Consider the following 122,315-nt stretch of genomic DNA (forward strand, 5'->3'; position numbering starts at 1 on the left):
CTAACACACATATCCAAACTAAACAAAAAAATCACTGTCCAAGGGAACGGACGTCAGCCATGTTGAATGACGGAACCGCCGGTCTGCGTGGGCTAGCCGTTAGCTTAGCCCGGCCCGCTTCCGCGTCCTGTCAGACCGCCCTCAGCGTTTCCTCCTCGGACGCAGCTCCACGCAGGGGCCGTGGTCCCCGGGCCCACCGGACGAAGCGGACCCATCTCTCCCAGCCGATCCAGCGCCAGCTCTCCCAGCCATCAAACGAAGACAAAACTTAGACGCAGACGTGGGCAAAGACACCGCATGGACGGTGCTGGGCGAGGCTGCCGCGGTTTCGCGAAGCCACCTTCCCACACCGGAAGTGGGGGTATGTGACGTATATGTGATAAAATCAGCCTGTTGTGTTGATCAATGAATGTGTCCATGGGCTCAGTATTGCTAAATGCCCTCTTGCACCCAAATATTGGTATTTTTTGTCTAATTCGAGGCCGGTTATAATCAGATAATTGAAACGTAAAGTCATCGATTAGAGATGATGTTGGTGGAGGCATTTTCTCAGGACACTTCACACCTACGCACGACAAGGTGGAAGTCCGATAGACTTGAATGGGCGTAGCCTCCAGGTTCTCTTATAATGGTGTAAGAAGGACCAACGAACACACTGTAGCAAATTCAGGGGGCAGTCCGGGACCGCCACAGCCGGGACGCGAACCCGTGTCTCCCACACCGCAAGCGACAACGTTAACCAGTCGACTAAAGCAGTGTTTCTCAACCGGGGGTCCGCGGACCCCTAGTGGTCCGTGGTGTAATTGCAAGGGGCCCGTGAAAATAAAATATCTTTTAAAAAAAAAAGATCCTATGACATTTATAGAAATAGGATTATTTTACTCAAATGTGACTGAGACCTTTATCTACCTAAACTATAAAGGCTAACAGGACTTTTTTCTCTAATTACATCTGTTTCACAAGTGTAATTTAATAAGAGATCTCGCTCCCATTTGCACTGTTAAAAGTTACTGCATAAAACGTCTGTTGTTACATATATCTGAAAGTTACTGAATACATATTCTGTTTTGTTACATATATCTGAAAGTTACTGAATACATATTCTGTTTTGTTACATATATCTGAAAGTTACTGAATACATATTCTGTGTTGTTACACATATCTGAAAGTTACTGCATAAGAATTCTGTTTTGTTACATATATCTGAAAGTTACTGCATAAGAATTCTGTTTTGTTACATATATCTGAAAGTTACTGAATACATATTCTGTTTTGTTACATATATCTGAAAGTTACTGAATACATATTCTGTTTTGTTACATATATCTGAAAGTTACTGCATAAGAATTCTGTTTTGTTACATATATCTGAAAGTTACTGCATAAGAACTCTGTTTTGTTAACTATATCTAAGTTACAACTGAAAGCTCTTATTTTTGCCCCAAAGAGTGAATAAATGCTATAATGCAATTTAAAATGCAGTTTCTACTGTTTCTATCAAATTGCAACCCCCCTCCCCCAAGATCAGGTGGAGGGGTCCTCAGGGTAGATCAAAAATACGCAGGGGGTCCAGGACCCCAAAAAGGTTGAGAACCTCTGGACTAAAGGGTCCCACCCGTTAGTCAAGGACCAACGTGTCTACTCAGCCATGCACGTTACAATACATCGTATATTCATGATGGGGAGAAATGTAGATACACTAACATCCTGTTTACACTGGGGTTTAAAATGCGTTTTGGGCGATCGGATCACAATTGGGCAGCGAGACACATCGCCGTTTGTACCTCACATGCGTCTTCACATGCCTCCTGCTGACCACTTGTCATCAGATTTCGTTACTCCGAAGAAGAAGAAGAAGATTTCGTTACTGGCTACGTCACTTCCGCTACGAGGTCAAAGGGCCTCAGTCAAGCGCCAGATTTGCCGACTAGCGGTGAAAACAGTAAAATTTGAAGATGTTTCAAGCACTAATATACATGTCCGGACTATTCCAGCTGTTGAGACCTGCAGGTCTGATTCTTCTGCCCAAATGGAGGTCAGGGGTCTCGTCCCACTTGCACTCCAACCACCTACACCTGTAGCATTCCAGCCGGACTTTATTCAGACGATGCACTCCAATAGCGACTGATGGGTCCATGGTGCGGTATCGGACCATGTATTGCAGCATTTTACTAGTCACACCATAGAACCACCGTAAGAGCTGTTCGCCTTCCAGCTAGGTGCTAAATAAATGATGATGATCAATGAACTATAAGTTGTGAACTCGTTCTGTGCACAGCGAACATGACCACCGTGTCCAACTTTCAGTTTAGTTCTGCCGTTTTCTCGCAGCGGCGCACAGCATCATGGGAGACCAGAGTTTTTCAAAATAAAGGTCCCATAACGAAAGGAAGCGTAATTCGCTGTTAATATATCAATCCGGACTGTACTTTAGGCACCAAATACAAATCAATAATGAGCACCATACAAATCAATAATAATAAAAAAAATATTATGACAAAATTATATGGTGTGGAGTTAGAAAACAACGAGACAGGAGGCGTGAGAGTAGACGTAGTCGAGGTAGTTTACTAGCTCCCAACTTTGCACGTCATACATTCGACAACGACACTGAATTGTGAACCGGAAGCGGAAGTGCATTATCTGACCCCTCGCCTCTTCCCTTAAAGGTACACCGTCCTCTTAGGTGAACGTCTCTCGTTTTATAGATGTGGGTCACCACAATGGGTCATTTTACAACACCCTCCCCCCGCTCTCCATTTTTTGGAAAGTTGGCGCGCTGTTACCAAAACAACCACCACATCCGGCGTTGATGACGTATCTTCCTGTTACATACTTGTGGGGACGCATCAGCGTTTAAGCTACAAGAGACACGCGGGTCAAACGCGCCCCAGACCACCTCGGGCAAGTGGTTTGAGTAACCGGCTCACAAAACGTTTTGATGGTCGTTTACACTTGTGTTTAGCGCATTCTAAAACCAAGTGCGGACGGGGCGTCAGACAGCCTCGACTCGGACTTCCTGTCGTTCCGCCGTCCTCTTCCGAGTCCTCCGAGTCCTTTAATGCAGCATGACTCATGAGCCCGTCGAGGCTTTCATTTCCATACAGGGGAGGCGGGAGCGCGCGCGCACACACACCCATACGTTGCCGCTATAGGATCGGCGGAGCGGGACTGCAGCTGTGGATAATCTGGGTCAGGAACATCTCCTTTCGTCTCCCTCACCGCTCGCGCACGCTCGCGCACGCGGGGGGGGGGCGATCGCAAGAACATTTGCACGGCGCCACAACAGGCGAGCGAGGCCTGCTTTTATGGGAAAACCACAACACAGGGAAGGGCACAAGTATGGCTTTAATAGGGGCCATCACTGAATGTATAGCACTGGTCAACACCGATGTTTCTTGCATGGGGGTTTTTCAACGGATTCTAGCCAACTTTTGGGTGCTGAATCCAAATCTGGCATTGGTTTTTGCCTATCACGTCAGGTTTTTGAACTATGAAAAAAAATCATTATTTTTGAGAAAGCAGCAATTTTACACTAGAAGATCGATAGATGCAAAAACTGATTACAGTGAATAAATAAACACTCAGCCCAGCGTGACATTACTTAGGGAACTAGAAGAGCCCCGCTACAATGTAGCGGTTTGGTTCTCCACCCGTCTAGATCTCCCTCCTCTTCATCCTACCAGCTAACCGCCTTCCCCCTGCCCCTAACCCCCCCTCACCCACTCCAACTCCCTCCCCCCCAAATGCTCAGAATCATCTGAAATGCCGAGAAAAGTGGTTTTTAGCCATTTTTAGTAAATGCATATATTTTGCATAATTATGCATAATTATGTTAATTTGCTGCTATTTTTCTGGTCCTCTCTGGAACAATACCTACCACCTCCAAAAAAAATTGAGGATCATAAGTGCATTTTTGCAAAAATGCATATATTTTGCATAATGCCAAAACATTTAAGTCCCAGAAATCTTTTTGTATATAGGTGAAAAAAATCAAAGATGCTCAGAATCACCTGAAATGCCGAGAAAGGTGGTTTTTAGCCATTTTTAGAAAAATGCATATTTTGCATAATTATGCATAATTATGCACAATTGTAATTTTCTGCTATTTTTTATAGGTGCCCCTGATCATCCCCAATAACCTCCAAAAAGAGTCAAGGCCCCAAGTGCTTTAGTTCGGCCGTTTATAGACTCTCACGCAGACACACACCACACATCACACACACATTGTGACAATACAGGAGTAGGTGAATAGGGGTCATTTTTATCCCCACCAAGATTGCCGGACTAGATGGTCAACTTTTGTAAATTCCTGAATAAGGAGCGTACAGATAGCACGAACACTTGATGCGATAGAGCAAATCTGAGCTCAGATTTGGATCCAGCGGCCCAAAATTAGCCAAAAGCAGTTTCCAAAGTCAATGCAAGAAAAAAAACCGATATTTTTGCAGACCAGTGTTATATAACAGGTCAGACGTTTTTTACACAGTAAGCTGCCGTGGTGATGACGAGTAAGTATTTCAGACCGTTATAATGTCGTCAGACCATGTTCCGTTTGTGGGATTTGTTGCTGGCGTCGTGCATTACTTTACAACAGTGTTTCTCAACCGGGGGTCCGCGGACCCCTAGTGGTCCGTGGTGTGATTGCAAGGGGTCCGTGAAAATAAAATATCTTTAAAAAAAAAGATCCTATGGCATTTATAGAAACAGGATTATTTTACTCAAATGTGACTGAGACCTTTATCTACATAAACTATAAAGGGTAACAGGACTTTTTTCTCTAATTACATCTGTTTCACAAGTGTAATTTATTGTATTTTAATAAGAGATCTCGCTCCCGTTTGCATTGTTAAAATTACTGCATAAAAATTCTGTTGTTACATATATCTGAAAGTTACTGAATACATATTCTGTTTTGTTACATGTATCTGAAAGTTACTGAATACATATTCTGTTTTGTTACATATATCTGAAAGTTACTGAATACATATTCTGTTTTGTTACATATATCTGAAAGTTACTGAATACATATTCTGTTTTGTTACATATATCTGAAAGTTACTGAATACATATTCTGTTTTGTTACATATATCTGAAAGTTACTGAATACATATTCTGTTTTGTTACATATATCTGAAAGTTACTGCATAAGAATTCTGTTTTGTTACATATATCTGAAAGTTACTGAATACATATTCTGTTTTGTTACATATATCTGAAAGTTACTGAATACATATTCTGTTTTGTTACATATATCTGAAAGTTACTGAATACATATTCTGTTTTGTTACATATATCTGAAAGTTACTGCATAAGAATTCTGTTTTGTTAACTATATCTAAGTTACAACTGAAAGCTCTTATTTTTGCCCCAAAGAGTGAATAAATGCTATAATGCAATTTAAAATGCAGTTTCTACTGTTTCTACCAAATTGCAACCCCCTCCCCCAAGATCAGGTGGAGGGGTCCTCAGGGTAGATCCAAAATACGCAGGGGGTCCAGGACCCCAAAAAGGTTGAGAACCACTGCTTTACAACGAGGATGAAGTAAAACGATAAACCAAAAGCCACGACTCTTAGCACAACTCAGAAACGATGCTGGAGTCTCAACAAACACATGAACAGTGTATATTCCTATGCCACTGCACTGTACATTTGCCGGTGAAGAGGAGCAACCACAAGATATCAGATAAATGCAAAGCCAGGAAAAAAATACAAAGGTTGTTTTCCTTGTTTTTCTGGCTTTGCACTTTTAGCAGGCAACTCGCTGCACAACAACAGTGTTGGAGGCTGAGTGTGGGAGCACGGGGGCTGACCACCCGCATGTTTTCTGGAAATGCACAAAGATAAGGTTATATTGGGAGAATGTAACACTATTTTGGGATCTGAAATCCCAAATGATGTATCTTGACAGCAATGACGATGTTGTGGGGAGAGAAGAGCTGTACTCGACCCAAGTTTCCCTTGCACAAATTGGCTTAACGTCAACCCTCCAAAACAGGAAAAGTGGATGGAAATTGCCCAAGACATTCTTGTAATGGCATCGTGGGCGAACATTTTGAGAGTCCAAGAGAATATGTTTAAAAGGAACTGGGGGAACATGGAACATTTGCATGGGAAATGACACTGACTAAATGAACGCCTACTTAAAATATTTGTGTGAATATTAAAATATTTCCAGATATTTATTGTTATTTTTTTTAATCCGTTTGTATATCTTGCTGTATTCTTTTTCTTGTGTCGATGTTGTTGTTCTGTCTATGTCTTTTCGAAAAGTTAATAAAAACGTAAATGAGGAACAACAAAGAGTCTACGGTAGCCGCCTGTTAACCAGCCAGCCAAGAAAGAATTTCTTCACGGGGGAAAGAAAACTCCTCCCTCTGTTTAAAGAAATTGTTCTGCTTCTACAAAAAAAAAGAAAGCTTCAGTAATCAGACTGAATATATTCTTCGCTAACCGCTCAACTAAAGGGTCAGACCCGCCAGCCAGCGTGTCTTCTTATCCATGCACGTGACACTACCCCCCCCCCTCCTTCAGGAAACGCGTCCCCGCGCTTAAGCATATCAGCTCCTTCACGCCTCAGGGCGCATGCGCTTCCGATGGCCTTATGGTCGCTCCATCCCACTTCTGACACCAATGTAGCGAATTCGGGGGGCAACGCAACCACAGGAACTGCCGCGGCCGGGAAGCGAACCCGTATCGCCTGCACCGCGGGAGACATCGCTAACCGCTCGACTAAAGGGTCAGACCCACGAGCCAGCGGCCAGGCACGTTACAATATAGTGGAAAGGGAGCGTTAGTCAACTGGTTACGTAGCCGCCCGTAGTGCGGGAGACCCCGGTTCGCGTCCCGGCTGCGGCGGTTACCGGTTGCCTCCTGAATTTGCTAGTTGGAACTTTTAACAGGTCACAAGACTTTGTTGAGCTAAATCGATATCTTGAGTATGGTTTTTGCGAAATCAGTTTTTTAGACTGTTTCAGAGTTTATAACGGGTGTGTATTGGGCGGACTGTTCAGCGCTGGAGTGTCACATGACCCACCCACTGCCATCCCTGAAACTTTCCTTGAATAAAGAAAAAAAAATCTTTTAGCCTCTTTTAATTCCAGCAGTTTCCAACCGTCAGGGACAATTTATACATCAAAACGTGGAGAAGTCGGTCCTCTCTCACCAAGGGTGACGCTCACTGTGACGTGACTTACGGTTTTTTAATAAATCGCCTCCAAGCACAGAGTGCTGACCAAAACTCCCACAGACTGCCATGTTAAACTGAGCTCTCAAGTTCTTGCCCAAAACAGATGGCAGTTTTGAAACTGCTACATCTCCTATACCGTAAACAGTAGGTACACAATGTACACAATGAATACATCAGCATCGTCACTGAAGCCTTGTGGTGTTCGTTATGAAAACCGAGCTATGAGGGCACCAAGCAGCAGCCACAGTCAACATTTCTCCAGAAATGTTCTAGTTTACAAATTGATATTCCATCCTATCATCTGAACGCTAGCACCAGAGTTCTGTGTATTTTTTGATAATTAGTGTCTTTTCTCTTTTCTCCTTGGTTGTCTTTACGAACAGCCATCTAAACATAGAAGTGCAAACCTCAGAATTTTGGCTGGTGAGCTAGTTATTCAGGCATCCATTTTGTTAATTTTTCATAAGAATAATAAAACCATAGGCGTAGATTTGGGTATGGACGGTAGGGGACTACTGAGTTGTCCCTATCAATATTTTTGGAGATCTCAAACGACTTTTGTCATGTGAACTCCACAACCGCTCCCATGTTAGGTGCATGAAGAGTTGCAGGTTTGCCATTGAATAGCTAGCCACTGCATTAGCTTCTGTACAGGCGGGAGAATTAGAAGACGTTGTTATTTGTAATGATTCAAAAGATTCACATTAAACAATTTTAACGTTAGTCAATTAATTTGACGTTCAGAGCTCAGCTCTAGATTATTTGCTAACTTGTATCGCTGCTCGAACACATTGGCGGACTTCGCTATATTTCACCTGTTTCAATTGAAATGGCCCACCCTCCCAAAGGGCCCCCAACTGACATTCAACACATTTTATAATAATTAGCCCACTTTTCTTTTATATATATTGTGGCGAGGCCACTGCCGGTGCGTCCATATAGGCGAACTAGGCAATTGCCTAGGGTGGCGCTTTGGCAAGGGTGGTGAAATGTGGGCAAACATTACATGAGCAGAATCACGGAGTAACCAATAGCATCAACTGCAGGCTCGCTAAGCTACTCGTTCTGTGAGGGCAGTTAATCGCTGAGGAATGTGTCAACCATGCTGCACCTGCAGCCTCCTCCCTTCCCCAGCTCTCATAAGCCAGTGGTAGCCTGGCCTACTGACACCACTTTTGATTGTTTTTGAGAAAAGAAAAAAAAGCCATTGGCCTGCCGTGTACACTTGTGAAGGTACGTTTTATTTGCTCTCTAGTGGTTGTTTAAATTGCCGATGATACGTGCTTGTGCACGTACATGAGACAGTGGTGTATAGAACATTTTCAAACCAAAACACAGGAAGCTTCGTCAGGCCAAAGAGAAGCCTACAAGAGTGGATATAGGTTCCAAGCCAGAAATACACTCACAAAGGAGACCAGAGTGGCAAAAAGGTGCTACTCTGAAAAGTTATAAACCAGGTTTTCTGCCAACGACCCAGCACCAGTCTGGAGAGGTTTGAAAGTCATTACCAACTACAGGAGATCATCCTCCCACACTGCAGGAGCCATCAACTGGCTGATGACCTAAATGGGTTTTACTGCAGGTTTGATAAGCGCACCTTCACACCCCTCACCCTCTCCAGCCACAACACACAACTAATTGCACTCCCTGCCAGACGCTCTCCCGCCCCACCCACCCCCTACCCGCACTCAGGATCTGTGTTGAGGATGTGCGCCAGCTCTTCTAGAGACAGAAGACCAGGAAGGCACCGAGCCTGGATGGTGTGTAACCCTCCTTTCTGAAAGTCTGTGCTGACCAGCTGGTCCCCATTTTCATACTGATCAACATATCACTGGAGCTGTGTGAAGTCCTCTCCTGCTATCATCCCAGTCCCCAAGACACCCCGTACCACAGGATTAATTTACTGCAGGCCCTAACATCTGTGGTCATGAAATCTTTCGAGAGACTGGTGTTGGTCCACCTGAAGGAAATCACAGGCCCCCTGCTCGACCCCCTGCCTACCGAGCAATTGGGTCAGTGGAGGATGCAATCAACATGGGAGTGCACTACATCTTCCAACACCTTGACTCCCCGAGGACACATGCAAGGGTGCTGTTTGTGGACTTCAGCTCAGCGTTCAACACCATCATCCCAGATATCCTCCACTCCAAACTCACTGAGCTCACTGTACCAGCCCCCATCTGCCAGTGGATTAAAAACTTCCTGACAGACAGGAGAAAGCAGGTGAGACTGGGGAAATTCAGATACAGCACCTGAACAATCAGCACTGGCGTCCCCCAGGGATGTGTGCGCTCCCCTCTACTCTTCTCCCTCTACACAAATGACTGCACCTCAGGAGACCCGTCTGTTAACTCCTGAAGTTTGCGGATGACACAACCATCACTGGCCTTATCCGGGATGGTGACGAGCCTGCATATAGACAGGAGGTTGAACAGCTGGCCCTCTGGTGCAGCAATAACAACCTGGAACTGGACATGCTCAAATCTGTGGAGATTGTGGAGACAGTGGACTTCAGGAGGAGCCCCCCCCTCCAACACTGCCCCCCCCATACTCAACAGCATGGCTTCTGCAGTGAAAACCTAGATTTCTGGGTTCCACTATCTCCCAGGACCTCAGGTGGGAATTCAGCATAGACACAATCATCAAAAAGGCCCAGTAGAAGATGTACTTTCTCCACCAGCTCAGGACGTTCAACCTGCCTCAGGAACTGCTGATTCCATTCTACACTGCAATAATCCAGTCTGGCCTCTGCACATCCATCACTGTCTGGTTTGGATCGGCCACCAAACAGGACACACAACGAAGACGTCAAGTCCAGAGTGACGAAGGTGGAGCCCGCCATTACTGCACCATGGACCATCGCAATGTATACCAGCCTCGCGTAGCTTGTCTGGAGTTCTGCACCGCGACTTGACAGCGCGATTTTTTGGAGGGCGAGATTGATGGATCCCCAATTCCCACGCTTCCGCGTTGGTAAACCGCATCACCAGCGTGTGTATTTACTCAAGCCTACGTTGTTACCACAGCAACCCACGCAGATAGGACGGTGATGTCTGGACACAAATCCGATTTGATCACTTGCAAATAACAGTGCAGATCTGATATGAGAAACAAATCCGACTTTCCTCCTGCAGTCTGAATTTAGCCAAAGTGACGCTGGATGCGGCCTGTATTGCACTGAAGGGATTTCATCTCCCGGCTGGCCTGGCTGGGCATTTCTCGGGGGCATTTCTGGGGGGAGCGGCTGGTAAATTGGGGAAAGTTGTAGTGGAAGGGGCCGTCTGGGTTGTCTATTTGCTCTGCCACTTACTTACCCATGGCTGGAAGAAGATGGATGGATGTAATCCCTAAGTTTACTGCATAGAGAGAGGCACAATGGAGTGAGAGCAAAATAGAAAAAGAAAAGTGTGTGTGTGTGTGTGTGTGTCTGAGCGAGAGAGAGACAGTGTGTGTGTGAGAGAGAGAGACAGTGTGTGTGAGAGAGAGAGACAGTGTGTGTGAGAGAGAGAGAGAGAGACAGAGAGACAGTCACCTGACACACACTGTTGCTGCCATATTCTATGACAGTATTTTATTTTGTCTTGTATTATGTTTCTTTGTTGTACTATGTTTACTATGTTTCTTTTTCTTTGTTGTACTATAGTACGATGTTTCTTTATTATGTTGTAGTACTATGTTTCTTTTTCTTTGTTGTACTATGGTACTATGTTTCTTTATTATGTTGCAGTACTGTTTCTTTTTCTTTGTTGTACTATGGTACTATGTTTCTTTATTATGTTTCTTTGTAGTACTTTACTATGTTTCTTTTTCTTTGTTGTACTATAGTACTGTTTCTTTATTATGTTTCTTTGTTGTACTATGTTTCGTTGTAGTACTATGTTTCTTTACTATGTTTCTATGTAGTACTATGTTTCTATGTAGTACTATGTTTTTATGTAGTACTATGTATCTTTGTTGTACTATGTTTCTTTGTTGTAGTATGTTTCTTTGTAGTACTATGTTTCTTTGTAGTACTATGTTTCTTTACTATGTTTTTATGTAGTACTATGTTTCTTTGTTGTACTATGTTTCTTTGTTGTACTATGTTTCTTTGTAGTACTATGTTTCTTTACTATGTTTCTTTGTTGTAGTATGTTTGTTTTCATGTTGTTTTCCAACTGATGTTTGGCTTTTTATTTTCTCTTTTTTCAAAATTTTCAACACTTGCTTTGGCAATATGTACATTGTTACGTCATGCCAATAAAGCCATTTGAACTGAACTGAATTGAATTGAGAGAGACAGAGAGACAGACAGTCACCTGACACACATTGTTGCTGCCATATTCTATGACAGTGTGTTATTTTGTCTTGTATTATGTTTCTTTGTTGTACTATGTTTACTATGTTTCTTTTTCTTTGTTGTACTATAGTACTATGTTTCTTTATTATGTTTCTTTGTAGTACTTTACTATGTTTCTTTTTCTTTGTTGTACTATAGTACTATAGTACTATGTTTCTTTATTATGTTTCTTTGTAGTACTATGTTTCTTTACTACGTTTCTTTGTTGTACTTTACTATGTTTCTTTTTCTTTGTTGTACTATAGTACTAGTTTCTTTATTATGTTTCTTTGTAGTACTATGTTTCTTTACTATGTTTCTTTGTTGTACTTTACTGTTTCTTTTTCTTTGTTGTACTATAGTACTATGTTTCTTTATTATGTTTCTTTGTAGTACTATGTTTCTTTACTATGTTTTTATGTAGTACTATGTTTCTTTGTTGTACTATGTTTCTTTACTATGTTTTTATGTAGTACTATGTTTCTTTACTATGTTTCTATGTAGTACTATGTTTCTTTGTTGTACTATGTTTCTTTGTAGTACTATGTTTCTTTGTTGTAGTATGTTTGTTTTCATGTTGTTTTCCAACTGATGTTTGGCTTTTTTTTCTCTTTTTTCAAAATTTTCTACACTTGCTTTGGCAATATGTACACTGTTACGTCATGCCAATAAAGCCATTTGAACTGAACTGAACTGAATTGAATTGAATTGAATTGAACTGAAATGAGAGAGAGAGAGAGAGAGAGAGAGAGAGAGAGAGAGAGAGAGAGAGAGAGAGAGAGAGAGAGAGAGAGAGAGAGCGAGAGCGAGCGAGCGAGAGCCGGGGAGCGCTATTGCGCAGGCGCATCTCGGCGGTTCCCAGTGCCATAGCAACCGAAGCGGACACCAACATGGTGAGTGTCCTTTCCTGGCAAATTCTCAGATTGAACGCAAGCAGATTCACTTCAGCCTCGCACATTGGCGATTTCTGCCGACACTTTAGCCGCTATCGCCGAACTGCTCCAAAGCTCACCGCTTTCTTTTTCGGGGGAAGCTCGTTGGTTGACACGGAAGTCGCAGGGTCTCCGCGAATCAGCAGCCAGGCGAGGTATCGTTAGCGAGCCTATCAGACGCTAGCTAACCAACGCTACACGCTAATTTAGCCGAGCGTCGTTGACGTGACACTTCCGGCCCGTCCAGAAAGCTTTGCGGACTCCGTCGCGGGGTCGGTGGGCATCGGTACCCGTCTGTCTTTTGTCGGTGGGTCATTCTGTCTGTGCTGCAGAGTGGCTCATAACAGTGGTTCTCAACCGGGGGTCCGCGGACCCCTAGTGGTCCGTGGTGTAATTGCAAGGGGTCCGTGAAAATAAAATATCTTTAAAAAAAAGATCCTATGACATTTATAGAAATAGGATTATTTTACTCAAATGTGACTGAGACCTTTATCTACCTAAACTGTAAAGGGTAACAGGACTTTTTTTCTCTTATTACATCTGTTTCACAAGTGTAATCTATTGTATTTTAATAAGAGATCTCGCTCCCGTTCGCATTGTTAAAAGTTACTGCATAAAAATTCTGTTGTTACATATATCTGAAAGTTACTGAATACATATTCTGTTTTGTTACATATATCTGAAAGTTACTGAATTCATATTCTGTTTTGTTACATATATCTGAAAGTTACTGAATACATATTCTGTTTTGTTACATATATCTGAAAGTTACTGAATACATATTCTGTTTTGTTACATATATCTGAAAGTTACTGAATACATATTCTGTTTTGTTACATATATCTGAAAGTTACTGCATAAGAATTCTGTTTTGTTAACTATATCTAAGTTACCACTGAAAGCTCTTATTTTTGCCCCAAAGAGTGAATAAATGCTATAATGTAATTTAAAATGCAGTTTCTTCTGTTTCTACCAAATTGCAACCCCCCTCCCCCAAGATCAGGTGGAGGGGTCCTCAGGGTAGATCCAAAATACGCAGGGGGTCCAGGACCCCAAAAAGGTTGAGAACCACTGGCTTATAACGTACACCGATGAGCCAAAACATTACGACCACCCGCCCAACCTTCTGTTGGGCCTCTGTGTGCCGCCAAAATAGTCCCGACCCGCCGAGGTGCAGACTACTACTTCAGCAACTTAGTTTTGTACAGTGCCTTTCAAGGAACCCAAGGACGCTTTCCACTAAGTAATAATGATAATAAAAAAAAAGACCCCTAAAGGTGTCCTTGGGTATCTGACACCAACACATTAGCAGCAGGTCCTTCAAGTCCTGTAAGTTGTGAGGCGGAGCTGGACCAGCACACCCCACAGATGCTCAATCCGATTGGGATCTGGAGAATTTGGAGGCCAGGTCAACACCTTGAACACTTCATCATGTTTCTCGAACCATTCCCCAACAACGTGTGCAGTGTGGCAGGGAGCGTTATCCTGCTGAAGGAGGCCTTCATGCTTCACGAAGGGGTGTAGCCTGTCTGCAGCGATGTTTAGGTAGGAGGTACGTGTCAAATTGACGTCCACATGAAAGACCAGACCCAGGGTTTCCCAGCAGAACATTGCCCAGACCACCACACTCCCTCCACTGGCTTGTCACCTTCCCACAGTGCAACCTGGTCCATCACTTAACCAGGTGAACACTGCACACGTACACGGCCATCCATCCACATGAGCTAAAAGAAAAGGGGACTCATCAGACCCGACCACCTTCTTCCACTGCTCCAAGGTCCCGTTCTGATGCTCGCAGGCACTTCGCAGGCACTTCTGAATGTGGACAGGGGTCATCATGGGCACCCTGACTGGGTGCGATGCACTGCGTTGTGACACATTCCTCCCATAACCATCACTAAAATGTTCTGGGACTTGCGCCACAGTGGACCTTCTGTCGGTTCAGACCAGACGGGATAGTCTTTGTCGCCCTCGCACATCGATGAGCCTTGGGTGCTCAACACCCTGTCACCAGTTTGTGGTTTGTCCCTCCTCGAACCGCTGTCGGTAGGTACTCACCACTGCTGACCAGGAGCAGCCCACGAGCCTTGCCGTGTCAGAGATGCTCTGACCCAGTCGTCTGGCCATAACAGCGTGGCCCTCGTCAGTGTCGCTCAGGTCTTCACTCCTGCCCGTTCTCTTGCATCCAACACTTTGACTACGAGATCTGATTGTTCGTTTACCACCTGATCTACCCAGACCTTGACATGTGCCCTGGTTTGGAGATGAACAGCGTTAAACCGGTTCACCTGTGAGTGGTCATAATGTTTTGGCTCATCAGTGTATGTCTGCTAGCCTGCCTGTATGTCTGCACATCTTTTTCCACCCTACGTGTTTCTGCACAGTTTGTCATCCGGCGTGTCTTTCGTTCATCAAGCTGGTCTTGCTTTCTGTTCTCCAACACCGCGAGTGTGTGTGTGACAGTGCACATGTGTGTACTGGACAGGCTAGACATGTGAAACAATTCATCTCGGAATAAACCAGCTTGTCATTTTAATATTTTTAGGCTAAAGCAACGACCATCAAAGAGGCACTGATCAAATGGGTGAGTTGCATGAAGTACAGCCAATATGCAGTAGTTTAGGTATTTGTGTCAGTTCAGAGCATAGAGATGTAATTGTTGTAACGGTCTTGGTAAATGGTGTTTTCTGTTTTGTCGTGACATGCTGTACATTGTGTATGTGTGTGAAGGAGGAGAAGGCAGGGGAGAAGGCCAGTGACGCCAAAGCAGTAAAGCTTTATGGCCAAATTCCTCCCATCGAGAAGATGGATGCCTCTCTCTCAACACTCATTAACTGCGAGTAAGTCCTTGATTACATTTTTTTGGACCCCCCCCCCCCTTTTTTTCCCCTCCCCAATTGTACTTGGCCAATTACCCCAATCTTCCGAGCCGTCCCGGTCTCTGCTCCACCCCCTCTGCCGATCCGGGGAGGGCTGCAGACTACCACCTGCCTCCTCCCATACATGTGGAGTCCCCAGCTGCTTCTTTTCACCTGACAGCGAGGAGTTTCACCAGGGGGACGTAGCGCGTGGGAGGGTCGCGCTATTCCCCCCTGAACAGGCGCCCCAACCAACCAGAGGAGGCGCTAGTGCAGCGACCAGGACACATACCCACATCCGGCTTCCCACCCACAGACACAGCCGGTTGTGCCTGTAGGGACATTTCATAAAACATAGTGACTTATGAATGGTGTTATTGTAACTGTAAACTGTATGATCCGGTAAAGGATTAAGAGACTGAGTAGGTTTGAACTTGGCACAATGCAGTTGGGTTCTTGTTCCTTGGCATATGACCCCAACGTTCAACCCGTAATCTTTCCTTTTTTCTCCAATCTTTATCGCCATGCGTAGCTTGAAAAATCTTTAAAACACGTACATTTTTTTATATGTGATGGGTAGACCGTTTTATCCTCAAGCTCATAAACGTCCATCACCGTTAGCCTCCTCAGGAATTAACCCCCTAAGCCTGGCGGTCCCAGCTCTATTGGTTTCCTGTTCACGAAGCCATCGACAGCAGCAGGCGATACGATGCTCTCTACGAGGATGTGGAGGTTAGGATGTGTGTGAAACACCAGAATGCTGAGGCACATCAGCTAAACCGTCTCGTACGGGGGGTACCTGCTCGAAAAATACACATGAGACACGCATGCTGTCCAACTGCAGCTTGCACTAACCACATGTGCTGTGGTGCATGATAAATAAGCCATATGACTGACAACAGCCAGCGTGGTGATGGCAAAGAGTTGGCCACGGACTCCGGATTAACAACGGAAGATTTAACCCCTCACGTTGCTCAACTTTACTTGCCTAATGTGGTCTCGACTGGTGAAAGCCAACGTTCAACGAGACGAGGCGATCTGCGAAGCGTGTCAAAACCAAAAAGTTACCGTTAAAGAGAGTTACCGCTCAACAACCCACGTGTCCCACCGTTTCCCTGTTCAGACTGCTCCGCCCCCTGGCTTTTGATATTTAATGTCAACGTTAATGTTATGCGCACGTAGGGAGTAAAAGTTAAGGGTTCAAACTGAGTTTTCTTCAGCTCGTCACAAGTGGACTGCCACCGGTTTTAATTGCGTGGCGTGCATAAAACACATCTACTGTGCCATTTTGTGCAAACCTCCAGACACACATGAACATTTAACTGTACTTTTCCCTTCTCGTCTTCTGGACATTTTTCAAAAGCATAAAGAATATTTTGCAGGTCATTCTGTTCTAATTTGTGACGATAAGGATGGAAATGGTGGATAATGCCACCTGTTATGAATACAATACAATAATCCATCCATCCATTATCCGAACCGCTTATCCTGCTCTCAGGGGTGCTGGAGCCTATCCCAGCAGTCACTGGGCGGCAGGAGGGGAGACACCCTGGACAGGCCGCCAGGCCATCACACAGGGCCGACACCCACATTCACACATAGGGGCAATGTAGTATGGCTGATTCACCTGAACTACACGTCTTTGGGCTGTGGTAAGAAACCGGAGCAAACCCACACAGACATGGGGAGAACACGCAAACTCCACACAGAGGACGACCCGGGGCGACTCCCTAAGGTTGGACCACCCCGGGGCTCGAACCCAGGACCTTCTTGCTGTGAGGCGACCGCGCTAACCACTGCGCCACTGTGTCGAATACAATAATGTATTCATGTAATACTAGTGGCAGCAACACCACAAAGAAAATAGGCAGCAGAGTCTGTTTCCTGTTGTGTCTTTCACAATATAGTGGCACAATCCAGTGGCTTCTTTAAAACGGTCCGACCATACCTCTGTTCCACAACATCCTCGTTGCTGAAAGAGGGATCATCACCGCAAATAGCATTCAGAGACAATGGGGCTTAGCGGGACATCGGTCCCACAAAAAACAATATTTACCATATAACCTGTTAGTAATGATAGGTCCCAAAGGACGCGAGTGCAATTGAAGTAGACCGCTTTTTATCAGTCTTCATATCTGTATTTATTTGATGTCACCCCCATTTTTCTTTTGCACACATGCAAATATGCACCGAGTTAGCAGCAGCCCAATGCAGAGAACAAGTCCATACACCCACTGAGGTAGGCAAAGGGAGCTGAGCTTCATCGTCAAATCAAACTGAAAGTGGTTGCACTTAATGTTATTTATACACTTGCCATCATCCAGTGATCTAGAATTACTAATCCATACCCTCATTTTTTTCACGCCCTTTCTACTCCACTGCTCTTTTCTCCTGTCTCAGACAAGCAGCCCTGCCCTGCCTGCAACTCCTGCAAAACCCTGCAGCCAGGCTGCTAACCAGCACCAATCTACCCCACATCACATCAACCCTCGCATCCCTTCCCTGGCTCCCCGTGAAGCGTGGAATAGACTTCCAGATAATACGTATCACATACAAGGCCCTACATAGTCTGGCCCTTTTATACATTTCTGAACTTTTGCATCCCTTCTCCACCTCTAGGCCACTTAGATCTTCTGACCAGGGTCTCTTATTTACATCCCGCTATCGCCGCAAAAGTACAGCCAAGGGCCCCGTCCCCCTGGATCAGCCCCCCCCCCCCCTCTGTTAGGTCAGCTGAGTCTGTGAACAGCTTTGAAAAACTTCTCAGAATCCATCTCTACCGACTTGCCTCCCCTGTAGAGGGGGGGGGGGGGTAATTTTTACTTTTCTGTTTATGACCGCGTGTGTATGTTGTTTATTTTTCTGTATCTGTAGCTTGTGCAGCACTTTGTATCTTTGTTTTAAAACGTGCTATATGGGCATCCGGGTGGCGTAGCGGTCTATTCTGTTGCCTACCAACACGGGGATCGCTGGTTCAAATCCCTGTGTTGCTTCTTGCTTAGTCGGGCGTCCCTACAGACACAATTGGCTGTGTCTGCGGGTGGGAAGCCGGATGTGGGTATGTATCCTGGTCGCTGCACTAGCGCCTCCTCTGGCCTGTTCCGGGGTGAAACTCCTCACTGTCAGGTGAAAAGAAGCGGCTGGCGACTCGGAGGAGGCATGTGGTAGTCTGCAGCCCTCCCCGGATCGGCAGAGGGGGTGGAGCAGCGACCGGGACGGCTCAGAAGAGTGGGGTGATTGGCCGGGGTACAATTGGGGAGAGAAAAGGGGGTTTGAAAAAGTGCTACATAAATAAACTCTTACTTACTCAATCGTAAATCCTGGTTACAGAGATAGATACAGACATTAGAAATGAGTCCTCGCTAATCCTGTCTGTAAGTTTTAGATCAGCTGGTCTGTGTTGCTTATTAGCAGAGTGTTCGTCCATTCCATCCATTATCCAAGCCGCTTATCCTGCTCTCAGGGTCGCGGGATGCCGGAGCCTATCCCAGCAGTCATTGGGCAGCAGGCGGGGAGACACCCCGGACAGGCCGCCAGGCCATCACAGGGCACATCACAGTGTTGGTGTGATTGAATATGTTAATGCTCCACACCTTAACAAAGATCGTTTAAAACTATAAATAGTTGGAGAGATAATTCTCAGCTACCAGCATGTCACAGGCCTCTCTAGCTACCAAGAACATGTGCTTTGTGTTCTGATCAACAGCATGCTGACTAAAGTCCCAGGCAATCAGACAAACCATAGTAGTCACATGGCCTTTAATTAGGGCTCTGAAATGCCCTGCAATGGCCTGGCGGCCTGTTCCAGGGGGTCTCCCCGCCTGCCGCCCAATGACTGCTGGGATAGGCTCCAGCATCCCCGCCACCCTGAGAGCAGGATGAGCGGTTTGGATGATGGATGGACAGAATCTTTTTCTTTTTAATCCCCGATGTCTGATTATTCTGTCCTCTGCACAGGAGGCTGTCTCTGTCCACAAACTGCATCGAGAAAATAGCCAACCTCAATGGCCTGAGTGAGTTCTCTGTCTTGATATTGTCACACAGATTCTCTCTCTCTCTTTCTTTCTCTCTCTCTCTCTCTCTCTCTCTCTCTCTCTCTCTCTCTCTCTCTCTCTCTCTCTCTCTCTCTCTCTCTCTCTCTCTCTCTCTCTCTCTCTCTCTCTCTCTCTCTCTGTATGTTTCTGTGACTTTCTGTGACTCTCGCCCTTCTGCCCATTTTTCACTTTTTCGTACACACACACACACACACACACACTCTAAAACATAGTTTTCCAGTCTTTCCCTCTCTTTCTGTTCTCGTCAAGGAAGTAATGGCAAAATAAATAAATAAAAGCATGGTGGGATGTAAAAAGGACCAAAGGAGCTATAAGCAATACACAGTTCATATAGCCTAAATGCATACTGATTTGCAGACATTGATTGATCGATTTATTTTTTTCTCCCCAATTGTACTTGGCCGGTTACCCCACTCTTCTGAGCCGTCCCGGTCTCTGCTCCACCCCCTCTGCTGATCCAGGGAGGGCTGCAGACTGCCACATGCCTCCTCCCATACATGTGGAGTCACCAGCTGCTTCTTTTCACCTGACGCTGAGGAGTTTCACCAGGGGGACGTAGCGCGTGGGAGGATCATGCTGTTCCTCCCAGTCCCCCCCCCCCCCCCGGAATAGGCGCCTCGACCGACCAGAGGAGGCGCTAGTGCAGCGACCAGCAGCACGAGCAGCACTACCCGCAGACACGACCAGTTGTGTCTGTGGGGACGGCCGACCAAGGATTTATTTATTTTTGAATGTTGCGTTGGTTGTATCCATGGCAACAAGTGAGGTCTGAAGTCTCATCTCAGCACAATTCAACCCAATTCTTGCAGCCCTTCAGACTCACAGACTTGACACGATGATGCGAAACAATTCAGTCAGCGTCAGAGCACGCAGGACTGAAATCTGCTCAGGCCGAGTCCGCTAAACATTTGGATTCAGCGCCTCCATCTCTTCCTTCCTGTCTCTCGCTGTCTCTCACTCACCCAAAATTACAAACACACACACACACACACACACACACACACACACACACACACACACACACACATTCAGTCGCTCATTTCCCACAGAAAGAAACACACACACACACTAACAAACAAAAACAGAGTCCCTCCAAGTTGATAATGTGGTGTTGTGGTCTGTCCCTTTAGAGAACTTGAGGATATTGTCTCTAGGAAGAAACAACATCAAGAACCTTAATGGACTGGTAAGTTGTATACTATTCAGTCACACTGCTGTTAATGTGCTTTATTTTTATTTCACTGATAATTTACACTTGATGCCCGACCCAGGTAGATTTAAAATACACATCTACTCATTATGCTGCATCGTATAGTTAACCCTTTTCCATGATGTATTTACATCCTGTATCACACATACAAGATTGCCCAGTTAGTATGAATAATGTTTGCCATTTAAAACCCGCCTTTTCGCCATTGTATTTAAAGTTTTTCATAGTGAACCCAAAGAAAATTAGTAAAAATAGAAGTTATTTTGCTAAATTTTTCAGCTCGTCAAATAAAGGTTGATGGAACATTTGGTGAATGACTTCTCCTGTTGCCATAGCAAAAACTAATTTTTTAATGTACTAGACATTACCTGTGCAAAATTCTCAGTGACTGAGCAAGTTTTTCATGCTTTACGGGCTGAATTAGAAGAGTTTCCTCATATCTGCCCTACCCCGAATATATATGTATGTATGTATGTATGTATGTATGTATGTATGTATGTATGTATGTATGTATGTATGTATGTATGTATATATATATATATGTGTGTGTGTGTGTGTGTGTGTATATATATATATATATATATATATATATATATATATATATATATATATATATATATATATATATATATATATATATATCGGTAAAGAGGAATTTTAACAACTGATTCTTCATTTCATCTTCCTTTGGAGGTCAGAATCAGAATCAGAATACTTTATTTATCCCCGAGGGGAACTTGAGTAGAGTCCATACAAAAGGAATTTGCCTTTGCGTCACAGAAAATAGCATCTTCTCGACATTGCAATACACGCTAACCAAACTCTTCCCGGCCTCTGCTCTACCTAACTTTAAGTCCTCCTGCCTGTTCTCTACCTAACTTTGAGTCCTCCTGCCTCTGCTCTACCTAACTTGGAGTCCACCTGCCTCTGCTCTACCTAACTTTGAGTCCTCCTGCCTGTTCTCTACCTAACTTTGAGTCCTCCTGCCTCTGCTCTACCTAACTTGGAGTCCACCTGCCTCTGCTCTACCTAACTTTAAGTCCTCCTGCCTGTTCTCTACCTAACTTTGAGTCCTCCTGCCTCTGCTCTACCTAACTTGGAGTCCACCTGCCTCTGCTCTACCTAACTTTGAGTCCTCTTGCCTCCGCTCTACCTAACTTTGAGCATCCTCTTGCCTCCGCTATACCTAACTTTGAGTCCCCCTGCCTCCGCTCTACCTAACTTTAAGTCCTCCTGCCTCCGCTCTACCTAACTTTGAGTCCACCTGCCTCTTCTCTACCTAACTTTGAGTCCCCCTGCCTCTGCTCAACCTAACTTGGAGTCCACCTGCTTCTTCTCTACCTAACTTTGAGTCCTCTTGCCTCCGCTATACCTAACTTTGAGTCCTCTTGCCTCCGCTATACCTAACTTTGAGTCCTTCTGCCTCCGCTATACCTAACTTTGAGTCCCCCTGCCTCTGCTCTACCTAACTTTAAGTCCTCCTGCCTCCGCTCTACCTAACTTTGAGTCCCCCTGCCTCTGCTCAACCTAACTTGGAGTCCACCTGCTTCTTCTCTACCTAACTTTGAGTCCTCTTGCCTCCGCTATACCTAACTTTGAGTCCTCTTGCCTCCGCTATACCTAACTTTGAGTCCTTCTGCCTCCGCTATACCTAACTTTGAGTCCCCCTGCCTCTGCTCTACTTAACTTTAAGTCTTCCTGCCTCTGCTCTACCAAACTTTGAGTCCTCCTGCCTCCGCTCTACCTAACTTTAAGTCCTCCTGCCTCCGCTCTACCTAACTTTGAGTCCCCCTGCCTCTGCTCTACCTAACTTTGAGTCCCCCTGCCTCTGCTCTACCAAACTTTGAGTCCTCCTGCCTCCGCTCTACCTAACTTTGAGTCCTCCTGCCTCCGCTCTACCTAACTTTGAGTCCCCCTGCCTCTGCTCTACCTAACTTTGAGTCCCCCTGCCTCTGCTCAACCTAACTTTGAGTCCTCCTGCCTTTGCTCTACCTAACTTTGAGACCTCCTGCCTCTGCTTTACCTAATTTTGAGTCCTCCTGCCTTTGCTGTACTTAACTTTGAGTCTTCCCGCCTCTGCTCAACCTATCTTTGAGGGCAGGCCAAACTAGCTGCTAGGTGGGCATCATGCAAATGTGTTACGTAGTGACGTAGATACATAACAGAAGAGAACGCTGGACTACAAACGAGGCGTTTCAGACAGTGTTTTCTGTCAGGGAGACTATCTCTTTTTGGCGTGGGCTTTGGGCTTTGGGCTTTTTATCTTTGCAGACGTTTTACATGCACCTCCCAGCTATATAACACGCTAAAGGGAAGGAAAATAGCCAAAACGCGGGATATAGAGACGCTTTCAGATTTTAACTGCATCTCTACCACATAACCATACTGCCATCTGGTGACCAAAGGTGGCTAGATCGCTCTCTTGAGTCAAAGGATGTGCTGTTAACCGTGTTTTATCATTTGATTTGATTTTCTTTCATTTTATTGATGTTGTTGATGTTATTATCATATGATGATCAATGAGTTGTTAATAACTTCTCTTCATCTACTGATAGTATAAAAACTCATCTTGCTATATAATTTAGTTAGGAATATAATTTAGTGTGAGTATTTACTGTGATAGAACATTTACTGTTTAATCATATGTTGTCTTGGTGTGTTAGGCAATACGCTACTTCCCAAGTTTGTAATCACTATTGATTGATCATGATGTTGGGTTGGATGTGTGATATTTGCGCATATAGTCTACATTAAATAATCCTCTCTCCTAAAATCCCGGAACCAGTATCAAAGAGGAGGTGGATGTTGACTCCGGCGCCAGTCAGTCATCCCTCCTGGGACACTCCCAGAAGAGAAGGACATAAAAAGCCAATCCAGCTTTTGTTCTAGCAGATTTTTAAAAAGTTTTCACTACTACTCTTTTTTTTAAACATATGTTCTTTCTTTCTGAAGAGTCTTCTTAAGTCATCTTTTATTTTCCAAGTGTTTTCTTCTGTTTATCTTATATGTAGTATTTTTGCATTTTTCCCCTCTCACCAAGTTGTGCGCATATCAACTATTATTATTTTCTCCTTTTTTTTTAAACAAGTCTCAGTTGCGTTGCTCCTTTCAACCGAGTAAGCCGAGTTTTGATCAGTTCAAAGAAAGTCTGCCGTATGATCATTTTTGGAAGTTTTGCTGTCCGGCCAACGAAATTACCTTCAGATTATTTTTACCCAGTCGGATCAGTTAAAGTCAGCGTAGCAGATATTCTATATTTTATATTATATTCTAAGCCTTGGAAAGACTTTAATCCTTTTATAGCATCCCGTCTGGTAGTTCTGAAAACCACAGCACCTCTGATACCATGGCCCAATGGAGTGACAAGCTCTGTTTGTTATTTGAAAGTGTTATTTCACACACTTCCTTGATTTTGATTTTCCATTATTCATTCTTTTATTCGTTTACTCATTTATTCTATTCTTAGTAGGCATTTAGCCATTAATAAATGTCTCTGCTACTGAAAGTCGTCGTATGTGTGTTTGTCTGAAGCAGAGACAGAAATCCCTGTATTGGAGAATTTACCACTTCAGTTCTGGAAGTGATTGATTTGGTTTCATCTTAATTTCCTACACCATGTAGGCGGTGCCCCAAAAATTCATATGGAGAGCATAAGCATATGGTGGCTATCCATCGCTACGCTGGTATGATCCTGTATGTATCCTTTTATGTTTTTAAAATTGCCCCCCCCCCCAAAAAAAGGCCTCGTATTTGGGCATGTCCAAAATATCGAAGTAAAGGTGGCTCAGGCCTGTTGACACGTGTCACAAGAAACGCCAGTGTTTTGTAAAATCTTATCTAGCTTAACTGTTGTCAGGTGGACACAATGAACCATTTTAAACTGTATGGGACTACGTGTAGTGGATATGAAGGAAGGAGCTCCCAGGAGTCCCTGTGGAGGGGACCGCTCAAACCTCTTCTAAAGGGTTCTGGGGCTGGCTACGGACTGGTTATTCGGCTATCCTGTTGTATAAGAGCTCCAACAGGTTGTGCCTTTAAGATCTGTGTTGTGTGATTACAAAGTGTCACTTAGTGTAGTAATGGGGATCCAAAGGTACGGTTTGTGGACAAACTCATGTTCAAGTCATAAAACAATTGATCTCGAGGTAATTACAGGTGGGTTTAGTCAGTAGCCAGACAGGTTTCTAAATTGTTTTAGTTCAGCCAGAGCACAGGATAAAAGAGCACAGGATTTGACATTTACAAGATGGTGGGGTAAATTCACGTTTGCAGCGGCCTCACCCACAACCGGTGTGGGAAGACGGCGGCGCGAACTCATGTTTGCGGCGGACTCACCTAATACCGTCCATGCAGTGTCTTTGTTCACGTCTGCGTCTGAGTTTGTTTTGTCTTCGTTTGATGGCTGGGAGAGCTGGCACTGGATCAACTGGGAGATCCTGGTCTGCTGCATCCTGTGGGCCCAGGGATCACGGCCCTGACTGGAGCTGCGCCCGAAGAGGAAACACCGAGGGCGGTCTGACAGGACGCGGAAGCGGGGCGGGCTAAGCTAACTGCTAGCCCACGCAGACCGGCAGTTCCGACAGTCATCCTGGCTGGCGTTCCTTCTCTGGACAGTGGAAATTTTGGACTGTGTTGCACTGAGTGGACTGTTTTGTTAACTGTTTGTGTTTTTTTTTGTGTTGCTTTGTTCTCTTTGTTTTTGTATGTTTTTGGTGGTGTCATTTTTGGGAAATTTGGGACGTGTATTTTTTTTATATATAAATTTATTTCTGATTTTTCCCTTTTTCCCCCCAATTTAGTGGCCGATCAATCCCTATTTTAGTTCAAACACCCACCCTCGTACTGCATGTGTTCATCAACTGCATCAGAGAGATGCAGGAACGAGTATATTAGAGGGACAGCTGGGGTTGGACGGTTTGGAGACAAACCAAGAGAGACAAGATTGAGATGCTTTGGACATGTGTGGAGGAGAGATATTGGGAGAAGGATGCTGAATCTGGAGCTGCCAGGGAAGAGGAGAAGAGGAAGGCCAAAGAGGAGGTTTATGGATGTGGTGAGGGAGGACATGCAGGTGGCTGGTGTGACAGAGGAGGATGCAGAGGACAGGAAGAGATGGAGACGGATGATTTGCTGTGGCGACCCCTAACGAGAGCAGCCGAAAGTAGTAGTCGTTGTAGTAGTAGTAGTAGTAGTCGTAGTAGTGTTGGTGCAAACAAAGGTCAAGGAGGCTTTGTGAAGTAGCTTTACCCAAGCGGTGAGGCTAAGACCAAAGCCAAACCTCTCCAGAGTGTCAAACCAACCCTCGTCCCCCTGGTGAAGTTTGTTATATTAAAAACAGACTGATAGCTTGGTTGGGCATGGCTTGGCTAAGACTCAGCTTTTACTGTTCTGCCTATGTACTTCCGAGGTGCAAGTGTGTAACTATTTAATTTAACTCATCTATGTGTGTGTCTGTGTGTGTGTCTGTGTGTCCGTGCAGGAGGCAGTAGGAGACACATTAGAGGAGTTATGGATCTCGTATAACCTGATAGAGAAACTGAGGGGAATCGGTGCCATGAAGAATCTTAAAGTCCTCTACATGTCCAATAACCTGGTCAAAGAATGGGGTGAACCTCTACTGTCTTATTATGCACTCTATTCTGTTCTGTTTATAGATAAGATTATTTTAATGCATATCAGATAACCTGCCGCAGCACCCGAGCAGACTAAGTACTATAGTCTCCGCTCCTGGGAACTGGGCTTATTGAAGCAATGCTTATCTTGGAGTTGGGGTGAGAACAAACAGAAGAACGTTGACGTTAAAACGGTGTATTTTATATTTTCCGTAGTGGAGTTTGCGAAGCTTGCTGACCTGCCCTGCCTCGTGGACTTGGTGTTTGTCGGAAACCCTTTGGAGGAGAAGCACACAGCTGAGGGAACCTGGATGGATGAAGCGTCTAAGAGGCTACCCAAGCTAAAAAAACTAGACGGTAACACACATACCCAGTGAGCTCTTTTCAGGGACCGAGACTTTGGAAATGATAGTTAGGGCGTGAGGACAGCTGACTCCAACAACTTTAGTTTCTTTAAAAAAAAAACCCACATCTTTGAGGTGAGATGAAGCTGTTGTGTGATTCTCAGTCATTCTAAACAGTACCTCTGTCCCTGTTACGGGTGGATTAAGTTTTTCTCTTAATATCACCATCCTACAAAGAACTACTGCACATTTGTGGTTTTGAAAGCTACGGCTATCTACTTTTGCTAGAAACTATTTCAAAACATGGCGTTTAAGTGGCCCTGTGATGGCCCGGCGGCCTGTCCAGGGTGTCTCCCCGCCCGCCGCCCGATGACTGCTGCGATAGGCTCCAGCATCCCCGCGACCCGATTCGGATAAGCGGCTTGGGACAATGGATGTGTGGATGGGTGTTTAAGTGTGCATTTGAACCATAAACCAGGCAAAACCGGTATTAATTACTGATAAATACTGATTTTGCGCAACAAACAACAGTCATGATTTGTAGCTTTTCTTGTCGTGTGAGCAGCAAGCAGTTTTAACAGCAAAGTACAGAGAGAAGCGTCCAATGTCTTACCAGTGGAAAAAGATTGAAAAAGTAGACTGTCTTTTGGATAATAATCTTCCTTCCTCCTTGACTTTGAATGTGACCGTCCTCCGTGTGTCTCTCTCAGCCAGTCGTACGCCATACACACACCTTAAGGCTTCTTACATGGATATGACTGGCAACGTGTGCTTCTTTGTCCGCAGGAACGCCAGTCATCAAGCAGGATGACGAGGAGGGAGAAGGAGACAGCTGAGAGACGTGTCCGTCTGAAGTCCACTCCCTTCCTCCACACTCCCCTTTTGCACTCTAGTCTTTCTTTCTCAGTATCTTCTTAAATGAAATGGGGGTTTTTCCATGCTATCTGTGGTTGACAAGCACAAATAATCAGTAAACGCAAGTAGAAATCCCACCCGAGCCGGTCCAGGGTGTAACTTCTGAACTGGCTAAATAAGTAGTCCAGCCGGGCGGGGCACACCGGGCTCGAGTCTGGTGAGAGTTTGAACCTGAAAAGAAAGCTAAATTACCAGTAAGGATGAGCGGTCCCTGGAAGATGAGGCGGGTTTCTGTTTGCAGGACATTCAGGGGATCAGCCGTTACACCTGTTCAGCTGACAGGGAAGATTAAGGGAAGAAAAACACTCGTTGCCAGTATGTGGTGGTTGGCTGAAGGTGGAATCTGCCTTGTTACAGGTTAGGAATCTGAATATCAGTCAGTTACGGGTTATTGTTGGTTTTTTGGTTGTTTTGTCTTTCCAAGGTAGTTCTTTTCCATGTGTAGGCCACTAAGGTGTATGATGCCCATGTTGTGTTAATGTTTTCATGTTAAGGCTTGTCAAGCCACAGCACATTACACACCGATCGAGCGACTGACAGGCAGAATCGATGGCAGTGGTGCCACACAATGCTCCTCTGACTTTAGCGTGTCTCACCAAAGAGGAAATGCACAATTGCTCATCTTACCACTTGTCATACTCCCATTTTAGTCTAACCACAACGACTTCAGTGTATTTGCAGTTTACTGGCAGCTATAACTAAAGTAAAGGGTACTATATGACTTGGAACGGATACACTGGTTTGGACCAGTCTGGTCATGCAGACGTCACCGCCTCGTCGCTACCGTTAGGAAGTGATGGTGAGCGATGTGTCACAGTGGCCGCTGGAATACAGTCAATATGCTGGTGTAGAGTGGCAACAGCCTGTGAGCGGGGCTGCAGAGCTCACATGGCTGCCACCACCTCTCAGTTCTGACCAAGACTAGAATATAAACGGCTCTGCTTGTAATTGTAGTGGTTGTTTTGACTACATTATATTGTGTAAATGAAGTATTGTTTTATGTGTTTGATTATTATTTAGCATCAGTTGGCTGTTGATAAAGGTCTTGTGATGTTTCAGATATTAATATATTGAATGGCAAGTGGCTTTTTGAACATGGATCAGTTCCAGGGTCATTTTTGAACAATGGAGTAAGAACTCCCTGCCCTCAATTTATCTCCCCCCCCCCCCGCTGTCTGTCTCTGAATATATTAACATGCATATAATTAAGATCTTATTATAACAGATAAGGTGTCATTCATCTTAAACAAGCAATACTTGTATAAGATAAATATCAGCTGAATATTAGTGAATACTAATATTCTATGTTGGTTCTATGTTAACATGCTCTGTTTGAACCCCCCCCCGCCCCCGCCTAGAGAACTGAAGGTACCATTATAGTTAGTTTATATGCCAAGATTATGAAGTATATCTTTTTCATTTTTATGATGTTGGTCTTAACTTAGATTACTAAGGCACAATTTTTATTTATGAATTTGAGATGTTCGTGGTTCCTCAGATTATATGATATTTTTAATAAATGGTGTTTAAGTAACAAATAGTGTCTCCCGTCACATGAATAATGAGCAATTGATGCATGAATCAAAAAATAGGTTTGTTCAGTGGAACCTTGGCTTTCTTTTATTTGACTACAGGCCATTCATATAATCAATCAATCAACCAATCAAGTTGCATTTCATATAGTGCTTGTAATAATACTTCTGTCACTAACAGGGCTTTTTAAATTTAGCACTACCAGTTATAAGTTATTTAAAGTGTACTATTAATAGTGCTGGCAGCATTTTAAGTCTCTCAGAAGTGAAAAGTCATTCAGTTGGCTAATTTTTTTTTTTACTTAAGTTTTCTTATTACTAACTGTCCAGTTTATTTAGTAGATACTCTGAGGGTGAAAGTTGAAATTGAGGCAAAACATGCTGTCATTGGTTGAGGTATCAGAATCTGACTTTTTGTTCAAGTATGCTTTTACACATACAAGGAACTTGTCTTCGGTCGTTACGTAAGTTCATACATACATACATAATTACACACCTTCATAAATGCATATGTGCCCTACAGCGCCAATCCAGGGGGAACTCACATACGCTACAGTAGTGTGAAGTGGTCCAGAACGATATCAACAATTATTGCACCATGTAAGCACATTCACGACAACCATGGCAAAATGTATGGAGCAGTGGAAGCTCACGTTTGTTTATTCCCATGCATATACATACAATATACAGTGGAATGAGGGGATGTTTCTCTTGGCCCTTGGTGCAAACAAGCAACACAACACTACACAGTGCAACTTGACATGGCATAAGTAATATATGTGTAGTGCAATAGACACAATAGGTGCAAAACGAACAAAAGCTGCATCTAGTGCAACGTCACAGCCTATACATACACACCCACCCAACCCCCAGGGACCCTGGCCTTGGTGTTGCCAGGGTCCCTGGTGTCCCTGGTGTTGCAGAGTTGGCTCATTAGGGACTCGGTACACATTTGCCTCATGGCGAGGGGGTTAAGCTGAATATAAACATGCATTTACTGCACATGTCTCTTAATCCAAAAGGGTTGTTTGTCCCTCCACAAAATAACCAACCTCACGAAACTCCCCAGCTAGGTTTCCCCCTTCTATCAAAGCCTCGCTTCCGCGATCGCAGCAGCGTCCGAGAATATATCCTGACGTCACTTCCTTGACAGCCGCGCTACAACCGGATGTTGTGGGTCCGTCCTTAAAATCAAACTCTACCGAAAGCGTTTTCCAAGCGTAATATATAATTTCTCCAAATTCGTCGCGTCACTTAAGACGTCTTACAGCAGCTATGGCGGTCAGCGGCAATCAGTGTACAATACGATGTAACTCGCGTTTAGAAGCCTGCTAATTAAAGAAGACGCAAGTTAGCGTGCTAAAGCTAACTTGGCTAACTGACCCCGGCGGCGCGGCGCGGCGCGGCGATGCAGCGGAGCAACGCGGCGGTCAGAGTGAAGGACGTGATCGGAGCTCTGTGCAGCCTGCTGACGGCCACCGGCCTGAGCTCCGTACCCACGCCGGAGGCGTTTAGACGGGCAAAATTCAACAGGGGACCCGACGTGGTACGTTCGTCGCCTCAAAGCTTCCTACACCTCTGTGACTGGCGAGGTTCAAGGGTGGCACCTGCACCACTCTCGCCTATGAGCCCGTATGAAATGCTGATAGGTATCAACTATATCCCCATAACTGCTGAAACGCAAAAAGTCCACGCTTGAAAAGTGGGCTCATTGAAAGACCCGTTATTGCACAAGTGGAACTCTTTCCAAATGGCCCCATGAAGCTGAATCGGTTCATCTGGACGCGACGTTTATTGGGAGAAATGTTTCGTTGCTCATCTAGGTGACCTCTCCAGTCTGGAGGAGTCACCTCAGGAACACGCATACTAGCAAGCACATCTCAACTAACACATATATAAGAGATGAACTGATTCAGCTTCATGGAATTTCCTTACCTGGATTATTGGGCGTACAGCTTTCCTAATTGGTCATTTAAATTAGGTGGCAAAGTGAGCTGTTGACTCTGTATGTTGCTGTATTTTCAGGAGGACCAGTTTTGGAAGTTGCTTGCCAGCATCCTCAAGACAACTAAGGTTGTTTCATCTGATGCTTTCCAACAGCTAAAAGAAGGTTTGCAACATCTCTAGGTTCAGGACTCTTAATGCAATTCCGCCCTGGTTTGGCCGGCCGGTGGTTGCTTGCCTGCCTTCATGAGTTAACTAGTCTCAGCTCTCACATTTGATACTGTGCCTGTGTGGCAAATGAGATGTAGGAAGTGTCTGACTTGTATTATCATCATGAGAGGAAATAGCTTCTAGAAAATAGTTATGAGGATTGTTTTGATTGGTCAGTGTGGATAGAGGTTAAAAACCGTTTATTTCTTGTTCATATATATGGATTTAGATACCCATGTGGTGTGTTACCCTTGGGACATTCCAGCTAAAATCTATCCATTACATTTGACAATAAGCACACAATCCAAGAAAGAATTAACAAATCACAAATGTAAGTGAACAGAAATATGCAAGAAATACGCATCAGCACATCAGATGTTTATACCCTGCTGGACTTTTGGTAGTCCAGCAGGGTATGAACTGTCAAATAATAGGAAGGAAGAAAGCTGATTTTCACTGCCTTTTTTAATTTTCTTTCATGGGTACGTTTGCTGCATGCTCCAAATTCATTGTTTAGTGCCTGCATGGAGATCTAAGGCATTTTCGTAAGTCCTTATCTGAATTCATCTGGAATATTTCATTAGTTGCCTGATCAGCGAAATTGAAAAGCAGACTTTACAAACTTTCTTTCTTTTTTCTTTCTCTCTTTAACTTTCTCTGTCCCTAGCATCTGATCACAGGACATTGGTGGCTACAGGCCTCTGGCAGACCGGCTACCAGGCTGAATGGATCTACGGGAGAGGAGAGGAGAGCAGATCAGAGGAGTCAGTTGTCTACAGCAGAGACCTCCTCCTAGCCCTGGGCTGGCTGCTGGGTACTGGAATACTGGAGGAACTGCTAGCACACCGAGCAAAGCAACTGGACATCACAATATTGAAATCTACACTGGTAGGTCTCATGACCATCATCTACACTAGTATGATTACAGTTACAATGGGTACATTTTATTTCCTAAGGAGTGAGGGACTTATTGTTTATTACTTAAAGCTTCAATCTGCAACTTTTCTCCATTAATAACTTATTTTGTCCAGTTGCGATGTTATGATGACGTGGCGATTCTGTTGGACAGTGTTCTGATATAGGTTGATGTAGTGGGCAGTGAGAATATAACCAGTTACAACTGATTTTCATGAACTGCAAACATGGTGTAGCAGCCATTGTTGCCTGTGTACTGTCATTTCAGCAGTTAACAGCCCCACCCTTGTAAAAATCTCATCCTTGGGCCAAAGGTAATGCAGGCAGTCTAATTTGGCGATATGGCCAAATTCTGTTATCATGCTATGTGTTATTTTATGTCACAGTAACGATATATATCACAATATAGTAATTATCCCCGCCAGGTGAGTAGCCTGAAGGGGATTATGTGTTTGGTCACACGTGTGTGTTTGTGTGTGTATTTATCCACGGCTAATCTTGCATACTACTGGACCCATCAACCTACATTATTTTTTGTGCAGTTATGAATATATGATGAAGAACCTCTCGTGGTTGCGGTGATTCAAAACTTTTGAAAAACGTTTGTTCTCGCCAGCACTGCTCCCTCTCTTCATTCGCTCTCTAGCTTGCTCGACCAATGCTGTTCTCTGTCGCTGCCCGATCCAAGTCCACCTTGCGCATGCGTGACTCATCTACGGTTGACTAGGATAGGGCAGCGACACGATCAAAAGTTATTAAAAGAAGGTTGGTCCCATCTGCCTCGACAAGAACATGAGAAATTAAATCGCTTCGGTTTAAAAAATGCATTTTATAGTTGCTACAAACCTAGCCAGAAGAGGGGAGTGGCTATCCTTATCACAAATGCAGTCCAATTTGAATGCCATAAAGAAGTCAAAGAAGTTAGCCCTGATACCATTAGATTCAGCAGAAAACACTGAACATTTTTGATGTATAATGGTATGTTTGTTTCAGCTTGTGGGCTTGATTACAGAAGTAAAGAGCCATTTGCTAGCAGATCTTGTTCTACAAGCACTTAATTAATGAGTGTCTTCGTTCCCACATTTTTATAGTATATTGTGACAACCATGAATGACTAGACTCGCTAGCCCTTGGCTAATGGGTTGGATCCTTTAGTCGACTGTTTATCTAGTCGCCCGTGGTGTGGGAGATCTGGGTTCAAGTCCCAGCTGCGATGGTTCCCGGCTGGCAATTTGCTACATTGGTGTCCGAAGTGGGATGGTGAGACCGAGGCCATTGGAAGTGCATGCGCCCAGAGGTGTGAGAGAGCTGATATGCTGAAGTGCCGGGACGTGCTTCCTGAAGGGGGGGGGGTAGTGTAACGACCATGAATGACTAGACTCGCTAGCCCTTGGCTAACGGGTCGGACCCTTTAGTCGACTGGTTAGCGCAGTCGCCTGTGGTGCAGGAGACCTGGGTTCACGTCACAGCTGTGGTGGTTCCCGGCTGCCCCCTGAATTCACTACAGTATTATTCAGCGTTTTCTGCCGAATCCAATGATGCCAGAGTTGAAGCAATTGTACCTCTACTTTTCCCTTGACAAGTTTCATAAGGGGAGCTCCGCCATGTCAAAAGCAGGCTTTTCCAGCAGAAACTTGTTTTAAATGGCTCTTTATTTCTGTGTTCAATCCCACAACTTCAAACAAAGGTATAGTACATGCTATGCATCAAAAATATTCCGCGTTTTCTGCTGAATCGAGTGGCATCAAAGCCATCTGACTTTTACTTCTGACGCTACGACCCTTGGAGTGGCAGGGACACACGTCCTATGAGAGGTTAAGTACCTTGGCACGACGCTGCTGTAGACAGGGTGGAGGTAATGGTATTAGCTATGAATGATGTTTGATCAAGGCTATAATACCTGCATTTAAAAGCATTATAATTAGGCAGAGAAGCGACAGCTCTCTTGAGATGAAAGCAGAGGAAGGAAATGAGGGCTCAGGCGGCCTCTAACAAATCAGTTGTGTCATTGCATCTGAGGGATTTTGCACCCAGTTTAGTTGGATTTGCGTATCATTTATTACTAATAGGCAGTGTACGTGGTGAGGAATCAAAAGATTTAACCACCGTTAATCAATCCAAGTCTCCATGCCAACTGTACGATGGACATCAGTCAGTGAATGTGGAGATGGATACAGTTGAGAGACCACTGGCCCCAGTGTTGATGATCCTGATGTCATCATGCCCAAATGAGCAACACAAGTGAATGCAGACACTCAAGGGCAGCGAGTATCGGTGTCTAAAATGCATTTGAATGAATGGTCAGCTCTGATAAGAGTCAGCGTGACTTCTTTTGTCAACATCCAAAACCATGCCCCCATGCACAAATAGTAGCAGCAGTAAAAGGGATGTTACAACAGAGACCGGAAGAAAAAAAAAGGTCTTTCTCTGTAGGGACCCTTCCCATAATGTTGTCAGACACTTATAATAACAATCTGAGCCTGTCAGTGGCAAAATAAGCATGTTTAAGCGACGCACTTTGACGGGCGCCATTACCTCCAAGGAATACATTGTAGTCCATTACGCGGCTGAAGCATCTCTGCTCAATACTGGACCAATTCCAAAAAAATGTTGTCCCTATTAGTCATTTAGGCACCAAGTGAAGGGAAAATTGAGCCCAGGTTTAAGAATACTGGAATTACCCTTTAACATTACAATGCAAAACCTTCCGCCTCGCTCTCTGCTTCCTCGTATCACTCCGCATCGCTCTTGAGTCCCTTAACACTCATGCAGCTCTCGCCATCTTGAAAATGCCTCCCTGATGTTGACCCTCGTCTGATATCTTTTTGTTTAGTGCTTTTTTTTTTGTCTTTGTCTTCTCCAAGGTCTTCCTTCTTTTAGCTTGTTTTGTACTTTATGCTGTTGTAGGCAAAGGAGGTATTGGAAAATTAGCACAAGTTGCCATAGCTCGACACAGTTTTTGCCTGTGTGCTGCCACGTCAAACTAAGACACATAGACCCCAGATGACCCTTGTTTGTAGAGTCACTGTGATTGGCTAGTTACGTACTAGCTAACTCTGATTGGTTGTTTGATTCAGACCTGGAACCAAATACAAAGGGCTGGGTGCTCACAGACACATTTTTCTCAAGGAACCCTTCAATCAAATGTTGTTAGTGACATGCAATGGTCCAAATTAGTTTTTTTTTCAACCAAAATTAAATAATAATGCCTACTGCAGCTTTAAGGGAGAAAAGTTGCAGATTTCAGCTTTCAATATAACTTTCCCTCCACCTACTAATAAATATTATCTAATTACTACCGAATAAAAAATAGACAAATAAATAGAAATCCATGTTAACACCACGGGAAGACATAATTATCATTAAGCAAGCATCACTAAGCAATAACTGGTGCACTGGTAGGTTAACTATGTTTACCTAAACTAGTAGGTTTACGATGGAAACTAGCCTACTAGCTAACTCGGGTACATTTACATTTGTTTCGAATGTTGATTAATGTACATTGTCCCTTCCCAAATAAACTAAACTAAACTGAATCGTTGTGGTGAAAAAGGAGCTGAGCTGGAAGGCAACGCTCTCAATTTACCAGTCAATCTTCAGTCCAACCCTCACCTATGGTCATGAGCTTTGGGTGGTGACTGAAAGGGGGAGATTGCAGATACCAGTGGCTGAAATGAGTTTCCTCCGTAGGGTGTCTGGGCTAAGCCTTAGAGATAGGGTGAGGAGCTTGGACATCCGGAGGGAGCCTGGAGTAGAGCCGCTGCTCCTTTGTGTCGAAAGGAGCCAGTTGGGGTGGTTCGGGCATCTGATTAGGATGCCTCCTGGGCGCCTTTCTTTGGAGGTTTTCCGGGCACGGCCAACTGGAAGGAGACCCCGGGGTAGACCCAGAACTCGCTGGAGGAACTACATGTCCAATCTGGCCTGGGAACGCCTTGGGATCCCCCAGGAGGAGCTGGAGGGCGTTGCTGGGGAGAGAGATGGCTGGAATGCCCTACTTAGCTTGCTGCCACCACAACCCTACCCTGGAGAAACGGCTGAAGATGAATGAATGAATAAACTGCAGTAACTGTAGGCCTGTGTAATAATATCTTATTGCTATTTTGCACCAGTAAACCACCGCACCACTTATTTAAATTCCTACATTCTGTAATGTTTTGCAGGACTTAGACCTAGGGGTAAAGTACATTTACCTCCTGTGGAAGACAAATGTAGATAATATTTGAGGATGCTCACTGACTACTGATTGCCTCTAAAGTCGTCTATCTTTGTGATCCTGGTTGGTCTTTTAGGTGTGTCCTCAGGTTATACATGGCACACAGTTTGACCCTGCCTCCCTGAGGAGACTCCAGTGGCTGATTGGCTGTCTGAGGTTCCAGAGGCGGAGCCTGTTGGCCATGCAGGAAGAGAGAGCCAGGCTACTACATGCGGTGAGGAAATATTTGGTCAAATTTTCTCAGCCATAAAGGTCATTGACTGGAAAGTTTGGCAGTCTTGTCAGGTTGATGGGCTCAATGACAAGAGCATAGACTTCTGGAGACTTGTTGACTGAGTTGGCTGTAGTATGATACATTTAAACATGTTTTTTCAGATGTGAACTGGTCATCTTATCTTTTGGCTGCTCCTGTCAGGGGTCACAACAGCGGATCATCCTTTTCCATTTCTTCCTGTCCTCTGTCAAGCAACCGACTGCATGTCCTCCCTCACCACATTCATGTACCTCTTCTGTGGCCTTCTTCTTTTTCTCTTGCCATGCAGCTCCATATTCAGCATCCCTCCATCCATTATCCAAACCACTTATCCTGCTCTCAGGGGATGCCGGAGCCTATCCCAGCAGTCCTTCTCCCAATATACCCAGCATCTCTCCTCCACACATGTCCAAACCATCTCAGTCTTGCCTCTTTTGCTTTGTCTCCAAACCGTCCAACCTTAGCTGTCCCTCTAATATACTCATTCCTAATCCTGACCATCTTCATCACCCCCAACGAAAATCTTAGCAGCTTCAACTCTGCCACCTCCAGCTCCGCCTCCTGTCTTTTCATCAGTGCCACTGTCTCCAAACCGTATAACATAGCTGGTCTCACTACCATCTTGTAAACCTTTGCTTTCACTCTTGCTGGTACCCTTCTGTCACAAATCACTCCTGACACTCTTCTCCACCCACTCCACCCTGCCTGCACTCTCTTCTTCACCTCTCTTCTGCACTCCCTGTTACTTTGGACAGCTGACCCCAAGTATTTAAAGTCATCCACCTACGCAACATCTACTCCTTGTATCCTCACCATTCCGCTGTCCTCCCTCTCATTCATGCATATGTATTCCGTCTTGCTCCTGCTGACTTTCATTCTTCTCATCAGTGCATACCTCCACCTCTCCAGGCTCTCCTCAACCTGCACCCTACTCTGTCACTGCAGATCACAATGTCATCCATGAACATCAGAGTCCATGGACAAGAAAGGGCTCAGAGCCGATCCTTGATGTAATCCCGCCTCCACCTTGAACCCATCCATCACTCCTACTGCACATCTCACCATTGTCACACTGACCTCACACACACATATCCCACATCACTCTTCCTCATACAATACCACACGTCCTCTCTCGGCATCCTGTCGTATGCGTTCTCTAAATCCACAAAGACACAATGTAACTCCTTCTGACCTCCTCTATACTTCTCCATCAACATTCTCAAAGCAAACATTGCATCTGTGGTGCTCTTTCGTAGCATGAAACCATACTGCTGCTCGCTGATCGTCACCTCTCCTCTTAACCTAGCTTCTATTACTCTTTCCCATGTCTTCATGCTGTGGCTGATCAACTTTATACCTCTGTAGTTGTTACAGTTCTGCACATCACCCTTATTCCTGAAAATCGGTACCAGTATGCTTCTTCTCCACTCCTCAGGCATCCTCTCACTTTCCAAGATTGTGTTAAACAATCTAGTTAAAAACCCCACTGCCATCTCTCCTAAACACCTCCATGCCTCCACAGGTATGTCATCAGGACCAACTGCCTTTCCACTCTTCATCCTCTTCATAGCTGGCCTCAACTTCCTCCTTGCTAATCCACTGAACTTCCTGATTCACTATTCCCCCATCATCCAACTGTGAACTGATCATGATCTTATAAAATGTATCTTGATTATGAAAGAGAAAGAATAGGTCAAACTGATCACACATGGGGCGTGGTCACATTTTGAAGCTAATGATGTAGTTGTACAAAGGTCCTAACTTGACAAAAGCAGTGAGCCAGATTTAGTGTCCGCTATATCAACAATTCTATATATATACTCAAATAAAGTTATGACTATGATTGTTTTTTTTCTTATCCAGGTAATGCACAGATGACAGTTAACATGTCAACATCTTTTATTGTGTTGTTAATTCTCAATGCTCTACAGGGTAATAGGGTTAAGGAAAACTATCATTATTGAAATACCTCTTCTTTTTAAACCTTTTTAGGAATATATGATAAGTAAAAAGGGGAAAAAGCATGAAAAAATGTAGTCATTCCGAAGGGATTGTGAATTGTGCAAAACGTATGTACCATTGTAGACCATATAGAGACTTAAATAAGAAATAATTTTTAAAAAAAACATTGGGTCTGAAATTGTTGTCCTTCATGGTAATGTATTTGAGATAAAACATCTTTGTTGGGATGAGTTTGACCTTCCTGTACAGTTATCTGTATGAGATGATGATGAGTGAAAAATGTTGAGATACATTTAAGACTAACCAAAATGTATTTTCTTCCCAGGTCTTGTCTGCCAGCTCCCTCCCTTCAGTCTCCTCTTCTAATCATAGCTCTTCAGCACTGAGGCAGGTAAATAAATTGTGTGTTTGGCTGTTTAAGTGTCTGTGTGCGCATGCTACTCAACACAAAAAATGGAGGTGATGTGGTTTGGAAACAAGTCAGTGATCCCTGGAATCTCATTCTAAAATGGATTTCCATACTAAAAATAGGTGATAGCTGATTTTGGGCACCACTTTTGTTTTGAAATTGAAATAGATGTCCATTTGTTAAATTCTTAATGGAGATTGTATGGATCATAGAGTCCTTTTAAATCACGTCAATTTTATTTGAACAACTCCTTAAAAAAAACCAAAAACCTTTAACAGGGAGAAAGAATACATAGAAACCCCTGGGAGAGCAACAGAGGAGGGATCGCTCTCCCAAGAGGGACGACGTGCAATGGATGTTGTGTTTACACAATTTTACGGAATACAACATTGAAAGAGGATAGCAGAATTATAATGGAATTATAAGATATCTGAAGACTATGATGAGGAGGATGTAAAGCAGTGTTCAGATACCGCTAGAATAGCCTAGGACCTGAGCCACATGGCCATATAGACCTGACAGGAGCACAAGACTAAACTTGCACACAAGGGAGACTCACATCACACCATTCACACACACAGAAGAAGACGTCATTCAGAGAAAGAAAAGACGTGAGAGAAGAGAACAGTTTGCAATAGTGTATACTCTATAATCTCAGGCAGAAACTGACCCAGCAACTAATTGTAGGCTAAGGCAAAAAGACGAGTTTTAAGTTTTGATGTAAAGGACTCAACAGACTGATTGTCTGATGGCAGCAGGCAGGTTATTCCACAAGAATGGGGCCCGATAGGAAAAGGCCCTTCTACCAGGTGACTTCTTTTAACTTTGGGTACACACGGGTGCCCTGTATTTTGAGAGCAAAGAGCTCGAGATGAAATATACAGTTTAAAGAGATCAGACAGGTATGATGGGGCAAGCCCATTTAGGATTTCATAAGTCAGCAGAAGCACCTTGAAGTCTGATGTAACATGGATAACATGGATAGGAAACCAATGAAGGGAGGCAAGAACTGGTGTAATGTGGTGTAAAATGAAAAAAAGCAGTCTTAATTTCTTTAACGTGCTTATCAACTGAAAGGCAGGATGGTATCAAACGTAACAACAAGCGTTCTGGCTGCCACACTTTGTGAAATCCCAGAGTTGTCAATTGTTACTTGATCAAATTAGTGTCTGTGTCTAGCAGAGCCGATGACCACAATATCAGTTTATCTGAATTTAAAAGCACGGAATTTAGTGACATCCAATTTTTCACAGCAGCCAAGTAGGCCTCTAAATTTGTCATTTGAGTTCGGTCATCAGGATGTGTAGGCACATACAGTTGAGTATCATCCGCATAGCATGGAAATTTATTCCATGACTCTGTGTAATTTGGCCAAGAGGTGAAATATAAAGAGCAAAAAGTAGAGGGTCAAGAACCGAGCCCCGAGGTATGCCATATTTAACGTCAGAGAATTTCCATATAATTCAATTCAATTCAATTTAATTTTATTGTCATTAAAAACAATGTGCAGGCACATGTTAAAAATGAAATGAGGGCTGTGGCTTCACCAAACAGTGCAAGACAGACACAGACAAACACAGCGAACACAGTATAAGATATACACACATGAAGACCAAAAGCTAAAAATAAGTTAAAAGAGAGCTGGAGTACAAAATATTTAAAAATATCTACAGACATTCAGTGGGTAGCCAGGTTCAGGTGGGCAACAGCTTGTGGAAAGAAGCTGTTTTTGAGCCTGGTAGTGCGGGCTCTGAGGCTCCTTTAGCGCCTCCCAGAGTGCAGGGGGGAGAACAGTCCATGGTTGGGGTGGGGGGGATCTCTGCTGATGCTCAGACCCCTTCGAAGGCAGCGTTTGTGGTAAATGTCTTTTATGGCTGGGAGCTGGGTACTGGTGATATGCTGGGCTGCCTTGACGATCCGCTGCAGAGCTTTCTGGTCTACTGAGGTGCAGTTGCCGTACCACACTGAGATGCAGATGGTCAGGATGCTCTCTATGGTGCAGTGGTAGAAGTTGGTGAGAATTTGTGTTCTATATGTTATATATATATAATTTGTGTTATAATGTTATTATAGCAGACACAATGTGTTTTTCCAGATTAGTAGGACCTAAATTGGGCCTAAGTTGGACCAAAATTTATCCCAGAAGGACTGAATTGCCCTTCTGGGATAAATAAAGTTGGCTGAATCTGAATCTGAATCTGAATAAGCCAAGAGCGAGCTAAGCCAGAGATAACAAAATTACAATTTATTCTGTCTAATAGAATACAGTGATCGATGGTGTCAAAGACTGCACTGAGGTCCAGTGCACAGAAGTGGAATCAGAGCCCATAGCCAGTAGAAGATCATTCACCACTCTGGTCAGAGCAGTTTCAGTGGCGTGACAGGCCCTGAAAGCCAATTGAAAAGGTTCATGTAGACAGTTTTCTTCTATATGGGTCGAAAGTTGTTGATACACAACTCTCTCTAGTACTTCAGGAAAGAATGGAAGATTGAAGACTGGTTGATAGTTATTAAGAGACCCTGGATCAAGGTGTGGTTTCATAAGTAGAGGTTTGACCACAGCTGTCTTAAGACTGCTGGGAACAGTGCCAGTAGTAATGATAAATTAACATTGTCCAGCATTGTAGGTCCAAGGAAAGGCCAGAGGTCTTTAAAAGGTTTTGTTGCAAAAGGGTCAAGTAGGCAAGCAGTTGGTTTAGAAGCTGACATGAGGTTAGTCAAAGTATCAAGAGAGGGACTGTCAGTGCCTCATTGTATAGATATGAATTTAGTAAGACAGGATCTGCTGGAGTAGACGGAGTTGAAAAACTAATTTTGTTTATGATCTCATCATCCTTATTGCAGAAAAAATCTAGAAACTCATGGGCCGTGAATGGTGAGCAGCTAATAGACGGCTGCTTTTTAGTAAGTTTAGATACAGAGTCAAAGAGAAATCTGGGATTATGGTTATTAATACAGATTAAGTGAGAGAGATATGCTGCTTTCGCAGCAGATAAAGCACTTATGCCACGGTAGGTAAAAAACTTCCAATTCTGATTTTCACCATCTATGTTCCAGTCTCCTGCAGGCCCACTTCAGAGAACTTGTCTTATTAAACCAGGGTGTAGGACTCTTTAGTCGCCTAGCTCTGGTAGTGAGAGATGCAACAGAATCGAGGAGACTATAGAGAGCCACATTTAAGTCACTAGTGAAATTTTCAACAGAGTCAGTCTCTACAGTGAAAGGAGCCAAGACTTCAGGCGGCTGCTGGCCAAATGCAGCTACAGTGAATGGACCAATTATATTTGTAAGACCAATTATAAGAGTGGCAATTACATCTGTGCCGACATTAACATGACCGACCAATAATGCTTCAAATTTGATGAGAAAATGATGTGACACAGCAGATATGGTTGGCACAACAGTCAGATCAGAAACAGCTATCCCTTTAGATAAAACCAAATCAAGGGTGTTACTGCTGCAATGAGTCGACTCTTGAACTTGCTGAGTGAATCCAAAAGTATCAACTAGTGCCAGAAAGGCTTTACTTAGAGGATCAGCAGCCTTATTCAGATGAATATTGAAATCACCAAGAATTAAAATTTCATCGAAATCACCCAGAATTAGAATTTCATCAGTATGAGTAACAAGACCTGAGAATCTCACGAAGGCGGAAACCGCAAACGGCTGGCATCTGTCTCTTATAGCTGTACCATTCTTGGCTCCATTATACATGATAACTTATTTTTGGGTGTTTGTGCGTGTGCGTCCTTGTGTGTCCGTGTGTGTGGTGTGTTTTATATGATTCTACAGTGACCCCAGCCTGACCCACCAGCGACTGAATAAGAATGTAAACAATGATATGACTCTTGGACTTCACAGTCTGACCGATAGATATTGCGATATCAGAAAGATATTACCTCTATATTATCATCTCAACAGTAGAGTAGGTGTGCAGTGATTGATGAGAGTACCTCATGGAGAATCCGACATAAGATGAGGCCTTGTAGTGGAACACCATTCATTCAGGTTGGGAAGCTTGGGCTTCCTACGCACTCTCTGCGTGAGTATGGTAGAGAATTTAGCTAAACAACATGTATCTTTGCATTTAATTTTTAGGACTGTGAGCATATGCAGCATCTATGTGACCTTCTGAAGGCCTATGTGAACTGGAAAAATGTGGAGAAGCTCTTCTGGACCTGGATGGTGAGCTAGACAGCACAAAAGCCTTATAATGATAATAGAGCACAACACCATATTGGACAACACAGTACAATCAACCACAATACTTTTGGAACAAAACAAAATGGAATACAACACTGTGCAACACTATGTAATGCAACCAATACTGTTGTACATAATAGATTGGTACAGGATGCAACTGAATATGATGAAACACATACACTCAAGGCACAGCTTTATCCACTGTAACTGTGCCTAAGCCTCATACTTGCCAACAAGACAGGCTACTCGGAGCTTATTGAAGAAGAACATTCATACTGAGATGTCCACAACTTTCACATTGTCAGCTGTCAAAGATATGTGGTTGTGGGTCTGTAGGACAGTGTGGTGGACTGCCATCTGACAGCCCGAAAAGAGGTTCAACCCGCCGCTGTGGCATCCCTGAGACATGTACCCAACAAGAACAGACCTGTTTGTCTCCATGGAAATCGAGGGTTAGAGAAGTTGGACAACATGCTGTTAAAATTGCCCACATCAGAGGTACTCTCTACGCGAAGTACACATGCACAAACATATCCCTGAAGAAGTTCTGAAAATAGTACCACAGGGCTGAGATTTTTCAGTAACTGTTAGAAGTTTTAATTGTTGTGGGCACTGACAGACTCTCAAACTCATATCTCCATGAAACACACCAATAATGTTTCTATCTAAAATGTTGCCCTGACAGTTAATTTCCTTTTCCAGAGTGGGAAAGCCAAAGAAGAAGAGAGGAAGGGCAGAGCCGAAAATGATGGTGAAGTGAGAAAAGAAAGAGGGGAGGAGTTACACTGCACATTCGAGACCCTCTCTCCCCTACCCTCTTTCCTCCTCCCCTCCCTCCCTTTGCTCCCCCAGGCCTACCGGGTCAAGTTGGAGGGTGAGAGGTCATCAAGAAGCGTCAGTCACCCAGCAGTGAGGCATTGTGATGGGGCAAGACCTACAGGAGAGCTCAAGGCATCACAAGTCTCACAGCTGCTTCTGCAGACTGTGGCTAGGCTACAAGAGGGGAGGAGCAGGAGCAAACTGGCAAATAGCACAGAACTACAGGAGATGATTGGCACACTGGACAAGCTAGTGTTGATACCGCCCTTAACAAACCAGAATTAAATTCAGCTGGAGATATATACACATGTACTCTGGGTGTCAGGGTCAACTCTTGCTCACAAGCTTTTGACTTTAACGGTCCGTCATAGCTCACAATACAGATCTCTTTGCCATAATTTTATTATTGGTGTAAAACAGATTTACAGGCGTCTGGGTGGTGCATGGCGGTCTATTCCGTTGCTTACCAGCACAGTGATCCGGGTTCGAATCCCCATGTTACCTCCGGCTTGGTCAGACGTCCCTACAGACATAATTGGCCGTGCCTGCGGGTGGGAAGCCAGATGTGAGTATGTGTCCTGGTCGCTGCACTAGCGCCTCCTCTGGTCGGTCGGGGCGCCTGTTCAGGGGGGAGGGGGAACTGGGGGGAATAGCGTGATCCTCCCACGTGCTACATCCCCCTGGCGAAACTCCTCCGTGTCAGGTGAAAAGAAGCGGCTGGCAACTCCACATGTATCGGAGGAGACGTGGTAGTCTGCAGCAGTGAGGGCTGGCCAGTAGAGGGCGCCGGGGCGCTGAAAGTCTACTTAAACCTGTTAGATATAATTTAGTTGTATAATGCAAATAATTATGAAATAAAAGTGTTGTCAGTCTGTGAGCGCCTGTCAGCAGCATTAAATATTGGTTCAAATGGTATTTGGTTGGTTTCTGTCTGAATACATATACTTCCTGGGTGAATACATATACTTCCTGGGTGAGGGGCGCCGCCCAAACCATACCTTATGTAAGCCCTCAAACTTGTGGCGAGCAGGTGACCTGAGGCTGCTGTCTGATTGGTTCCTTCAGATTTTCACTCCCAGATTGACACTCCCACTTTTATTGGCAGCAAATTGGTATTGTTTTAATGTTTTTTTGATCTATTGTGATTGGACAGTTCTCGTGGCTGTCAATCATGTTCACACCCACCACGACGCCTCGTCTCGACTGTCAGTCATCCACCGTCTACCTACTACAACTACTACTTTTGGCTGCTCCCGTTAGGGGGCGCCACAGCGGATCATCCGTTTCCATTTCTTCCTGTCTTCTGCATCTTCCTCTGTCACACCAGCCACCTGCATGTCCTCCCTCACCACATCCATAAACCTCCTCTCTGGCCTTCCTCCTCTCCTCTTTCCTGGCAGCTCCATATTCAGCATCCTTCTCCCAATATACCCAGCATCTCTCCTCCACACATGTCCAAATCCATCTCCATCTTGCCTCTCTTGCTTTGTCTCCAAACCGTCCAACTTGAGCTGTCCCTCTAATATACTCATTCCTAATCCTGTCCTTCTTCATCACTCCCAGTGAAAATCTTATCATCTTCACCTCTGCCTCCTCCAGCTCCACCTCCTGTCTTTTCATCAGTGCCACTATCTCCAAACCATATAACATAGCTGGTCTCACTACCATCTTGTAAACCTTCCCTTTAACTCTTGCTGGTACCCTTCTGTTACAAATCACTCCTGACACTCTTCTCCACCCTACCTGCACTCTCTTCTTCACCTCTCTTCTGCACTCCCCGTTACTTTGGACAGTTGACCCCAAGTATTTAAGCTCATATGCCTTCGTCACCTCTACTCCTTGCATCCTGACCATTCCACTGCCCTCCCTCTCATTCACACATAGGTATTCTGTCTTGCTCCTACTGACTTCCATTCCTCTTCTCTCCAGCGCATACCTCCACCTCTCCAGGCTCTCCTCCACCTGCACCCTACTCTCACTACAGATCACAATGTCATCTGTGAACATCATCATCCATGGAGACTCCTGCCTGATCTTGTCCGTCAACCTGTCCATCACCATTGCAAACAAGAAAGGGCTCAGAGCCGATCCTTGATGTAAACCCACCTCCACCTTGAACCCATCTGTCATTCCAACCGCACACCTCACCACTGTCACACCTCCCTCATACATATCCTGCACCACCCCTACATACTTCTCTGCAACTCCCGACTTCCTCATACAATACCACACCTCCTCTCTCTCTGTAGTCATCCAGAGACCACTATCCAATGCTGCCTAGCTACGTTCTCCCCTGTCACCACCTTGCAGTCTCCAATCCCTTTCAGATCACACCTTCTACATAAGATATAGCCCACCTGTGTGCACTTTCCTCCACTCTTGTACGTCACCCTGTGTTCCTCCCTCTTCTTGAAATATGTATTCACCACAGCCATTTCCATCCTTCATCCCCCGTCTACCAACCCTGATAACATCTAGGTAATTTGCCCCCCTCCCCAAAAAAATGTTTAGCACCAGCAGCCACTGGTCTGCAGCCCTCCCTGGATCGGCAGAGGGGGTGGATACAATTGGTAAGAAAAAGGTGGGGGGAAAAATCAAACAAAACAAACCCAAAACAGATTTACAGCTACATGCTGTACTTGTAAACTGTGTAACTGACAACAATTTACATGATTTGCTACACAAATTGTTGGCTCCGAGCACTGACGACGAGTCTAAAGGTAGAAAAACCTGTAACTGAACACTGCACAAGCAGCTAGCAGAGGGACCACAGGGGTCGAAGCCATTGTGCCCCGACAATATACGGAACAAATTGTGACGCGAGAGATCATAAAGGGATGTGTTTTAATTCTTCTTATTTGTTATTTTAGATGCGAGATCAGGTTTCAGCTGTGTCTGCACAACACCGTGTGCTTATTCAGCCAGTCTTTCAGGAAGTACATGGGCTTATTCGGCCAGTCTTTCAGGAAGTACATGGACTTATTCGGCCAGTCTTTCAGGAAGTACATGGGCTTATTCGGCCAGTCTTTCAGGAAGTACATGGACTTATTCGGCCAGTCTTTCAGGAAGTACATGGACTTATTCGGCCAGTCTTTCAGGAAGTACATAGACTTATTCAGCCAGTCTTTCAGGAAGTACATGGACTTACTCAGCCAGTCTTTCAGGAAGTACATGGACTTATTCAGCCAGTCTTTCAGTAAGTACACTGACTTACTCAGCCAGTCTTTCAGGAAGTACATGGACTTATTCTGTCAGTCTTTCAGGAAGAACATGGACTTAGCTAGTCTTTCGGGAAGTACACTGACTTACTCAGGCAGTCTTTCAGGAAGTACATGGACTTATTCAGCCAGTCTTTCAGGAAGTACATGGACTTAGCCAGTCTTTCAGGAAGTACATGGACTTATTCAGCCAGTCTTTCAGGAAGTACACTGACTTACTCAGGCAGTCTTCCAGGAATTACATGGACTTATTCAGTCAATCTTTCAGGAAGTACATGGACTTTCAGGAAGTACATGGACTTAGCCAGTCTTTCAGGAAGTACATAGACTTATTCAGCCAGTCTTTCGGGAAGTACATGGACTTATTCAGCCAGTCTTTCAGTAAGTACATGTACTTATTCGGCCAGTCTTTCAGGAAGTACATGGACTTATTCAGCCAGTCTTTCAGGAAATACATCGACTTATTCAGCCAGTCTTTCAGTAAATACACTGACTTACTCAGCCAGTCTTTCAGGAAGAACATGGACTTAGCTAGTCTTTTGGGAAGTACACTGACTTACTCAGGCAGTCTTTCAGGAAGTACATGGACTTATTCAGCCAGTCTTTCAGGAAGTACATGGACTTAGCCAGTCTTTCAGGAAGTACATGGACTTATTCAGCCAATCTTTCAGGAAGTACACTGACTTACTCAGGCAGTCTTCCAGGAATTACATGGACTTATTCAGTCAATCTTTCAGGAAGTACATGGACTTTCAGGAAGTACATGGACTTAGCCAGTCTTTCAGGAAGTACATAGACTTATTCAGCCAGTCTTTCAGGAAGTACATGGACTTATTCAGCCAGTCTTTCAGGAAGTACATGGACTTCCGTTAGGGCTCATCAACATCCAGCTGTTGACTGCTCAGTCAGTTTACATGCAACACAACATACCAAGATCAGTCACCCACTGAATGTTTTCCCTGGTCAGGTTTCATTAGCGTATGTTTATTTACACCTCCCAGCTTTTTGTGTTTCTTTAAAGACTCATGTTTTAACTTTATATCAGCTGTCGTAATTTTTTTTATGTTTAATGCTCTCGTTTAAGAGTGCAGTCTGTTCACAGGAGGAAAACAGCATGGTTAAAACATTATCTCACCACACCTGGCAATGTTTACACCATAATAGTTTGATCTTGAAAAATACATCGGTCGAATCAATTACACTTTTTTATGTCCCAGTTTTTACTTGGCAGTCTGTGCCCTGATGAAAGACAGATTTTCAACAACAAATGTGAATATTCATACACTACTGAGTCTAGGATCAGTTTAGACTCTTATTCTTATTATTTAACATGTGTTTCCTTGGACTGACGTGGAAAAACAACCTCAAACACGAGGAGAACGTGCAAACTGCACATGGGGGGTGGGATCACATCCAGGACCCCTAATACTGTGAGGCAAAGGTACTTACCTCTACACCACCATGGGGCCCCCTTGTTTGTTATCCCACTTATACATTTTACTGTATATATAAAAAACAAGGCTTCCCTCTTTCAGGTTTACCTTCCTTACATGGTTCGCAAATGTTTAATCTGAAGCCCCTGTTCTGCATCACTGCTGATGTAGCTTGTAGCCCTGGACATGGCATTCAGTCTGCTGTGATGTGATGACTGTTACCATGAGATGTGTGAACCGGCTGCTTCTGACTGGACACGGCATGCAGTCTGCTGCGATGTGATGACTGTTACCATGAGATGTGTGAACCGGCTGCTTCTGACTGGACACGGCATGCAGTCTGCTGTGATGTGATGACTGTTATGATGAGATGTGTGAACCGGCTGCTTCTGACTGGACACGGCATGCAGTATGCTGTGATGTGATGACTGTTATGATGAGATGTGTGAACCGGCTGCTTCTGACTGGACACGGCATGCAGTCTGCTGCGATGTGATGACTGTTACCATGAGATGTGTGAACCGGCTGCTTCTGACTGGACACGGCATGCAGTCTGCTGCGATGTGATGACTGTTACCATGGGATGTGTGAACCGGCTGCTTCTGACTGGACACGGCATGCAGTCTGCTGTGATGTGATGACTGTTACCATGAGATGTGTGAACCGGCTGCTTCTGACTGGACACGGCATGCAGTCTGCTGCGATGTGATGACTGTTACCATGGGATGTGTGAACCGGCTGCTTCTGACTGGACACGGCATGCAGTCTGCTGCGATGTGATGACTGTTACCATGGGATGTGTGAACCGGCTGCTTCTGACTGGACACGGCATGCAGTCTGCTGTGATGTGATGACTGTTACCATGAGATGTGTGAACCGGCTGCTTCTGACTGGACACGGCATGCAGTCTGCTGTGATGTGATGACTGTTATGATGAGATGTGTGAACCGGCTGCTTCTGACTGGACACGGCATGCAGTCTGCTGTGATGTGATGACTGTTACCATGAGATGTGTGAACCGGCTGCTTCTGACTGGACACGGCATGCAGTATGCTGTGATGTGATGACTGTTATGATGAGATGTGTGAACCGACTGCTTCTGACTGGACACGGCATGCAGTCTGCTGCGATGTGATGACTGTTACCATGAGATGTGTGAACCGGCTGCTTCTGACTGGACACGGCATGCAGTCTGCTGTGATGTGATGACTGTTATGATGGGATGTGTGAACCGGCTGCTTCTGACTGGGGACTCTTGTAAGTCGCTCTAGACAGCAGAATGTGTCAAGTGACTGAATGTAAAAACGTAGTTGTAAGAGTCTGAACGAACGGTGTGAAGTTACAATAACCCCAAGGTTATTTTATTGAATGCAGTTATATAATTGTACGTTGCGCCCAGTTCGTATTGAATCAGTCGGTTAATTACCCAGTTATTCCAAACATCATGTGTAACTTTATTCACATAATGACACCAGGTCCTGCTAAACTTTTGTTTCCATGAATTTATTCGAGAAACTTCTTTCAACTTCAGTTCGACAAGGTATATTCAACACGCACCCAGATATGAGTTACATATTTGAGATCTGAATGTCCTTAAATTGTTTTGATCAGTAATGATGTCATTCATTTTTAGCAAAGAACAATTAATATTGATAATGTTAGGTGTAACACATTATTCACCTCACTACAATTGACCAGTAATTATTTTTCCATGTGGCAGTGGGGCAAGAGGTTACCAACCAAGGTTCTGCATGACATGACATGACATGACATGACACAAAATATCACATCACGTGACATACATGACTTTACAACATCACATGACATGACATACATGACATGACATGCCTGACATGATGACATACATGACACATCATAACATGACATGACAACATCATATGACATTGAGATACATGACATACAGTTAAGTCCATAAGTATTTGGACAGTGACACAATGTTTGTAATTTTGCCCCTGTAGACCACCATGGTGGATTTGAAATGAAATAACCAATATGTGATTGAAGTGTGGACTTTCAGCTTTAATTTAAGGGGTTAGACAAACATATTGCATTAACCGTTCAGGAATTACAGCCAGTTTTATATATGGTCACCCCATTTTCAGAGGATCAAAAGTAACTGGACACTTGACTAACAAGTGGTTTCATGGGCAAGTGAGACCTTTTCCATCGTTAGTCCATGACACATTAGCAGATAAAAGGTCTGGAGTTCATTCCAAGTATTTACATTTGCATTTGGTAGCTGTTCATCTGAACTCTCAACATGAAGTCCATAGAGGTGTCAATACAAGTGACGGGGGCCATCATTAGGCTGAAAAAGCAAAGGAGCTCTACCAGATGGATAGGAAACACTTCAGGAGTGGCCAAATCAACATTCTGGTACATTCTTAAAAAGAAAGGATGCACTGGCAAGCTCAGCAGCACCAAAAGGCTTGGAGGACCACAGAACACATCTACAGTGGGTGATGGCAGAATTCTTCCCCTAGTGAAGACAAACACACTCACAACATCTAGTGAAGTCAGAAACACTCTTGAGAGGTGGGGGTATCATTGTCCAAGTCTACAATCAAGAGACGCCTGCATGAAAATAAATATAGAGGGTTTACGACAAGGTGAAAACCACTGGTGTCACTTAAGAACAGGAAGGCCAGATTAGACTGTGTTTAAAAACATCTAAAAACCTGCCCAGTTCTGGAACAAGGTTCTCTGGACAGATGAAGCAATGATTAACTGGTACCAGAAGATGGGAAGAGGAGAAGTGTGGAGAACAAAAGGAACAGCTCATGATTCTCAGCATACCACATCATCTGTCAGACATGGTGGAGGTGGTGTTATGAAATGGGCATGTATGGTTGCCAGTGGAACTTGGTCATTGGTGTTTATTGATGATGTGACCACTGACAGAAGCAGCAGGATGGATCGTGGTGTTTATAAGGACATACCATTTGCTCAGATTTAGCCAAATGTCACAACACTGAGAGGACGGCGCTTCACACTGCAGATGGATAATGACACAAAACAAGCTGAGAAAGCAACCCAAGTCTCTCAAGGCAGAAAAGTGGAATATTCATCAGTGACCAAGTCAGTCGCCTGACCTCAACCCAGTTGAGCATGCTTTTCACTTGCTGAAGATCAAGATAACGGCCAAAAGACCCACAAACAACCAGCAACCGAAGGCTGCTGCCGTTAAGTCTTGGCAGAGCATTTCGAAGGAGGAAACTCAGCATCTGAAGACGTCGATGGGTTCCACACTTCAGGCAGTCACCGACTGCAAAGGATTTTCCTCCAAACATTAAACATAATTGTTATAATCATAGTGATGTTTGTTGTCCAATTACTTTTGAGCCTCTGAAAATGGGGTGAGCCTGTATATCCATGGCTGTGATTCCTGAACAGTTAACGCCATATTTTTATCCAGCCCCTTAAATTAAAGCTGAAAGTCTACTCTTCAATCACATCTCAAATACTTCATGTCAAAGCCACTGTGGCGGTGTACAGGGGCAAAATTACAAATATTGTGTAACTGTCCCAATACTTATGTACCTAACTGTACATGACATGACAACATCACGTGGCTGACATGAGGACATGACATATGATATTACATCACAAGAGATACACATGACCTCACATGACATACATCATGACATGACATCACAACATGACATGACATGACATGACATGACATGACAACATCACGTGACATAAGATGGGACTCAGCTTAACCTCTATATTTTATATTTCGTATGCTACAAAGGCTTTAAGAGTTTAAAAGTTTGTCGCATGGTGGTTCATGTGTGAAGCACCTAAAGAAAGTAGACTCAGGATTTGTTCATGTGATATTTCCCTCTCTACTTTCCTGCTGCCGCAGCACAGCACAGGATTAAAACACGACGGACCACTGATGATATGTACGAGCTGATCTACCAAAGTCAAGCGTATTCATTCAGCTGTTTACAGGGTGAAGTCTGCTCATAATATGTCATAACCAGCAGAGGACGGGTTTTGATGTTCTCACCAAGTACTATTTTACAGTATTTTGGGGTAATAAGGGGAGCTGGATGTGCACGTCATCATTGGGAGTTAACCACCAGTAGCTTCTGCATGTAGGAGTTGAGCCACTTCTGCCTCTCCATGGTGGCGAGCAGCTTGCTCTTCTCCCTGAAGGCCGCGTCGTCGGCCACCACCATGTTCCTTCTCATCACACCGGCGGCCGCGGCAGGCCAGCCCTGCTCCAGCCTGCAAGAAACAAGCCCAGGGGCCTCGTGTGTCAATCATTACTGTGGGCTAATTTGTGCATATACACCCATGGGATATTTTAGCCCTGAGGTTTGTCTCAGAGACCACTGTAGACCCTGGGTAACCCCTGGATTTGGACACCGATTGGCTAACACTGATGTCTTTGCAGGCCTGGGTGACTGCTCATTGCAAGAAGTAGACAATAGATGTTAGGAGGAAGGAATTACAAATAACCATCATGCTTTGCAACTGCTGCCAGACAATCTCGAGAGCTAAAAAAAACCCCATGGGTGTGTAAGAACAAATTTGCCCATAGTAACGATTGATAGATGAGGGCCCAGGTCTTCACCACATCCATAAGATCTCTTTAGCAGCCACGTGAGAGACATATGGGGCATCAGAGAATCAGATGTTCTATAGGAAAACCCTGTTGCTAGTTGCTCTGCCTACAGGGGGCCATCTCCACAGCCTTAATCTCAGAGATTACAACCAAAATAAAACTGAGGACTCAACCATGGTTTTAATTATCGACCTTTTCTATGAACAGTAATAGATTATTTTTTGTGATATTGTTTGATATGTTGGGACTTAATGTAGATATACTACTATGGGTTAAACTACGAGCTGCACAGGTGGCTTGGGTAAGATGTGTAATGTGATGCTGTCTGCACAGCCTGCTGAAATTAAGGCTTGTTTTAGCCTGGTAGGATTAGGCTGCTGGCCCCTACACATGGATTCTTGATTGTGTTGTTGGCCAGTTATGATGTGTCAGTTTACAGCACTTCATGCATATATCACAGAAAGGTGAATCCGTTCATCTGGACACAACGTTTATTGACGGAAACGATTCATCACTCATCGAAGTGCAGGTGTCCCCACCCTTATAAACAATACAGTGGCTACAGGTGTCCCCACCCTTATAAACAATACAGTGGCTGCAGGTGTCCCCACCCTTATGAACAATACAGTGGCTACAGGTGTCCCCACCCTTATAAACAATACAGTGGCATACCGACCCAAACCAACGACCAGTTTCATATGCTAATCTGGGCGTGATCATTAACTAGAGTTACAATGGTCATGTGTACTATTCACAGACGATTGGGGAATATCTGCAATCACGGCATTGTAAAATGGCAACAGATGTACTCTTAGCCCCCCCCCCTCCCCCCGCCCCGGTTCAGGGATGGTCGTTCCCTCTTCACATAGATGGTCTCTCTGACTCCCCGTTCAAACCAGCATTCCTCCCTATCAAGGATGTGCACATCCTCATCCTTGCAAGAGTGGCCACTGGCCTGTAGATGGTGTAGACTGTGGAGTCCTGGCCTGTAGATGGGTGTAGCGTCAGGCCAGGACTCCACAGTCTGCACTACCTACAGGCCGGTGGCCACTCTTTCACGGATGAGGATGGTACACATCCTTGATAGGGAGGAACGCTGGTTTGAATGGGGAGTCAGAGAGACCATCTATGTGAAGAGGGAACGACCATCCCTGAACCGGGGCGAGGGGGGAGGGGGCTAAGAGTACATCTGTCACCCTCTTACAATGCTGTGATTGCAACTATTCCCCAATCCTCTGTGAATAGTACACATGGCCATTGTAACTCTAGTTAACCAGTTCGGGGGAACCACCGGGAACCACCTCAGCCGGGATGCGAACCCGTGTCTCCCGCACCACGTTAACCAGTCGACTGAAGGGTCCAACCCGTTAGCCAACTAACCATATTCAAAACATAAGGCAAACATCTCCTATAATTACCCATCCTCGATCAAGGTCACGCCCATATTTGCATATGAAACAGGTCGTTGGTTTGGGTGGTTATGCCACTGTGTTGTTTATAAGGGTGGGGGTACCTGCAGTCAGCTGAGACTGAAGAGGTCACTTAGATGACGATGAGACATTTCTCTCAGTAAACGTTGTGTCCCGATGAATCTGTGATCTCCTTACCTGGATTACTGAGTGTGCATAAAGTCCCGTTTCATGCATATACTGAAGCTTCATTTATACTATGAGACGGTTGCTTCGATGTGGTATATACTTGTGTATCGTATCCTTCAGGGTGAGTACAATGTTGGATTCAGTCAGGTATGGTTTTGTCATGGCGGGGTGGGTTTACCTCATGTCAGCCCCCTCTGATAACTGCGACGTGGCAGAAGGCCGTGCCTTGCCCAGCACAGCTGCGTTCCTATTGGCTGTTGGTGAGGACATCATCTGCATGCTGCTGTCATGGAGGGACATGGCAGGGAAGAGGACATCCCAGTCGTGTTTGGACTCCACTGAGCTGTCTGGGCTTCTGAAATCAGCAGGGGCAGAATGAAACCGGTGGCTTGGCCAGTTCAGTGGTTTATTAGTGGCTGTGGCGAGGTGGTGCTGGACGGCTGACAGGAGCCGACCAGTAACGTGGTCATTTATGCAAATCATGCCATCCAATAACAAATCACCAGCCAACCAAATGACAGAAATAAGTACGTTAAAGCTGTAAATTGAGTGAGTCAGTCAACGGTTGAGTCGGTCTGTGAGTCAGTCAGCTGTTGAGTCGGTCTGTGAGTCAGTCAGCGGTTGAATCGGTCTATGAGTCAGTCAGCAGTTGAGTCAGTCTGTGAGTCAGTCAGCTGTTGAGTCGGTCTGTGAGTCAGTCAGCAGTTGAGTCGGTCTGCGAGTCAGTCAGCTGTTGAGTCGGTCTGCGAGTCAGTCAGCTGTTGAGTCGGTCTGTGACTCAGTCAGCGGTTGAATCGGTCTGTGAGTCAGTCAGCTGTTGAGTCGGTCTGTGAGTCAGTCAGCTGTTGAGTCGGTCTGTGAGTCAGTTAGCGGTTGAGTCGGTCTGTGAGTCAGTCAGCTGTTGAGTCGGTCTGTGAGTCAGTCAGCTGTTGAGTCGGTCTGTGAGTCAGTCAGCCGTTGAGTCGGTCTGTGAGTCAGTTAGCGGTTGAGTCGGTCTGTGAGTCAGTCAGCGGTTGAGTGAGTCTGTGAATCAGTCAGCTGTTGAGTCGGTCTGTGAGTCGGTCAGCTGTTGAGTCAGTCTGTGAGTCAGTCAGCTCTTGAGTCGATCTGTGAGTCAGTCAGCGGTTGAGTCGGTCTGTGAGTCAGTCAGCTGTTGAGTCAGTCTGTGAGTCAGTCAACGGTTGAGTCGGTCTGTGAGTCAGTCAGCGGTTGAGTCGGTCTGTGAGTCAGTCAGTGGTTGAGTCGGTCTGTGAGTCAGTCAGCGGTTGAGTCGGTCTGTGAGTCAGTCAGCGGTTGAGTCAGTCTGTGAGTCAGTCAGCTGTTGAATCGGTCTGTGAGTCAGTCAGCGGTTGAGTCGGTCTGTGAGTCGGTCAGCTGTTGAGTCAGTCTTTGAGTCAGTCAGCTGTTGAGTCGGTCTGTGAGTCAGTCAGCGGTTGAGTGAGTCTGTGAGTCAGTCAGCTGTTGAGTCAGTCTATGAGTCAGTCAGCTGTTGAGTCGGTCTGTGAGTCAGTCAGCTGTTGAGTCGGTCTGTGAGTCAGTCAGCTGTTGAGTCAGTCTGTGAGTCAGTCAGCGGTTGAGTGAGTCTGTGAGTCAGTCAGCTGTTGAGTCAGTCTATGAGTCAGTCAGCTGTTGAGTCGGTCTGTGAGTCAGTCAGCTGTTGAGTCGGTCTGTGAGTCAGTCAGCTGTTGAGTCGGTCTGTGAGTCAGTCAGCTGTTGAGTCGGCCTGTGAGTCAGTCAGCTTTTGAGTGGGCCTGTGAGTCAGTCAGCTGTTGAATCGGTCTGTGAGTCCGTCAGCGGTTGAGTCAGTCTGTGAGTCGGTCAGCTGTTGAGTCAGTCTTTGAGTCAGTCAGCTGTTGAGTCGGTCTGTGAGTCAGTCAGCAGTTGAGTGAGTCTGTGAGTCAGTCAGCTTTTGAGTCGGTCTGTGAGTCAGTCAGCTGTTGAGTCGGTCTGTGAGTCAGTCAGCTGTTGAGTCGGTCTGTGAGTCAGTCAGCTGTTGAGTCGGCCTGTGAGTCAGTCAGCTTTTGAGTGGGCCTGTGAGTCAGTCAGCTGTTGAGTCGGTCTGTGAGTCAGTCAGCTGTTGAGTCGGCCTGTGAGTCAGTCAGCTTTTGAGTCGGTCTGTGAGTCAGTCAGCTGTTGAGTCGGTCTGTGAGTCAGTCAGCTGTTGAATCGGTCTGTGAGTCAGTCAGCTGTTGAGTCGGTCTGCGAGTCAGTCAGCTGTTGAGTCGGCCTGTGAGTCAGTCAGCTTTTGAATCGGTCTGTGAGTCAGTCAGCGGTTGAGTCGGTCTGTGAGTCAGTCAGCGGTTGAGTCGGTCTGCGAGTCGGTCAGCAACTTTATTGGTAAGACAACCAGTAAGTGCATAGTAGTCATGACTAATTAGTCATTTAGTACTTTTAAGTATTTACAGTAGCAAAGACATTCAACAATAGCTGTGATTTACTACCTGATTGGCAATCGAGGATGGGGAAAGCCAGCAGTTGGCAGGGTCGTACCCAGAATGCAAAGCAACAAGAATGAAGCACGAGGAAACGCAGGCAAGGAAGACATCCTGAAAAAAAAATAAAAGAAAAAAAATCATCTTGTTTCGTCAAATCATGTGTCAGTGTCCAAAAGGCCACATTACTTGGGTCATTGTGGCTAGACCAGTGCAGGTTTGTGGTCATCCTGGGGTCGTGCGTAACATTCAGTAAGTTCAAGATGTCCACATGACGCGTGCCAGCTGGTTTTAACCACGTTTGGTCCGAGGATAGGTAAGGATTACATCGTCGGCATATCCAGGAAGACAGAAGCTGTATTCCGGGGTAAAAACCCCCAACCCTCCACTGATCTGCGAGCCTTTATGAGCAGTGGACCTGTCTCAGAGTCACGCTGTATCTTTAAGACAATGCAGTAGCAAAGCATCAGCGCGAGCTGAAGCTGGAACGGTGCCAGAACGCGGTGGCGTTCACGGGCGTGCTGAGCTGCTTCTGAACGCAGCGTCACAAACGTGTTCATGAGCGATGATGCCTACAGTTTATAACCCTGACTAACTGTTATGAGGCACATATACAGATGTGGAGGTGAGCTACGATTATTTTGTATACATATACATATGTACATGTATATCTGTAGTGAGAGTAGGGTGCAGGTGGAGGAGAGCCTGGAGAGGTGGAGGTATGCACTGGAGAGAAGAGGAATGAAAGTCAGTAGGAGCAAGACGGAATACCTATGCGTGAATGAGAGAGAGGACAGTGGAATGGTGAGGATGCAAGGAGTAGAGGTGGTGAAGGTGTATGAGTTAAATACTTGGGGTCAACTGTCCAAAGTAACGGGGAGTGCAGAAGAGAGGTGAAGAAGAGAGTGCAGGCAGGGTGGAGTGGGTGGAGAAGAGAGTCAGGAGTGATGTGTGACAGAAGGGTACCAGCAAGAGTTAAAGGGAAGGTTTACAAGATGGTTGTGAGACCAGCTATGTTGTGTGGTTTGGAGACAGTGGCACTGATGAAAAGACAGGAGGTGGAGCTGGAGGTGGCAGAGTTGAAGATGATAAGATTTTCATTGGGAGTGATGAAGAAGGACAGGATTAGGAACAATTATATTAGAGGGACCGCTCAGGTTGGACGGTTTGGAGACAAAACAAGAGAGGCAAGGTTGAGATGGTTTGGACATGTGTGGAGGAGAGATGCTGGGTATATTGGGAGAAGGATGCTGAATATGGAGCTGCCAGGGAAGACGAAAGGAGGAAGACCAAAGAGGAGGTTTATGAACATGGTGAGAGAAAGTGACAGCTCATCATGTCTTTCAGTCACATGTTGAAGAGATTGAAGAGTGCTGTGTAGTAAATGTGTTTCCAGGTGACTTACGGTCGGTAATGATTTGCACAAAGTAAAAGCAAAACAGGAGAAAAAGGTTGCAGATTATCCAAGGGCGATAACAAACAAAAGAGCTTACAAAAATGTCAATAAAATATATATTTTACAGCTTAACAATAACACTCTTTGGTGTGTTAAACATTGTTTCATCCTGAAGTGGGTCAGTGGACAGTCGTATTGCTCAAGTGTTTGTAAAAGATGAGTATTTACAGGCAGGCGGTGGGTGGGTAGGGACTAGTAATTCTATCATGTTGAACATCCAGTTTACCAAAGCAGAACCATTGTGTAGAAAGAGCCTCATCTTCTGCTGGCGTGTACTACATCCTGGACCATAAGAACCTTGGCGAGACACAACATCATTTCAGTAACGAAATCAAGGGTTGGTTTTCAGCGACTCCTGTATTATATGCTATGACCCTATTTTACACACAGTTTCGGGGTATGCTCTTTGTGCCGTCCTGTCATAAAAGGGGATGTTGTGGTCACCTGGGCAGCAGAAACATTATGAAAACAAACAAACAGAGAGAATCATACAGAAACAAGCGCAAGGAATTTCTCGCCCCAAAAAATTGATTCTGGACTCAACTTTTTATCCCAGTTCATTCTCCGGTCTTTGAATCCTGTGATTCCCAATGACTGCATCAGGACAGAATTGTAGGTGACTCTGCTTTTCGTTCCCAGTGCTGGCGACCACATTGCCACATTTTTTCGAGTGGTGTGTTGGAGCTAGCCAGTGGTGTGATGGAGCTAGCCAGTGGTGTGTTGGAGCTAGCCAGTGGTGTGTTGGAGCTAGCCAGTGGTATGATGTAGCTAGCCAGTGGTGTGTTGGAGCTCAGTGGTATGATGTAGCTAGCCAGTGGTGTGTTGGAGCAAGCCAGTGGTGTGTTGGAGCTAGCCAGTGGTGTGTTGGAGCAAGCCAGTGATGTGTTGGAGCAAGCCAGTGGTGTGTTGGAGCTAGCCAGTGGTCTGTTGGAGCTAGCCAGTGGTGTGTTGGAGCTAGCCAGTGGTGTGCTGGAGCTAGCCAGTGGGGTGTTGGAGCTAGCCAGTGGTGTGTTGGAGCTAGCCAGTGGTGTGATGGAGCTAGCCAGTGGTGTGTTGGAGCAAGCCAGTGATGTGTTGGAGCAAGCCAGTGGTGTGTTGAAGCAAGCCAGTGGTGTGTTGGAGCTAGCCAGTGGTCTGTTGGAGCAAGCCAGTGGTGTGTTGGAGATAGCCAGTGGTGTGCTGGAGCAAGCAAGTAGTGTGTATTTGAAATGATGTTCTGGCAACAGGCCGTGTATTACATTAGCTAGTAAAAGGTAACACTTCACGCATCTTTTCTGCTCCAGTCAACTGATGCCTCTGTTCCATTCCATTATCCAAACCGCTTATCCTGCTCTCAGGGTTGCGGGGATGCTGGAGCCTATCCCAGCAGTCACTGGGTGGAAGGCGGAGGAGACACCCGGACAGCCTGCCAGTCCATCACACAGGGCCGACACACACACACATACACACCTAGGGACAATTTAGTACGGCTGATTCACTTGACCTACTTGATTTTGGACTGTGGGAGGAAACCCACGCAGACACAGGGAGAACATGCAAGCTCCATACAGAGGACGACCCGGGACGACCCCCAAGGTTGGACTACCCCGGAGCTCAAACCCAGGACCTTCTTGCTGTGAGGCGACCGCGCTAACTACTTGACCCCTGTGCTGCCTTGGTGTCTGTGATAGAGTGAGTTAATACACATCCACAGTTTTCTTTCTACAGCTGCCTGGTAAATTTACGGCAGCTTGGGCCAGATTAGCCTACACATAACAGCCTGCAGGGGAACCGGCTCCAAACATCCGGGTTGTGAGGACACAGGCTGTTAAAAATGTGTTTCCTCAGAACTGTCTAAAAAGTAATGGAGTTCATTATCGTTCAGGTGATCTCTTACCTAGTTGTCCGGTGGATGGGTAAGGAAGCGGCAAAGGGTTCCCACAAGGACGCCTTCTCTCCAGTGTTCAGATTTCAAAGGTCGAAGGTCAGAAGTCGGCCGTCACACTAGCACATAGAGCTCTGGGCGGACGTCAAGACTGCGCTGTAACGCCGTGTACCAACGGCCACTGTTACGGTTAGTTAGAGACCGTCGCCTTCGGTCCTCTCTTGCTCGCTGTAGTGCGTCCGCCGCCGTCTTTTCTAAACAGGGAGCAACGAAATGCTTGTCACAACGTGCGCGTCTCTGGGGGCTGGTGAAAGTCAACAGCCTCTGCTCTTACAAATACTTATATACCCCCTGATCACCCTATGCCTTTAACCTACGTATCCCCCCCCCACCCCCGGTTGTAGATCAAACCATCATGGAGCTTCCTGTGAAGGCTTAAGCATCTCGCTCTGTCTGATGCCTCCAGCGCCCGTGAACAGCGACGCTGTTTGCTTGTTAGTGTCTTATTACAGAGACACTTGTCTTGCCAGTGTTGTGGAGCGCCGCAGGTCTTATTACGGAGACGGCCGCCGCAGTGGTGGCGTCTAATAGCCTGGTATGTGTGTGCGTACACAACCAGCAGCAAGGCCAGAGCGCCGCCCTGGCCGTGTCTCACTCCTCGTTCACAGATCATAATCTGAAAGACATTTTGCAGGAAAAATAAATAGTTGCATTTCAAAATACCGGATTTCTATCACTCAGTAGTCAAAACATAAAGAGCAGAAAATCAGATGCTCAAAGATGTTACTATTTTGAGGGGTGGGGGCCTCAAGATTGCTAACATAAACCATAATTACTGTGTTGTTCCTGCAGTGGGGGCTGGTTTACTTTCAGTAAGTTGACCAGCTGATCCACGTATCGTCCGTCGTTCACCCCATCCAATGTAATCTGAAGGGGTCATGACCCGACAGTCTTGTGGAGGAGACCCCCCTTTAATCACATCAATTGTGACCTCACCTGTGACCTTGTGTGTGACCTCGTCACTCACGGCAAGCGCTATATATCATTATCTTTAGACGAGACAACGGCGCTTCCCCGACCGCCGTGTCCAAAACGAGCTCGGTGACGGAGGGACGAGTCCCCTTAGCAGAGATTCCCATTTGACCAAGTGAGCAATCGTGGCAGATTTTCGGCCTTCGAGCTGGTGGACTCAACGTTTCCGCTGGATTTTCCCCCCTGATCAATCACTCTGCTACCCGCTCATCCTGCTCCTCACATCCGAGCCCTGCTTTCTTCTTCCGTGGGTCCAACAGGAAACAAAGCATGTGACGTCTATACACGAGGCCGGCCTCGAGCCAATCTACTGCCGCCGCTTCTGAATGAGATGAGTCAAACTGGTGACTCAACCTGCTCACAGCCTCATCAGCCTGCAGGTCACGACCCCTGAAGCCTGGTAGATATGTTTTGGGATGCTGTCGTGTTCTTGTTTTTACTCTGTTGATGACCTCATTATAGCGTTGTCGCTGATTGGTGAGCCATACTTGGACCTCAAGGCACGGGGGGAAATCTATGAATCTAATATAGCCGGCTGTTAACGGTAGACTCAGTCGTCAAGGGTGACGGAATCCCGCATTGTGTGCAGGGATACTTTGAGGGTTACATTTCACTTTTTACTTGTAGAGAAATGATGAGTTATTTTTTAGTTAATTTGTTTTTATTGTGCAATGGGAGGGCGGCATGATGGCACAGTGGTTAGCGCGGTCGCCTCACAGCAAGAAGGTCCTGGGTTCGAGCCCCGGGGTAGTCCAACCTTGGGGGTTGTCCCGAGTCGTCCTCTGTGTGGAGTTTGCATGTTCTCCCCGTGTCTGCTTGGGTTTCCTCCGGGTGCTCCGGTTTCCTCCCAAAGGTCAGGTGAATCGGCCGTACTAAATTGCCCCTAGGTATGAGTGAGCCCTGTGTGATGGGCTGGCGGCCTGTCCAGGATGTCTCCCCGCCTGCCGCCCAATGACTGCTGGGATAGGCTCCAGCATCCCCGCGACCCAGAGAGCAGGATAAGCAAATTGGATAATGGCTGGATGGATGTGCTGTGGGAACGAGAATACAAACAAAAAAGTTGAAGGCAAGGCAAACAACAACAAAAAATCAACACAAAGATAAAAAATGGAGCTAACAGAAACAAACAGGCTCGACATACATATTGGCAGAAAAGGAAACGATGTGAAATAATCAGAAGTGAAAAAAAAGTCAAATGTCAAGTTCCAAGACCCACTGGCTTTGAAGAAATACGCATTTGTGTGGCACTTTCTACATCACTGGATTTGTGGGATTTCAGAAGGCATTGTGAGATTGTAATTGAAGGTGTGTATGATATTTTTTTTTCAGTGAAGTGCTTTATTGGCAAACAAAAGCCACACACAAAATAAATTCAATGGTCATAACAATGCGGTATTGTACAAATGTACAACGTACTCTTTAATTCTTAATAAAACTATATTATTCTATTTCATAATAAATGTACAACCTTAGGACTTAGGTCATGTACCCTGGTACCCCGGGGAAACTGCTCTGGTAAACCACCGCAATCGGCTCTGTGCATAACTGTAGTCCTTTGACTTCCGGTTTCTACTGCAGAGGACATGCCAGTTTCCTGTTTGTTGGAGCGCGCTATACGCCCATTTCACGCCGCGGCCATCTTGGATAAAAAAAACCAAGTGGTGGGAATTTAGCCACACCCCCTTCTTACTCAACCGGAAATCAATGCAGCCGGGGCCAGCAGCAGCAAGCATGGTTTGGACTACCAACCTCGAGCACCTACCGTCATTTACCACAATATGAAAACTAAGCTGGATCTTTTCTTTTCCGAGTACTTTCTGCCTCTCCTGTGCCAGTGGGGAGAGACACACACACAGGGCTGTATTCAAAGAAGCCGTTTAATCACAATAAAACAGAAAATAAGATACATTTCATTTTTATACTGTACATTCAATATTCATACATTAGATTGTCCCATCTACAATATTTTCATTCTTTGTCCTTTAACTTTAACAAAACTGTTGGTTCATTTTAAACTAAAATATGTTGGGTCAACTGTCATTCTGTTGTGGCAATAAACTGGAACTCGCTACCAACTCAAATCATCAATTGTTTACTAAACTAAGATAGTGATTGCTCATCTCAAGGTGCGCGCTAAAAAATGGTACTGTACTGAAATGAAGTTAAATATGTTTCAATCTATCTAAGGTTTGTGTGCACTATTTTCTTGTCAGCTGAATTTAACAAAGGTTTAAAACACTGGTCCCTGAAAATGTGTTAGGAGAGCACACACAGTCCACAGTTGGTTGACTGTTCCACTTAGTGAAAGGGGTATGACTCCATCAAAAATGTGGTACTCCTTTATGCGTCTTATTGACCGTTCGACGTGTATTCTCAAGCCAGCAATACTCTGTGTGTCTGTGAGCTCATCACAGCTAAACTGTCCACTTGGGCCTAAAAATGCAGGGATGACAAGTTTTACATCTATTTCATCAAGCAGGTCTTTGATAAGGAAGCCCTTATCGGCCATGACTTCATCACCTGACTCTAAGAGGTCCAGAACACCTGACCTCTTAGTTATCTCCTTATCAGAAATACATCCTGTGTATAGATTACTTACCAGGCTAACTGACCCTGAGGGAGTGATCCCAATTAGGGATTTCAGTGTAGTGTTACTTTTATAATGGGAGTATGTCATGGTGTTCAAAACCTTCGAACTAGCTGTCTCGATGTGGATCTCTGTGCAGTCTAGTATCACTCTTGTGTTTGGGTAGAATTCCCTGAATACTGGTGGCATTAGCTCGTCTACTGCTGCTCTACTAGGCCATATTGGGAGGGTCCCTAACATAAAGAGCAAATAGTTTGCCCACGTCGCACAGTTCGTGCTGACTGTGGCCGGCGACACATTGAATCGTACAGATAAATCCAGAGCAAAAAAGCCCTGCCTCACACGGCACAAGAACAGGAAAAACTGATCAATCAGCGATAAATGCTCTGCATGGAAGCCAGACACAGAAATGTGTTCTAGGTTATGGCTGTTCCTTTGCATTTGAGTCCATCGCACCATGGACTCTGCAGTAGGCTGTAAAGCTAGGAAGAGTGCTTTGAGGGTGTGGTAATCCTTAAAACCAGTGTAAAACCTGATCAGATTGGGCGCACACTGGAAGCGTTCTAGACCAAAACGCTCACTTTTCAGCTTTTTATTTTCATCCTCCAGGAAAGCAATGCGTTTCTTTACTGCGTCAAGCTGGTCTTCCACAGAAAGGGGCTTCACGTCGTAGCCATGATCAGGTAGAGTCGCCCAAACCTCACTGGACACATGAGGATATGTCATACATGTGGGAAGCAATATAAATCCACACATTTTCCTGTTATCAAGATGATGTGTCAGAACAGAGCTATCCACTATTGAAAGATTAGTGAATATATATATATATATATATATACATATATACACAGATTTATCTCTTTCCCTTCTTTGATAGGAATTGCAGGATGGTACACAGAAGTACGACATGTTGCTTCCAGCAGTGTTTTCAATGAAGTAAGAAGGGGGCGTGGCTAAGTTCCCACCGCTTGGTTTTTAAAAATCCAAGATGGCCGCGGCGTGAAATGGGCGTATACATTGTCAAGTCAAGTGAATTTTATATGTATAGCCCTATATCACAAATGACAAATTTGCCTCAGTGGGCTTTACAGCAACACAACATCCTGTCCTTAGACCCTCTCATCGGTTAAGCAACAGCTCCCTAAAAACAACCTTTAACGGGGTGAAAAAATAGGAAGAAACCTCAGGAAGAGCAACAGATTGTCTATACAACCATCCACCTCTACCAACTATCAAAGCTGGCCTGCTCCAGGTCTGATGTTACTGGGTGTGGAGGGGTGCGGGGGGAGCCCCTCTTTCAATGTAGTCCCTTATGGAAACATCTATACCTGACCATGCCTGCAAAGTAGCAGGCTTGGCTCTAGAGACGCTATGCTTTGGTGGGACACCATCCAGCACTTAATTAAAGGGAGTTTGTGATTAAACCACAGTGTCAGTATGGTCTTTTTGCTGCAGTAAGGCCTGCCACTATTTGTCTTTGCTGATTTAAATTGAGAGACAGAGACAAATCGTCATTGAGCAGACAAAGGCAGGGATCAGGCATTATTTTTGATTCTAATAACCCTGACAGCGTTGACATAACCTCTGATCAGTGAGCAGTCCCAAAACATATGCATTTGTTGTGCCTGGCACCTGAGCCCGACAGTGAGTGCAGCCAGGACTGGTAATTAGTTTCACTTTAAAACATTTAATGGGTGTAGCATCTGCTCTGTGAATCATCTTATAGTGTATGAGCTGATGTGCAAGATTTTTAGAGGTACTGCTTGTGTTAGACCATATCCTTTCCCAATTTGGTTCCGGGCTGACAATGCAGAGTTCCCTGACCCACACCCCTTCAACTGCCAGTGTCTTAGTAGAGCGATCAAGCAGAGAGTATGTATATGCATCACTGTCCCCTGAGAACCCCGCCCAGGACCGGTCCACACCTCCATAGGGTGCTCCGGCAAAGGCCCATTCCAGGGCACTCCATGTGTTTTCATTGCAGATCTCAGTCCCAAATAAAAAAGGAGGTGCCCGGTGAATCATGCTCTTCCCTAATATCTTGGAATGAACGGAGTCTAGCATTGTTAAAAATGTCGCTGAGAGTGGAGACACCTTTTTGTGACCATGAGGTGTGTATGACTGAAATGACACTGGCCTCTGAAGTTTTAAAAAATACTGATAAAACAAAACCACTTGGTCAATACACTCAGATATATATTTTCCACTAGTGGAGGATAATAATGGCTGTCTATTTTCAAAATACAAAGATGGTGGTTGACTTCTAAAGGAGCAGGCCCCCTACGACACCCGCGTTCATCCTTGGGACAAACGTTGAGATGATTTGTTCCTACAAATACCTGGGAGTTCGCATGGACAACAGGCTGGGGAGGGGGGCCGGGAACATCGAGACCCTCTCTCTACATGAAGGGCCAGAGCTGACTCTACTTCCTGCGGAGGCTCAGGTCCTTTACTGTCCGCAGTATGATGCTGCAGATGCTCTACGAGTCTGTGGTGGCCAGCGCCATCCTCTTCAATGTTGTCTGTTGTGAAGTGGTGGTGGTGGGAAGGCTGGAGATGTCAGCAGACTGGACAAGCAGGTCAGGAAGGCCAGCTCTGTGCTGGGAGCGAATCTGGACTCTGGCAACGGTGTCAGAAAAGAGGATGCTGACCAAACTGCTGGCCAACACCCCCTCCACAACACACTGATCTAACACAGGAGCACCTTCAGCAACAGACTAATCCCCCCAAGGTGCTCCACAAAAACACCACCAAAACTGAACAACTCCTCCCCAGTCTGCTGAGGCAACAGTATTGTAACGTGCATGGATAAGAAGACCCGCTGTCCGCTGGCTCGCGGGTCTGACCCTTTAGTCTAGTGGTTAGCGATGCCTCCTGCGGTGCGGGCGATACGGGTTCGCGTCCCGGCCGCGGCAGTTCCTGTGGTTGCGTTGTCCCCCGAATTCGCTACATTGGTGTCAGAAGTGGGATGGAGCGACCGTAAGGCCATCGGAAGCGCATGCGCCCTGAGGCGTGAAGGAGCTGAAATGCTTAAGCGCGGGGACGCGCTTCCCGAAGGAGGGGGGTAGTGTCACGTGCATGGATAACAAGCCACGCTAGCCGCTGGTTAGCGGGTCTGAGCCTCTAGTCGAGCGGTTAGCGATGCCTCCTGCGGTGCGGGCGATACGGGTTCGCTTCCGGGCCGCGGCAGTTCCCGTGGCTGCGTTGTCCCCCCGAATTCGCTACAGTATTAATTGTCATATTCAGTACTGGATACTTTAATAATGTAACTTCAGGAACGACCCACATATCCTCTGCAGTACTGCTATAGGTAAGCTTTATTTATCGCTTAAGTGCAATAAATCTGTGGGCTTGCTGTTACGCGCAATATGGCGAAGATGGCGGCGCGAACTCATGCGGACCGGCAGTTCCGGCAGTCACCCTGGCCGGCGGGTAATTATCCGGAATTTTTGGACTGTTGCACTGAATGGACTGTGTTGTAAACTGTTTGTGTTTTTGGTTTGTTTTGTTTTGTTTTGCTTTGCTTTGTTTTCTCCCTGTTTTCGGTGATGTTTTTGGAAATTTGGACGTGTTTTTATCTTTTGTGTCGCACTGCTGTGGGCTGGGTGCAGGGGCGGATCTACGGGGTGGCAAGGGGGTGGCAGCTGCCACCTCTGGGACACAGTCTTGCCACCCCTGTTGCCACCCCATTTATAAATCAGATAATGTGTTTTTAAAGTATATTTTATGTACATGCATGGCGAAGGTCAATGAGACCCGCACCAAACTCAACTCAAACAGATTTAGAACCCCCCTCCCCCTCACAGGGGCGGATCTACAGGGTGGCAAAGGGGGTGGCAGCTGCCACCTCTGGGACACAGTCTTGCCACCCCAGGAAAAAATCTCTAGATCCACCACTGGCTGGGTGAAACGAAACTTGGGTTCTTTTGTGTAATCCAGTACACGATAGGAATGACAATAAACTGTTCTTGATCTACAACAACCATGCATTAACCGAATAACTGTGCCCTGTGCAACAATGAAACACACTGCTGCAACTTTTTCTCAAGGTAACATCTACTTATGTTTATTCTCTAGTTTTATACCAATGCTCTTGATCCACCCTGATTTTATCTGTAAATATACACCTATTTTATTTTATTTTACATAATTCTATAGGCACCAAGTACTTCAGTTTAGTCTATGTCTTTATAGTATGTTGTATAGTCCCTATAGGTGTTGCTTTATATTCTTGCTATTGTGTGTATTTTTGATATTGTGTGCCTTTGGATTATGTGACGTGTAATGAGGCTGTAATTTCCCTTCGGAACAACGAAGCATTATCTAGCCCAGTTCGGTCTAATCGATAACGCGCTAAAGTGCAAAAATAATCACAATGAAAAGGGTAACACAAGTAAAGGGATAGAAGGATAGTGCAGGGCAGTCTGAGATCTGGAGATGTGCTGGGCACACCGGAAGCTTGTTAGCATACTTGGACCTCATTAGAGTTCCCACTGGAGATAATGACCCGCGGACTGGAAGTAGACGGCTTTAACAAAGGTGCCAGACACACCACACACTACTCCGGTTGTCACAATGCTAACAAGCTTCAGACGGTCTGTCATGTCCCATTACTGTTGGTCTCGTTGGAATACCCACTGTCTCCGTTTGCTGAACCCAAGCTGAAAATTCATCTGTACAGCACATTTCAGCAACAAGGCAATACAAAGTGCTTTACACAAAACACAAAAGGCTTTAGGAAAAGCAACATAATGCAGTAAAAAGACCGCAGAGTAAGATGATAACCCAAAAAACTTCACCCTTTATTTAACCAGAGGCAGCGGCAAACAGGGAAGTCTCCAGCCTTGATTTAAAAGAACCGAGAGTTGCAGCAAACTTGTAGTTTCTGGGAGTTTGTTCCAGATATGTGGTGCATAAAAATTGAAAGCTGCCTCTCCACGTTTAGTCTTGACTTTGGGGACACAAAGCAGACCTGTCCCAGACGGTCTGAGGTCTGGGTGGTTCCTAGTGTAACAGAAGATCAGAAATGTATTTTGGCCCTAAACCATCCAGTGCTTTATAAACCAAGAGCAGAGTCACCCACTCTTCCGAGCCATCCCGGTCGCTACTCCACCCTCCCTACTGATCCGGGGAGGGCTGCAGACTACCAAAGGCCTCGTCTGATGCATGTGGAGTCATGGTCGCTTCTTTTCACCTGACAGTGAGGAGTTTCGCCAGGGGGGCGTAGCACGCGGGAGGATCACGCCCCGACCGACCAGAGGAGGCGCTCGTGCAGCGAACACGATACATACCCACATCCGGCTTCCTACCCACAGACACGGCCAGTTGTGTCTGCAGGGTCGCTCGGCCAAGCCGGACGCAACACGGGGATTCGAACAGGCGATCCCGGACGCCCTGAGCAGAGTTTTAAAGTCAATTCTTGATGGACAGGAAGCCGGTGTAACGACCTCAGAACTGGAGTGATCTGATCCACATTTTGGTCTTAGTAAGGACTCGAGCAGCAGCGCTCTTAATCAGCTGCAGCTTTTGATCGTTTTTTTTTGGGACAGACCTGTAAAGACACCGTTACAGTAGTCAAGTCGACTGAAATTTGCCAACCTAACCTTTACTTTATTGCAGACCCTTTTGATGTGGGTTTTGAAGCTGAGCGGGTTTGCGCCAGTACTGATTGTCTGGTTGCTGGATGTGATTTTCCCCAGCCTCACCGGCTGCCTCCTGCCTGTCAGGAAGTGTTTAATCCACTGGCAGATGGGGGCTGGTACAGTGAGCTGGGTGAGTTTGGAGTGGAGGACATCTGGGACGATGGTGTTGAACGCTGTGCTGAAGTCCACAAACAGCACCCTTGCGTATGTCCCTGGGACTGGAAGATGTAATGCAATCCCATGTGGACTGCATCATCCACTGACCTGTTTGCTCAGTAGGCAAACTGCAGGGGGTCGAGCAGGGGGCCTGTGATTTCCTTCAGGTGAGCCAACACCAGTCTCTCGAAGGATTTCATGACCACAGACTTTAGGGCCTGTAGTCATTTAATCCTGTGATATGGGTTTCTTGGGGACCGGAATTATAGTGGAGCTCTTGAAGCAGGAGGGGACTTCACACAGCTCCAGTGGTCTGTTGAAGATCAGTGTGAAATGGGGGCCAGCTGGTCAGCCAGGCTTTCAGACAGGGGGATGACACGCCATCTGGGCTGGGTGCCTTCCTGGTCTTCTGTCTCTGGAAGAGCTGTCACGTGCTCAACATAGATCCTGAGTGCAGGTAGGGGGTCGGTGGGGAGGGGAGACCGGCTGGCAGGGGGTGCAGTTGGTTGTGTATTGTGGCCGGAGAGGGTGAGGAGTGTGAAAGTGTACTTATCAAACCTGCAGTAAAACCCATTTAGGTCATCAGCCCCTTGATGGTTCCCTGCAGCATGGGGGGGGGGTCTCCTGTAGTTAGTAATGTCTTTCAAACCTCTCCAGACTGATGCTGGGCTGTTGGCAGAAAACGTGTTTTTCAACTTGTCAGTGTAGCACCTTTGATCTCCGTTGTAGGTGTATTTCTGCCTTGGTTGTACCAGATCCTATCTCCACTCCTGTAGGCTTCCTCTTTGGCCTGACGAAGCTGCCTGTATTTTGCTGTGAACCAGGGCTTATTGTTGTTGAAGGTACAGAAGGTTTTGGTGGGCACACACATGTCCTCCCAAAAGCTGATGTAAGATGTCACAGTGTCAGTAAGTTGTTCAGGTCTGTAGATGCAGCCTCATAAACACTCCAGCCAGTACAGTCAAGACAGGCCTGGAGCTCCAGTTTTGACTCATTGGTCCATTCATTGGCAGATTTTAGTTTGTGCCTGTAGGTTGGGATAAGCTGAATCAGACCGTGATCTTGTCCTTTCCTCCCTCTGACACACAAGTAGAGACACACATTGCTGCGTGCTTGACTGACACCTCGGAGTGGATGGCGACACACCACCTGAAGCTCAATCTGGACAAGACCGATCTGATGTTCCTCCTGGGGAAAGGTTGCCCACATCAAGACCCGGCCATCACCATTGACAACACCGTGGTGACGCCAACTCGGACTGCGAGGAATCTGGGTGTAATCCTGGACGACCAACTGTCCTTTGCTGCAAACGTTGCACCGGTTGCTCGCTCCTGCAGATTTCTCCTCTATAACATCAGGAGGAGTCGCCCATTCCTAAACGACGAGACGGCACAGGTGCTCATCCAGGCTCTGGTCATCTCCTGGCTGGACTACGGCAACTCCCTCCTTGCTGGCGCCCCGGCGTCGGCCATCAGACCTCTGGAGCTTGTTCAGAAAGCTGCAGCTCATCTTAGTGTTCAACCGCCCTAAGTTGAACACCTGCTCGCATCCAGTTTAAGACTCTGGTGCTAGCCTACAGGGCAGTGAAAGGAACAGCTTCTTCCTATCTCCAGGCCATGGTCAACCCTACACCCCCGCCCGACCACTTCCCTCTACTGCCTCGGGACCCCTGGTTACCCCATCACTCAGAGGCCCCTGCTGCTGATCGACCCGGTCCCGGCTCTTTTCTGTCCTGACCCCACAGTGGTGGAATGAACCCCCCACTGATGTCAGTGGGGGGTTCTGCCCATCTTTTGGAGCAGGTTGAAAACTCACCTCTTCAAGAACTACTACCCTGTTACTTGCTCTTAGCACTTATTGTATTCACTCATTTAAAACAAAAATCTTTCTTGCGCTTTTACTTTAGCACTGGTTTTGCTCTTAGATGCTTGTTTAGAGAGAAGATGCACTTATGACCCCTGATGACTAGTAGTTCCCCCGATTTCCTACATTAAATGATGCACTTCTTGTAAGTCACTTTGGATAAAAGTGTGGGCTAAACTACTGTAATGTAATGTAATGTCCCAGGACTGCATGGGGGGAAGGGCGATAAGTGTCATTTAATACTGTGTACCAATGATCCAGAGTGATTTTGTCCTTGGTAGGACATTTAACATGCTGTTTGTATTTTAGCAGTTCATGGCTGAGTTTTGCTCTGTTAAATTCCCCAAGGATAATGAGAAGGGAATCTGGATGTTTGCACTCCCATGTTTTTAATTTGATCAGTCGGGTGTTTTAACGCCTCTTTAACACAGGCCTGGGGTTGGATATAGACACCTACTACTACTACTTGAAGCTGCTCCCGTTAGGCGTTGCCACAATGGATCATCTGTTTCCATCTCTTCTTGTCCTCTGCATCTTCTTCTGTCATGCGAATCACCTGCATGTCCTCCCTCACCACATCCATAAACCTCCTCTTTGGCCTTCCTCTTCTCCTCTTCCCTGGCAGCTCCATATTCAGCATCCTTCTCCCAATATACCCAGCATCTCTCCTCCGCACATGTCCAAACCATCTCAATCTTGCGTCTCCTGTTTTGTCTCCAAACCGTCCAACCTGAGCGGTCCCTCTAATATACTGGTTCCTAATCCTGTCCTTCTTCATCACTCCCAGTGAAAATCTTATCATCTTCATCTCTGCCACCTCCAGCTCCGCCTCCTGTCTTTTCATCAGTGCCACTGTCTCCAAACCATATAACATAGCTGGTCTCACTACCATCCTGTAAACCTTCCCTTTAACTCTTGCTGGTACCCTTCTGTCACAAATCACTCCTGACACTCTTCTCCACCCGCTCCACCCTGCCTGCACTCTCTTCTCCACCTCTCTTCCACACTCCCCGTTACTTTGGACAGTTGATCCCAAGTATTTAAACTCATACGCCTTCGTCACCTCCACTCCTTGCATCCTCACCATTCCACCATCCTCCCTCTCATTCACGCATAGGTATTCCGTCTTGCTCCTACTGACTTTCATTCCTCTTCTCTCCAGTGCATACCTCCACCTCTCCAGGCTCTCCTCAACCTGCTCCCTACTCTCACTACAGATCACAATGTCATCCGCAAACATCATCATCCATGGAGACTCCTGCCTGATCTCGTCCGTCAACCTGTCCATCACCATTGCAAACAAGAAAGGGCTAAGAGCTGATCCTTGATGTAATCCCACCTCCACCTTGAACCCATCTGTCATTCCAACCCCACACCTCACCACTGTCACACCTCCCTCATACATATCCTGCACCACCCCTACATACTTCTCTGCAACTCCCGACATCCTCATACAATACCACACCTCCTCTCTCGGCACCCTGTCATAAGCTTTCTCTAAATCCACAAAAACACAATGTACCTCCTTCTGGCCTTCTCTATACTTCTCCATCAACTCTCTCAAAGCAAACATCACATATGTGGTGCTCTTTCCTGTCATGAAACCATACTGCTGCTCGCTGATCATCACCTCGCCTATTTCCACTTACCCGGGGCCTGCCTAATGTGGGATTTCTCCCTTCCCCCGGCTGCTGTGTTGGTGAGGATGTTGTCAGCTCGGTGGTACAGCATCCTGATGACTCCTAGTTTGTGCTACAGAGGATGATGAGAGTCAAACCTCAAGTACTGATCAGTATGTGTTCACAGTAAACATCATCTTTCCCATGTCCCCCATCACCAATTGCAATTTCACAGTGTAAGAAGGCTAACCTGTCATTTTCCACACTCTCCCTGGTGAACTCGATGTGGTGTCCACAGAGTTAATGTGGTGGGTGAAATGTGCTACATCCCGAGATTTAATTTTAACCCACGTGTCGTCAACAAATCTGAACCAATGGCTAGGTGGTGTCCCTGGATCGGACATCAGAACCTCTTTTCCACTTCCTCCATACACAAGTTGGCCACTACAGGTGAGACTGGGGAACCCATAGCGCTCCCCCCCCCATGCTTCTGCCTATAGTACTGCCCCCTGTATGTGAAGTACCTGGACTGAAGACACAGCTTTAAGAGCCGACATGCTTGATCAGTGTTAAGAGCGGGCTCATCCTGTGGACTACCTGCACCACTTTGTAAAGTCATCAAATTTGTGACTTGAACTCTGACTGAAGTCCAAGTCACGTGACCCGAAGCCAATTCTGCAGTACGCTGTTTTAGACAGACATAAGCGATACACTGGATAGGTGCAGCCAGAGGAAGAAAGAAGTGATGGCGATAATGTTAAAGACCGGGCGTCTCAGAGGCTTTGTGTTTAGCATAGTTGCCTCTCACCAAGAGGGTTGTGGTTTTTATTTCCAGCTCATCTGTTCTGGCTTGGGTTTCTTCTGGGCTCTCCGCTTTCCTCCCACAGTCCAGACAGACATGCATGCAGGGTGAACTGGAGTCTCAACACTGCTCATAGGTGTGAATGGTGTGCGCATTGTTTTGTCTTGTGTATCATCACTTATTTAAGGACTTAAGCTGTAATTTGAAGAACATTCTCAGCCCTAACAATGCCGTATTACAACAGCCATCATTTCATTTATGTTACATGTCATAAATGATAGAACAAAAACAATAAACAACAATGAGTTGTAAAAGTGAAATTTATTTACAACATAATTATCAGTGAAAAGAAAACCAATTTTATGAAAGGAAGTTGCTCATATCTTAATGGACTTTTAGGAGTGAAGTTGAAAATATTACAAAGTATAAATGTTGCTATGGGTGGGAGGGTTAAAAAAAAAATCCTTACAAATGACCAATTACCTGAGTTTTAAGTCCCATAAACAACGACTGTTTTCAGAATACGCTAGCGAAATGCCCTTTACCTTTCAGACAAGGAGAAGACTCGATGGTTCACAAAGTAACGGTGGTTCTCCTACTGTGGCTACTTCTGTCAGGAAACGAATTAGAGTTATAATATTGTGCCTTACAGCAATCCCATTACACACAACGAGTCAGTCCACAGCTCATTATATCAGCAGTCAGGAGCGTTTTAGTTGTTCCGTTTCGTTTTATGCGCCTGCGCTCATGAAATGAAACGACATATTTCCCCCCAGCCCACAGCAGGGCAACACAAAGACACAAACACATCCAAACTACACCAACACATATATCCAAAGCATTTAAAGAAAAAGAAAAATTCACTGTCCAAGAGAGCAAGGATGACTGTCGGATCTGGCGGTCCGCATGGGCTAGCGGTTAGCTTAGCCTGCCCCGCTTCTACATCCTGTCAGACCGCCCTCGGTGTTTCCTCCTTGGGCGCAGCTCCAACAAGGACCATGGTCCCTGAGCCCACCGGATGCGGCAGACCAGGCTACCTCAGCCGATCCAACGCCAGGCCTCCCAGCCAGACACCTTCAACATACCTCCCTGCGCTCCACACGACAACACCAAAAACACAGTCAACGCCAGGCGAGGCCGCTGCCAGACCGCCCTCGGTGTTATCGGAACTGCCAGTCTGCACGGGCTAGCGGTTAGCTCAGCCTGCCCCGCTTCTACATCCTGCCAGACCGCCCTCGGTGTTTCGTCTGTGGACACAGCTCCAGGCAGGGCCGTGGTCCCTGGGCCCGCAGGACGCAGCAGACCAAGCTCTCCCAGCCATCAAACGAAAACACGAACCTAGACGCAGACGTGGACAAAGACACTGCATGGACGGTACTGGGTGAGGCCGCCGCAAACCAAAGTTTGCGCCGCCGTCTTCCCACTCCGGTACTGGGTGAGGCCGCTGCAAATGTGAATTCGCGCCGCCGTCTTCCCACACCGGAAGCGGGAAAAAACTATGGGATGGAAATTGTGCTTATGTGTATAAAATACTATGAGATATAAACATCATAATCTTCTTCTTCTTCTTCTTTCAGCTTGTTCCCTGTTTTTCAGGGGTCGCCACAAGAGGATTTTATAGTTTCCTTCAGTACCCTGTGAGGGTACAGCACCAATGGCGGCCTCGACTGAACCAGTATGGTCTTGTCGCATACTGATTTGGCAAAATGTTACGTGGGATGCCCTTCCTGACACAACCACTAACCCAGTGGTCGGGGGCGCAGGTACAGCGCTGGATGCCGTCCCAGTATTAATGGACTTGCACCATGATAATAATATAACATAATATGAGTGCATATTAGAATAATACATTGTAAATGATATTTTAATCATCATATCCCCACTACTGCTGCACGAAATCCTCTGGTGGCCCCATGGGCCCTCATGTGTAAAACTGCTATTCAGAAATCAAAAGGAACAGTCTGTGGTCTCTTTGGCATCTTTTTCCCAGAGGTGGCTGCTGGTCACTTTTAGGTTATATAGTCACTTCGGTCAAGGAGTCAACTTTGGTTTGCAAAGGCGGTGATGTAGTTACTGTAGCAATACAGCGGTCCTGACGATGCTGTTGCTAGGTCAACGGGGGAAACCAGTTACAAACTTATCAGGCTGTGGTCTTCCTCCTCAGCCGTGTTGCTGCTGAGAGCTGTGCCGCTGTCAGGACAGCAGCTTTCTGCAGGGCGATGGAGCAGTGGCTCATCAACCGGACTGAAGGGAGCAGCCTCGCTGTCACCCTGCTGGCTGGGATGATAGACAAAGCAGTATGACCCCTGTGTTAAGCTGTTCTTGATTGCGAGGACCAGCTCTGTGGGGGCCAGGGGCTGATAAACCCCCTCCACGCATACACTCAGAGTGTAGGAGTCTGCAGAGAAGGAAGAAATGGAGGGGTCAGAACGACAGGGGTAAAGGAACGAGGGGCCCAGCATTACTCACATTTCCATCCAAATTTTGAGTAGATTACAAATGACTGATTAAATACCCCCCCCCAAAATCATGTGAATGAAGGTGCGCTTCCATCAGATCTGTCTAAACAAACAAAACCCTGAACCCTGAAAACAAAGAAAACCCCTGAACCTAGTAGGTCCATGTGTCCTACATCGCATGTTCATACTTCTACAGCCAGGACACAGATGGACCAGTCAAGACGCATAGACAGCTGATCATGTGATCAAACTCTATTCACCTTTCATTTATCCATCCATCCATCCGTTATCCAAACCGCTTATCCTGCCCTCAGGGTCATGGGGATGCTGGAGCCTATCCCAGCAGTCACCGGGCGGCAGGCGGGGAGACACCCTGGACAGGCCGCCAGGCCATTATTCATTGACTTAATGTGTCGCCATCGCAGTTTTGTATTTCCCCCCCTTTTTCTCCCCAATTGCATCCGGCCAATTACCCCACTCTTCCGAGCCATCCCGGTCTCTGCTCCACCCCCTCTGCCAATCCGGGGAGGGCTGCAGACTACCACATGCCTCCTCCGATACATGTGGAGTCGCCAGCCGCTTCTTTTCACCTGACAGTGAGGAGTTTCACCAGCACGCACACACTGTGGCATTTTTTGGATTGCGTCATCGCAGCATGTCGAAGCCCTGTGAGAAGATTCAGCAGGGTGTTGAGGTTCTCAGTAGTGACGAGATCGGTCCAAATGAACCTCACTGGTGCCAGACGATGTCCAGAAGAGGTCCAGCTTAACAATTACATGACCTGTTTTGGTAACTAAGGAACGTACCACTGCAACCCCCCCCCCCAGCCACCCCCAGCCAAGCACAGTTTAATCAACATTCAATCAAGAGAAGCTTTTCCAAACACTTACACGTTGCTGGCTTATCGAGGCAGCTATTAACCTCACAAGGAAGAACAGTTTGTGTTTTTCTTGAGAAAATGAATTCGTGCCGAGCCACAATGAGTTAGATACCCTGTTCAAAACGAGCCACAATGAGTTAGTTACCCTGTTCAAAACGAGCCACAATGAGGTAGTTACCCTGTTCAAAACCAGCCACAATGAGTTAGTTACCCTGTTCAAAATGAGCCACAATGAGTTAGTTACCCTGTTCAAAATGAGCCACAATGAGATAGTTACCCTGTTCTAAACGAGCCACAATGAGTTAGTTACCCTGTTCTAAACGAGCCACAATGAGTTAGTTACCCTGTTCTAAACGAGCCACAATGAGTTAGTTACCCTGTTCAAAACGAGCCACAATGAGTTAGTTACCCTGTTCAAAACGAGCCACAATGAGGTAGTTACCCTGTTCAAAACCAGCCACAATGAGTTAGTTACCCTGTTCAAAATGAGCCACAATGAGTTAGTTACCCTGTTCAAAATGAGCCACAATGAGATAGTTACCCTGTTCTAAACGAGCCACAATGAGTTAGTTACCCTGTTCTAAACGAGCCACAATGAGTTAGTTACCCTGTTCTAAACGAGCCACAATGAGTTAGTTACCCTGTTCAAAACGAGCCACAATGAGTTAGTTACCCTGTTCAAAACGAGCCACAATGAGTTAGTTACCCTGTTCAAAACGAGCCACAATGAGTTAGTTACCCTGTTCAAAACGAGCCACAATGAGTTAGTTACCCTGTTCTAAATGAGCCACAATGAGTTAGTTACCCTGTTCAAAACGAGCCACAATGAGTTAGATACCCTGTTCTAAATGAGCCACAATGAGGTAGATACCCTGTTCTAAATGAGCCACGAGTTAGTTACCCTTTTCAAACCAAGCCACGATGAGTTAGTTACCCTGTTCAAAACGAGCCACAATGAGTTAGTTACCCTGTTCAAAACGAGCAGCGCACTGCTCTTCCAGCTGCTGGATGGTAGTGGATGGTGCAACGCCCATAGTCTTCATGTTATGCCCCATCTGAGGACAGCACACTGTCAGGAAGTCCTACACACACACACACACACACACGCACACACACACACACACACACACACACACACACACACACACACACACACACACGGTTAACACAACAGTTGTACAGGTGAGGCCATGGTCAAAAGTGTTTGGATGGATTCATGAAATTCCACAGAGCCGGTTCTGTTTCAAATGGACCAGCTGCACAAACTGCCACTGCTTTCCACATGTTGGAAGACATATATACATATACTTTCATCCTGTTTGGAGACATATATACATATACTTTCAACCTGTTGGAAGACATATATACATATACTTTCAACCTGTTGGAAGACATTTATAAATATACTTTCAACATGTTGGAAGACATATATACATATACTTTCAACCTGTTGGAAGACATATATAAATATACTTTCAACCTGTTGGAAGACATATATACATATACTTTCAACCTGTTGGAAGACATATATAAATATACTTTCAACATGTTTGAAGACATAAATATACTTTCAACATGTTGGAAGACATATAGAAATATAATTTAAACATGTTGGAAGACATATATAAATATACTTTCAATATGTTTGAAGACATATATAAATATACTTTCAGCATGTTTGAAGACATATAAATATACTTTCACCATGTTTGAAGACATATAAATATACTTTCACCATGTTTGAAGACATATAAATATACATTCAACATGTTGGAAGACATAAATATACTTTCAACTTGTTTGAAGACAAATCTACTTTCAATATGTTTGAAGAGATATATAAATATACTTTCAACATGTTGGAAGACATATATAAATACACTTTCACTATGTTTGAAGACATATGAATATACTTTGAACATGGTGGAAGACATAAATATACCTGCAATATGTTTGAAGACATAAATATACTTTCAACATGTTTGAAGACATATAAATATACTTTCAACATGTTTGAAGACATATAAATATACTTTCAACATGTTGGAAGACATATAAATATACTTTCAACCTGTTTGAAGACATAAATATACTTTCAACATGTTGGAAGACATATAAATATACTTTCAACATGTTGGAAGACATATAAATACACTTTCAACATATTGGAAAACATATATGTATATACTTTCAACATGTTTGAAGACATAAATGTACTTTCAAAATGTTTGAAGACATATAAATATACTTTCAACATGTTTGAAGACATAAATGTACTTTCAACATGTTGGAAGATATATAAATATACTTTCAACATGTTTGAAGACATAAATATACTTTCAACAGGTTGGAAGACATAAATATACTTTCAACATGTTGGAAGACATATAGTAAATATACTTTCAACATGTCTGAAGACATATATAAATATATTTTCAACATGTTTGAAGACATATAGAAATATAATCTAAACATGTTGGAAGACATATATAAATATACTTTCAATATGTTTGAAGACATATATAAATATACTTTCACCATGTTTGAAGACATATAAATATACTTTCACCATGTTTGAAGAGATATAAATATACTTTCACCATGTTTGAAGACATATAAATATACATTCAACATGTTTGAAGACATATAAATTTACTTTCACCATGTTTGAAGACATATAAATATACTTTCACCATGTTTGAAGACATATAAATATACTTTTACCATGTTTGAAGACATATAAATAAAATTTAAACATGTTGGAAGACATATATAAATGTACTTTCAACATGTTGAAATACATATATGTATATACTTTCAACATGTTGGAAGACATATATAAATGTACTTTCAACATGTTTGAAGACATAAATATACTTTCAACATGTTGGAAGACATAAATATACTTTCAACATATTTGAAGACATATATGTATATACTTTCAATATGTCTGAAGACATATATAAATACACTTACTCAAACAACAGCTTTACATGAAAAATACGTGTTTCACAAGTAGAGAAACAGAACCACTAGAGCACAACTATTATTTCCTCTGGTTTTATCTGCATGTATTATCTGACCTTCATCTAGCTGACCTTCATCTAGCTGATCTTCATCTAGCTGACCTTCATCTAGCTGACCTTCATCTAATCATCTTTAATGTAAACTCTAAAGTGTGTGTGTGTGTGTGTGTGTGTGTGTGTGTGTGTGTGTGTGTGTGTGTGTGTGTGTGAACTTAAGTCAAGTCAATTTTATTTGTATAGCATCATCATCATCATCATCATCATCAGTTCCGTAACCTATGGAGGTCGTAGGAGCACAGCTGATGCCTCAACAAGTCTCTTCCACTGTTCTCTATCCATCTATCATCTATCCATTTACCCATCTATCCATTTACCCATCTATCTATGTACCCATCTATCCATTTACCCATCTATCTATGTACCCATCTATCCATTTACCCATCTATCCATCTAGCCATCTATCCATTTACCCATCTATCCATTTACCCATCTATCTATGTACCCATCTATCCATTTACCCATCTATCCATCTATCATCTATCCATTTACCCATCTATCCATTTACCCATCTATCTATGTACCCATCTATCCATTTACCCATCTATCCATCTACCCATCTATCCATTTACCCATCTATCCATTTACCCATCTATCCATCTAGCCATCTATCCATTTACCCATCTATCCATTTACCCATCTATCCATTTACCCATCTATCCATCTAGCCATCTATCATCTACCCATCTATCCATCTATCCATCTAGCCATCTATCCATCTACCCATCTATCCATTTACCCATCTATCTATGTACCCATCTACCCATCTATCCATTTACCCATCTATCCATCTAGCCATCTATCCATTTACCCATCTATCCATTTACCCATCTATCCATTTACCCATCTATCCATCTAGCCATCTATCATCTACCCATCTATCCATCTATCCATCTAGCCATCTATCCATCTACCCATCTATCCATTTACCCATCTATCTATGTACCCATCTACCCATCTATCCATTTACCCATCTAGCCATCTATCATCTATCTATGTACACATCTACCCATCTATCCTTTACCCATCTACCCATCTACCCATCTACCCATCTATCCATCTAGCCATCTATCATCTACCCATCTATCCATTTACCCATCTATCCATCTAGCCATCTATCCATTTACCCATCTATCCATCTATCCATCCAGCCATCTATCCATTTACCCATCTATCCATCTATCCATCTAGCCATCTATCCATCTATCCATCTAGCCATCTAGCCATCTAGCCATCTATCCATTTACCCATCTATCTATGTACCCATCTACCCATCTATCCATTTACCCATCTAGCCATCTATCATCTATCTATGTACCCATCTACCCATCTATCCTTTACCCATCTACCCATCTATCCATCTAGCCATCTATCATCTACCCATCTATCCTTTACCCATCTACCCATCTATCCATCTAGCCATCTATCATCTACCCATCTATCCATTTGCCCATCTATCCATCTATCCATCTACCCATCTACCCATCTATCCATTTGCCCATCTATCATCTATCTATGTACCCATCTACCCATCTATCCATCTACCCATCTATCCATCTACCCATCCTACATCTATCCATCTATCTATCTACCCATCTATCCATCTACCCATCCTACATCTATCCATCTATCCATCTACCCATCTACCCATCTATCCATCTACCCATCTATCCATCTACCCATCTATCCATCTACCCATCTATCCATCTATCCATCTACCCATCTACCCATCTATCCATCTACCCATCTACCCATCTATCCATCTACCCATCCTACATCTACCCATCCTACATCTACCCATCAATCCATCACGGCTCTCCCCGCCTCCACTACGCTCATCTGCAGCCATTCTCCCATGTTGTTTACCCGGGTTTTCCTCGGTCTCCCTCTCTTCCTAGTCCCTTCTACCAGGCCTGGCAGGATGTCCTTTGCAGGTGTCCTTTCCGTTTGGCAAATGTGCCAAAACCAGTTTAATTTCCTTTTTTAACCACTGCTAGTAAACTATCATGGTGACCAGCGGCTGAACTGAGCGCTGTGCAGCACTTCAGTGATAGTGGTGTGTGCTGTGTATGGGGTTTGCAGCATTCCTCTACATGCTCTGAGGTCAGAGGTTTGTATTTTGTCTCCACAGCTTTTGTTAGGGGCCAGGACTCTGCACCGTGTAGAAGAGCTGCTGCTATGACGGTGTTATGACGGTGTTATGAAGGTGTTATGATGCTGTTATGCTGCTGTGATGCTGTTATGATGGTGTTATGATGGTGTTATGCTGTTATGAAGCTGTTGTGATGTTGTTATGATGGTGTTATGCTGTTATGAATCTGTTATGAAGGTGTTATGAAGGCGTTATGATGGTGTTATGATGGTGTTATGCTGTTGTGATGGTGTTATGATGCTGTTGTGATGGTCTTATGATGGTGTTATGCTGTTGTGATGGTGTTATGATGGTGTTATGCTGTTATGAAGGTGTTATGAAGGTGTTATGAAGGTGTTATGATGGTGTTATAATGCTGTTATGATGGTGTTATGATGGTGTTATGATGGTGTTATGCTGTTATGAATCTGTTATGAAGGTGTTATGATGTGTTATGCTGTTATGATGGTGTTATGATGGTGTTATGCTGTTGTGATGGTGTTATGATGGTGTTATGCTGTTATGAAGGTGTTATGGTGTTAGGATGGTGTTATGCTGTTATGAAGGTGTTATGAAGGTGTTATGAAGGTGTTATGATGCTGTTATGATGGTGTTATGCTGTTATGAAGGTGTTATGATGGTGTTATGAAGGTGTTATGGTGTTATGATGGTGTTATGCTGTTATGAAGTTGTTATGAAGGTGTTATGAAGGTGTTATGATGGTGTTATGAAGGTGTTATGATGCTGTTATGATGGTGTTATGCTGTTATGAAGGTGTTATGATGGTGTTATGAAGGTGTTATGGTGTTATGATGGTGTTATGCTGGTATGAAGTTGTTATGAAGGTGTTATGAAGGTGTTATGATGGTGTTATGATGGTGTTATGCTGTTGTGATGGTGTTATGAAGGTGTTATGAAGGTGTTATGATGGTGTTATGAAGGTGTTATGATGGTGTTATGATGGTGTTATGTTGGTGTTATGATGGTGTTATGATGGTGTTATGTTGGTGTTATGATGGTGTTATGATGGTGTTATGATGGTGTTATGATGCTGTTATGACGGTGTTATGACGGTGTTATGATGGTGTTATGACGGTGTTATGACGGTGTTATGCCGTTATGACGGTGCGGAGCAGTTGCATTCTTGACTTCCTTCCCGTGTTTTTATCTTTCCAGATCGTGTTGAGCTTGGTCCTTGCGCTTGTTGTGATGGCGACTCTGCTCCTAATGTCTTTTCCCGATCTTTGTGTAGCCCAGTATCACACATGACAAATGTGCCTCAGGGGGCTTTACAGCAACACAACATCCTGCCCTCAGACCCTCACATCAGATAGGGAACAACTCCCCAAAAAACCTTTAACGGGGAGAAACAATAGGAAGAAAGCTCAGGGAGAGCAACCGAGGAGGACCTCTCGTCCAAGACGCACAACGTGCAATGATGTTGTGCGTACACAACTTACACAATACAACACTGAAAGAGGATAACACAATTATAACGGAATTATAGAATATATGAAAAGTATGATGAGCAGGATGCCAAGTAGTGTGTGTGTGTGTGTGTGTGTGTGTGTGTGTGTGTGTGTGTGTGTGTGTGTGTGTGTGTGTGTGCGTGTGTGTGTGTGTACTGTACTTGTATAGATCCCAAGGCCATGCGCTCCTTGTTAAGAGTGCGTCTTCGCTCCCAGCTGTGAATCGAATCCTGAACCTCTCTGCTGAGCTGTCGCGTTGCTCCCCTCTGCTGGTCAAAGTTCTTAATGTGTTCCAGAGCCCCGTATGTGGTGGTCAGATAATAGGAGCCTACACACACACACACACACACACACAGACACACACACACACATTGCGCAACATTCCAGCAATTGCTGAGGCAGAGATTGTCTTGTTATGTTGGTCACACATCTGCGCAGGTGTTTGTGCGCACCTTCTCCTAGTGTCAGCGAGGGGTCCATCAGCTCCATCATGTATTCAACATCCAGCTGCAGGTCAGCCAGATTGGACCTGGCCAGCACGTACATCATCACGGGCAGGAAGTCATCAGCACCGTGGCTGCGCCCTAACCGCACACAACAGACACACACACACACACACACACGTAATGATGATAATAATCATCATAATAATCATAATATTGTTAATACATTTTATTTGTGGCCGCCTTTCAGAGCCCTCAAGAACACAGAACACAGTAAAAACCAGCAGCGCTGAATCAGACGGCAGAAAACAAAGCAGGGTAGACAATAACAAGGCAACACAACAGATACTAAGTATAAAATAAAATGTTAACACAACAGATAAGTATAAAATAAAAAGTTAACACAACAGATAAGTGTAAAATAAAAAGTTAACACAACAGATAAGTATAAAATAAAAAGTTAACACTACAGGTAAGTATAAAATAAAAAGTTAACACAACAGATAAGTATAAAATAAAAAGTTAACGCAACAGATGAGTATAAAATAAAAAGTTAACACAACAGATAAGTATAAAATAAAAAGTTAACACAACAGATAAGTATAAAATAAAATGTTAACACAACAGATAAGTATAAAATAAAACGTTAACACAACAGATAAGCATAAAATAAAAAGTTAACACAACAGATAAGTATAAAATAAAAAGTTAACACAACAGATAAGTATAAAATAAAGAGTTAACACAACAGATAAGTATAAAATAAAAAGTTAACACAACAGATAAGCATAAAATAAAAAGTTAACACAACAGATAAGTATAAAAGAAAAAGTTAACACAACAGATAAGCATAAAATAAAAAGTTAACACAACAGATAAGTATAAAATAAAAAGTTAACACAACAGATAAGTATAAAATAAAGAGTTAACACAACAGATAAGTATAAAATAAAAAGTTAACACAACAGATAAGCATAAAATAAAAAGTTAACACAACAGATAAGTATAAAAGAAAAAGTTAACACAACAGATAAGCATAAAATAAAAAGTTAACACAACAGATACATATAAAATAAAAAGTTACCACAACAGACAAGTATAAAATAAAAAGTTAACACAACAGATGAGTATAAAATAAAAAGTTAACGCAACAGATGAGTATAAAATAAAAAGTTAACACAACAGATAAGTATAAAATAAAGAGTTAACACAACAGATAATCATAAAATAAAAAGTTAACACAACAGATAAGTATAAAATAAAAAGTTCACACAACAGGTAAGTATAAAATAAAAAGTTAACACAACAGATAAGTATAAAATAAAAAGTTAACGCAACAGATGAGTATAAAATAAAAAGTTAACAAAACAGATAAGTCTAAAATAAAGAGTTAACACAACAGATAAGCATAAAATAAAAGGTTAACACAACAGATAAGTATAAAATAAAAAGTTAACACAACAGATAAATATAAAATAAAAAGTTAACACAACAGATAAGTCTAAAATAAAGAGTTAACACAACAGATAAGTATAAAATAAAAAGTTAACACAACAGATAAGTATAAAATAAAAAGTTAACACAACAGATAAGTCTAAAATAAAGAGTTAACACAACAGATGAGTATAAAATAAAAAGTTAACACAACAGATAAGTATAAAATAAAGAGTTAACACAACTGATAAGTATAAAATAAAAAGTTAACACAACAGATAAGTATAAAATAAAAAGTTAACACAACAGATAAGTCTAAAATAAAAAGTTAACACAACAGATAAGTCTAAAATAAAGAGTTAACACAACAGATGAGTATAAAATAAAAAGTTAACACAACAGATAAGTATAAAATAAAGAGTTAACACAACAGATAAGTATAAAATAAAAAGTTACCACAACAGATAATCATAAAATAAAAGGTTACCACAACAGATAAGTATAAAATAAAATGTTAACACAACAGATAAGTATAAAATAAAGAGTTAACACAACAGATAAGTATAAAATAAAAAGTTAACACAACAGATAAATATAAAATAAAAAGTTAACACAACAGATAAGTCTAAAATAAAGAGTTAACACAACAGATAAGTATAAAATAAAAAGTTAACACAACAGATAAGTATAAAATAAAAAGTTAACACAACAGATAAGTCTAAAATAAAGAGTTAACACAACAGATGAGTATAAAATAAAAAGTTAACACAACAGATAAGTATAAAATAAAGAGTTAACACAACAGATAAGTATAAAATAAAAAGTTAACACAACAGATAAGTATAAAATAAAACGTTAACACAACAGATAAGTCTAAAATAAAAAGTTAACACAACAGATAAGTCTAAAATAAAGAGTTAACACAACAGATGAGTATAAAATAAAAAGTTAACACAACAGATAAGTATAAAATAAAGAGTTAACACAACAGATAAGTATAAAATAAAAAGTTACCACAACAGATAATCATAAAATAAAAGGTTACCACAACAGATAAGTATAAAATAAAATGTTAACACAACAGATAAGTATAAAATAAAATGTTAACACAACAGATAAGTACAAAATAAAATGTTAACACAACAGATAAGTATAAAATAAAAAGTTAACACAACAGGTAAGTATAAAATAAAAAGGTAACACAACAGGTAAGTATAAAATCATCATCTGCACAAAACTCAGCGTGGATCAGACTGAATATGCCAGTGTGAAAAGGTGGGTTTTGAGATGGGATGTGAAGGTTGAAAGAGAGCCAGTGTTGTGAAGGTCTTGTGGGAGAGAGGTCCATAGGCGGGGGGCAGAATGACTGAAGGCTCTAGTCCCCATGGTAGTCCAGCGGGCCAATGGTGTAGTGAGTTGGAGAGCAGAAGAGGATGTGAGAGTGTGGGAGGGTGTGTGGATATGAAGGAGTTGAGAAAGATATGAAGGAGCTGGGTTATTAAGGGCCTTAAAGGTGAGGAGCGGGATCTTGAAGTCAGTACGGTATTTAACAGGGAGCCAGTGGAGCTGCTGAAGAAGAGGAGTGATATGATCTATGGAAGGAGTTCTGGTACTGATACGGGCAGCTGAATTCTGGACCAGCTGAAGTTTATGAAGACACTTGAGGGGAAGACCCAGGAGGACAGAACTGCAGTAGTCAGTACGGGATGTAACCAGGGTGTGAGTGAGTATGGCGGTGCTGTTAGGTGTAAGTGAGGGTGGAGATGTTAATATTGTGTAGGTGGAAGTATGCAGACTGAGTAACACTGTTGATGTGAGCTTCAAAAGATAATGTGCTGTCCAAGATGACACCCAGACTCTTAACCTGAGGCGATAGAGGAAGTATAGAATTGTCAGGTTTGGTCAAAGTAGATTTAGTGCCTACTAGGAGGACCTGGGTTTTACACTATTAAGTTTGAGGAAGCGGTGTGAAAACCAGGATTTAATCGCTAGTACGCAGTCAGAAGGGGAAGTGGGAGGAAGAGCGGAGGGAGGCTTGGTGGATAGGTAGAGCTGAAAGGTTTTGTTGCTCTTCACTAACTCCACCTCCACATGCAAAACTACTTAGCAACCATCTTAATCCCCTCTTTTCACATTTCGTTTGGAAAATCACAGCATATTATGCACGACATTTTAAATGTCACTCCAGTTATTTTTCTTTTTTTTCTGGAACGTTAGTTTTTTTATGCATGTTTAAAAACATTTGTAAGGGAATTCGATGAATATATTTCAGTGCAATATTAGTAGTTCATTTTACTTTATTATCCATTGTTATGAGACAGTCTGATTATATAAGAACACACTGTCTGTCTGCACTCAAAGCCCATTTTAATACGATGAGAGGCAGACTGTATATATATATATATATATATATATATATATATATATATATATATATATATATACATACACGTACAAACACACACACATATATATATATATAGGCAGCACGGTGGCCCAGTGGTTAGCGCGGTCGCCTCACAGCAAGAAGGTCCTGGGTTCGAGCCCCGGGGTAGTCCAACCTTGTGGGTCGTCCCGGGTCGTCCTCTGTGTGGAGTTTGCATGTTCTCCCCGTGTCTGTGTGGGTTTCCTCCGGGGGCTCCGGTTTCCTCCCACAGTCCAAAGACATGTAGGTCAGGTGACCCAGCCATACTAAATTGTCGCTAGGTGTGAATATGTGTGTGTTCTTGCGTCCTCAGCATTTTCACAGAGGGAATATCAAGACGGATTGCGTCAGCACTTGTTGTATTTGAATTGATAACTGGACTCACCTGCAATTTAATGCAGGCGAGTCATTCAGAGGATAAGAATCAAGCCCGGATAAATGGGGAGGGTTGCATCAGGAAGGGCATCCGGCGCATGGTCTTTGCCACATCAAATATGTGGCTAATAAATCAGATTTCCATACCGGACCGGTTGAGGCCCAGGTTACCCACGACCTACTGTTGGCCAGCAGGGGGGCGGTGGAAACTATGCTACTGTTGGGTGAAGGAGAGGGAGAGGGAGAAGGCATGTGCAGAGGCAGCAGGAGAGGAGGAAGGGTAGGAGTGTGGAGGTGAGAGTCAGAACTTTGAATGTTGGCACTATGACCGGTAAAGGGAGAGAGAGCTGGCTGACATGATGGAGAGAAGAAAGGTAGGCATACTGTGAGTGCAAGAGACCAGGTGGAAGGGGAGTAAGGCCAGGGGTATCGGAGGTGGGTTCAAACTCTTCTACCATGGTGCGGATGGGAGGAGAAATGGGGTAGGGGTCATTCTGAAGGGAGAGTGTGTCAAGAGTGTGCTGGAGGTGAAGAGGGTCAGACAGAAGGCCTTTTTGAAATGAATACACTTCATGATGACTGACAAGAAGCTGTAGACGCCGCCCGTCCGACCATCACACGCAACAGTTCACGAGCTTCAACGGGAAACGCTTCAAAACATCCTCACTCCTGCGATTGAGAAGGATACGGTTCATTCTCTTTTACCTTTCTACAAAAAGTATGACACTCATAGGGCATCTTGGTGGCATGGCGGTCTATTCCGTTGCCTACCAACACGGGGATCGGCGGTTCGAATCCCTGTGTTACCTCCAGCTTGGTCGGGCGTCCCTACAGACACAGCTGGCCGTGTCTGCAGTTGGGAAGCCGGATGTGGGTGGGTATGTGTCCTGGTAGTTGCACTAGCGCCTCCTCTGGTCGGTCAGGGCGCCTGTTCGAGGGGAGGGGGAACTGGGGCGAATAGCGTGATCCTCCCACACGGTACGTCCCCCTGGTGAAACTCCTCACTGTCAGGTGAAACGAAGCGGCTGGCGACGCCACGTGTATCGGAGGAAACATGTGGCAGTCTGCAGCCCTCCGTGGATTGGCAGAGGGGGTGGAGCAGAGACCGGGACGGCTCAGAAGAATGGGGCAAACTGGCGAAGTACAATTGGGGAGAAGCAAAAAGGGGGGAAATGCCAAAAAAAGTATCAAACTCATTATGTCTCTACATGGAGACCTTGGGCTGGACTCTTTTGCTTTAAGGAAGCGGCAGTTAACATATCGGTGATGGCCCGGCGGCCTGTCCAGGGTGTCTCCCCACCTGTTGACCAATGACTGCTGGGATAGGCTCCAGCATCCCCGCGACCCTGAGAGCAGGATAAGCGGTTCGGATAATGGATGGATGGGTAACATATGCCACAGTCCTTATGGCTCTTTACTTACGAAGTCTTCCTCAACCTAAATGCTAGATGGCAAACTTTCGACTCAGTTGTTTAGCTCACAGGAAAGCACTTTGGTACAGAAATAAATTTGCTGTACTTCCTCTGTAGATAACAGAAAGTGTTGTACAGTGCTAAAGAACAATGAATGGTCATCTCTACAAATATGGCCACCTTACATGACCTGCGGAACTAACTTGGTTTCATCTGACAAAGTTCTCGTAGAGAAAACTCCCATTTTCCGTTAAAAACCCTATAATACGACATGTAGGAACCTGATTATGAAAATTAATGAATACTGGCATCATAGGTGGCAGTGGGGATGAAAAAGAGAGCATGTGTTGTTGTAACGCTGCACATGTATAGCGTGTATTTTTGATCGAACTGATATGGAGTCATAGATAATTGGCTTCATCTTCTGCACTGATAATCTGGGACAGTGACGGATGTGAGAGGTCAAATTTAGGTATGATACAGGAGTCACAGGGGTTAGGAGTCAGGGGTCAGAGGCTACAGGGTTACTGTGCAGATTCTCACCTTGACAGCTGACAGACATGGAGTCATATATAATCTTGCAGGTCTTCAGCAGAAGCTCTATCTTCCTCTGAGGAGAGTACTCCAGGTGAAGACTATTCAGTTTACCGCCAATTTTCTCCAAAGCCGGGGCTTCAGGCACCGCGGTGGTTACACCCAAAGCAGTGGTGGTACTGCCCAGGACCAGAGACTGAAAGAGAGATAATGACAGAATAAGAATGAGAATTAAGAGTTTGATGTGATGGGTACCTCAGACGCCACATTTAGACATAACAGACAGATATAAAAGTAACAAAGGCAAAAATTGCAATTCTGTGAGTAATTTGTGCTGAGATAGGCTAATGCAAATATATATCATTACAATCATTTGTCTTATGTTTTATTAGAAGTAAAAGTATCAAAACTAAAATGAAAGTGTTTTGCAATGGCATAATACTAAGATGTGCTAATAGTATTATGAAATTCTCTTAATGTAGTACAACCTAGGACTAGAAACTTGCTGCCACCACTACTACTCCTACCAAATGAAAGTTACACTTTAACAAATACTGCTACTACCATGACTACTAGCATAGATATTATCTTAATGTCCTGCTATACCTGGTTCTCAGCAAATACTCCTTTAATCCCTCTTTATCCCCCCTCAATCCAGATGCACTATTAAATTCATTCAATGATCTGTGCCTATCCTTCCTCGACCAAACTGCATCATTTGAAACTAGGAAGCAAAAATTAAAATAACCTCCCCCCTGTCTGAATGATCACACCCGTGCCCTTAGACGACTTCGTAGAAAAATAGAACGACAATGGAAGTTCAACAAATCCGGATTTGCACATAACACCCTTAAAAAGCAAATGTTAATTTACCAGAAGGCAGTTAAGGATGCGAGATCAGCGTACTTCTCTGAACTAATATTGACAAATAACAACAATCCTAAAGTTCTCTTTAGTGTTACTGATTCTGTTATTAATGGTTCCTCCACTTCTCTTTTTGAACCTGATGTTGAGTTGTTTGAAAAATTTCTCACTCATTTTGTAAACATGGTGGAGAATATTAGGTCCCAAATCCAGCCGGGCTCTTTTCATTCCATTCCCCATGTTAATTCTGCATCTTTCACCCAATTTCAACCAATTACAATTTCAGTGTTGGAGACTACAGTCTCCAATATGAGCTCCTCCTCCTGCATCCTAGACATCATTCCCACTAAGCTGCTCAAGGAGGTATTTTCTACTATCAGCCCCGTTATTCTGCAAATTCTTGATAATTCTCTGGCCCCTGGTTCTTTTCCAGACAGTTTTAAGCATGGCATCATTCACCCATTGCTGAAGAAACCTAATTTAGACCCCCTGTCCCTAGGTAACTACAGGCCAGTCTCCAAATTGTCTTTTTTTTATCTAAGGTTCTGGAGAGAGTAATTTCTTCTCAGTTGATTTCTTTTATGAACACTGATACTGTTTTTTATAGTTTCCAGTCTGGTTTTAGGGCACTTCATAGTAATGACACAGCTCTAGTTAAGGTCACTAATGCTAAATGCTAAATGCAGACAGAGGTGACTGCTCGATTTAAGTTCTTTCAGGCTTACGTGCTGCCTTTCTTTCACACTGGCCAAAAAACCCGCTAATGTCCACCTTTGGTCAATGTAAAAAGGCAGATGTTAGCGGGTTTTTTTGGCCAGTGTGAAAGCAGACTTGGGTTGGCATCAAGGGCTTGGCTCTTAACTTATCACGCTCTTACCTCACCGACATAACTTTTTCTGTTGTTCTGGGTAACTCTACGTCCTCGGTGGCTTAGTTGAGTTGTGGTGTCCCTCAAGGCTCAGTTTTTGGCCCCCTGCTCTTTTCTATATGCATGCTGCCCCTTGGCCAGGTCATTCAAAATCATGATGTGCTCTACCATTTTTATGTTGACGACACTCAGTTATACATACCACTAAAACCCACAGATCCTAGCACCCTATTAAATCTCATAACTTGCCTCACTGACATTAAATCCTAGATGTCCAAAAATGTTCTTAAATTTCATGATGATAAGTCTGAGGTCATTCTGTCCGGTCCTGAAAATTCCATCAGCCCATTTGCTACTAATCTTGGTGGTCTGTCAGGTAGTCTTAAGCAGGCTGCTAGGAATCTTGGGGTAATATTTGATGCTAACCTCAGTTTTGATAATCAAATTAAGCATGTTGTTCAGTCATGGATTTTCCAGCTCAAGCTAATCTCTAAAATTAGGTCATTTTTATCAACTGCCGATTTGCAAAACGTTGTACATGCTTTTATCTTTTCTTGGCTCGACTACTGTAAAACACTTTATGCTGGTATCATCGAGGGCTCCCTTCACCATCTGCAGTTGGTACAAGGACAAGGAGGCATGATCATATCACTCCTGTGCTTGCCTCCCTACACTGGTTTCCTGTTATATTTTGAATTGATTTTAAAACGTTCTCACTTTTAAGGCGTTAAATGGTCTTGCTCCTTCAAACATTTGTGATTTATTTACTTGGTATGTCCCCTCTCGACCATTAAGGTCAGCAGATGGAGGCCTGCTGGTTATTCCCAGGTCTCGGTTTGTCACAAAGGGTGATTGGTCTTTTGCTGTTAGAGCCCCACACTATGGAATGCTCCCCCTGTTGAGCTAAGACGAACTAAGTCTCTAGTTTCGTCCAAAACTTTTCTTTTTATGAAAGCTTTTACAAATGTTTGATATTTGTTTTTATCTATACTGTTTTTATTTTTACTCTTATTTGATCTTACTCTTATTTTTGCCTTGTCCGGTTTTATCTTTTTTTTGTGAAGAACTTTGTAACATTGTTTAGAAAAGTGCTATATAAATAAAATTGTTATTATCATTATTATTATTATTATCATACTACTGCTACTACCATGACTACTAGCATATATATCATCTTAATGTCCTACTATACCTGGTTCTCAACAAATACTGCTACTACCATGACTACTAGCATAGATATCATCTTAATGTCCAGCTATACCTGGTTCTCAGCAAATACTGCTACTACCATGACTACTAGCATAGATATCATCTTAATGTCCTACTATACCTGGTTCTGTGATAATTGTTGCAGACCGCCATCGTCCTTGTGAAGTTTCTCCAGACTACGGTAAATGGGCTCTCTTAGTGGCTTCAACACACTCTTACAAAGAGCTGCTTCTACGATGGTTTCTGGATGGACAAACCCACACGTGCATATATACACACAAACAAACCAACACAGTTCAGTGTACAATCATTTGAAACTCTTACATAATACGTGGCTGCTGTTAACACCAAGAATACAAACACACTCGTTTACAGTCAAGTGTTGCAAGTGAAGTAAATTGATTAACTACTGTGCTACAATAAATCGTTCTTTACCTAACTAGAGAGTCAATGTGGTAAGTCAGTTAGCATTCTCCTTGGTGGTAAAGTTACCTAGCTTTTCTTGTGTATATTGATGTTGGGGCTCCAGCATGACTTGCAGCTCTGTGCTCTGCAGCAGGTAACTCTTTAACTGAGTCACCATCTGTCTGATCTCCTGTAACAGCTCAGTGGAGGAGGTGTGACGGGACATGGTCTCCAAGGTGAACGTGCGATGTTCTTTAACCTAGAGAGAAAAATGACTGTGATGAGCTAATTATCCCATTTAATCAGAAAACCTTTTATCATTTACGTTTTGAATATTTATCTGATGCTTTTATTCAGTTTAGTTAACTACGAATTGTCAGGTGAGACTTCGGTGTCTTTAGTCAGAAACTTGGACAGGACAGGACACAAACACAAACTGTTCTTACCACTACCTAACAGATACAGTACCTCTAAACTGTGAGAACACCCTACCGATTCACTAAAACAAATGAGTGTTGTATCACACACTGGTTTGATCTTTCTGCACAATTTGAGACAGAATTGGATGGTGGTCTATAGGACGACTTTGGAGATCAAGAAGAGGAAGAGAGTGAAGGCAGAGCCAAGCATCAAACGGTGGAAGTTGAAGAAGGAAGACTGTTGTGTGGAGTTCAGAGAGGAGTTAAGACAGGCACTGGGTGGAAGTGAAGAGTTGCCGGATGGCTGCGCAACCACCACGGAAGTGGTGAGGGAGACAGCTAGGGAGGTACTTGGTGTGTCATCTGGAAAGAGGAGGGAAGACAAGGAGACTTGGTAGTGGAATGAGGACATAAAGGAAAGTATATGGAGGAAGAGGTTGGCAAAGAAGTGGGATAGTCAGAGAGATGAAGAAAGTAGACAGGATTACAAGGAGATGTGGCATAAGAGAAGAGAGAGGTGGCAAATGCGTCTTGTGAATTGTATGAAAGGTTGGGCACTAAGGAAGGAGAAAAGGACTTGTACCGGTTGGCTAAACAGAGTGAGCAAGCTGGAATGGATGTGCAGCAGTTTAGGGTGATGAAGGATAGAGATGGAAATGTGCTGACAAGTGAGGAGAGTGTGTTGAGAAGGTGGAAGGAGTACTTTGAGGGAATAATTAACGAAGAAAATGAGAGACAGAAGGTTGGATGATGTGGGGGATAGTGAATCAGGAAGTGCAGTGGATTAGCAAGGAGGAAGTGAGGGCAGCTATGAAGAGGATGAAGAGTGGGAAGGCAGTTGGTCCAGATGACATACCTGTGGAGGTATGGAGGTGTTTAGGAGAGATGGCAGTGGGGTTTTTAACTAGACTGTTTAACACAATCTTGGAAAGTGAGAGGATGCCTGAGGAGTGGAGAAGAAGCATACTGGTACTGATTTTCAAGAGTAAGGGTGATGTGCAGAACTGTAGCAACTACAGAGGTATAAAGTTGATCAGCCACAGCATGAAGATTTGGGAAAGAGTATTAGAAGCTAGGTTAAGAGGAGGAGAGGTGACAATTAGCGAGCAGCAGTATGTTTCACGCCAGGAAAGAGCACCACAGATGTGATGTTTGCTTTGAGAATGTTGATGGAGAAGTATAGAGAAGGCCAGAAGGAGGTACATTGTGTCTTTGTGGATTTATAAAAAGCATAGGACAGGGTGCCAAGACAGGAGGTGTGGTATTGTATGAGGATGTTGGGAGTTGCAGAGAAGTATGTAGGAGTGGTGCAGGATATGTATGAGGGCAGTGTGACAGTGGTGAGGTGCGCGGTCGGAACGACAGATGTGTTCAAGTTGGAGGTGGGATTACATCAAGGATCGGCTCTGAGCCCTTTCTTGTTTGCAATGGTGATGGACAGGTTGACGGACGAGATCAGGCAGGAGTCTCCGTGGACTATGATGTTCACGGATGACCTTGTGATCTGTAGCGAGAGTAGGGAGCAGGTTGAGGAAAGTCTGAAGAGGTTGAGGTATGCACTGGAGAAAAGAGGAATGGAAGTCAGCAGGATGGAATATATGGCAGGATGGAATATATATGCGTGAATGAGAGGGAGGAAGTGGAATGGTGGGGATGCAAGGAGTCGAGGCAGTGAAGGTGGATGAGTTTAAATATACTTGGGGTCAACTGTTCAAAGTAACGGGGAGTGCAGAAGAGAGGTGAAGAAGAGAGTGCAGGCAGGGTGGAGTGGGTGGAGACGAGTGTCAGCAGTGATTTGCGATAGAAAGGTACCAGCAAGAGTGAAAGAGAAGATTTATGAGATGGTTATGAGACCAGCTATGTTGTATGGTTTGGAGACAGTATCACTAATCAAAAGACAGGAGGTGGAGCTGGGGGTGGCAGAGTTGAAAATGCTAAGATTTCCATTGGGAGTGATGAAAATGGACAGGATTAGAAATGAGCATATTAGAGGGACAGCTCAGGTTGGACGGTTTGGAGACAAAGCAGGAGAGGCAAGATGGAGATGGTTTGGACATGTGCGGAGGAGAGATGCTGGGTATATTGGGAGAAGGATGCTGAATATGGAGCTGCCAGGCAAGAGGAAAACGAGGAAAGCCAAAGGAGGTTTATAGATGTGGTGAGGGAGGACATGCAGGTGGTTGGTGTGACAAAGGAAGATGCAGAGGACAGGAAGCGACGGAAACAGATGATTCGCTATGGCGACCCCTGACAGGAGAAGCCAAAAGAAGAAGAAGACAATCTGACACAGAATTCCAGAAATTGCTGAGCTGGAATGGTTCAAAATTCTTTTTTCTCTTATGTGGTACAGTCCTTAGAGTGGGTCTCATTCCCTTACAGTGTACTCACCAGATTACCAAAGTAGCTCATAGGGTCCCTAGCTAGCTCTACTATGCGTTGGGTGAGGCGGCGGTCGTGACTGATGAGCCCGGTGAGAACAGTGGAGAGTCTGTGACGGGCACGGTCCAAAATTACGGTGGTGGGGGTTCTCTTCACTGCAACCTTGGGGCTACGGCTGTCTGAGCCTCGACTGAGAAGAAAAGTTTAGTAAATTTTAGTAGAAGTTAACCATCACTGCAGTCATTTTTTAAACCTACATTACTTCAGGTAACCTCCTCACCTGCAATATTCTGACACCCGTTTTTGTTTTAATATTCACCCCCGAGTTAAAGTCATTTTGATCGCTATATCTTACACTGACTGCTAACCTACTTGTCTGCACATTACTCAAACGCTATGGTAAACCAGAACTGTTCCGGGACATGTATATGGAGGTCCTGCATGTTTATCAAGGGAGCTTGGACAGTGTTACAACTGCTTTGTGACTGCTAATATAACCAGGGTACAAATGACAGGGGAACCGTGTGGAGCTTGGCTCTTCGTACAAAAGACGGGGGCTCCCCTGAAAACATTCGCCAAATTGTTTATGCCACAACTTTGGTATGTGCATTTCTTTATTGTTTTCTATAGCAATAATCAATTCATCACTCATTCACTATGAAGTTCTACAGTAGCTGTGCTGTTCCTGTAATTACCATCCAAAATAGATAGTGCAATGGCAAACTGACCACACGAGAAGTATTTACTTATTGCTGCATGGCCTTTGCATTTGAACAATCCATTTCTTATTTTCTGGGAAATGACTGTGGTCTTTTCCCTTTGACTGTGTTGTATCATTCATATGTGATGTTTGTTTTGATATTTGTCTCTGAAGCACAGATCTGCTGATAGAGCAACTGTATCTATCTATCTATCTATCTATCTATCTATCTATCTATCTATCTATCTATCTATCTATCTATCTATCTATCTATCTATCTATCTATCTATCTATCTATCTATCTATCTATCTATCTATCTATCTATCTATCTATCTATCTATCTATCTATTGAGCATTGGCTTTCCATGCCAGAGATCGGGGGTTCAAATCCAGGTTGGAACAAGTCTCCAGTAAAAGTCCATGACTTAGACTCCTAATGCTGTATAAGCCAGCTACCCTGGATATGAGTGAGAGTAACATGAATAGTCATATTGGCTGGTACGTCACCCAGATTATCAAGGTCTGTGCCAGGTGTTGGGGAGCCAGGGTAACCTGATGAGAAACGGGCTACTGGAACAAGACACTCATGGACAAGAGCTGAGAACCTGGAACCAATGCAAATCTACTATAACAGCAGACCCCTGAAGAGGGGCTATATGAAGTGAATGTGGGAACTGTGGACCAGTAGGACACCTACTTCCACTCTGACTCAGAAGCAGCTAATGGCTCAATGCTCAAACATCAATAGAAGGAAGCTACTTCCATGACTTGAGATAGAGAGGCTCCAACAGGATGACCATACAGTTCAGTACCATGCATGGCCACCCAGTAGGCAGGCGATACATGAGAACAGACCCTAATCCTCTGAAACAATCCTACCAGCCACAACAGCTGAAGCTACTGAGGTTTAAATGAGAATCATGGCCAGACTAAAGACAGTCAACTGCCGGGCACGGCTCCCATGACTCAGTGACAAAGTACCATCACAAAGCTCTCTTGTGGATGTGAACACAGCCCTATGCAACATCTCAACTTCCACCATAACAGAGATCAATAAGCTTGTATATGTCACTACAACCATAATCCTGGAGATGCTTGGGTACAGTATTAAGAACATAGGTCAACAACGGTACCCTCCATGGAAGAGAAGCTGGAAGCCAAGATCAAAGCATCACGGAGAGATGTTAGCCGGTTAACAGATGTGCAGAAAAGTGTGATGAAAGACAGGCCCTGGTTGAAGAAGTCCATAACTGAGGCCCTGGAAATGGCCAAACAAAGGCCCACAGCTCTGGCCACCAGACTGAAGAGATACACCAGAGAAGCAGAAGCCAAAAGAGTAAATTGCCTGTTCCTCAAAGAACCATCCAAAGTGTACTCCCAGTTTCAGAGTAACAAGGGAAAAACGTCAGATCCACCCAGAACAGAGACTGAGTGATACTGGAAGGATATATGGGAAAAGGAGGCATCACACAACACCAATGCTCAGTGGCTGGTAGGCCTAATAGCCGACCACAGCAATATCCCAGAACAAAAACCAGTTATCATCACAGTGGCAGACATCCAGCAATGAGTCTCAAACGTAAAAAGCTGGACTGCACCAGGCCCTGACATGATTCACGCCGACTGGTTGAAGAAGTTAACTGTTATGTCTGCACACATCGACAGTGCTGCATTTGATTTGGCGCTGTTCTATTGTGCTGGGATCGATTGGTGATGCCTGTGGGCTCTGGGTTGTTTGATCGGGTCTGCCTGTGATGCTGTGTCAGTCTAAATAAAGAATGCAACGCAGAGGTTGTGTCGAGCGTCAGCGCTGTGTCCTGACATGATTTCTAAACACAATATTGGCGACAAGGATGGCGGACATCTCTCTCCCACCACCTGCCCCCTCCCTGGCGTTACCTGGCGAGCCTCCGGTACCATGGACTCGCTGGCTACATAGTTTTGAAAATTACATCATCGCCTCAGGGCTCGACGACGTGAGCCAGGCTAGGAAGACGGCTCTGTTGCTACACTGCTTGGGAGCAGAGGGTCATCGTGTGCTCGGGACTCTGGGGAACGTCACAAGCTTTGCCGAAGCTGTGGGACTTATGAGCACCCATTTCGCTGCTCCACAGAGAGCCCTCCTTCGGCGATTTATATTCCGTCAGCGACACCAACTGCCTGGTGAGTCTGTGCGGCAGTACGTAGCTAATTTGCGAGGGCTAGCTAGCTCATGCAAGTTTGGCGCGCTTCAGGACGAGATGGTTCGCGACCAGCTAATCGAACACACCAACAACGCAAAGGTGCGTGAGACTCTGCTGCTGGAAAAAGACGATCTGCTGCTGTCCAGAGCAATTACCATCGCACTACAGGTTGAGGGAGCAGCTGAGTATGCTGCTATGCTAAATACACAGCAAGTGGCCACCTCCAGTCAAGCTGCCAACGACTCCTCCCTCTACTCACGGCTGCCCCTCGGGACGCAACCCAGCCAGAGCGAGGCGGGCGCCGACTCCACTGGGGACGTCTTGCAACTGCAACGACGGCGTTCTCGGCCCCGCCCTCAACAGTCCTGTGGTAACTGTGGGTCTCGGTCTCATGTTTCAAGGGCTCAGAACTGTCCTGCCCGTGGCCAGACATGCCGTAGCTGCGGTAAGCACAATCACTTTGCCAACGTCTGCCACACCCCCCAGTCTTCAACCGCCGTCATTCACAAGGTGAGCTCTGGGCCAGTGTCATTCAAATCATGCACAGTCAACATTAATGATGTGTGCGTCCCCCTGGACGCCGGTGCAGGTGTGTCTCTCCTGAATGTTGATACCTACAGTCAATTTTTCGGTTCACTGCCACTGTCCGCACCCTCAGCTGTCCTCTGTGGGTATGGTGACTCCAAAATCGATCTGGTTGGCTCTCTCCAACTGACTGTCCGCTATGGAACCAAGCTGGTGCCCAATGCAGTTTTTCATGTGGTACGCCGTGGGGCCAACCTGATGGGCCTGGACCTGTTCTCCGCCCTGGGGTTCTCCCTCTTAGACACGGGCGGGGGGCAGCAATCCTGATTGTTGCCACGCCTTGGCAGCAGAAGTGGCCATCACTGTTTGTGGGGCTGGGCTTCCTCTCCGCCTTCGCCCATCAACCTCTCCTCAACCCTGCTGTGAAACCTGTCATCCAACCACTGCGCCGCATCCCGCTGGCTCTCCGTGATGGGGTCTCTGCCGAGCTGCAACAACTGCTGTAAGCTGGCATCATTGAACCGGTGGACGTGTCACCTTGGGTCTCAAACCTCGTGGTGGCTAAGAAGAAGTCGGGGGGCCTGCGTGTCTGCGTCGATCTACATGCAGTAAATAAGGCAGTGGTCCCTGATAAGTATCCACTGCCCACCTCAGAAGAACTCACTGCTCAGTTCTATGGCTCTGAGGTGTTCTCCAAGCTCGACCTCAGACAGGGGTACTTACAGGTGCCCCTCCACCCCAGCAGCCGAAACCTCACAGCCTTTGTGACACATGCAGGAGTGTTTCGCTACACCAGGATGCCTTTTGGCCTCAGCTCCGCCCCTAGCTGCTTCCAGAAAGTCATGGTCTCCGTGCTGGCTGGCATACCGGGCGTGGCCATTTATCTGGACGATATAGTGGTACACAGGCCCACCAGTGGAATCCACGACAAGCGCCTCAACATGGTCTTCGCAGCCCTGTCCAAACACAAGCTAACTCTCAATGCTGAGAAATGTGTCCTCTCTGTGCCAGCCATCGACTTCGTGGGGTTCCAGCTGTCAGCAAGCGGTGTAACTCCACTACAATCCAACGTGGATGCCATTCAGGCCATCCCTGAGCCCAGCTCGGCCGCCCAGGTCGCCTCCTTCCTGGGTAAGACAGGCCTGAGGTTTCTTCCCCAGTACTCTGTGACCACAGCCCCCCTGCGCCAGCTGCGTAAGGATGAGCCATGGGTGTGGTCAAAGGCATGTAGTGACGCTGTGCGTGATCTCAAGACTCAACTGACTTCACCACCAGTGTTGGCTCACTTTGACATCTCCAGCTCCACCTTTGTGACCTGTGATGCGTCAGCCACAGCGATAGGGGCTGTGCTGTCTCAAACCCAGAACGGTGTGGAGAAGCCCATCGCCTTCGCCTCCCGTGCCCTCAACCTGACCGAGCAGCGGTACTCCGTGGGTGAGCGTGAGGCGTTAGCCTGTATCTGGGCTTGTGAAAGGTGGCACCTCTACCTCTATGGCCGCTCCTTCACCCTCAGGACAGATCACCAGGCCCTGACAGCGCTGCTGTCCACATCTGGGACAGGCCACAAACCCCTGAGGCTGCACCGCTGGTGTGACCGCCTCCGCCAGTACAACTTCAGCCTGCAGTTCACCCCAGGCAGAGACAATGTTGTCGCCGACCTGCTCTTTCACTCTGTCTCCACCCCAGCTCCACAGATGGACACTGACTGTGTGGAAAAGGACATTGTCCAAATGCTACACACACCCCTCCGGGCCACTGTCTCTCTGCAGGAGCTGAGGGCAGCCTCCGAACAGGACCCTGTCCTCTCCCAGCTCCGCACCTACATCCAGAACGGCTGGCCTCACAAGGTCCCAGAGGAGCTGGCTGCGTTCGCCCGAGTCAGACAGGAGCTCTCCTGCTGGAACGACACCTGCGTGGCACGTGGGTTTTGCACAGTGGTCCCAGCTGCTCTCCGTGCACGTGTTTTGAATACGGCGCATGAAGGCCACCTGGGCATTGTGAAACTGAAACAGCGCTGCCGAGACCCGGTGTGGTGGCCGGGGATAGACAGAGATATTGAGGCTCTGGTGAAGGACTGTTCTGCCTGCCTGACAAGTGGCAAGACTGGCCACCAGGCTCCCCCACCCCTGCAACCTCTCGCCTGGCCCTCTCAGCCCTGGGAACACCTGCAGTTGGACATCTGTGGTGAGATCCATGGAGTTCCCCACCACCAACGCTTCATTGTGGTCGCCCACGATCTACACTCAAAATGCCCTGAACTCACCACTTCCGGCCCTGTGACCTCACAGGTCATCATCGACTTCCTGGACTCTCTCTTCTCTCGCTGGGGCCTCCCAAAGACCATTACCACTGACACCGGTCCTCAGCTGGTCTCTGCTGAGTTCACTGCTTATCTCGAAAACAAGGGCATCCGTCATATACGCACTGCGTACTACCACCCCCAGGCCAATGGCGGCGTTGAACGTTTTCACCAGTCACTGAAGAATGGCCTCAGAGCACACATGGCCCAAGGGTGCTCTTTCACGCAGGCCATCCGTCACACTCTACTGCACTATCGGGCCACACAGCACTCGACCACAGGCGTCTCCCCAGCCTCTCTCATGCTGGGCCGGGATCTGTACATGCCCCTTGACAGGTTCCACCCCTCCACACCCCAGGCACCTCCCTCTGGGGTCAGAGCCTCAATCACTCATCAGCAGACGCGGATGAAGCAACGGTTTGACCAGTCAAAACGAACCAGGGTGCCAGACATCAATGCGTCAGACTGCGTCAGGGTCCGCAGGCCCTACAGGGACAATAAAATGGCTTCATGCTGGTCCTCTCCTCTCTAAGTCACCCGTCAGCTGGGCCCAGCCACCTACCTCCTCAGTGATGGCACTCGGTGGCACTCCAGTCATCTACGGAAGGTGTCAGCTCCGCCACACACAGCTGGTGACACAACCTTAGCCATTCCCTCAGTATGGCGAGACGCCCCGGGGCTTCATGCAGCTCCTACACGGGCCCCAGACATTCCTGGGCCTCAGCCTCCCCTGCCTTCCCCCTCCCCACCTCGGCCTGCCCAGCCTCAGGCCGCCTCGCGACCTGTTCGCACACGTTTACGCCCTGGCCACCTAGAGGACTTTGTGTCAACCTCTCATGTTTGAAATTCTGCCGGGGGGGGGGGGGTGTTATGTCTGCACACTGAATCACCAGTGCTGCATTTAGTAATGTTAGCATTGTTCTATTGCGTCTTGGTTGATGTGTGATGCCCAGTACTTCTGTTATTGTTAAATCCTGCCGGGGGAGGGGGGGATGTTATGTCTGCACACATCGACAGTGCTGCATTTGATTTGCCGTTGTTCTATTGTGCTGGGATCGATTGGTGATGCCTGCGGGCTCTAGGTTGTTTTGACCGGGTCTGCCTGTGACGCTGTGTCAGTCAAAATAAAGAATGCAACGCAGAGGTTGTGTCAAGCCACAGCGCTGTGTCCTGACATGATTTCTAAACACAATACTAACTGCACTCTATGGACACCTGGGGATACAAATGAACCAGCATACATCAGGGTCTCACCCTGACTGGCTGAAACATGAGAGAACAATACTGATCATGAAGGATTCCCACAAGGGTACAACACTTTCAAACTACTGGCCGATAACTTGCCTCTCCGTAACATGGAAGATCCTTTCAAACATCATAGCAGCTAAGCTGAATGGGCACACGAGTCAATACATGAGCAAAACTCAGAAAGGAATTGGGAACAACACCAGAGAGTCAAAGCATCAGCTACTGGTTGATAGAGCAGTTACCCAAGACTGTAAGACCAGACAGACCAACCTGAGCACTGCTTGGATTGACTACAAGAAAGCTTATGATTCAAGAAACAAAGAAGCCACTGTATTTGACACTGTATTCTTAGAACGAATTGTGTTTTTACAATGAATTCATTCTCTGCATTAAACCCATCCTCTTGTATAGGAGCAGTTGGCAGCTGCAGCACCCCGGGACCAACTCCAGGCCTTCTTTCCATTGCATTGGTCAGGGGCACAGACAAGAGTATTAAACCTAACATGCATGTCTTTTTGATGGTGGGAGGAAACCGGAGCACTCAGGGGAAACCCACGCAGACACGGAGAGAACATGCAACTTCCACACAGAAAGGACCTGGGACGGCCTGGGGTTCGAACCCGTGACCTTCTTGCTGTGAGGTAACAGTGCTAACCACTGGCCACCATGCCAGCAAGCCAATGCCCCACACCTGGTTACTGGAGTTCTTGGTACTATACAAAGCCAACAGGACACCAATAGCCTTCATCAAGAACTCAATGCGGCAGTGGAAAACAACACTAGAGGCCAACTCGAAGACAATCACACAGGTAACCAGCAAATGTGGCATATACCAGGGGGATGCACTATCCCCGCTGCTGTTCTGCATAGGCCTGAACCCCCCAGTCAGATCCTCCCACTGAGTAGATATAGATACAGGTTCAGAAATTTAGTTACCATCAGCCACTTCTATACATGGAGGACATCAAGCTGTATGCCAGGAATGAGCGAGACATTGATTTACTGAGCCACTTCACCAGGATCTACAGTGATGACATCGGGATGCTATTCAGACTGGAAAGGGCTTTCGAATGTGGCAAAAGAAGGAAAGGTGGTGAGCACTGAAGGGGTTAAATTACCAGATGGCAGGATAACAGACATACAGGACAGTTACAAGTACCTGAGTATCCCACGGGCATGCATGGCACAACACAGAAGAGCTAACACGTCAGACCAGGACTCCACAGTCTACACCATCTACAGACCAGTGGCCACTCTTTCAAGGATGGGGATGTGCACATCCTTGATAGGGAGCAACGCTGGTTTGAACGGGGAGTCAAAAAGGCCATCTATGTGACGAGGGGATGACTATCCCTGAACCGAGGGAGGAGGCTAAGAGTACATATGAACCCATTGTTGGTTTGGTCGTTATGCAGCTGTGCTGTTCATAAGGTTGGGAGATACCTGCAGTCAGTTGAGACTGACGAAGTCACAAGGATGAGTGATGAAACATTTCTCCCAGTAAACGTTGTGTCCAGATGAACTGATTCACCTTTCTGTGATTACCTTACCTGGATTACTGAGCATGCATAAAGACAAGGAACATCCATGAGAACATCAGAAAGAGCCTGACAAGCAGGTGCTGGTTAACCAACCAGACACTGTGGTGGTCGAGAAGGAACAGAAGACAGCAGTGGGGATCGATGTAGCAATCCTGAGCAACGGCAACATCAGGAAGAAAGAACACGAGAAGCTAGAGAAATACCAAGGGCTGATGGAAGAACTAGATTGAATTTGGAAGGTCAAATCCACAGTAGTCCCAGTGGTAATAGGAGCACTAGGGACTGTGACCCCCCAAACTGGGAGAGTGGCTCCAGCAGATTTCAAGAACAACTTCTGAGGTCTCTGTCCAGAACAGTACGGTCCTAGGAACAGCTAAGATACTGTGCAGAACCCTCAAACTCCCAGGCCTCTGGTAGAGGACCTCAACTTGAGGAAGATACACACTACCCGAAAAACGGTGAGAGGGAGATATACATATGTTTGCATCATGGCTGTTTTATTACCAATTGCATCTTTTAAGTTCTCTCTGAAGTATGACCCCAACACAAAACGTGAGCTCCCCAGAAAGCCACACTGACTACTACCCCTAGCAGGGATATTATGAATTGCTGTCAGAGGAGAGTTATGAATTGGAAGAAATTCACATTTTTTTTAAGGTTTAATCTTAAGCCAGTTGTCGTAGAGAAGAAATCGATTGCATTGAGAATTTTTGGAATTACTCTGTGGGAAACCAATCAAGACGCCCTTTGATGAGGTCACATACAAACTGCCGAAGTAGTTGAGACTGTGAAAACAAATCTGCGAAATGCTCAACATAATAGCATCACTGTAAGCTGTCATGCTGTTCAAAATAACATCCATCCACCCATCCCTTATCCAAGACACTTATCCCAGTTGGGGTCGCGGGATGTTGGAGCCTATCCCAGCAGTTATTGGGCAGCAGGCAGGGAGACACCCTGGACAGGCCACCAGTCCATCACAGGGCCGACACATTTACACCTAGGGACAATTTAGTAGGACCGATGCTAACATGTTCAACATACATGTACATCGTAATAACTTGATATTTCAAGATGGGGGTGGGTTGGGGTGGTGTATCTGATGCAGAGTATCAGCCAATGCCGTCACCAGTCATCTTCTCCCGCATGTTGTTGCTATTGTGTTGTTGTTGGGTTTTTTTACATTTTGGTTCACCGCCAACGGATGTCTGCTATCATACATCACTAACGTGATGTGGTTCTGAGCAGTAATAGAAGAAGTGGGGCGCCCGGGAGGCATAGCGATCTATTCCGTTGCCTACCAGCACAGGAATCGGCGGTTCGAATCCCTGTGTTACCTCCGGCTTGGCCGGGCGTCCCTACAGACACAATTAGCTGTGTCTGCGGGTGGGAAGCCAGATGTGGGTATATGTCCTGGTCGCTGCACTAGCGCCTCCTCTGGTCAGTCGGGGCGGCTGTTTGGGGGGGGGGGGACTGGGGGGAATAGTATGATCCTTCCATGAGCTCTGGCCCCCTGGCGAAACTCCTCACTGTCAGGTGAAAAGAAGCGGCTGGTGACTCCACATGTATGGGAGGAGGCACGCTGTAGTCTGCAGCCCTCCCCGGATCAGCAGAGGGGGAGGAGCAGAGACCGGGACGGCTCGGAAGAGTGGGGTAATTGGCCGGATAAAATTGGGGAGAAACAAGGGGAGGGGGTCGCGGGTATTGCGTAAGACAGTGCCCTCTTCAGGTGACACAGGGGAGCGTTCCGCTTCACTAACCCAATGTAAGTGAATGTAAGTTGGAAAAGTACCTTACACGTTGTTGATTGGACAGTTACGGTTTATGACGCGTTTTAATGCCCACCCAGTGAAGCAGTGCTTCGCCTCGGCCTGAAAATGATTGACACCCGTCTATCCAAACACCAGCTCAGCCTTTCCGACCCTTGACTTGTTTTCAATCTTCATCATACCTTTTGGTATTCGAAGCGTGGTGAAAGATAAGAACAAGAGATTAGCCTAAGATGAATTCGTTACTATTGTAAACTACTAATAAGACACGTTAGCCCCTAGCTAACGGGTCTGACCCTTTAGCCGAGCGGTTAGTGATGCCGCCTTGTGGTGCAGTACACCCCGTATCGAATCCCGCACCGGGCAAGAAAATAACCGGTTACATTGGTGGGATCCGGAAGTGGGCAGATCCTCAGAAGTCTCTTCAGAGACGGAAATAACAAAGCGCGAGGGCGCGCTTCCGGGGAGGGTGACGACTGTAAACTAGTAATAAGACACGTTAGCGCCTAGCTAACGGGTCTGACACTTTAGCCGAGCGGTTAGTGACGTCGTCTTGTGGTGCAGTACACCCCGTATCGAATCCCGCACCGGGCAAGAAAATAACCGGTTACACTATAGTAGTTTTTTGGTGGTTCTTGTATAAATATATATATATATATATATATATATATATATATATATATATATATAGTAAATATAATAATAATTAATTAATCTGTTCAGATCTTTATTGTTCATCTTTACATTTGCATTTTTCATCTTGACCTCTCATCTTGACCTAGTAGCCCTGTACTGTAGGCTAATGTTAGTTGTTCGAACTAGCTTAGCTAGCTAGCTACTAGCCTAGCTAGCTCCTGTCCTGTCGCAATTTTTGCAAAGAAGAGCTATGATGGATGCAAAAAACATCGTGGACCGGATCCTACGGGAATCCTTTTCACACGTTTTCCTATGAGGAAAAACTAGGAGTGAAGGCACAGGAGAGACCAAAGCCCCCATCAAGCTGGTGCAGAGAGTGGGCTCGGTAAGTCGGAGTGTTAAGTGTTCCAGGTACGACAAGGTGGAGTGGCTAACGGGCAGTGTGCTAACAAACTACTTGCACTTCTGGCCTTGCGTGATGTGTAATTGTGCTGCTGCTGCTGCAGGAGACGGGTGCTCTTCAAAGTTTGCAAGAGACGGATTTGACAGTCTGCGACACATTGACCGATTTGTTAAGCTTGATGAAAAGTCAAAGGAGCGTGTCAGTGCAGCCGTGCAGTCAAGGATCGATACTCTGATTGATGAAGGCAAGCGTCTCCAGTTGGCAAAGCATAAGGACACGGCCCATTCTGAGAAGGTTGACTGATTCGGTGTCATTATTGGGTCATCAGGAGCAGCATGTTGGGGGCACGATGAGAGTGAAAAATCCGATGATAAAGGAAACTACAGAAACCACAGAGAGACGGGTAGGAGCGTTTCCCCGCTACGATGAGGTTCTGGCTGCTCATCTGAAATGGCCCACTGTGTTTCCTGGGCTGTGTAAGAGCATACAACATGATCTGACTGAAGCCATTGCTGCTACCGCTCAGGAGATAAGAAGTGAGACTGCCTCTACGCCCTTTCTTCTTTTCTTATTTAGTTGCTTCACCAAAAATTGCCACTGCGATCTGTACTTACCCCTGATTTAGTTCCTGTCCCTGGTTTGGCTCTCCATCTTCCTCTGTGCTGCTGTTGGAGCAGGAGTCCGGGTCAGTTCCCAACACTGCACCTCCCTGAGGCGAGTATAGGGAGACATCTGGCCGTGGTTTGGTGGGCACGGCTGGTCTTGTCCCAGCGGATTGATTGGGTGGCCCTCCTCCAATGGGACTCAGTGACGATGCGGGCTGGGCAGGTTGTTTCCTTCTTGGGGGTGGGACCGGACGTAAAGGCTTCTTACCCATCGCTTGGAAGTCAGAGCTGGATTTGGGTATCTCCTCCTCACTCTCTTTGTCAGTTTTCACCTGTCTCTCATCCTTTCCCTCCTCCCTCTCACTACCACCAGGGGAGTTCTCCTGTTTCACAGCGTCTTCCATCGAGGTTGACAAAGTCTCTTTATTTTCCCCCTCTCCTCTTTCTCTTTCTTCTTCTCCTTGGCCACTTTTAGGGGTACGTTCTTTCTCCCCCGTTCCCTCTGCGCATTTCCTAGAAGCGGAGAGCTGTCGGGGAGCAGCGTGCAGACGGGGAGCCACTCTGCCCTGCGATGGGACCGGAGGCCTCGATGGAGGGGAAGATGTCGACACCAACTTCTTCTCTTCTCTCTCCCCTCCCCTGGCTCGCCTCTCTCCTCCACTTCCTTCCTCTTTTCTGTCAGCTGCCTGTGTTGGGGAGGAGGGACTGTTAACAGCGGGGGAAGAGGAGGGAACTGAACCTATCCCCGCGCTGAGGCTGGGGGGTCGAGGAGGAGGCCGCTTGTAGCGTGGCAAGGCTTCCAGGTTGGGTGCGGGGAGCTTACCCGAAGCCCTGACCTCCGACTTTTTGTCATTTTCCCTGTCCTGCAGGTTACTCGAGGAGCTGGAGAGAGCACTGTCCAGTTTTGGAGCTGAGCTTGTGGCTACATTTCGAGGTTTGGAGACAACAGCCAGGCAGGAGGTTGTGCTTTGCAGATCACTGTCAGAAAGGTTTAGGTTATCCATGTGTTCCTCCACGGTAACAGGGTTGATGTACCACAGCAGAACCCGTGTGGCTGACAGACTGGGCTGACCACTTTGGTTCAGATCCAAAGCCCCCCGCTGACCATCTGGTTGTTCCTCTGCCTGAAGGTTCAGAGCAGATGCCCAGAAATCTGAAATAATATAATTGAGAAAGTCAGTTTGTTGTGTGTTTTACACTTTGCAATCTCTTTGAGATATATGACATTTATGGAACGTGTCTAATCTGATCTAACATAATCTAATCTAACATTACACAGTAAATTGTTATATATTATGTCATTATATGTCAGGACTCAAGAATCCCACCCAGCCCATAGCAGTGCAGCACAAAAGACAAAACCACATATCCAAAAAACAACACCACCAAAAACATACAAAATCAGAGAGAACAAAGCCAAAAAAAACCAAAACAACAAAAAACAAAAAAACAAAAACAAAAAACAAACAGCCAACAACACAGTCCACCCAGTCCAAAAACTCCAATGAACGCCGGCCAGGATGACTCGGTCTGCATGGCTAGCAGTTAGCTTAGCCTGCCCCGCTTCCGCGTCCTGTCAGACCGCCCCCGGTGTTTCCTCTTCAGGCGCAGCTCCAGGCAGGGCCGTGGTCCTTGGGCCCATCGGATGTAGCAGACCAGGCTCCCTCAGCCGATCTAATGCCAGCTATCCAGCCAGACACCTTCGACACCCCCCTCATAGGCCATAGGTTAGCAGTTAGCTTAGCCTGCCCCGCTTCCGCGTCCTGTCAGACCGCCCTCGGTGTTCCCTCTTCGGGCCCACAGGACGCAGCAGACCACGCTCTCTCAGCCGATCCAGCGCCAGCTCTCCCAGTCGAAATCGACGATCAAAATAAAAACTTCGCATGATGACACACATTTAGACGCGGACAAAGGAACGGCACGGTCGGTACTCGGTGAGGCAGCGAGTCCGCGCCGCCACCTTCCCACACCGGAAGCGGTTACATGATACTGTAGCGAATTAGGGGGGGAAGCACAAGAACTGCCGCGGCCGGGACGCGAACCCGTACCGATCGCACCGCAGGAGACATCGCTAACCGCTCGACTAAAGGATCAGACCCGCCAGCCAGCGGCCAACGTGTCTTCTTATCCATGCACGTTACACTACACCAGTGGTTCTCAACCTTTTTGGGGTCCTGGACCCCCTGCATATTTTTGATCTACCCTGAGGACCCCTCCACCTGATCTTGGGGGAGGGGGGTTGCAATTTGATAGAAACAGTAGAAACTGCATTTTAAATTGCATTATAGCATTTATTCACTCTTTGGGGCAAAAATAAGAGCTTTCAGTTGTAACTTAGATATAGTTAACAAAACAGAATTCTTATGCAGTAACTTTCAGATATATGTAACAAAACAGAATTCTTATGCAGTAACTTTCAGATATATGTAACAAAACAGAATTATTATGCAGTAACTTTCAGATATATGTAACAAAACAGAATATGTATTCAGTAACTTTCAGATATATGTAACAAAACAGAATATGTATTCAGTAACTTTCAGATATATGTAACAACACAGAATATGTATTCAGTAACTTTCAGATATATGTAGCAAAACAGAATATGTATTCAGTAACTTTCAAATATATGTAACAAAACAGAATATGTATTCAGTAACTTTCAGATATATGTAACAACACAGAATATGTATTCAGTAACTTTCAGATATGTGTAACAAAACAGAATATGTATTCAGTAACTTTCAGATATATGTAACAACACAGAATATGTATTCAGTAACTTTCAGATATGTGTAACAAAACAGAATATGTATTCAGTAACTTTCAGATATATGGAACAAAACAGAATTTTTATGCAGTAACTTTTAACAATGCAAACGGGAGCGAGGTCTCTTATTAAAATACAATAAATTACACTTGTGAAACAGATGTAATTAGAGAAACAAGTCCTGTTACCCTCTATAGTTTAGGTGGATAAAGGTCTCAGTCACATTTGAGTAAAATAATCCTATTTCTATAAATGTCATAGGATCTTTTTTTTAAAGATATTTTATTTTCACGGACCCCTTGCAATTACACCACGGACCACTAGGGGTCCGCGGACCCCCGGTTGAGAAACACTGCACTACACAATGCTAATATATTGTAACATGCATGGATAAGAAGACACGCTGGCCGCTGGCTCGCGGGCCTGACCCTTTAGTCCAGCGGTTAGCGATGCCTCCTGCGGTGCGGGCGACACGGGTTCGCGCCCCGGTCGCGCCAGTTCCTGTGGTTGCGTCGTCCCCCGAATTCGCTACAATATGATGAGCATATAAAATTGGATCATATTTTGAGGAATGACAGAACAAACCGAGGCCGAGAGCGTCATAGAGTGATCCAGATAAACACTTATGGAGAAAGTGATGGCGGGTCAGAAACAGATGACGGAGAGCTCTGTCACTGAAGAGAGGGAGGAACATCTTTTTCTAAATGTATGTACTGCAGGGTATGGGTTATTCTCAGTCACGTGACCTTTTCATTGACAACGAACAGCTCCGCCATGTTGGAGGAGAGCCGGACCTTGGCAACCCCTGTTAACGCTGGAGTTCTTGTCGTCCATCTGCGTTTACAAGAATACGTTTTACGCGAAAATCGGACGAACGTACGGAAATAAAACTTATGGATCCCGCTGCCTTTCTGGGCACTCTGCCTCTGATTGGCCAGTACTCGTTGCCTCCGTTGGTCGGGTTGGTTAAGGTCAGGCTTAGGGCGGAGTTAGGTTTAAGGTTAGCTAATCAGAGGCAGAGTCACTATCTTATTTTCTGTATTATTGTGATTAAACAGCTTCTTTGAATACAGCCCTGTGTGTGTGTCTCTCCTCACTGGCACAGGAGAGGCAGAAAGTACTGGAAAAAGAAAAGATCCAGTTTAGTTTTCATATTGTGGTAAATGACGGTAGGTGCTCAGGGTTGGTAGTCCAAACCATGTTTGCTGCTGCTGGCCCCGGCTGCATTGATTTCCGGTTGAGTAAGAAGGGGGCGTGGCTAAGTTCCCACCACTTGGTTTTTTTAAATCCAAGATGGCCGCGGCGTGAAATGAGCGCACGGATTGGAGCCGTTGTCCTACAACATGGCGGACGTGTTGCCGTCACGTGATACGTGACGTAATACGCGACTAACCCATAATCCTGCAACTCTGGGTGCAGAAAAATGACTTAATTGCCAACATCAAACACAGGATTCTGTAATATCCAGCAGTGACATACTTGTTGACCACAAACGGATGGTTTGAAAAGCAATAACGATGCAGACGACTCCGCGTGTATTTGACCAAAGAAAGCTAGCTGTAGTCCTGGTGTTTCATGTTGAATACCTCCTCTGTTAAAAGCAATAAATCAGATCCAAATCCAACATATCTAATAAATATCCTTAAGCAGCATACATAACTTTTCATTGATCTACATGAGCTGACAGAGCAGAAATCAGACATCTCCCATTAGGGGGTTTAATACAGTGCATTTGAGAAAAGGAGAATATTTTTTTTTAGGCATGATTACAAAATATGTAGATCTATTTATTTACCCGCTCCCATAGTTGAGATGGTGTCTAGGTCATCCCTCTTGGTTGCCCTGCTGATGGCCCAGGGTAACCTTAGCTTGACTGGCAGGATGTCCCTAAGACAAATAGACACATAGCCACAATAGAGCCTTATTAGTTTATTGACATGAAATATAAACAGAGATCATATCCTATTTATGTATATTATATATGTGTGTGTGTGTGTGTGTGTGTGTGTGTGTGTGTGTGTGTGTGTGTGTGTGTGTGTGTGTGTGTGACGTAGGTAACAAGCTTCCACTGCTATGTATTAAAAGGTTTTTTCCCTGCATCTGTATTGAGATTCCGCCCCTCATTAGTTGAGCACGTCTATCAACACCATTGATGGTTTCCGGGAAAAATGCTATATATATAGACACTGTATAGTATATCAGCCAAAACATTAAAACCACTGACAGGTAAGCCAATAACATTGATTATGTCGTTACAGCGACGCCTGTCAAGGGGTGGGATCTATTAGGCAGCAAGTGAACAGTCAGTTCTTGAAGTTGAAGTGTTGGAAGCAGAAAAAACGGGCAAGTGTTAGGATCCGAGCAACTTTGACCAGGGCCAAATTGTGATGGCTAGACGACTGGGTAAGAACATCTCCAAAACGGCAGGTCTTGTGGGGTGTTTCCCGGTATTCAGTGGTCAGTACCTACCAAAAGTGATCCAACGAGGGACAACCAACAGGGTCATGGGCGCCCAAGGCTCAATGGTGTGTGTGGGGAGTGAAGGCTAGCCCGTCTGGTCCGATCCCTCGGAAGAGCTACTCTAGCTCAAATTGCTGAAAAAGTGAATGCTGGCTATGATAGACGGGCGTCAGAACACAGAGGGCATCACAGCTTGTTGCCTATGGGGCTGCATAGCCGCAGACTGGTCAGAGTGTCCATGATGACCCCTGTCCAATGTGGAAAGTGCCTACAATGGGCATGTGAGCATCAGAACTGGACCATGGAGCAATTGCAGAAGGTTGCCTGGTCTGATGAATCACATTTTCTTTTACATCATGTGGATGAGCATGTGATGCTCTAGCCCAGTGTTTCTCAACCCAGTCCTAACGACCCCCTATCCTGCATATTTTCTTTGCAACCCTGAATAGGTACCTGTTTGTAGTTATTCAACCAATCAGCAATGAATTTTGTCAGACGTTGCACACCTTGCATAATTAAGTGCTGTGAGATGATTGGTCGAGTAAGTACAAGCAGGGCTACCTATGCAGGGTTATAATGAAAATCTGCAGGATAGGGGGTCCTTGAGGACTGGGTTGAGAAACACTGGTCTAGCCAATGTTCTGCTGAGAAACCTTGGGTCCTGGCATTCATGTGGATGTTACTTTGACACCTACCATCCTACCTAAACATCGTTGAAGACCGGGCACACCCCTTCATGCAAACGCTATTCCCTGATGGCAGTGGCCTCTTTCAGCAGGATAATGCGCCCTTCCACAATGCAAGAAAGTGCTCAGGAATGGTTTGAGGAACATGACAAAGAGTTGGGCGGCACAGCGGCCCAGTGGTTAGCACTGTCGCCTCACAGCGAGAAGGTCCTGGGTTCAAACCCCGGGGTTGTCCAACCTTGGAGGGTCATCCCAGGTCGTCCTCTGTGTGGAGTTTGCATGTTCTCCCCATGCATGTTGGGGTTAATACTCCTGTCTGTGCCCCTGACCGAGGCCTGGCAAGACGAACTGGAGTTGGTCCCTGGGCACTGCATGGTGGCTGCCCACTGGTGGCTTCCCCATGGGGATTATTATAATATAGTGTAATGACCACGGATAATAGACTCGCTAGCCCTTGGCTAACGGGTCGGACCCTTTAGTTGACTGGTTAACGTAGTCGCCTGTGGTGCGGGAGACCCGGGTTCGCGTCCTGTCTGTGGCGGTTTCCGGGCTGCCCTCCGAATTCGCTACACTGGTGTCAGAAGTGGGATGGTGAGACCACGAGGCCACCGGAAGTGCATGCACCCAGAGGCATGAGGGAGCTGATATGCTTAAGCGCAGGGACGTGCTTCCCAAAAAAGGGGGGTAGTGTAACGACCACGGGTAAGTAGACTCTCTAGCCCTTGGCTAATGGGTCGGACCCTTTAGTCGACCGGTTAACCTTGTCGCCTGTGGAGCAGGAGATCCGGGTTCACGTCCCGGCTGTGGCGGTTCCCGTGGCTGCCCCCCCCCCTCCCGAATTCGCTACAATATCAAAATAAAAAAGAAGGTGTAGCCTGGCCTCCAAATTCCCCAGATCTCAATCTGATCAAGCATCTGTGGGATGTTCTGGAAAAACAAGTCAGATCCATGGAGGCCCCACCTCTCAACTAAATGGATTTAAAGGATCCGCTGCTAACATCTTGGTGCCAGATGCCAGAGGACACCTTCAGAGGTCTCGTGGAGTCCACGCCTCGATGGGTCAGAGCTGTTTCGGCAGCACGAGGGGGAGCTACACAATATCGGGCAGGTGGTTTTAATGTTTCGGCTGGTTGGTGTACCGTGCATATGTACGCGTATGTGTTCTTGATCAACAATATTTGTGAGGAATCATTTGAATTTTCACGAATAAGTTTGAAGACACTTTTGCAGCGTGAGGACTTTTTGGCCAGTCCTCACTTCTTCGGGGGCTGCTTTTGGGTTAGGACTTAGGGATAAGAGTTGAGGTTAGATTAAGGTTAAGGTAAAGGTTACAGATAGACATACAGTGATGATGGTTAAGATTTGGATTAGAGACTAAGCCAAGAATGTCGGCAATAATGGTCCTCACTAGTATAGAGAAACAAGTGTGTGTGTGTGTGTGGACTATTACCTGCTGACACAGTAAAAGGAAACTAGTTTGAAGATGTCATCAAAAATCAGGGACGAGCCTTCCAAGTGCAGAACTGACGAGATGAGAGAGGGGAGAACATATTGCTTCTGGAGGCTTTTTGCAACTCTGCCATTTGTAGTAACACGTTATTAAAAAGCCAGATTAAAGTTACATTTACTGGACATAGCCAAGTTTAAACCCTTTTTCTTCTAGATTAAAGTGTCGTGGTCATTGCAGCGGTAGCAGCAGGTGTAATATTTTACCCACTATACTATGTAACCTGACCAGCTGGTGGAGACGACAACGCTTACATGTCTTGTGCTGGTTGATCATCACATGGTGGATGGATGGATCCGCTGCTCGGTCAGACACACATACTGACAGAGTCATGGCCTGCTCCTCCAGGCTGTGAACCAGGAACGCCTGGAAAATTCAAGGTCTGTGGTAAGAACATTTGGGTCGTAATGAAAACATGTTCAGTGTCCAGTATGAAACGTACTGCACATCACAATTCACTCTACACATCCAATTAAGGGCTTTTCGCTGTTCACATGGACTTTTCAGGCCCCTGCACAGCAGGTTTAACACTAGCTGGTTTGTACCATGGCCAATTGACCTACTGTGGATTAAATTTCACCTACTGCAGATTAAACTTCATCTGACTGTGGATTAAACTTCACCTACTGTGGATTAAATTTAAATCTACTGTGGATTATACTTCACCTACTGCAGATTAAACTTCACCGACTGTAGTTTAAACTTCACCAACTGCAGATTAAACTTCACCTACTGCAGATTAAACTTCACCTACTGCGGATTAAACTTCACCTACTGCAGATTAAACTTCACCGACTGTAGTTTAAACTTCACCGACTGCAGATTAAACTTCACCTACTGCGGATTAAACTTCACCTACTGCGGATTAAACTTCATCTACTGCGGATTAAACTTCATCTACTGCAGATTAAACTTCATCTACTGCGGATTAAACTTCATCTACTGCGGATTAAACTTCACCTACTGCGGATTAAACGTCACCTACTGCAGATTAAACTTCACCTACTGTAGTTTAAACTTCACCTACTGTGGATTAAATTTAAATCTATTGTGGATTACACTTCACCTACTGTAGTTTAAACTTCACCTACTGCAGATTAAACATCATCTACTGTGGATTAAACATCATCTACTGCTGATTAAACATCATCTACTGCGGATTAAACTTCACCTACTGCGGATTAAACTTCACCGACTGCGGATTAAACTTCACCTATTGTGGATTAAACATCATCTACTGCGGATTAAACTTCACCTACTGCGGATTAAACTTCAGCTACTGCGGATTAAACTTCAGCTACTGCGGATTAAACTTCACCTACTGCGGATTAAACTTCACCTACTGCGGATTAAACTTCACCTACTGCGGATTAAACTTCACCGACTGCGGATTAAACTTCACCTACTGCGGATTAAACTTCACCTACTGTGGATTAAACTTCAGCTACTGCGGATTAAACTTCATCTACTGCAGATTAAACGTCACCTACTGTGGATTAAACTTCACCTACTGCAGATTAAACTTCACCTACTGTGGATTAAACTTCACCAACTGCAGATTAAACTTCACCTATTGTGGATTAAACTTCACCTACTGCAGATTAAACTTCACCTACTGCAGATTAAACTTCACCTATTGTGGATTAAACTTCCCCAACTGCAGATTAAACTTCACCTATTGTGGATTAAACTTCACCAACTGCAGATTAAACTTCACCTATTGTGGATTAAACTTCCCCAACTGCAGATTAAACTTCACCTATTGTGGATTAAACTTCACCAACTGCAGATTAAACTTCACCTATTGTGGATTAAACTTCACCTACTGCAGATTAAACTTCACCTATTGTGGATTAAACTTCACCAACTGCAGATTAAACTTCACCTATTGTGGATTAAACCTCACCAACTGCAGATTAAACTTCGCCTATTGTGGATTAAACTTCACCAACTGCAGATTAAACTTCACCTATTGTGGATTAAACTTCACCAACTGCAGATTAAACTTCACCTATTGTGGATTAAACTTCACCAACTGCAGATTAAACTTCACCTATTGTGGATTAAACCTCACCAACTGCAGATTAAACTTCACCTATTGTGGATTAAACTTCACCAACTGCAGATTAAACTTCACCTATTGTGGATTAAACTTCACCAACTGCAGATTAAACTTCACCTATTGTGGATTAAACTTCACCTATTGTGGATTAAACTTCATTTACTGCAGATTAAACTTCACCGACTGCAAATTAAACTTCACCTACTGAGGATTAAACTTCACCTACTGTGGATTAAATTTCACCTACTGAGGATTAAACTTCACCTACTGCGTATTAAACTTCACCGACTGTAGTTTAAACTTCACCTACTGCGTATTAAACTTCACCGACTGTAGTTTAAACTTCACCTACTGCGTATTAAACTTCACCGACTGTAGTTTAAACTTCACCAACTGCGGATTAAACTTCACCGACTGTAGTTTAAACTTCACCTATTGTGGATTAAACTTCACCTACTGTGGATGAAACCAGTGCCAGAAAAGTTGGATCAGTTCATCTGGACAGTTTTCTGTTATTTCGACACCTGGATTATTGAGTATGCATGGAGACGATTAAACCAGCGGTTTTGAAACTATGGCTCGTGACCCACAAGAGGGTGGCTGTAAGGGGCAAGGAGGTTCATAATAATCACATTTTGTTTGAAGTCAAAATACACATTTATTGTCTTTTTCGTGATCAATTGTCTGTTTATTCAGATAAAAAATACGATTGGATATAAATACATACTATTTGAGTCATTAAATAATCTGATTGTAGTCCAAAATATCATTAGAACAATATTTAACGTTGATGTGAAAATCTGTGTCATGTGATCATCAGCTGGCCATAACTGAAGACTGAAAGGGGATTAGTGCACCGATGAACGAACACAGACAGGATTGTTATCTCGTTTTTGGACAGGTAAAGAGAATTTATTGCTAATTTAATTGCACAAAACATTGGATACTATGTGGCTCATGCCAAAAATGATCTCCATGGGGGGGGGGTCATGGCATGAAAAACATTGTAAATCCCTGAATTAAACAATATTAAATCAAAACAACAGATCCCCAATTGTACTTGGCCGATCACCCCACTCTTCCGAGCCGTCCTAGTCGCTTCTCCACCCCCTCTGCCGATCCGGGGAGGGCTGCAGACTATCACATGTCCCCTCCCGTACATGTGGGAGGATCATGCTATTCCCCCTCCCCCCTGAACAGGCACTCCGACCGACCAGAGGAGGCGCTAGTGCAGTGACCAGGACACATGCCCACATCTGGCTTCCCACCAGCAGACACGGCCAATTGTGTCTGTAGGGATGCCCGACCAAGCCGGAGGTAACGCGGGGATTCGAACCAGGATCCTCGTGTTGGTAGGCAACGGCATAGACCGCCACGCTACCCGGAGGCCCACAACACCTAATGCATTGTTGTCGATAGACAACAATGCATTAGGTCTACTGTTTCTGCATGTGTGTGAACATGTGCTTTTGCATGTGTGTGTCTGTCTCACCCCAGCCGTCTCCCTCTCCATAATGCTGGCAATGTGGTCGGGGCCGACTCCCTTAAGCCACCAAACTGAAGTGCTTCCCACCAGCTTGTCTTCCAGACCCAGTGTGGGAGGAGTCCCAACCGAGGCCTTTGCAGGGGTCAGGGTTTGAGGCACAGCAGGCAAGAGGGGAGGCAGAGGAGGAGGAGAAGAAGAGAGAGTAGGGGACACCGGAGGAGGAAGGGAGGGAGCGAGGTTCAAGGAGGCCATAGAAGAGGCAGAGGTGGTTGGGCGGGGAGAAAGCGGCGGGGAGAGTGGTACGAGGGCTGGGGTGGCAGTGAGAGAGGGGGGGAGAGAAGGAGGAGGTGTGGAAGGGAGGAGGGGAGGGGGAGGGAGGGGGCTGGGTGGAGAAGAGGAGAGAGGAGAGGAGACTTTTTCACCACCACTGCCACCGCCACCATGAGGAGGGCAGGGTTTGGGGACAGCTTGGGGCTTGAGGGGTGGCGGAAGTGAAGAGGGAGGGTTGGACGGAGGGACGGGAGGACGAGACGGGAGCGGAGAGGGCTTCAATAGAGGGGAAGGGGGAAGCGGAAGGGGAGGTTTTGGTCGAGACGGCCTGTGGGGAGGCGGGAGGGAGGGCAGGGGGGGTGAAGCGAGGGGCGAAGCTGGGGGAGTGGGGGAGGAGGCCACAGACAGCAAGGAAGGCGATTCCGGGTCAGAGGCAGCACTCTGAGTGGCAGAGAAGGAGAGAGCGAGAGGGAGAGGGGATGATGGAGCGACGGGCGATGGAGAGGAGGTGGACGAGGCGCTGTGTGGTCCTGCCAAAGGGCCAGCTTGGCTGCAAAGAGAAACGTTACTTTGGGTTAAAAGGTATTTACATGGTTTGATAACCTGGGTCTTACTTTCAATGCTTTTGTGTACTTTTTCATGATAGCACTTTACTCTGCAGGACATGGTGTCACCAGTCGCTACTAAAGTAGCCACTAAGTAGTCCTTATACTAAGGACTTTACGCACAAAGTAGTCCTTATACTAAGGACTTTACGCACAAAGTAGTCCTTATACTAAGGACTTTACGCACAAAGTAGTCCTTATACTAAGGACTTTACGCACAAAGTAGTCCTTATACTAAGGACTTTACACACAAAGTAGTCCTTATACTAAGGACTTTACGCACAAAGTAGTCCTTATACTAAGGACTTTACGCACAAAGTAGTCCTTATACTAAGGACTTTACGCACAAAGTAGTCCTTATACTAAGGACTTTACACACAAAGTCTTAGTATAAACTAGCGAGTTGTAAACGAGCAATTTACTAACTTCGGCTGTTCCATTCAAATGTAAGGAATATCGTAGCAAGTAAAACCTTAGACCTTTACAATGTGTAAGTCTGTGTGCGCATCACAGCAGCCAGCCAGTCCAAAACCATTCATACATGTAAATGTGGAACTGCACAACTGCCTCACATGCAGATGTTTCCACATCAGCGAGTAAGGGGACATGGCCTACTGTGCAAAATAGGCTGACAACAAACATTTCCCCATTTTCAGTGGTCTACGCTGGCCATTCTGATGTTGTAGATTAAGTTTGTTCTGTTGGCGGTATTGCTGTTGTTCTGATAAAGCATTACAGTCGCTAACTCCAATGACTACACTTCCTAGTAGCTATGTGTAAGACTCTAGAAACACCTAAGCTCTTAGCAATGGCTAGAAGGGGTGGTTCAATCCGTTTTTATCTACTGTGGTGTCAGTTCCAATTTAGTACATACTTGCACGAGAACAGGCTGTAAGGACTTACACATAAGTGGTCCAACTGGCTGCAGGTTCATAGGGGAGATCCAGGACACGGAACCATCGCTGGACACAGCCTCACGGCAGCGTCTTACAGGGCCATTGAATACAGGCTCCAGACATGTTTTAACAAGTCTGATTCAACCCAATTATCTAAACCATGTATTTGGTAGTGTAAATAAAAATGTAAATTAAAAGGTTTTACCTGAAATGGCTAATGTTATCAATGGTTAATTACAATGCTAAGCTACTTCCTGGTTCAACTTCCAGGAAAAACCAGCCTGTACTTACTGTAGGTAACAGTAACCACTGATGAACTACCTGGCCAGCACAACTGAGAACGGTGGTGGGAAGCACACAGGCTTACAGCATACCAGGAAGGGACACAGCACACACAATAGGCAGCATCAGAGACACACATGACTTTATGTAGGGAGGCAAAGGAGGGGTAGTTATTAGTTTACGAATAAGGCATTTGACAGGGTAGAGCACAGCTATTTATACAAGGTGTTGGAGAAATTTGGTTTTGGGCATATAGACTTGTAGGATGGATCAGAAGTGTGTACGATAGGGCAGTAAGTTGTGCTACGATCAATGGGATAGCCACAGACAAATTTAGGATAGGGAGGTCAGTCAGGCAAGGATGTCCCCTGTCGACTCTGCTGTACTCCTTGTCAGTAGA

The 122,315-nt window shown here is 45.2% G+C and overlaps 4 protein-coding genes across 4 annotated transcripts; 2 read left to right on the plus strand and 2 right to left on the minus strand.

The window, feature by feature from the left end:
- The first annotated feature begins 13,870 nt into the window (after positions 1-13,870).
- dnal1 (dynein, axonemal, light chain 1) lies at positions 13,871-27,354 on the plus strand. The gene is made up of 8 exons (XM_056295461.1): positions 13,871-13,957; positions 14,985-15,023; positions 15,170-15,279; positions 19,255-19,310; positions 20,483-20,538; positions 26,042-26,168; positions 26,391-26,531; positions 27,305-27,354. The coding sequence occupies exons 1-8, from the start codon at positions 13,871-13,873 to the stop codon at positions 27,352-27,354; spliced, it is 666 nt and encodes a 221-aa protein (XP_056151436.1).
- Positions 27,355-30,136: 2,782 nt separating this feature from the next.
- tedc1 (tubulin epsilon and delta complex 1) lies at positions 30,137-44,801 on the plus strand. The gene is made up of 8 exons (XM_056296371.1): positions 30,137-30,511; positions 30,991-31,075; positions 31,787-32,007; positions 36,324-36,461; positions 38,788-38,853; positions 42,970-43,056; positions 43,411-43,572; positions 43,777-44,801. Exons 1-8 carry the CDS (start codon positions 30,374-30,376, stop codon positions 44,176-44,178), a joined length of 1,299 nt encoding a protein of 432 aa, XP_056152346.1. The 5' UTR covers positions 30,137-30,373; the 3' UTR covers positions 44,179-44,801.
- A 7,545-nt stretch (positions 44,802-52,346) lies between these two features.
- Positions 52,347-57,284, minus strand: pth2 (parathyroid hormone 2). The gene is made up of 3 exons (XM_056295463.1): positions 57,181-57,284; positions 54,918-55,094; positions 52,347-52,801 (listed from the first exon to the last, which is right to left on the minus strand). The coding sequence occupies exons 1-3, from the start codon at positions 57,282-57,284 to the stop codon at positions 52,636-52,638; spliced, it is 447 nt and encodes a 148-aa protein (XP_056151438.1). The 3' UTR covers positions 52,347-52,635.
- A 17,222-nt stretch (positions 57,285-74,506) lies between these two features.
- Positions 74,507-120,664, minus strand: rin3 (Ras and Rab interactor 3). The gene is made up of 13 exons (XM_056295742.1): positions 119,869-120,664; positions 116,569-116,680; positions 116,258-116,330; positions 113,457-113,548; positions 108,901-110,044; positions 96,991-97,171; positions 94,271-94,442; positions 93,900-94,021; positions 90,847-91,033; positions 84,667-84,798; positions 84,376-84,542; positions 78,499-78,613; positions 74,507-76,590 (listed from the first exon to the last, which is right to left on the minus strand). The coding sequence occupies exons 1-13, from the start codon at positions 120,112-120,114 to the stop codon at positions 76,322-76,324; spliced, it is 3,012 nt and encodes a 1,003-aa protein (XP_056151717.1). The 5' UTR covers positions 120,115-120,664; the 3' UTR covers positions 74,507-76,321.
- Positions 120,665-122,315: the final 1,651 nt, after the last annotated feature.

Source organism: Lampris incognitus, chromosome 16, assembly GCF_029633865.1.
Source record: "Lampris incognitus isolate fLamInc1 chromosome 16, fLamInc1.hap2, whole genome shotgun sequence".
NCBI classification, from domain to species: Eukaryota; Metazoa; Chordata; class Actinopteri; order Lampriformes; family Lampridae; genus Lampris; species Lampris incognitus.

What these genes read in the sequence shown, in the direction of transcription:
- tedc1 (XM_056296371.1), top strand. Translation starts at nt 30,374, where the DNA reads ATGCAGCGGAGCAACGCGGCGGTCAGAGTGAAGGACGTGATCGGAGCT. An exon ending in TCAACAGGGGACCCGACGTG is followed by an intron (nt 30,512 to 30,990) that starts GTACGTTCGTCG and finishes CTGTATTTTCAG; the next exon opens with GAGGACCAGTTTTGGAAGTT. An exon ending in GAGCCAGGCTACTACATGCG is followed by an intron (nt 36,462 to 38,787) that starts GTGAGGAAATAT and finishes TTTTCTTCCCAG; the next exon opens with GTCTTGTCTGCCAGCTCCCT.
- rin3 (XM_056295742.1), bottom strand. Translation starts at nt 120,114, where the DNA reads ATGGCCTCCTTGAACCTCGCTCCCTCCCTTCCTCCTCCGGTGTCCCCT. An exon ending in CATCTCAACTATGGGAGCGG is followed by an intron (nt 110,045 to 113,456) that starts GTAAATAAATAG and finishes ATATTATTTCAG; the next exon opens with ATTTCTGGGCATCTGCTCTG. An exon ending in GGACAGGAACTAAATCAGGG is followed by an intron (nt 97,172 to 108,900) that starts GTAAGTACAGAT and finishes TTTTCTTCTCAG; the next exon opens with TCGAGGCTCAGACAGCCGTA.
- pth2 (XM_056295463.1), bottom strand. Translation starts at nt 57,284, where the DNA reads ATGTCTTCCTTGCCTGCGTTTCCTCGTGCTTCATTCTTGTTGCTTTGC. An exon ending in CATCCTCGATTGCCAATCAG is followed by an intron (nt 55,095 to 57,180) that starts GTAGTAAATCAC and finishes TGCTGATTTCAG; the next exon opens with AAGCCCAGACAGCTCAGTGG. An exon ending in TCAGAGGGGGCTGACATGAG is followed by an intron (nt 52,802 to 54,917) that starts GTAAACCCACCC and finishes TGTTTCTTGCAG; the next exon opens with GCTGGAGCAGGGCTGGCCTG.
- dnal1 (XM_056295461.1), top strand. Translation starts at nt 13,871, where the DNA reads ATGTTTCTCGAACCATTCCCCAACAACGTGTGCAGTGTGGCAGGGAGC. An exon ending in TCAACACTCATTAACTGCGA is followed by an intron (nt 15,280 to 19,254) that starts GTAAGTCCTTGA and finishes TCCTCTGCACAG; the next exon opens with GAGGCTGTCTCTGTCCACAA. An exon ending in CAAGCTAAAAAAACTAGACG is followed by an intron (nt 26,532 to 27,304) that starts GTAACACACATA and finishes CTTTGTCCGCAG; the next exon opens with GAACGCCAGTCATCAAGCAG.